The following is a 101,906-nucleotide window of genomic DNA, read 5'->3' as shown; positions in this document are numbered from 1 at the left end:
TTGTTGCTCAAATACCTGATACTCTCTGGGCCAAGGGAAAATATGATGTAGGGCGCTACAAGTCCCTCCAGTAAAAGTTAGAATAAAAGCAGGAGCCCAAATTCCACATTTACCACAATATCCACTATCACCAGATTAACTCACAGGTATATGAGTGCATATAAAGGAACTGCTTGATGCAGGTGCCATAAAGAAAACAGAAAGTAGAGCGCAAACGCCATTATTTGCTGTAAAGAAAAAAATCACAAAGGGAGAAAAGCCCGTATATCGGATGGTACATGATTTGAGAACTATCAGATTATTGAAGAGGACACTCTGGTTATCCCAAATCCCAGTACCCTGCTAAATGATATACCTACAGGAACAAGGGTGTATACAGTAATAGACCTGGCAAACGCATTCTTTAGTGTGAGTCTGGATGAAGAAAGCCAAAAACTTTTTGCTTTCCGGCTTGAAGGAGAAATGTATACCTGAACAAGAATTTTCCTCCCCAAGTGAATTCTCAAAAATTTTCTCCCCAAGTGACTATTCTAAACAAATAGCAACCAGTCCATGAAGGCACAGAGATCAAAGTGTACATTGATGACATCTTACTGTGTGCAGACACAAAAGAACGTTGTGAACAAGACTCTCTTTCCCTGTTGAAATATCTCAGTGAACAGAATTGTAAGGTGTCAAAGGAAAAGGTACAATGGTACAGACCTTTGAATGGACAAAAGAGATGGAGGATCTCTTCAATCAGTTGAAGGCTGATATCCAAGCTGCACCTGCCCTCAAACTGCCTAATCAAAACAAATCTTTCCAACTATATTGCTCTGTCAAGAGAGCCACGGGCAATGGAGTCCTTACTCAGAGATCACCATCAGGAACACACATAGTGGCCTATGAAAGTGTACAACTGGACCCAATTCTCCAAGGAACGCCAACCTGTGTAAGAGCTGTTGCTGCCGCAGCGTTACTAGTTAAAAAGGTTGTCATTGTAAGGATGAAGCAACCTCTGCCAGTCCACACAACACATGCAGCAAATTAAATCTTGGAAAGAGCAAGGACCTAACATTTGTCATCAGCAAGGCTGAGCAAATATGAAGCAATCCTACTTGAAATAGGGGAAACAGAAATTAAGAGATGTACTACAATCAATCCTGCCAGTTTTCTCCCAGAAAGAGAAGAAGACTTCAAAGAAGAGGGTGACCACAACTGCTTAGAACTCATGGAAGAAGAAATGCAGCAAATCTCCCCAGTAAAGGACATTCCACTTGAAAATCCTGATCTGATCCTGTTTGTAGACGGTTCACGCCTATACAAGGATGGAGTCCCAAGAACAGCATATGCGCTGGCAACATTGGAGGACGTTATTGAGACCCAACTGCTCCCTTCATCACTTTCAGCGCAGGTTGCTGAGTTGGTAGCACTCACCAGGGCTTGTGAGACCACAAGCGATCGATCAGCCAACATCTATACGGACAGCAGATATGCTCTAGGAGTAGTCCATGACCATGGTCCCCTATGGAAGAACAGAGGATTCACAACTGCTGCAGGAGAACCAATCCAAAATTGGAAATATGTTCAAGAACTCTTTGAAGCGGTCACCCTCCCAAGGGAAGTAGCCATCTTGAAGGTCAAGGCACATACCGGAGGACAAACTATGGAAGATAAAGGAAATCAGCTAGCTGACCATACAGCCAGGAAGACTACTGAAATTTCAATGGAAAGAAGTATGACCCCAATCACTGACTTTGCCAAGGAAGAAGAAGAAGCTCACACAAAAGACTTGAGAAGGAAAGAGAGCAAATAAAAGAAGGCAAAACAACTTATTAGGAAATTGGAAGAATCTACACCCGATGGTTGGTATGAGATCATGGAAAGGGATGGACCAAAGAGAAACCAAGATGGACTGTTGTGCATAGAAAATGCAATATGTGTCTCACCTCAAACAGAGAAGATGATCATGCAACTAGCCCATGGCCCAGGTCATGTAGGCCCTAAGGCAATGGAGAGAAACATTGAAAAGGTTGGATGGTTTATTCAATATTCCAGGAATGCATGTCACGATTTTGTTCAGGAATGCATAATTTGTGCTAAAAATAACCCAGGAAAACCAAGTAGAGTGACACAAAGACATTTGGCCAAGCCACTATTCTCCTTCCAAAGACTTCAAATTGACTACATCCAATTACCCAAATCGGGCCAATACCAATATGTTTTGGTGTGTGTGGACATGTTCTCATTGTGGGTAAAGGCCTGGCCAGTGGCCAAAGCAAATGCCAAGACAACAGCAAGGAAACTCCTTTCAGAAGTGATATGCCGTTTTGGAGTCCTTGAAACCATAGAGAGTGACCGTGGAACACATTTCACCAGACAGATCATGCAAATCATATGCAAGGACTTGGGAATTAAACAGACCATTCATGTTTTATATCATCCTGAGAGTTCAGGGAAAGTAGAAAGATATAATGGAGTGATTAGGAATAGGTTAGCTAAACTAATGCAGGAAAAGGGGGAAGGATCAATACAGAAGCAGTGGCCAGAACTGTTGCCTCTGGTTCTTTACAGCATCAGGACCACACCTACCTATAAGACAGAGAACCTGAGCCCCTATGAGATTTTATTTGGAGGCCCACCTAAGACAGGGTTGTATTTTCCACATCAGACTGCTGTAATGCATAATGACCTTGTTTCTTATGTAATTGCCTTACACAAGCAATTAACTGCTACGCACAAGCTTGTTTTTGATTCCATTCCAGATCCAGATCAAGTAACTGGTACGCATGATTTACAGCCAGGTGATTGAGTCCTAGTAAAAGAACATGTAAAGGTGCTCTTGGGACCAAAGTTTGAAGGACCCTACCAAATACTCCTGAAAACTGCCACAGCTGTAAAATTAGAAGGAAAACAGACTTGGATACATGTCAGCCATTACAAGAAAATACAGCCAATCTCAAAAGATGAGCAAACTGTTGTTATGCCTTTGCTTGATTATTGTGGTCAAGGCTATAGAGGGCAGATCATGTGACCCATGTATCAAGACTACTAGAATAGGATCCGAAACCACTAGAATGTTACTATGGCATTCTCATTATCAATGTGAAGGCACAGTAACTGACACTTGTGTATACAATTAAACAATTTATTCAGTGTGCACTACAGGGAAGTTACTTGCTGGCAGCTCAAAGATTATAAGTTTAAAAGTACAAAGGAAATATATACCGTATATACTCGAGTATAAGCCGAGTTTTTCAGCACATTTTTTGTGCTGAAAAACGGCCCCCTCGGCTTATACTCGAGTCAACGTCAAGGGGGGCGCGTACAGGGGTGGGCAGAGGGCTGCTGTCTCTTACCTGGCTCCCACGACGATCCATCCAGGAAGCGCTGCTCCTTCTGTCACTCCGGCCACTCCCTCACTCCTGCCGCTCGGCTCCGCCTTCTCACCGGTGATTGGTCGCCAGAACTGTAGCTCAGGAAAGGTACACAGGCGGCCAATCACGGGCGAGGAGGCGGAGCCGAGCGGACCCGCGAAAATCGAGTGAGGGAAAAGCCGGTAAGTGTGCAGTGCAGAGGTGCTGCTGCAACCACATATGCTGGCTGCAGCAGCACCATACTGCAACAGGGGTCAGCAAGTGTCATTGGGAGGAATAGTGCATCATTGGTGTCACTGATACTAATGATGGGGCATTATTCCTCCCACTGACACCATCGATGGGGCACTATTCCTCCCACTGACACCAATGATGGGGCACTATTCCTCCCACTGATACCAATGATGGGGCACTATTCCTCCCACTGATACTAATGATGGGGCGTTATTCCTCCCACTGACACCAACGATGGAGCACTATTCCTCCCAGTGATACCAATGATGAGGCACTATTCCTCCCACTGACACCAATGATGGGGCACTATTCCTCCTACTGACACCAATGATGGGGCACTATTCCTCCCACTGATACCAATGATGGGGCACTATTCCTCCCACTGACACCAATGATGGGGCACTATTCCTCCCACTGATACCAATGATGGGGCACTATTCCTCCCACTGACACCAATGATGGGGCACTATTCCTCCCACTGATACTAATGATGGGGCTTATACTCGAGTCAATAGTTTTTCCCAGTTTTTTGTGGTAAAATTAGGTACCTCGACTTATATTCAGGTCGGCTTATACTCGAGTATATACGGTATATTTAGTCTGGTGTGCATTTAATTCTGCTAAGATTTTTTCACTAATGAATAAAAGTCTTGTTGCTCATAGGAACCACAGTTGTAGGATTGCTTGCCTATTTGTTTTTTTTCCAGGTGTACTAAACGTGGAATACAAAAGATTACTACGATGACAGTTAAACTAAGGAAGATGACCCCAAGGAGAGAAATAGAGTGTTAACCTAGTAGATGTAATATGGCACCAAGATAAGTGTTGTGAATGGGTGAAGCTTATGAGCATCCACATAGATTAAGAAGTAGCTTTACCCCACTTAGCAGTGAAGTAGCACTGTGGACTTTCTGGTGTTATATTAGGTAGGGAACATAGTGGTGACCCCCAACCGGGGGGGTCAAGAGGAGGGAGTTGAGTAGAAATATAGGGGTCTGATAATTAATGTTCTAATATGTATGAGAGTTTTTATTGCGGTTCCTTTTTTTCTTCTCAGGAAATGTAATTTGAAGTATGTCTGTGACGTAATCACCTAGCCGGATAGAGAATGTTAACATACTCTTTCAAGGATAAGAAAAGCATCTTATGGTCAAACCAGTTTGAACCAGCAACTGTCATGATGGATGCTATTTTGGACTGATCATGTGATGTTAACCTGCACTTAACTCTGAGTTTGCTGTTAAGCATATGAAGATTTGATTGGATCAAAACCGTATGATCACGCCTGAATTTTCACACCCAGACTTTAAGTCTATATATGTAATAATCTAAAGCTTAAGAGACAGATATATATTTTGTATTACCTTAGTTCATCTCACATGAGGTGAACTTTTGTATGCTATATTATCTCCACTGCAGTGTAATAAATGCACCTTTCTGGATCTGCTATCTCATCTAGAAAGTCTCGCTTGGAGACGCCCTAACCTGAAGTTACAATATTCAAGCACTTGAAGCTACTGCTGGCCGGGCCCCCCTGTTAGAGTGACAGGGCCAGGCCCCCTACACAGGGGCGTATCTACTGTGAGGCAAACAAGGCATTTTCCTAGGGCGGCAATTTATAGGGGGGCGGCACCGCCCCCCGGAAGAAGGGACATTTTGAGAAGCGGTGGACAGCCATGCAGGGCCGCCATCAGAGGGGAACCTTCGGTACTCTTGCAGTGGCCCGGACAGCAGGAGGATGGATGTGGGGGAGGGCAGTTGCAGAGCGATGCTACTGTACCTCTCCCTCCAGCAGCTGACGACCAGGACCGGGGGACAGCCTGGAGCAGGGAGAGAACCCGGAGGAGGTGAGCTGTGCTGTGTTCTGTGGGATCTCCCTGCCTCACTCCCTGCACTGACAAATCATATGGGACTGCACACACCTCCCCCCCCCCCTCCTTCCTGCTGCACGGAGATCAGCAGCCCTTGAGGAAGTGTGTTTGCAGCCCCATACGATGTGAGAAACAATGAGAGAGAGGGAAGAGAGGGGGGAGGGGGGAGAGAGAGAAGAGAGAGAAGAAAGTGAGGGAAGAGAGAGGGAGAGAGAGAAGAAAGAGGGAGAGAGAAGAGAGAGAGGGAAGATAGAGGGGGAAGAGCGAGGGAAGAGGGAGAGAGAGAGAAGAGAGAGAGGGAAGATAGAGGGGGAAGAGCGAGGGAAGAGGGAGAGAGAGAGGAGAGGGAGAGGGAAGAGAGAGAGAGAGAAGAGAGAGAGAAGAAAGTGAGGGAAGAGAGGGGGGAAGAGAGAGGGAAGAGGGAGAGGGAAGATAGAGGGAGAGACAGGGAAGAGATAGAGAAAGAGAGGAGGGGGAAGAGAGAGAGAGAGGGGAGAGAGAGGGGGGAAGAGGGAAGGGGGGGGATGGAAGAGAGGGGAGAGAGGGTGAAGAGAGAGAGGGGGGGAGAGAGGGGGAAGAGAGAGGGGGGGAAGAGAGAGAGAGAGGGGGAGAGAGAGAGAGGGGGAGAGAGAGAGGGGGGGAAGAGAGAGGGGGGGCGGAAGAGAGAGAGGGGGGGGAAGAGGGGAAGAGAGAGAGAGGGAAGAGTGAGAGAGAAAAGAGAGAGGGAAGATAGAGAAGAGGGAGGGAGAAGAGGGAGGGGGAAGAGAGAGGGGAATAGAGAGAGAGAGGGGGGGAAGAAAGAGAGGGGGGGGAGAGAGAGAGAAAGAGAGGGGGGGAGAAAGGGAGAGAGAAGGAAGAGAGAGAAAGAGGGGGGAAGAGAGAGAGGGGGGAGAGAGAGAGGGGGGAGAGAGAGAGGGGGGAGAGAGAGGGCAGAGAGAGGGAGAAGAGAGAGCGAGAAGAGAGAGGGGGAATGAAGAGAGGGGGGGAGAGAGCGAGGAAGGAGAGGGGGAAGAGAGAGCGAGATGAAGGGAGAGAGAGGGGAGGAAAGAGAGGGGGGGAGTGAATAGAGAGGGATGAGAGAGAGGGGGAAGAGAGTGGGATGTGGAAGAGAGAGAGAGAGAGAGAAGGGACAGAGAAGGGACAGAGAGGGGGGAAGAGAGAGAGGGGGAAGAGAGAGGGGGGAGAGAGAGAGGGAGGAGGAGAGAGAGGGGGGAAGAGAGAGAGAAGGACAGAGAGGGGGAAGAGAGAGAGGGAAAAGAGAGGGGGGAGAGAGGTAGGGGGAGAGAGAGGGGGGCGAGAGAGGAGGGAAGAGAGAGAGAAGGAAGAGAGAGGAGGGAGAGAGGAGGGATAGAGGGAGGGGGGTGAGAGAGAGAGGGAAGAGAGGGAGAAAGAGAGGGAAGAGAGAAAGTGAATCATATACAGTTGTGTTCAAAATAATAGCAGTCAGACATCACTAACCGGATCAATCACTGTTTTTGGTAGAAATGATATTTCTACATGGCAAATTATTTCCTAGCAGGTGTAGTAGAGTCATAGAAATCCAACAGACCCAACAGTCATGACATGCATGCTGCTGATTCTGTGTAATTGAATCACTATTTGAAAGGGGTGTGTTCAAAATAATAGCCGTGTGGAGTTCTATTAGTGAGGTCATTCATTCTTTGAAAAACAGGCGGCAATTATTGCCCTTATTTAAGGAAGGAAGGCAGCAAATGTTGTACATGCTGGTTACAGTGCATTTCTCTCTGAAATTCTGAGGAAAATGGGTCGTTCCAGACATTGTTCAGAAGAACAGCGTACCTTGATTAAAAAGTTGATTGGAGAGGGGAAAACATATAAAGAAGTGCAGAAAATGATCGGCTGCTCAGCTAAAATGATTGCAAATGCTTTAAAATGGCAACCAAAACCTGAAAGACGTGGAAGAAAGCAAGGACTCAGCCAACAATCAGCTCCAGGAAGATGAAAGAAGGTGTGACGTTCCCTGTGAGGACTGTTACAATTAGAAGACGCCTATGTGAAGCCAAGCTATCTGCAAGAAGTCCCCACAAAGTCCCACTGTTGAAAAAAAGACGTGTGCTGAAGAGGTTACAATCTGCCAAAGAGCACATTGACTGGCCTAAAGAGAAATGGCGCGACATTTTGTGGACTGATGAAAGTAAGATTGTTCTTTTTGGGTCTAGTGGCCGGAGACAGTTTGTCAGACGACCCCCAAACACTGAATTCAAGCCACAGTACACTGTGAAGACAGCGAAGCATGGTGGTGCAAGCATCATGATATGGGGATGTTTCTCATACTACGGTGTTGGGCCTATTTATCGCATACCAGGGATCATGGATCAGTTTGAATACATCAGAATACTTGAAGAGGTCATGCTGCCTTATGCTGAAGAGGAAATGCCCTTAAAATGGGTGTTCCAACAAGACAACGACCCCAAACACACCAGTAAACATGCAACATCTTGGTTCCAGACCAACAAGATTGACGTTATGGAGTGGCCAGCCCAATCCCTGGATCTTCATCCAACAGAAAACTTGTGGGGTGACATCAAAAATGCAGTTTCTGAGGCAAAACCAAGAAATAGAGAAGAACTGTGGAATGTGGTCCAATCATCCTGGGCTGGAATACCTGATCACAGGGGCCAGAAGTTGGGTGACTCCATGCAACACAGATGTACAGCAGTTCTCAGAAACAGTGCTTATACAACTGAATATTAATTAAGTGATTCAAAGAAAAGCAAAATCTTCAAACATTTTTCGTTTATATAGTGAATGTTTGAGTTTGTAAAGAAGAATACAAACACTGCGATTTTTTTGAACCGTCTAATATTCACTTTTCTTCAATTTTTTTAGAGGAACAACACAAATTTGATATATTTTTCTTCATGTTGTGATTGGGAATAGAATGTGTCGTGTTCCCAATGCATTTGTGTGGATGGAAATAAAAGCTATTAGAAGGATTTTCAGCTTTATTCACTTTTTTCAACACACAACTATTATTTTGAACACAACTGTATATATATATATATATATACAGTATATATATATATATATATATATATATATACACGCACTTAGTGACTCTCTCGCTCTCTCATTGGGGGGGGGGGGGCGCAAATTTTTTTTAGCTCAAAGTCTAAATACACCACTGCCCCTACAGGAGGTCCGGGGGTACCCCCTTATCAGCGGCCCTGACTGTGGTGTCCACGTCTCTACGGTGACCGTGGTGTCCATGTCTCTATGGTAACTGTAGTATCCAGGTCTCAATAGTGACTGTGGTGTCCAGGTCTCTATGGTAACTGTAGTGTCCAGGTCTCTATGCTGACTATGGTGTCCAGGTCTGTATAGTGACTGTGGAGTCCAGGTCTCTATGGTGACTGTAGTGTCCAGGTCTCTATAGTATCTGTAGTGTCCAGGTCTCTATAGTATCTGTAGTGTCCAGGTCTCTATGGTAACTGTAGTGTCCAGATCTCTATGGTAACTGTAGTGTCCAGGTCTCTATGGTAACTGTAGTGTCCAGGTCTCTATGGTGACTGTAGTGTCCGGGTCTCTATGGTGACTGTAGTGTCCGGGTCTCTATGGTGACTGTAGTGTCCAGGTCTCTATGGTGACTGTAGTGTCCAGGTCTCTATGGTGACTGTAGTGTCCAGGTCTCTATGGTGACTGTAGTGTCCAGGTCTCTATGGTGACTGTAGTGTCCAGGTCTCTATGGTGACTGTGGTGTCCAGATATCTATGGTATCTATTGCTGCGTGGACCTTCAGTCAGAGCTGAGCTCTGGATTGGTGACAAATCTTTTGGTGGGAAACATCTGACCAATGAGTGTACATCTCCCGTGTATCTCCTCTCCTGTCAGTGGGGGGGGTCAGCAGTTACCTCAGATCTGTCCTCTGGGCTGCCCTCAGGATTCTTCCTGGCCTTCAATTTGGATCTTCTGGCCGACTCTCAGCCAGGAATGGATCATCTACATCATAAATACCTCGAAGGGCCAATTCCCCCGGAGGATGGATGGTTCAGACATTTTCATTATTTAATTTTTATTTTCGCCTCAGTTTTCACTGGTGACCTCTGCTCCTTATTTCCATCTGTCAGTCCTGGGCCTGTATTTTACCTCTCGTTCCTGAGGTTCCAGCATTATATTTGTGCACGGAGTGGTACTCTACCTGAGGTCAGCTGGGGAACTTTCCATCTACCTGTAGGCAGACCAGGATCTTCAGGAGCACCATCAGGACCATCCCCTGTGCCAAGAGAGGGTCGGGGCATTGCGGCACTGTGTGGTCAAGATGTCCACTGTGCACCGGCACTTCACTATCCAAGGGACTGCCAGGCAGATGTGCAAGATGGCGACACCGGACCAGAAGTGCCTGAGCATCACATCACCTCCTGGACCAGGTGGCCATTAGGACTTGTCAGGGACCAGAAGAGGAGGAAGTGTCATCAGAGGACCAAAGTGCCACTGTGAGTGAGGTAGGCAGCAGGTCTGAAACTTCTCTCCTAGCCTGAAGCCTCTCTAACAGGACCCTCATCGTCTCCACAGTCTGGGGGGTGAGTAAAGGCTCTGAGGGCGGGGAATGTAAACAGATGTCCCCTTACTCCTCTGAACACCTGTGCTGACTAACCTGTGTAGTAAACAGGGCCGGTGCTAGACTAATTTGCATCCTAGGCAAGACCAGCTACTTGCAACCCCCCCCCCCCCCCCCAAAAAAAAAAATTTTTTTTTTTAAAAAAAAGTAGAAAATATTAAGTCAACAAAACATGAAACTGCTAAATTTCTTTTAATGTGCAAAAATAAGTGCCATAAGATGCCACCAGCACCAATATTTGTAACGTACATGTTAGATTTGAGTAGCTGAGATGTGACCTGTAGAAATATGACAATGTAGGTTTAGCTTCAGTCCATATTATAATAATATAAGATGTGTTCAGAATTAAGTCAGAGACATTTGGTCACCAATTAGCATCTGAAAGGGACAGAGCATCCTCTGGACTAGAGGTGACACCTGGATGCTAATAAGATTTGTCACCTTCTGGGAAATCTGGAAGGAAAAGGCTCAGACAGTTCTGCTTCATGACACAGCAGGAGACCAGAGGTGGTTCTGATGTGTCTGGAGAGCTTTGAAGTGTATATACACAGATCAAAGGAATATATTTCATCTCTCATAAAAGCTAAAATATTAGTTGCAGAGAGATAAAATACTTCCTTCTGATTGGACACACTGTAGGCTACATCTGCATGTAAAACTGTATTTGTAACCTATGTAGAAATCCCAGAGAAATGCAGAAAATGGTTATATGGCGCCTGATTGCGACAGCTGAAAAGTGATTGGTACTGTCGGGATGATGCGCTGGTGTTGGAAATTCAATCCCTGACTTGGTGATTCAAACCGTTCCTGGTCCAATCAACTTTGGGCATTTCAGTACCCAAAACATCCTGTGGGCTGGTACAGGAACACCCCCCAGAGTCTATTGGCCAAGGGCTAATGTCCAGCCTACGTCCATATTCCCATAAATTGAGGACCTGAGATATGGACGGTGTGATTCGTATGGAGCCAGTTCTATTGACTGACGGATTGCAGACTCTCTCTGAGTTGCTCCAGTCGCAGGATAACTCTTGGTAAAAGTTTTATTTCTGTTTTATTACCTTTTATTTTATAGTCAATAGCCAATTGTGTGTCTTCTTGTATTTCTTGTCTTTTATGTAACTTTTTATACTTTGTACATATTTTATGCACTGCCCACTTTTGGGATATTAAATCATAAAATTCATAAGTGACTTCTGGGTACTTAAGCTCGGGCTCATACCTCCAGAGAGATTGTATTGTATTGCAGTGTCTTTATATGCTCGGTCAAGTTCATTACCAATCTGTATGCAATTGCACTGCGTGTTGGCAGATTGCATGCAGATTGTAAAGGTAACAGGTCTGCCAGCCGGAGATCTGTGTGTGTGTGGTGGCCCAGCAGACCAGTCAAAAACTGTTGGGTGGTGGCAAGCTACTGTTTGTGGTGTGTCTGGTGTGGGGGTGTGTGGACAGTGGAAGAGTGATTAACTCCGGGGTTCTAGCTTGTAGGATAACTAGAGGAATCCTAAAAGGGTGTGTCAATCGCTAGGCTGCTCCTCAACCCTTAGTTTGCACCAGATTCTATATAAGATTCCTGTCTGCCTGTGTGTGTGGTCAGCCAGCTGGATTGGAGTGGAGTGGAGTCTCCCTCTAGTGGTGGCCAGAGGTAGTGCGGGCTGTGAAAGTATATCACAGCCAGTCTTATATTCGTATATATTCATATTAAGTCCCTCTTATTCCCTCTAACCCCAAGTCACGGCCGCACGTGCGCACCTCGGTTAGCAAGTCGCTGTGGGCGTGTGCGTGTGGGTTGGATCCGTGACAATATTAAAGACAAAATCCGTGTCATGGGCGGGCTGTGTCTGTGGCTGGCAGTGGCAGGGTGACAGTTGCAGTGAGTGGAGGATGATGGATCCACACTCTGACAGATCCCAGGCTGGAAATCCCCAGGCAATGGGGGGAGGTAAAACACTGTAACAGCAGGCAGCCCAGCCAAGCCCAGCCCACAGACACAGAGAACACCTGAACTGAGCGATCCAACAGAGTGACAGATCCGGCACAACACACCACCACCAACACTGACACATCAGCAGGCACTAGAAGAGCGGGCTGTGGGATGGTGATGATGTCATCACTCACTGACAGATTGCACATGTGATGGATGGCCGGCTGGGTCACACTCACACAGACAAGAGACATTAGAGTTAGACATTACCTTCCTCCGCAGGCGCAGCTCCGCCTCCGCTGATGAATGGAGAGGAGAAGGGCTGGAACTCTTTAGTGATCAGCAGCCGCCAGCTGAGTTTGAGAGGAACACTGGATGGAATGGCAGCTCAGCTCAGCTGCTACACTGGCCCCAGACACTCCTCTGTCCTTTCTTTTTCCCCTCTGTTGCCCCTCCCCTCAGCTGGAGGATAATTCATGACGTGGCGGCGTCCCACACAAAGTGCCTCTAGGTGACACTGCGCCCTAGGCAGCCATCTTGTTTGCCTAGTGGAAGCACCAGCCCTGGTAATAAAGGTGTATATACTTACCTATTTCCAGGTCATTCCAGTCCAGTCATGTGATTTGCCCCCCTGCATATTAGCCAGCAGCAGCTGCAGGGTAGAGGAGGCAGCACTGACCTTGGATGGGCCATGGAAGCCTATGAGTGATGTCACTGGTCTCAGCTTTATCAGTCATTGTCAGAATGCTCTCTCCTCTCCCCTGCAGCCACCACTGGCTCACACAGGGAATAGCAAGACAGGACCGGAGTGGGCTGAAAATAGGTAAATATATACATCTTTATTACACAGGTTAGCTTTAGGCTGAATATCTGCTTTAAGCAGCATGAAGATTCAATGGGGAATCATTGGAAGGCTTTTGGCTTCAGCTACATAATCCCGTCTGTGGCCCAGCCAGGGGCGTGTGTACAGGAGTCGCAGGGGTTGCCATGCTCCAGGGGGCCTGTGCGGCTCCCTTGTACACCTGGATAGGAGGGCGTCAGGGGTGGCGGCAAATAGTGGAAGAGATCCCTCCATGCTGCTGCTGAATGCCTGCTTCTCCTCCTCTCCATCCCGCAGACATTCAGCAGCTGCAGGAGGGAAATGGAGGACATCAGTTCCTCTCATGCCACTCCCGCTGCCTCCCTTTCCCAGTCCTGCTGCCCTAAGCTCCCGGGTGCTCCCCTGTCCCCCCCCCCCCCCCGCAACGCTTCCGAGTTCCTCCCTCCCACCTCCTGCTGGCTGCTGCGGGGGATACTGTCAGGTTGGGAGAGCAGGGAAGGGGCCAGTAAAAGACACAGCAGTGTCTACATGGGTAAAAACCTTTACTATCAAAGAAGGTGACCTTTTTATTTCTCCTAGGTGGATCCACTATATTCTTCGCTATTTGTACTCTCAGATTTGGCGCTCTTTTATATACAAATTGGGGCTCATTGGGTAAAAAGCCTTTGTGGAAAAGACTACGGGAGCACCTACAAAATATATATAAGGGTTATCCTAAACATAGTGTATCTAAACACTTTGCCACCCATCACTACAAAGATGCATCCTTATATTTTGGGGTGTTGAAAAATATCACCCCCATTGGAGGAGTAGTAATAAAATCAAAACTTTGAGTCAGGCTGAGTCTCACTGGATTTATAATATGGATACTTTAGTACCTTTGGGACTGAATATAAAATTTGATATCAATTGTTTTATTAGTGATTATTAATTGGTTTGTTTCTTGGTCCTTCCCCTTTATTTTCTCTTTATGATAGTTCCTCTGAATATCTCCTCTTTAGTAGTATACACATAGTACACACCACAGTTTTTTTTATATAGTTTTATATATTTTTATATATATATTTATTATTAATATTTTTATTGTTATTTTATTGTAATGTATTAAATGATTTTAGGAATTGATTTAGTATTAATGCCATAATGTTTTTATAATTTGTGATTATTATCATAAGGGTGATGTATTTGAATAAGTATTGCCACCGGGTCAGTTTTGTTTGCATATTGCATTCCCTTCCCAGTTTGACACTGGTAATATGCTGCCTGATAGAGCTTTGTATATATATGTATAAAAATCTATGGGAAAATGGCCGCTGCGCTCCGACCTAATGATCTGTCTCAGGTGTGGACTTCCTAAATAAAGAGTCCGTGGTCACCAGCTCTATAGCCCTGAAGAAGTCACGTGGTAGCGTGACGCAACGCGTCAGGCTAGAGCTTGGTGACGTCATTACGTATGAACGTCAGTCGCCATCGTTGGACTCCTTGATTGTACACCTAACTGTGGGTTTACACAGTACATGCCTGATGGTCCTGTGACCCTGTTTTAAATTGTGAGTAGCCTTTTGGCATTGTGGATTTCGCAAATAAATACAAAAATACTACACTGTGGAAGTTCTCTTTTTGACTTCTTTTATAGGAGCCATTGAAGGTTCCATAAAGGTGTTTGACCATTTTTTTATCACGGTGGGAGCTGATCCTGTGTCCAGTCAGAGGAAGTGATCCATCCTGCCTGGGATCATCCGATCATACAATATACTTTTTGACTCCTTGAGGGTCAAAATTTTTAGGTGAGCGCAGGCGCCAGACGGTGACGGATAGATTGGCACTAGTTTCTGAGCACGCAAAATATAGCTGAAAAATTGAAATCTGGATTTACTATTTATTATTTTTATTTAAGATTTATTTTATCTTTGTTTATCTTTACAATTGGGACTTTGCAATTTATTGTCACGGTGTATGATTTGGTCACTATTGATTTCACTTTTAATTGTCTCCTAGTCACAAGTATGTATTTTAATTATTTGGATCATGTTACACTTTATATATATATTTGAATTGAAGCTGGTTGATTAACATTTTTTATTGATCACACACAGTGTCGTATAACTAATTTATATTTATTCACAGTTTTTATAAAATTTTTATTGCCTTTCAGTATTCATTTCAAGTATATCACAGTGTTCACAGCGCTACACCATTCTTTTATCAATTTGTTAAAAATAAAAAAACTTCTGACACCAGTGGCGGAACTACCAGGGTCGCAAAGGTCACACTTGCGACTGGGGTCTGGCATTCTGCCACTGTGGGGGGGCCCCAAGATGGCAGGAAGGTGGCCCATTGCAGGACAGTAATAAAGGGTCCCACAATGGGAATAAAGGGCTTCCGAATCAGTGGGAAGGGCCTCGGTCAGGGGCCAGGGGCATTGGTGTATTTAGGTTTTGTGCTGCCCTAGGCAACACAAAAATTGTCTGCCTCCACGACACCAACCAACACCAACCCCCCCGCCCCTCTCATGGAGAAAGCCTGAAACTGACCAACAACACCCCTGCCTTCCACTAACACTCCCCTCCCCCCACCTTCGGCCATAGAAAGACACTCATCTTCATCTCTGGACATCCCCAGGAATGAGAGCCAAGCTCTACATACACCATTAAGCAGCCCGCAGCTTCTCACGGGGTCCACTTGGTTCCCATGGAGCACGTGTCCCTTCTTTCATCCCTTCTTCTGGCAGGAGGTGCTGCCCCCCTGAACAATGCCACCCTAGGCAAGTGCCTTGTTTGCCTTGTGGTAAATACACCCCTGGCCAGGGGGGCCCTGCATGGTTTCTTGCACTGGAGCCCTGAAGTTCTAGTTACATCTTTGGGCTCAGCCATAGAGATCTGCATCCTCTAATGCTCCTCCACTGATTTCAGTACAGGGGTCTACTTTTCCTTTAGTGAATCACAGTGCACTTTCAATTATATACTTCAGTGCAGGGGTGCTCAACCTCTTGCAGGGCAAGAGCCACTTAAGTCATTTGGTAATAACAGGGTTTTACCGCCCCCAAACCACAAATGTAAACAAGCCTTTACTGTCCTGAACCGCTGCATCCCTGTGCCTAGAGACTGTTGCATATTGCTGATTGGCCATACATGGATCCAGATTTGAAGTTCCTGCTGAATCGGCCAAATTTCTATTCATCTTTGGCCATTCCCGTTCATGAGAAGACAGTCTATAAATTGATAGATTTAGGCTTGGTTCACATATATGCATTTTGCGTTTGATGCCTTCTCCAGTGCTTTTTGCAGTGTGTTTTGCATTTTTCTACACGCATTTTTTATGTGTTTTGCGCTTTCCTCAGCTCTTTTTTTTGTTAAAGTAGAATTTCTTTGTTGCTGGGTAAAATAAAAATGCAAAACGCAGCAAGAACGCGGCAAAAACGCACTACCATGCATTTCAGCTTCTCCATTGAACTCTTTTGTAGCAAAAATTCTGCTTTTTGCTTTTAAAAAAGTCCCTGACCCTTTCCAAAAAACGCAGCAGCTCAAAGCATAGATGTGATCATGTTCCATAGGAAACCATGTTAAATGGACTGTAGCGCGTTTCTGGAAAAAGCCCTAAAAAACGGATTGCTGTGAGTGGAGCCTTAGGTAGGATTTTTTTAAATGTCATTGTCAGTTAGGGAGATATACTAAAACTTGTGCACTCAGAATCTGGTGCCGCTGTGCATGGCAGCCAATCAAGCTTCTACCTTCAGCTTGTTCAGTGAAGCTTTGACATTAAAACCTGGAAGCTGATTGGTTTCTATGCAGAGCTGCACCAGATTTTGTACCCTCCAGTTTTAGTAAATAAGTCGTTATCAGTGTGTTGTGGGTAGGATAAAAAAAAAGTGCGCTACAGTTTCTGGTCATTACTACGGGTACAAATAACATTCACATATGTGGCATCACTGTGATTGTCAGGAGTAAGAATTTGTTGTGGGCTGTTATTTATTTATTTTATTTCAGGTACTTGTATACCTTTAATGGTAGATTTTGATGATGACAAGAAATATTTTTTCCATATTTTAGGCAACTTTTCCTTTAATAATAAAACAGTCAGGAGATATCCATTTGAGTGGTTGTAAAGGTTCAAGTTTTTTTTTATCTTCATGCATTCTATGCAGGCCTGGACTGGCCATAGGGCACACCTGGCATTTGCCCAGTGGGCCGGAGCCACCTGGATAGGAGGGGCAGCCGGGAAGCACATAGACTGGGCATTTCTCACCTGCCGCCACTAAATGCCCACTTCTTCTCCTCTCCCTTCTGCACGCATTCAGTGGCGGCAGGAGAGAAATGCACAGTCTGAATCCTCTATGTGCTTCCCGGCCACCCCTTCTATCCATCTCCTGCTGCAGTGGGCTCCTGTGTGCTCCCCCCGCCACAACCAGCCCCCCTCATCTCCAGCAGCATTGCCGCCGGGTTCCCCCCCACCCTGTGGCTACTGTAGGGGATCAGTCAGGATAGATTGTCCCCAGTGCTGACAGCCCCACCACCACCACAGACAGGAGAGAGAAAGCTGGCCCTGCTCCTATTTCTCCCGCCCTCTCTTCCTGTATCTGCCCCGCCCACACTCCCTTGTTCCAGCCTTGTGTCTTCCTCCTCCCCCCTCTCTCTCTCTCCTTCCTTCTTTCCCTCCTTTCTTTCTGTCCTTTCCTTCTGTCCTTCTTTCCCTTCTTCCTTCTGTCCCACCCTCCCTCCTCTTTCTTTTTTCTTCCTCCTTTCATTTCTTTCTCTTGCGACCAGGCCCTGGCATTCCATCACCAGACTCTGAGGAAAGGGACCCCTGGCTTGGGGCTGCTCAGTCATGCCCGGGCCTAATTTTTGTCCCAGTCCGGGCCTGATTCTTTGCATGAAGTTAAAAACGTGTGCAGCAGCCCCCCCTAATACTCACCTATGCCCCCTCTTGATCCAGCAATGTGCACTGAAGTCTCAGCTATCCCGGGACTCCCTCTCCTTATTGGCTGAGACAGTAGTGGGAACTATTGGCTCCTGCTGCTGTCAATCACAGCCAGTGAGCCAATGAGAAGAGACAGGGGGTGTGGCCAAGCCGTGGCTCCATGTGTGAATGGGCACACTGAGCAGTGGATTCCCCCATAGCTAACTGCTTTCTGTGGGGGCACCCAACAGGAGGTAGGGGTCAGAAGAGCCGGCAGAGGACCGGGGGAGGAGGATCTAGGCTGCTCTGTGCAAAACCACTGCATACAGCAGGTAAGTATAGACATGTTTTGTTTTTGTTTTTTTTATTTAACCCTTTAATATCACTCTACCAAAATAGAATAGACTAGAACAAAATAGAATAGAAAATAAAGGAATAGAATAGAAAATAATCAAATCCATTGGAATAGAATAGATTAGACTAGAAAATCAAAGAATAGAATAGAAAAGATTAGACTAGAAAATCAAAGAATAGAAAAGAATAGAGTAAGGCCCCATGTACACGGGATGTTTCTGAACGATGGAAACTGCTGGAAAACGTAGATTAAAAACATCTGTTTGCGTTTAGAAGCGTTTTTTAAAGATAAGCACAGGAGAACCTCCCAAATGCCCAGAATGCACTGAAAAGTGGTAAATTATTAACTATTTCAGACTGTTTCAGAGAAATACAGAGAGTAGAAGCAGAGACAGCAGTATGTGTTGAGATTAGCTTAGGTGTGAGTTTCTCATTAACATTTCTTTTGTTTCCAAGGGTGGGAAAGATGTCTGGTGGAGGGAGTCATTAAGACCACCTGGCAGGGGGTCTTCATGAGGAATTTGAGGTGTGAATGGTCATTAACATATCTTTTGTTTCCAAGGGTGGGAGAGGTCTGAGGTGTGAATGGTCATTAACATATCTTTGGTTTCCAAGGGTGGGAGAGGTCTGAGGTGTGAATGGTCATTAACATATCTTTTGTTTCCAAGGGTGGGAGAGGTCTGAGGTGTGAATTGGTCATTAACATATCTTTTGTTTCCAAGGGTGGGAGAGGTCTGAGGTGTGAATGGTCATTAACATATCTTTTGTTTCCAAGGGTGGGAGAGGTCTGAGGTGTGAATGGTCATTAACATATCTTTTGTTTCCAAGGGTGGGAGAGGTCTGAGGTGTGAATTGGTCATTACAGTGTGTGACAAGCTTGGTAGGAACATCCTGTGTTCAGTGTTTTGTCCAGTGAGTACCTTGAAAATGCTTTGCATGCATTTTTCATGATGAAAAAAGGCTCTGGACAGCATCTGGAAATGGATGAGTTAAAAAAAATTCAAACGCTTATAAAACGTCATTTGCCGAATTTAGACGCATTTAAAAGCGTTTTGCGTTTGAAACGCTGATAAAATCTAAGTCTGTTGCGTTCAAAAAAACAACTGTAAACTCAACTGCTTGTAAACGACTGTAAATGAAGATGTGTACATCGACACAAAGGAAAACACTAGGGAAAGTTCAGGGGGTGCTGAAAAAAAACACCGAACAGCTCCTAAACGTGAGTTTATCAGCTGCAGTGTACATGAGCCCTAAAAGAGAAAAAAGAATAGAAAATAAAGGAATAGAATAGATTAGAAAATCACAGAATAGAGTAAAACAGAACAAAATAGAATGGAAAATCAAAGAATAGAATAGAAAAGATTAGAATCCATTAGAATAGGATAGAAAAGATTAGACTAGAAAATGAAAGAATAGAATAGAAAAGATTAGAATCCATTAGAATAGAAAAGTTTAGAATAGAAAATCAAAAAATAGAATAGAAAAGAATAGAATAGAGCAAAACAAAACAAATTAGAATAAACAATAAAAACATAGAATAGAATCAATTAGAATAGAATAGAAATGATTACAACAGAATAGAATAGAAAATCAAAGAATAGAATAGAAGATCAAAGAATAGAAAAACAATAGAATAGAAGAAAATAGTAAGAATATAACTGTCTTCTGAAATTCGAATTTTGAATAGAATATGGATTGTAACATTAGGACTGTTTTCAAATTCATTCCAAATTCAATCGAATTCCAGTTTGAATAAACAAAACGAATTCCGAAAAATTAAACGAATATAACTAATTGAGCAAAACGAAATGAGTCAAATAACAAATTGAAATGAAACAAAACGAATGTTTTTGTTCTGTACGTTTACTCCTCCTGTACCTGCCTGCTTGCAGTCTTCTGTGGCACGAGCTGCACATGCAGCACCAACGCGGTCCCTGTGTGCCGGAGTGACTAACCGGCTGGCCAATCAGGATGCCCGAAGACTGGAACCTCGAAGTAGTCAGGGAGAAGATGCCGGTGTCAACAAGGGACACTTCATGGACTTCGGATTTTTAGACTCCATTCACATCTAGGCAATCTGAATCGCCACGATTCTCCCCACGATCCCAAAACGACAAATCTCGTTGTTCAAAGATTGTCGCCCAATCGTGACAGAATCGCACCGCGTTTTAGGTGCTATTTAAAATGAATGGCACCCGAACAAGCATGGTGTGATTTGTCAGTATTGCCATTTTGGGATCGTGGGAGATATTGCGGCAATTCTGCCTGCGATTCAGAATGTCTATATGTGACCTTAGGTCAGCTTTAATCAAATGACGTCTGACTTTTTGGAAAATGCAACTGCACTGGCTGTCACAGACTTGAAATATGAATGAGTTTGATGCGTCCGATATAAACACTCATTGGCTTCGTGATTTGTTAAAAATCTTTATCGGTTAATAACATCATTTAATATATTGACAACACATTTGGGGGAAATAACCCAGCCCCCCTGAATTTTTTAGGGATACATGTAAAAAAAAAAAAGACATTGACAAACATAATATATTGGCTTGTATCAGTATCATAAATGAATACCACGGTCCGCCTTTTAGTGATGCCTGTTATAGAGGTCTGTGTGTCCCTCCATGGATATGCCTCTCCAGACCATCACTGACCCACCACTAAAACGGCCATACTGAACCATGTTACAGGCAGCAGAACGTTCTCCACGGCTTCTCCAGACCCTTTCATGTCTGTCACATGTGCTCAGGGTGAACCTGCTCTCATCTGTGAAAAGCACAGGGTGCCAGTGGTGGACCTGCCAATTCTGGGGTTCAATGGCAAATGCCAATCCAGCTCTATGGTGCCGGGCAGTGAGCACAGGGCCCACTAGAGGACGTCGGGCCCTCAGGCTACCCTCATGAAGTCTGTTTCTGATTGTTTGGTCATTCACACCAGTGGCCTGCTGGAGGTCATTTTGTAGGGCTCTGGCAGGGCTCATCCTGTTCCTCCTTGTACAAAGGAGCAGATACCGGTCCTGCTGATGGGTTAAGGACCTTCTGCGGCCCTGTCCAGCTCTCCTAGAGTAACTGCCTGTCTCCTGGAATCTCCTCCATGCTCTTGAGACTGTGCTGGGAGACACAGCAAATCTTCTGGCAATGGCACATATTGATGTTCCATCCTGGAGGAGTTGGACTGCCTATGCAACCTCTGTAGGGTCCAGGTATGGCCTCGGGCTACCAGTAGTGACACTGACCCTAGCCAAATGTAAAACTAGTGAAAAACAATCAGAAAAGATGAGTAGGGAAAAAACGTCAGTGGCCTCCACCTGTAAAACCATTCCTGTTTTGGGGGTCGTCTCATTGTTGCCCATCTAGTGCACCTGTTGTTAATTTCATTAACACCAAAGCAGCTGAAACTGATTAACAACCCCCTCTGCTACTTACCTGACCAGATCAATATCCCAGGAGTGTCATTGACTTTATGCTAGACTCGGATAAAAAAGGGTTCCTTTAATATTTTTGAGCAGTGTATTTGCCTTTCCCAGTCCCCCCCGCCACTCATCGATATACAAAATATATATTTTTTTTAAAAAATAAAACCTTTCTATTTTAGACTCAGTGATATCAACGGGGTCTCTGTGCTTCTCTATGCAATGCAGGCAGATCATGGCTGGTGGGAGGGGCCTGGCAGGATGCTGTACATGGCTTCCTGAAAATATCACAGCACCCTGTCTCAGTTCTTCTCTCAAGAGCCCTCTGCCCTAATGCAAACAACGGGCTGGCTCGTGGGAGGAGTTATGCAAATATCAAAGTAGTAGGTGGATGTCAGTCTGGAGGAGGGGCTGTTCCTAAGAAGGTTACATTTGGATGCAGACCGCTCAGTGTGATGCTGCGCCTCCATGACTGAAAAGAGTATCTTCCTTCCTAGCGATCTTCTGTAAATTATCAATTGCCCTGCCCCCATGTAATGGAGATGAAGAGACATGGACAGATTTGTAGTCCATACCAGGAGAACAGCCTAGAGTGACAATGGTGGATAGAAAGGTACAGTTGTGACCAAAATTATTCAACCCCCACTGAAATTGAGTGTTTTGGCCAGTTTGACATTGCTTTTGATCATTCAGTCATCTTGCTTACATTTACATTAAAGAGGCACTTGTAGGTCAGACAAATATAACATAACAGTTATAATGAAATAACCACAAATGTCTTTTCTGTGCTCACAGCATTATCAGTTTTATTCAACCCCCAAGTGACATTCAATCTTAGTACTTAGTACAGCATCCTTTTACAGTTATAACAGCTTTTAAACGTGAAGCATAGCTTGACACAAGTGTCTTGCAGCGATCTACGGGTATCTTCGCCCATTCTTCATGGGCAAAGGCCTCCAGTTCAGTCACATTCTTAGGCTTGCGCACTGCAACTGCTTTCTTTAAGTCCCACCAGAGGTTCTCAATCGGATTTAAGTCTGGTGACTGCGATGGCCACTCCAAAATGTTCCAGCCTTTCCTCTGCAACCATGCTTAGTGGACTTGGAGGTATGCTTGGGATCATTGTCCTGTTGAAAGGTCCAACGTCTCCCAAGCCTCAGGTGTGTGACGGACTGCATCACGTTTCCATCCAATATCTCCTGGTACTGAAGAGAATTCATGGTACCTTGCACACGCTGAAGCTTCCCTGTACCTGCAGAAGCAAAACAGCCCCAAAGCATGATTGACCCTCCACCATGCTTCACAGTAGGCAAGGTGTTCTTTTCATCATAGGCCTTGTTCTTCCTCCTCCAAACATAGCGTTGATCCATGGGCCCAAACAGTTCTAATTTTGTTTCATCAGTCCACAGAACACTATCCCACAACTTTTGTGGTTTGTCCACATGGCTTTTGGCATACTGCAGTCGACTCTTCTTATTCTTTGGAGACAGCAAGGGGGTACGCCTGGGAGTTCTGGCACGGAGGCCTTCATTACGCAGTGTGCGTCTTATTGTCTGGGCTGAAACTTCTGTACCCACATCTGACAAATCTTTTCTCAGTTCCTCAGCAGTCACACGGGGACTTCTCTCCACTCTACGCTTCAGGTAGCGCACAGCAGTCGAAGTCAGCATCTTCTTTCTGCCACGACCAGGTAGCGTTTCAACAGTGCCCTTTGCCTTGAATTTGCGAATGATGCTTCCTAAGGTGTCTCTTGGTATGTTTAACATCTTTGCAATCTTCTTATAGCCATTGCCCTTCCTGTGAAGAGAAATCACCTCTTCTCTTGTCTTCCTGGACCATTCTCTTGCCTTCACCATGTTTGTAACCACACCAGTAAATGTCTAGAAGGAGCTGAGTATCACAGTCATTTTAAAGCTGCCTAATTGGTGCTTATTATGCTTGATTGCTGCTCGGTGACATCCACAGGTGTTTTCAATACCTGATGGAAAGCACCTGTATGAACCTCTGTTCTTCAGAGTGGTAGTCTTTAAGGGGTTGAATAATTGTGGCAATGAAGAAACCACATAAGAACCATTTACTACTGTATTACATAAACAATTGATGTCATTTTAGTTGCATTTGGGTAGTTACAACGTCCTTGTAGGATTTGATTCTGAATACAATTCCAAATGTACACTATAGTCCCTAAACCCCTTTACAGCATTGGGGGTTGAATAATTTTGGTCACAACTGTATATTATATTTACTTGTTCTCCTAGATTGTAAGCTCGAAAGAGCAGGGCCCTTGAACCCCTTGTGTATTGTATTGTTACTGTATTGTCTCATGTACTGTCCCCCACTATAATGTACAGTGCTGAGCAAACCTTTTAGCGCTATATAAATACTGTATTATAATAATACTTGTTTTAAACTTTTTTATTGCGCTTCTTCAGTTACTTCCTGGTTTCTGGCCTAGGCTAAAATGATGGCATACATCCCAGGAGTCTTCAGGAGGGGAGGAGGGGCTTTCACAGCTAAGCACTCCCTCCTGGCTGCATGCCTGAACCAAGGGCAGATGGATTCCAGAAAGTAAATGCTCCAAGTCCCGTCTGCCCTTACCCAAGATGGCCACAGGGTTCAAAGTGATTTTCTAATATGGATGGAGGAGTTTGCTTTGAATAATAATAATACGTGAAACACTGTTTTCAGCTTGTGATGCTCAGATACAGTGTAGTTGTGCTTTAAGTCCCAACTCCCTAATCCATAGGATTCCTCAGATGTGCAGATTGGGACTCACATTGTAAACATATTTATGGCAACTGCAGATCCTTCATAATGTTCATCAATTTATGGCCACTCTTCTCCAAGAAAATGCCGCCATCCTTCATAGAATACAAAGCAGCTTCAGGCATTCTTCATTATTTAATACTTTTCAGTTCTTTCCTGAGAAAAAAAACCCCAAAAGTTTAGTATCATATCAGTTTCAGTTGAAAACAACAGGCTCCCTTTATCTGTTTCTCGGCCAGAACCGTTTTTGGACTGAAGATTAGTTAAAGCCGCCAAACGTCCTGAAGAAGAAAATGGTGGGAGTTGCAATTTTTTATTTAGCAAACAGTTTATTAACCGCTTCCGCAGATATACTGCAACAGGGCGGCACGGGTGCGCAAAATCACGTATATACAATATATATGTGATTTTGCAGTTCTGGGTAGGCCCTACCCGCTGCCTCAGCTGTGAATCAACGGGTCCCGGCTAGTGATCTCCGGAGATCTCTGAGGATTACTGACGGGGGGGGGGGGGGGGGGGGGAAGAGACCTGTATGTAAATAATACAGATCTCTCCCATGTCAGCTCCTGCACACTGTATAGCAGAGCCATACAAAGCAGTGTGCTGTGCTTCCAGTGAAGCACACACACAGCCCCCACATTAAAAAACAGCACACAGTTAACCCTTTGATCGCCCCAGATGTTAAGCCCTTCCTGCCCAGTGCCATTAGTACAGTGTCAGTGCTTTTTATTAGCACTGATCACTGTATTGGTGTCACTGGGGATGTCAGTGACACCAAGTCAGTTCCCCCCAGTGTCAGAATTCACGCCGCAGTCCCACTATAAGTCGCTGATCGCCGCCATTACTAGTATAAAAAAATTCCAGTATATATACCGCCATTTGTAGATGTTATATGTTTCACGTAAACCAATTAATTTACACATATTGGGATTTTTTTTTTTTGCATAGACATGGAGCAGAATATATTTTGACCTAAATTTATGATGAAATTTGATTTTTGAAATTTTTTTTACTGGACATGTTTAATAGCAAAATGTCAAAAATATTGTTTTTTTTCCCCAAAATTGTCAGTATGTTTTGTTTATAGTGCAAAAAATAAAAAACGCACAGAAGATCAAATACCACTGATAGGAAGCTCCATTTGTGGGTAAAAAAAGGATGTAAATTTCATTTGGGTGCAGCATTGCATGACCGCGCAATTGTCAGTTAAAATAACGCAGCGCCGTACTGCAAAAATGGCCTGGTCAGGAAGGGAGGGAAATCCTCAGGAGGGCGAGGGGTTCAGCAAAAACTTTAAGCTAAAAATACATTAATTTCATTTTAGGACACACAAATGCAAAAGATTATCCACTTTTTTGGTAAAATCTATAAGATGAGGCTGTGCTGAGTAAATGGATACCCAACATGTCAAGGCTTCAAATTGTGTGCGCCTGTGAAAATGCGACACACTTCGGTACCCTAAAATTTTCTATTATTTCTATTAGACTCTTGGGGGGAGATTAACAAAAACTGGAGAGTACAAAATCTGGGGCAGCTCTGCAAAGAAACCAATCAGCTTTCAGGGTTTATTATACCAAAGGGAAAACAATGACAGAGGCACAAGATGCCCAAGTCAAGCGGGTCCAAGAGAGGTCAAACTGCGGCTTGTAATAAGAAAAATGTATAAATCTTTAATTGCAGTAAAATATACGAATCAATACACATGGTAAAACAAAAACAATGATGAAAGGAGAGAGCCTCACCATTACCAAAGAGAACAATAGAAGAGAATGCGATGGTTGTCCGGGGGTGGCGCCACGCATGCTATAGTCCCAGCACCAAAAAAGAGTTATTGAAAACCCAGATAAAATGGGTGTAAGATGTGGGAATAGAAGGAATAGTGCCAGTGAGAACTCTATAGAATAGAAATCTAGGTCATAAAGTAAATTTAAAACATAGCCCACTTATTTTCTAAACAATTATCTAGATATCACATGAAAAGTTGATGGATAGTAAGCATGATAATGATAACAAAGCATATGACCAAAAAATAGTATAGAAACAAAATGTAAGTTCTCTGGAACATCCTCAAGGCTGTAGATGATATAAACCTGGATGGAGATATAAAACCACGTGCAGCACTATGTATCCCATAGAGAACGGATTCAATTTATATTTTCAAGATGGGTTTCACACTAGTGTGTGCAATATAGAGATAGTGTTCCAAAAAGAAACCATGGCGGTATAGATGGTGGCTTGATTGCCAAATAAATTCCTTCATGCAGCTAAATTTGGAACACTCCAGCAGCCACACAACGCACATCTCAGTGAGAGATCGATATATTGTAGATCATGAAGTGTAAACACCGATCCCACAGTATCAGCTTAAATGTATACTGTATATATTCCTCCAGCAGTGTATGTTCACCAATGACCTATTCATAGACCAGCATTTATATAGAACTGAACAGATATAAGAAGTTAGCTTCAAACCTGCCACCAAACGAACATGGATCCAGGGTGAGTGGAATTCTGTAATCCTTGATAGTGGTTTTCAGGTGTAAGCAATCATTCCTTAAATAGATCAAATGATGCTACCCAAAATAGGTATTTTCACACGTGGTATACAGCATAAAGTCCTGCTGGTCAGGTTATATATGGCGCCGTCACTGATGTGGACAGTGATGAAATGATCAAGATTTCTGCAGAGTATACAGAGGAGCAGCTGAGCCTGCTTGTAAGGATATGTAGGCAGTTGGAGCAAAGTCAGGCAGATGAAGGATAAGCAGAGTATGCAGCAGAGCGGCTGTGCCTAACACAATAACTGATGGGGTCGGACAAGGTGCCGTGGGTGCATACAATTTAGCTTTACCATCTTGAACTTGCCGGTCCCAGGGACCACGTATGTGCTGGCGTCACCCGGAAGTGCCGTTAAGCTTTTCGCCCACCGAGTCACGCGGGCTTCTTCAGATGATCGTCAGCCATATTTTTGGAGTCTTTTATATCAAAAGATAGACTCATTCTAACCAATAGTAGAATCGTAACAGATAATTACTAATGATTGGCATAAAAATTAACCAATAACATTCAGATGGGAGTGTTTTACACCAAGGTGAATTATAAAACAATTTAGCAGAGGACAGAAAATGTCTATTTTATCCCATAGATCCACAACAAATTAGATGATCAAAGTTGGAAAGATATGTATCTCCAATATATTAAAAAGAGAGGAGTAATATGTAGGGATGTCTAGGATAAGACACACACAGTAACAGTGACAAATTCCATGAAAAACTTGAAAAGCAATATGAATAATTGTACTAAAGAGACTAAAAAAAGAAACAAAAAAAAAAAAAAGAAAAAAAAATTTAATTTGAATTTAGATGATATGTGTATCAACTACGGATCCAAAAAGACCTGCAGGCTACATTCATTATTGAGACCCAAAGGTGTCATAGTTCCTAGTTTGAAAATCCACTCCATTATTGACTACATCTGATTGTTTACCTACGACGCAGGAATCAGCCCCAACACGGATAGTCACTAGGTTTGGTACGCAATGGAATACAGTACGTGCAATACTCACAAAACACTGGCACATACTCACCCAAACACCTGAGCTATCCTCAATAGTAGGGCCTTGACCTTTGTTGGTGGGCAAGCGGGCTACAAACCTAAGGGATAACCTTGTACATTGAGTTTACACGGCCTATTTCTTGAACTTGGCTCATGTCTTTGCCCCCTCTTAAGGGAATGTAACCGTGTGGCCACTGCTCCTTTTGCAGATTTGTGGAGCGCACGGATACTTTCGGGGATGCGCATGGTAGCAAATCTTTTCATATCAAACACTTTGCTAACTGTGCAACGACACGGGTTATCTACATGCTGTCACGCCCTTGCAATAAAATTTATTTGGGGAAGACAAAACGACCATTTAGAGTGCGTATTGGGGAACATATTGGTAGTATTTTAAATAACACCGATCGCACCCCAGTAGCGGAGCACTTTGCACAAAAACATCAATCCTCTCCAAATGGCTTACATGCTAAGGTCATATATGTACTGAAAGTTCCCCCTAGGCGGGGTGACTTTGACACTATTCTACTCCGTAAAGAGAAGGAGTGGATTTTCAAACTAGGATCTAGGACACCTTTGGGTCTCAATAATGAATGTAGCCTGCAGGTCTTTTTGGATCCATAGTTGATACACATATCATCTAAATTCAAAATAAATGTTTGTTTTTTTTGTGGATTTCTGGAGTATTTTTTGAGCAATTTGTAAATTTGCAATTTTATTAGTCTCTTTAGTACAATTATTCATATTGCTTTTCAAGTTTTTCATGGAATTTGTCACTATTACTGTGTGTGTCTTATCCTAGACATCCCTACATATTACTCCTCTCTTTTTAATATATTGGAGATACATATCTTTCCAACTTTGATCATCTAATTTGTTGTGGATGTATGGGATTAAAATAGACGTTTTCTGTCCCCTGCTAAATTGTTTTATAATTCACCTTGGTGTAAAACACTCCCATCTGAATGGCATTGGTTAATTTTTATGCCAATCATTAGTAATTACAGTGGGGCAAAAAAGTATTTAGTCAGCCACCAATTGTGCAAGTTCTCCCACTTAAAAAGATGAGAGAGGCCTGTAATTGGCATCATAGGTAAACTTCAACTATGAGAGACAAAATGAGAAAAAAAAATCCAGACAATCACATTGGCTGATTTGGAAAGAATTTATTTGCAAATTATGGTGGAAAATAAGTATTTGGTCACCTACAAACAAGCAAGATTTCTGGCTCTCACAGACCTGTACCTTCTTCTTTAAGAGGCTCCTCTGTCCTGCACTCATTACCTGTATCAATGGCACCTGTTTGAACTTGTTATCAGTATAAAAGACACCTGTCCACAACCTCAAACAGTCACACTCCAAACTCCACTATGGTGAAGACCAAAGAGCTGTCGAAGGACACCAGAAACAAAATTGTAGACCTGCACCAGGCTGGGAAGACTGAATCTGCAATAGGCAAGCAGCTTGGTGTGAACAAATCAACTGTGGGAGCAATAATTAGAAAATGGAAGACATACAAGACCACTGATAATCTCTCTCGATCTGGGGCTCCATGCAAGATCTCACCCCGTGGGGTCAAAATGATCACAAGAACAATGAGCAAAAATCCCAGGACCACACGGGGGGGACCAAGTGAATGACCTGTAGAGAGCTGGTCCAACGTAACAAAGCCTACCATCAGTAACACACTACGCCGCCAGGGACTCAGATCCTGCAGTGCCAGACGTGTCCCCCTGCTTAAGCCAGTACATGTCCAGGCCCGTCTGAAGTTTGCTAGAGAGCATTTGGATGATCCAGAAGAGGATTGGGAGAATGTCATATGGTCAGCTGAAACCAAAATAGAGCTGTTTGGTAGAAACACAACTCGTCATGTTTGGAGGAGAGAGAATGCTGAGTTGCATCCAAAGAACACCATACCTACTGTGAAGCATGGGGGTGGCAACATCATGCTTTGGGGCTGTTTCTCCACAAAGGGACCAGGACGACTGATCCATGTACAAGACAGAATGAATGGGGCCATGTAGCGTGAGATTTTGAGTGCAAACCTCCTTCCATCAGCAAGGGCATTGAAGATGTAACGTGGCTGGGTCTTCCAACATGACAATGATCCCAAACATACCGCCCGGGCAACGAAGGAGTGGCGTCGTAAGAAGCATTTCAAGGTCCTGGAGTGGCCTAGCCAGTCTCCAGTCTCCAGATCTCAACCCCATAGAAAACCTTTGGAGGGAGTTGAAAGTCCGTGTTGCCCAGTGACAGCCCCAAAACATCACTGCTCTAGAGGAGATCTGCATGCAGGAATGGGCCAACAAACCAGCAACAGTGTGTGCCAACCTTGTGAAGACTTACAGGAAACGTTTGACCTCTGTCATTGCCAACAAAGGATATATAACATTGTATTGAGATGAACTTTTGATATTGACCAAATACTTATTTTCCACCATAATTTGCAAATAAATTCTTTCCAAATCAGCCAATGTGATTGTCTGGATTTTTTTTCTCATTTTGTCTCTCATAGTTGAGGTCTACCTATGATGCCAATTACAGGCCTCTCCCATCTTTTTAAGTGGGAGAACTTGCACAATTGGTGGCTGACTAAATACTTTTTTGCCCCACTGTATCTGTTACGATTCTACTATTGGTTAGAATGAGTCTATCTTCTGATATAAAAGACTCCAAAAATATGGCTGACGATCATCTGAAGAAGCCCACATGACTCGGTGGGCGAAAAGCTTAACGTCACTGACGCCAGCACATACGTAGTCCCTGGGACCGGCAAGTTCAAGATGGTAAAGCTAAATTGTATGCACCCACGGCACCTTGTCCGACCCCATCAGCTATTGTGTTAGGCACAGCCGCTCTGCTGCATACTCTGCTTATCCTTCATCTGCCTGACTTTGCTCCAATTGCCTACATATCCTTACAAGCAGGCTCAGCTGCTCCTCTCTATACTCTGCAGAAATCTTGATCAGTTCATCACTGTCCACATCAGTGACGGCGCCATATATAACCTGACCAGCAGGACTTTATGCTGTATACCACGTGTGAAAATACCTATTTTGGGTAACATCATTTGATCTATTTAAGGAATGATTGCTTACACCTGAAAACCACTATCAAGGATTACAGAATTCCACTCACCCTGGATCCATGTTCGTTTGGTGGCAGGTTTGAAGCAAACTTCTTATATCTGTTCAGTTCTATATAAATGCTGGTCTATGAATAGGTCATTGGTGAACATACACTGCTGGAGGAATATATACAGTATACATTTAAGCTGATACTGTGGGATTGGTGTTTACACTTCATGATCTACAATATATCGATCTCTCACTGAGATGTGCGTTGTGTGGCTGCTGGAGTGTTTTAAATTTGGCTGCATGAAGTAATTTATTTGGCAATCAAGCCACCATTTATACCGCCATGGTTTCTTTTTGGAACACTATCTCTATATTGCACATACTGGTGTGAAACCCATCTTGAAAATATAAATTGAATCCGTTCTCTATGGGATACATAGTGCTGCACCTGGTTTTATATCTCCATCCAGGTTTATATCTACAGCCTTGAGGATGTTCCAGAGAACTTACATTTTGTTTCTATACTATTTTTTGGTCATATGCTTTGTTATCATTATCATGCTTACTATCCATCAACTTTTCATGTGATATCTAGATAACTGTTTAGAAAATAAGTGGGCTATGTTTTAAATTTACTTTATGACCTAGATTTCTATTCTATAGAGTTCTCTCTGGCACTATTCCTCCTATTCCCACATCTTACACCCATTTTATCTGGGTTTTCAATAACCCTTTTTTGGTGCTGGGACTATAGCATGGGTGGCGTCACCCTGGACAACCATCGCATTCTCTTCTAATTTTCTCTTTGGTTCTTTGGTAGTGGTGAGGCTCTCTCCTTTCATCATTGTTTTTGTTTTACCATGTGTATTGATTCGTGTTTTTACTGCAATTAAAGATTTATACATTTTTCTTATTACAAGCCGCAGTTTGACCTCTCTTGGACCCGCTTGACTTAGGCATCTTGTGCCTCTGTCATTGTTTTCCCTTTCTTTCCCTCAGTTATGTTTGGGTCCTGAGGACACCACATGGTTATCTCCATGTTACTCGGCATATTCTCTATGTATATGGAGACCAGTATTTAGTTCATTACATAATTTCTGACCCCCTTTTTCCTAGGTATTCTCACTATAGTCCATAGTTTGCAGTGTCCCGGTTACCCCCCCTTTTTCTATATTTATTATACAAAAGCAAAGGGAGAACTCTGCGCTTATGTAAATAGACTAGAAGCTGCCAGCACTGAGAATCCAGATACGTACACTCAAAATACATGTGAAAAAAGGAAAAGTGCAGCACTGTAACTACATAAATAATAATCTCCTGTAATAAAAAACACACTATATTGCCAAAAGTATTGGGCCAGCCCTCAAATCATGTGATTCAGGTGTTCCAACCCCCTCCATGGCCACAGGTGTATGAAATCATCACCTAGGCATGCAGACTGCTTCTACAAACATTTGTGAAAGAATGGGTCGCTCTCAGGAGCTCAGTGACTCCAAGTGTGATAGGTGGCCACCTGTGCAAGAAGTCCATCCGTGACATTTCCTGGCTACTAAATATTCCACGCTCAACTGTTAGTGGGATTATAACAAAGTGGAAGCAACTGGGAACAACAGCCACTCAGCCACCAAGTGATATGCCACGTAAAATGACAGAGCAGGGTCAGTGCATGCTGAAGCGCACAGTGCGCAGAAGTCGCCAACTGTCTGCAGAGCCAATAGCTAAAGACCTCCAATCTTGGTGTGGCCTTCAGATTAGCACAACAGTGTGTAGAGAGCTTCATGGAATGGGTTTCCATGGCCAGGCAGCTGCATCCAAGCCTTACATCACCAAGTGCAATGCAAAGCATCGGATGCCGTGATATAAAGCATGCTGCCACTGGACTCTAGAGCAGTGGAGACGTGTTCTCTGGAGTGACCAATCATGTGTCTCTGTCTGGCAATCCAATGGACGTGTCTGGGTTTGGTGGTTGCTAGGAAAATGGTTCTTGACTGATTGCATTGTGCAAAGTGTAAAGTTTGGTGGAGGGAGAATTATGGTGTGGGGTTGTTTTTCAGGGGTTGGGCTTGGCCCCCTAGTTCTAGTGAAGGTTCCTCTTAAGTCGTCAGCATACCAAGACATTTTGGACAATTTCATGCTCCAACTTTGTGGGAAGAGTTTGGGGATGGCCCATTCCTGTTTCAACATGACTGCACACCAGTGCACAAAGCAAGGTTCGTAAAGATATGGAGGAGCCAATTTGGGGTGGAGGAACTTGACTGGCCTGCACAGAGTCCTGACCTCGAGCCCATAGAACACCTTTGGGATGAATTAGAGAGGAGACTCACAGCTCACAGCCAGGCCTCCTCCCCCGACATCAGTGCCTGACCTGACATATGTGCTTCTGGAAGAATGGTCAAACCTTCCCATAGACACCCTCCTAAACCTTGTGGACGGCCTTCCCAGAAGAGTTGAAGTTGTCATAGATGCAAAGGGCGGGGCCAACTCAATATTGAACCCTACGGACTAAGACTGGGAGGATATTAAAGTTCATGTGCATGTAATTGCGATGGCCCAATACTTTTGGCAATATAGTGTATAAATAACGTGCAATAAAGCAATCTCAAACATCCAATAGTAAAGTGCTAGTTGCTCTGAAGATGATTGTTCTTAAAGAAAAACAAACACCACAAAAAGGTGCTGAAAAAAATGATAACTTGAAGCTCCATCTGGTGATAGAAGAGAGCCCACACTCCAGAGAGATACAATGTACCTTCCCCCCCCCCCCAAGGGAGCATGTGATCAGCACAGGGCCAATCAGCACTGTCCAGACAGAGGGTCAGGAGTCATGCAGCCTCATAGGACAGTCATAGGAGAATGAAAACTGTTCCTACAAGCTTTAACCAGTGCTCTGCTGGACACTGATAGAAGTCACAAGACTATTATGTACTGCTAATGAGCAAAGGTATTTAGCAGTGTATATTTCCTAAAATAACTGCAATTCCATTTTTACATCCCATTAAAGTGCTGAATTTTAAAGCTTGTCCGGGAGTTTAAAAAAAAAAAAAAAAAAAAAAAGGGGGCAGGGAGCTGAAGTTACACTTTGCAGAGTTCAGTGAGGAGAGCTCAGAGCCTTGATTGGAGGAAAGGGGCACACCCTTCTTCATACAGCTCACAAGAACAGAGCTGAAGTTGTCAGTCTGCTGGAGGTCCCTCCCCTGTCACATTTTTTCTCTTGGTGTCAGGAAAACTTGTAAGAGACTCATGCAGATAGCAGAGGAATGAAGCGGCAGACAGATATGACACTTAGTGCTCTGGACTGAGACAAGTACACACTATAGAGAGATATGCTTTGTTCCTATTTCACGTCTGAGGTTTACAAACACTAATGCAGGCCATAGATGGGTTGAAAATCGGCCGATTTTTCGGCCGAAAATAAAATCGGCCGGTTTTCGGATCGTTAGTGGGCTATTTGTTCGGCCGTTTTTTGGGATTTTGGCCGTTTTTTTTTTTTTGGTAAAGTTGGAAAAAAATCGGCCGATCGGCCGATTTTCGCGGCAATAATGGGCTAATCGGCCGATTTTTTACAGATAAAAAATCTGCGCATGAGCAGTGACCTGCAAGAGGAAGACAAAAAGAAGAAAAAGAAGGAGAGGAAGAGGATGAAGAAGAGGATGAAGAAGAGGATGAAGAAGAAGAGGATGAGGAAGAAGAAGATGAGGATGAAGAAGAAGAGGATGAGGATGAAGAAGAGGATGAGGATGAAGAAGAAGAGGATGAAGAAGAGGATGAAGAAGAAGAGGATGAGGATGAAGAAGAAGAAGAAGAGGATGAAAAAGAAGAAGAAGAAGAAGTAGGATGAAAATAAGAGGAATTCCAGTCCAGCAAAAAGTGTCTCTGCAGAGAGCTCCGCTATTTCTTTGACATTTCTCTGACAGTTCCTTGACATTTACAGCGGTTGCAACATTGTATCTATTTGTTTCCGCATAAAAACATCTGTATCCTAAATGGAAACAAATAGATACAATGTTGCAACCGTTGTAAATGTCAAGGAACTGTCAGAGAACTGTCAGAAATAGCAGAGCTCTCTGCAGGGACACTTTTTGCCGGCTGTAGACGGGATGAAAATCGGCCGATTTTTTTTTTTTACCATTGGTGGTAACGTCGGCCACTTGAACGACCGATTGTTCGTTTTTTTAAAAGAAAAATCGGCCGATTTTCGACCCATCTATGGCCTGCATTAGTCTCAAACCTACATGTGATTGATATGTCATAGCTGACATAATGATCATATGGTCAGGAACCGCTTTGATTGGTTTCTAATTGCTAATGGGCACCAGACCTATCAGTGATGGCCTGCTCTATCAGGCAGCAGCTCAGCACTGGCAACTTGTTAAAGAGGAGAAGTAGATTAATGTACCTTCAGAATGGGCATCATGTAGGGGGATATTACTGTACAGTTTGCAGTCAGGAGGAGCTTGAAGACTATATGTCACCATAAAGGTCAAAGTGACAGACTTTCCTGATAGGCCAGCCCCCCGCCCACTGATACTTCTTTTCAGCATTCCCAAGTTGCTCCGTTGCCATGTTGGAGATCTAGGTCTAATTCCTCTGTAAATTCCATGTCTGACATTGCCAGAGTTTACACAGGGTTACTGACCTTTTCTCTCCCCCCCCCCCCCCCCAACAGTGTTGCTCAAGCCAGAGCACTGTATCTTGAAAGGAGGAGAAGAAGGTCAAATGCTCCCTTATACTTTAAAGCTCATGCTATTTTTGAGGGCTCCTGCATATGAATGCAGTGGGAACATTAATGTCCTAAGGACATGACATTTGCCCTCCCACCCTCCTTCCCATGCTACTCTGGGCCTGGGCTACTTACTCTGCTCTTCCAATTTCCATTCACGGATTTCAGGATTTAGGAGACTCTGGTGGTCAACTTGACACCTGAATGTTTTCCCAATGGCCTCCGTCTCTGGGATGTACAGAATGGAAGTAGTGCTGTACAGACCGTCTTCACCTCTGCATAATTCCAAGTCAGTTGTAGGTAACGCATCTTCCTCCTTCAACCATTTTATCTCTATAGTCTGGGGGTGGAAGGAGTGGACTCTGCAGGAAAGCTTCATCTGTTCACCAACATGTTCGGAGGTGATCTGTTCCACAACAGGCTGAGCTGAAAATATACAACAGCAGTGAGAATATTTAGGAGGGTTTTTAGTATGTGCAGTATGCTCTGCTGGTGTGAGGAATACTGCAGAATATAAATTGCAGAATGGCATTAAAGAAGAATTCCAGGAGTGGATATTTTTACATAGTTACCTTGGTCCATCCTCTGGAACTCCTCATCCCAGTTGTCCAGTTAGCTCCTATCCAGTCCACCTTTAAGCGATCCTTAAACTAATTTATTCAGGGAAGCCTACCCCACCTGCACCTAAAAACTGTACTTTGGCCACCTCTATCACAGCTATTACATTTCGTACCACCTCCCACTCCCCCTCCCTTTAGATTGTAAGCTCTATGTGCAGGGCCCTTATATTCCTTCTGTATTTAACAGTATTGTACTGTCTCCCTTTATATTGTAAAGTCCTGTTCAAACTGTTGGCATTAAAAAATGTAAAATATTAATAATGTATAAACCATATCTGTGGGATCCTTCTATAAGCTATAAATCAGTGTAGTAGACACCACATCTAAAGTGATCTCCATCAGCTCCCGAGTCCCATACCGAGTGGCTGTCCTGCTGCACAGTGAACACAGAAGGTCACCTGCTCAGCACTGGCATCATTCAGAGATCACTTTGCATTTGCTCAGTGAATGCAAAGGGTTCTCTGATTGGACGAGAGGAGAGGCATACAGTGACGTCACACTCTCCACTTTGTCCAATCACAGAATGCTTTGCAGTCATTGAGAACATGCAAGGTAATCTCTGAATGGTGCCCTTGCCAAGCAAACAACCTCCTGTATTCACAATGGAGCAGAGTAGCCACTCAGCATGGGACTTGGCAGCTAGCAGAGGTCACCAGAGTAGCGGTCTGTGCTTACTGGTTTGCTCTTTTAGATTTGAGTTTGTTGAGTTACCCAGAGGGCTGTGTCAGAAGTGTAATATTGGTTACCTTATTTAAAGTCTATTCCTTATTTTTCAACCTCTTAGAAGGATCTTGAGTACGGGATCCTGAAAGTAAGCTTAGGCCTTGAGGGCTATACCCTCTGAGCTGAAATGGGAGCTGCTGATCTATTGAAGATCTAACCCATGCTGAGGGACCAGAGAGTTACACTAGAGCTCTCTCTTCTGTTCTACAAATTCCACAATAATGTCAAAATATATACAAAACTAAAACATTAAGTTTGAAAGAAGTGGGGAACGCTCTGGGCTTTTGTGTTGTCTGCATCCCATTGAAATATGCTTTCACTTTCTGTCCTATAAACCCAACAGAAAGTGAAAGGAAATCTTTTCCAAGTGAGAGGAATTCCTTTCTTTGACAGTTATCACTGCAACATGTGTCCCCATGGAAAGAATTCCCCTCTAGTCTTGCCTTGGTGAAAATGAAAAATTTTGGATTTCCCATACATTTCTGGGAAATGTATGACAATGATGACTAGGATAAAAAAAAGAGGGTGAACCTTCCCATTGGAGACAGCAATACAAATCTTAAATTCTAAACCCTTTTAATTCCCTAAAAAGTGCTGGCCTAGAATACATTTCAAAGAATAAATTATCAAGGACAAGACAAGGTACATCAACTGGGGATTCCACTTGAAGTTGCAAAGCTCAACCTTTGGGAAGACACTGCCAAAGAAGTTCTTACATAAAGGTACAATTCTACTTAAATAATGGAGGCTCATTTACTAATCAGGTGCAAAGAAGCCACATGAAAGATTTCTATTTGTGATAACTGAAGGTCTACATAACTAGATTTTTCCTCTGACCCAAATCCTTACCTGTAATTAAACAGTTCATGGTAGGGATTCAAAAATGTCCCTATTGCCGAGTAGTTGACCTTTCAAGTGTAGCTCACCCTCTTGTCATCCTCTAAACTGCACTGATTGTCTGAGTATCAATGGAACAGGTGTCCCCATTTGAAGACTTCCCTCTGGTAAAAATGCACAATTTCAGATTTTCCATCACTTTCAGTCCTGAAACCAGGAGAAGTCTTGTGGACACAAAGGCAGCAATAAAAACCTGAGATTATCCAAAATAAACTCGAGACCTAAACTTAAAAAAAAAAAACTGGCCCAGGATACACACTTGTAAGAAAAGTCATCCAAGGACAGGTACTAGGTACTACGTAGTTCAACTGGGGATCCCACTTGACGTCACCTGAGATTCTAACCCTTTAAACGCTATATAAAACTGAAAGTGGTGGCCTAGGGTACACTTGAAAGAAAAGAAAACCAAGAACAAGACAAGGTCCAAAGTATGTCAAATGAGGACTCCACTTGAAGTTACAAGATGCAACATGGGTGAAAGCACTTGCAACGAAGTTCTTACACAAAGGTCCTATTCTTCTAAATCAGTGGAGGCTCCTTTACTGATGAGTTGCAAATAAACTAGAAGTCACATGGAATATTTCCATTTGTGATAGCAAAAGGTCTACACAACTAGAATTATACTCTGACCCAATTCCATACCTGTAATTAATGCCTCATAGTAGAGACTTAAAATGTCTCCTATTTCAGAGTAGGCGACAATGCAGGTGTACTTCACGCGGTGATCCTCTATAACCTTCGCCATGAACGTTAAGTTGCTGGATGACTTGAGCACATTACCCTCGTGTGGTTCATCTCTGGTTTCTTCATGTTTATATCTTGTGTCTTGTATCTTCTCATCTGTATATATAACTTTTTTCCCTTTCAGCCAAGTAATCATTAGAGGTCCCGGATCACATTTAGTGATGTCACAAATCAGAGTCACTTCTTCCCCGTGTTTTAGATATTGTGGGGTCATAATGTGAGCTGTGAAAAGATCTACAAAAAGAAAGCAAAGAAACTTAGAGTACACAATTCACAACAAAGAACTCCACATCAGTTGTGTCATACAGCCTTATGAATATTTAAGAATTTTAGCCTTTCAATGAGCAGGAGCTATAAAAAAAATTCTAAGCAAGGGAGAAGATCTACAACACCCAGCATTCTCTCAAAACTGGCCACCCCTTAAGCAGTGACGGTCCGAGACTGAATCCATGTATGGGCAGGCCAATTGTACCCAGGTTGATCCATCAATTGATAGCAGTAATCTTCCCTGCTGGCAAAACACAATAGTTATGTGGGAGGCATACCCCGAACACTGACTGACAGTCCACGCCAAAATGTGGTTTTGTTTTTTTCTGTGTTCCTGTTGGAAAGATTTCCTATCACTTCCTGTACTACCACGTAAATACAATCAGTTAATCAAGTCACAATTTTTAAAAATAATTTCCATACAATTATTTATCTTTCTAACTTACCTCCAGTGATATTCAGTTTCTTCTGTTCGATAAGTGAAGATTTCAGGGCAGCGTGTTTTACTTCTATGACGAGTTTGGCCCCTTTATCTTTTTTCTTGTCCGGGGTTATACTTATAAAACAAAGAAAACTATAGGAAAAGATTGAAATCTTTGATTTGAGAGGTTTCATTGCAGTTTTCTGCTCAAGCAGTCTGACTCCGTCTCCTCTTTCTGCATGATCTACACTATCATACTTCTCATACTTCTCACACTTCTCATCCTTAGGTGGCGGGTATTTCCAGGAACGAATTACTTGCCGATTATCACCTCTCTCCAGGTAAACCTTTATCTCAATGTTTCTTGGTTTGAAGTCTGACACCATCCAGGACAGATTGGAGCTCTTCCCATGAACCAAATCATCTATTCCAGTGATGTCCGAAATCTTTGGTGATACTGCAAAAGGAGAAGTCAAGGATTTAGAGCAACCTTCCTCAACCTTTCCAACGCAGAGGTACCTTTGAAATAGCCTTTTGGTCACAGGGAACCCCTGCTAAACATTACTATATCTACAACCCATGACACATTAGTATGATGGTCAGTGGAAAGAATGCTCCTAAGGCTTGCATGTTACCTCCTTAGATGTTACCTCTTTACAAATAGCTAAAAAGATCAATGGTGTCAGTGGGAACTTATCTGAGAGGCAGAAGCTGCTTATTGTTCAAAGAACCCATAGGAACATTTGGAGGAACCCTGGTTGAGAAACCCTGATTTAGAGTGATGATTCTAAAAAGCAAATGTTATGACCAGTGCTTGTCAATTTATGAGATGTTGAGGGCTTCATCTGCAGCCAATGATTCACTATAGGACCGCATGTAACGTTCAATATACAAAATTCTAGAAAGGGCTGTCAGAGACTGCAAATATACTAGAAGAAATAGTGGACAGAGATTGTGGACAGGTCACCAGGTTTGGTTGGAGACTAAAAAGAAGGCCGGAAGGGGTGTGGCCGGCTTCACATGCAGTAGGACATGTGCTTGGTGAGCTCCAATCTGCATCCTGTAATCTATCCTGATTGGCACCTCGTTCTCTTGCAGAAACAGCATTTCGGGTCCCCAGGGTGTGCTCAGACCCCCATGCTGTCATTTGGAGCCTAATTTATCCTGATTCGAGATGGCTAAAAGGGGGAAAGAACTTGCCTGAGTCGGCTGGGCAAGATGGGGGTACCCTGATCCGTGCATCCAAGGAGAAACAGAGAGAGGCTGCTCAAAAGTTCTTTGCCAGGCCGCTCACCAGGGAAACTTTCCAGAAACAACTTTTGGACTCCGCTACTGATCTGGACTTAGTCTGTGCAGGCTTTACTCAGATCCCTCTCACTCTGGCAGACCGAGAGATCCTATCCTGCAGTCCCACAGTGAGTATCCCACTATCCCAGCCTCATGAAACACAGGCCTCTGTTTCCATTGCAGATCATCCTGAGCCCCCCCGTAGAGAGATTCTCTCTGCAGTCACCACCTGCACCTCATTTGTAGCGGTCCTTACTGGGGATGTGATGGGGATGAGGATGGAACTGTCCCTGGTGCATCAAGATATGCAGAAATTGCGGGATCGCACCGCGGCCTTGGAGGGGAGAGTGAGCATCCTGAAGGAGGATTGGCAACCATTACATACAGATGTGCGATATGTGCAATCGATCGCTTCTACTAATGCCTCTAGATTGGAAGATCTGGAAAATTGGTTACGCTGCAACAATGTGCGCACAGTGGGTATCCCGGAGCACGCTGAGGGTGAAAATCCTTTAGCCTTTATTGAAGCCTGGCTGACCTCTACCTTTGGCAGTGCTGCACGCTGTGGAGCGTATGCACACAGTCCCTGCACGTGTTTTCCTGGTCGTGCTCCTCCTCAGCTCTTTTTGTTCAGACTCCTCAATTATTGGGACAGAGATACCATTCTCTCCAAGGTCAGAAGCAAAGGTAACTTATCAGTTGATAATGTCCAAGTATCCTTATTTCCAGACTTTTCCATGGAAGTTCAAAAGAAGTCTTCAGGCTTTGGGCCTTCAATATGCCATGCTATATCCAGCTAAACTTTGAGTGACTGCGGATGACACTTCTCACTTCTTTGATAGTCCTAATGCAGCCTTGCAGTGGTTGGATGTAGCAGAATATCGCTTGGCAAACTCCTCTGGAATTTGACCTTGGGGACCTGGTTGATCCTTAGTGCATTAAACTCAGCTTAACAGAACAGCGGGGTGTTACTCTCACATTTACTCTCCTTTTTTTGTTTTTGCCTTTTTTCCCGCTTAAGTTGGGGCTCCTCCCCTCTTATGCTCTCCCTACATTTACCTGCTGTGTGCTTGTCCACAAGACATTGAGTAGACCCCAACCTGTTTTTGGTCCTAAAGGGACCTTTTGGTCTCCTGCCAGTGTTTTCAGTCAATACTGTAATGGCTCTGTTGGCCTACATGTTGGTGATAATTTCAGTACTTTTGTTTTGTTTATGGTTCACCTGGGATGTCTATATTTAGTGGAGTACATGTTACTGGGTCTGTCTTTCCTGCTTCTTGCGGGCTGTCCTCTTGACCACCCTGACCCGTGTGATCTGGGTCTCTCCTGTCTATCCGCTCACTGCTCCCCTCGGGGGGCATTAAATCTGTCCACGACTGTGTTATTCCTTCCTATTTTCTCCATATATACTATGTCTGTCTCCCATAAAGAATTGATGTTTTTATCCTGGAATGTACGGGGCCTGGGGGACAGAAGTAAATGGGATGCTGTTTTCCATGTGCTTAGGAGTTTGAAACCGTCTGAGGTATGTCTGCAGGAAAACCATTTGAAATCTGACACTACTGGTACCCTCCGCTCCCATTTATTTCCCATACAATAGCATTCTTTCCACTACACTCTGTTAGAACAGGAGTGGATTGATGCGGAGGGCCGGTATGTTTTCCTGTTGTGTATTTTGAATGGGTTTTCGCTGTATAGTGTCTGTTGTATATATCCCTCCACCCTATTCGTCATTAAACGCCTAGCTCAATTTATGGCCAATTACCCTGATGTTCCCCTACTGGCCTTAGGTGATTATAACAATTGCTTGCTTCATATTTTGGATAGATTGCCCTTAGGTGGCAGGGGCAGACAATTATCCTCTCAGACTACCCCATTTGCTAATTTGTTGGTGGAATTGGGCCTTCGGGATGTGTGGCGGATGAAGTACCCAACAGCAAAATGTTATTCTTGTTTCTCTGCTACTCATGATGGGCTTTCACGCATAGATTTTGGCTATGGGAACTCGATTATCCTGCCATATGTGTCTGATGCTGCGTATGAACCCATGGCTCTGTCTGACCATGCCCCTTTCTGGGTCAAACTACAGGTGTGTTATGCCTGCTCTGTGGAAGGTTAACCCATTTTGGTTGACGCTGTTTCCAGAGTCTGAGTTGATTCCGGGGGAGTTGTCAGACTTTCTGCAGTGGAATAAGGGCTTATCCTCGCCGGGAATGGTTTGGGATGCGATCAAGGCCTTCCTAAGGGGCTTGCTCATCCGGGAGATTTCAGCGGTTAAGCGTAGATCCAGGGAGTGGGAGGAGAAGGTACAGTTAGATGTTCAACAGCGGGAGGTTCAGATGAACCAAGACCCAAGCCCCCCGTAACTGCACCTCCTGGAAAGAGGCACAGACCCTTTACGTATCACTTTTATTATGATCTGTACGCTTCCAAAATTGTAGCCAACCATTCTGAGCTTTGCAGTTTCTAGACACCTGCCCTTTTCCTGTTCTATCAGAGACTGATTAGAGAGAATTAGATATGCCAATTATGGTTGAGGAGCTTTCTGAAGCTTTAGCATGTACCCTCAGTAATAAATCCCTGGCTTTGCTCAATGCCCTCAATGCCGCTGTGGATGGAAATGGTTTGCCCCCCTCCATGAATGAAGCGTTATTATAGTACTATTGAAGCCTGGAAAAGATCAGTTAAAACCTGACTTCTACCATCCTATTTCCCTTCTGAATACAGACGCTAAATTGCTGGCCTGGGTTCTAGCTATTAGACTGGCACAGGTTATTGGTAATATTATGCATAAAGATCAGTTGGGGTTTATTCCTTCTAGAGCGACTTTTGCAGACTTTTTTTGAATTTGCAAATTCTGGTGGACAATCCTGGGGGGGGGGGGGCAATTTTATCTTTGGATGCAGCTAAAGCATTTGATAGCCTGTAATGGCCTTATCTATGGGAAGTACTGTCTAGATTCCGCTTATGCTCCAAGTTCATTAGCTGGGTGCGTCTTCTTTATGCGGCCCCTAGTGCCCGAATCTGGGTTAACATGGATTTGTCAGATTCATTCACTTTGCAGAGGGGGACGAGGCAGGGCTGCCCTATCTCGCCCCTTCTGTTTGCCTTGACGTTAGAACTCTTGGCGATTCTGGTGAGACAATCTCTGGGCATCATCGGTTTTAAAAGGGGTGATCTCTCAGAAAAGATATCCCTTTATGAGGATGGCACACTGTTATACAATATATACAAATGGTATGCAGCGCTAAATAATATATCAACCATCAATGTAAAGATGGATAAAACAGTAAATCCTCAGTCACAATATGAATAATTCCATATAAATGAAGATATGAATGTACAAATATGTTGAATAAATGGAATCCAATTAGGCTTCTGGGCGAATCTGGTAAATGATTGCGCTTACCACAAAGACATACAAACAGGGCGTTGTATGTATACAGATGGACATCCGGGCCTGATCAGCAAAAAGGACAGCATCCGGTCACCAAACTAAACTTTCAGGGATGGTGGAACCCCCCAAGATCGTCGCCGATTTTGCCAGCAGGTCCAACGCAGTCCTCTTTAAATGACGTTTCTCTAGACCGCTCCACCTTGATGGTGGGTGGATCCACCCAACAGACGCCATTTGATTATCAGGGAACCACTGATCACCAGGGAACCTCTTCGTTTGACCTGGGCTGTGTTTTCCCATTTTGTGAGTTCTTTACATTTGTTGCTGCTATTTACCCAATAAACAGACATACTTCACTATCATTGCCATTTTCTACTCTGGCTCGTTATTTACGAGCCCCATCAAGGTGGAGCGGTCTAGAGAAACGTCATTTGGAGAGGACTGCGTTGGACCTGCTGGCAAAATCGGCGACGATCTTGGGGGGTTCCACCATCCCTGAAAGTTTCGTTTGGTGACCGGATGCTGTCCTTTTTGCTGATCAGGCCCGGATGTCCATCTGTATACATACAACGCCCTGTTTGTATGTCTTTGTGGTAAGCGCAATCATTTACCAGATGCGCCCAGAAGCCTAATTGGATTTCATTTATTCAACATATTTGTACATTCATATCTTCATTTATATGGAATTATTCATATTGTGACTGAGGATTTACTGTTTTATCCATCTTTACATTGATGGTTGATATATTATTTAGCGCTGCATACCATTTGTATATTTTGTTTTTTGGTGTTGAGGTTTGCCTTCTGTGCTAGCTGCTGTTCAGATATTTTGCGCTCACTTACCCTGTTCCTGTTTGTTAGACACTGTTATACAATGTCCCTTATTGAACGCTTTGGTAGTTTTTCCGGTTTTAAAATGAATTGGCATATATCGGTGTTGATGCCTGTGGATCCTGTAAAACTCCCCCTCCCGGCCTGTGCACAGCACATCCAAGTAGTGTCCACATTCAAGTATTTGGGGGTGGTAGTCTCTCCTGAACCGAGACAGGTTTCTCTCAATCTCTTACCTCTACTCCATCAACAGAAATTGAAGCGTAACAGTTGGTGAAAACTCCCTCTGTCAGTGGTGGGTAGAGTCAATTTAATTAAAATGATCTGGGCCCTGCAACTTCTTTATATCTTTCATAAATCTCCCATATGGATTCCTAAGAAATGGTTTAATTGCATAGAGACCCAGTTTAGGAGTCTCATTTGGAAAAAACAGACGGCTAGGATAAAACTGTCCATGCTGCAATATGGCAGGGAATTGGGGGGTCTGGGGGTCCCTGAGCCTAGACTTTATTTCCTGGTGGCCCATTGAAGCAATTGGTTGATTGAAATTTATCTGATAATACTGATCCAATTACAAGTTTAATCTCCCTTCCTGATTCTACCATATCGGCTCTCTGTCATCTTGAGATGGCTCTACCAGTCCTTCCATGCACGGCTCCAACAGCAGACCTCTTGAGGCGCGTTTGGAGTGCGGTAAAAGCATCCCTTCATATTACTGGGTTTCTCTCCTGTACTCTCTTGTGGAATAATCTGCACTATACAGAACTGGCTAAACTAGAGGGTTTTCACGACTGGAGAAATCGAGGCATAAAATTCATATCTCAGCTGTATTCGGGGGTAATTCTGAAATCCTTTTCACAACTGCAAACGGAATTTGCATTTACACATAAGCAATTTTATCAATATCTTTAGCTACGCCATGCGGTACAGGCCCAGTCTTCGCTCTCTAATCTCACATTGACTGACTCACTTTTTTTTAAGGATGTAACTCAGGCAACCCACAAGAAGGGCATGATTTCTCATGTGTATTCACAGCTGTTGTCCATAGTACAGGATCATGCTAGTCTCCGGGGTAGGGTGCAGTGGTCCCGGGACATTGGAGAGTCACTGGAGATGTCTGGGATGCGGCCCTGGAATCTGTTCCAGTGATTTCTCTCTCTCCCTCTCATAAATTGTCTGAATTGTTTATTCTCCATCAGTCGTATAGGACCCCTGTGCAACTGTACTGGAGAGGCAGGCATGACTCGCTTGACTGCCCGAGATGTAGGGTCCACCAGGGCAATTTCATCCACATACTCTGGCGCTGCCCAAAGCTACATAGATATTAGAGTGAGGTTTTCCAGTTTATTTCTCTGATATTGCAATATACTGTTCCCCAGGATCCCTTGCTGTGTCTGCTGGGGGCAGTGGACCAAGAATTGTTCCAATCAGGAGTGTATATTATGATATCTAGACTTTTATATCTGGCTAGGAAATTGATAGCAAGGTACTGGTTAGCGTCTGCTCCGCCGACTACTAAGCAATGGATAGATTATGTTAATTTGTGACTTCCGCAGGAGAAACTCACATAACAACATTGCAATGCTTATCATAAGTTCCAGCAGGTGTGGCAGGGTTGGCTAGAAACACCTGGGCTTGCCCCTCCTTAATAGCGGATCGACTTTTGCAGGTGTGACATTTTATACCGGGTGTATGGCTCCACTTATCCACTTTGGAGAGAATCTTTTTTTACCTGATGGTATGTTATTGGCTTTATTCCTTTCCCCATCTCTGTTTACATCTGGACGGGGAGGAATAAACAGTAATAGGAAAAAGATATTGTCAAGGAGGTTTTGAATCCTTGTATTCTATGCTTTGATTATTATCTCTGTTATTTTATCTATTACGAGATCTGCTTATCCACATTGATTTATTTATGTATAATTCTGTTGATGTAGTAATATCATTGTAGATTCTGTAAGCACTGCTTCAATTTTTTTTTCAATGTCTTGACAATAAAAGTTGTTTGGATTAAAAAAAAAAAAAAAAAAGGCCGAGAAACTGTTACATGATGTTAGAAGGAATCACTGGTATTCCCGCTTTTGAAATCAATGTGGTTAGAAATGGTACTACTGGAGTGGAAGGGCCACACAACAAGCACCAAATTACCACAGGCTTAGAGGGACTTGTAGCCTCTTTTAGGAGTACAAGGGTATAAGTATCAGGTACATACAGTATGTAAGCATAATCACTCCTAACAGAATGTCAAAGACATTTATACAAATGCATGAAAAACCCATTACAGCATAAGAACATGGCAAATCTAGGTTTGAGCTTTGATATGGCTTTCCCCCTTAAAGTGGTTGTAAACCACGACATAAAAAAAAAATCCTGCAAGTCAATGTTATAACATGCTAGACTGCTAGTATGCATTGCATACTAACACATTATGAGATACTTACCCTAGAACAAAGCCTTCTGGCCATGCGCTGTCACTTCTGACAGGACTTCCATCTTCACATGGTCTTCTATCCAGGTACGCTGGCTCCAGTAGCTTGAATGGCCACTTGCGTGTGGGAGTCAGGGACCATGGCACAGCACTCTGAAGGAATGGTACGGGTATGTAGTTCCTTCAGAACGCATGCGTCAATGATGACACTGGTTGCCAAACAAGCTAATATCTCCTAAACGGTGCATGTTTAGAAGATATTCATTTTACCTACAGGTAAGCTTTTTTATTATTATTATAATACAGGATTTATATAGCGTCAACAGTTTGCTCAGCGCTTTACAAAAAAAAGAGAGACAATACAGCAACAATACAGTTCAATACAAGAGGGTTAGGAGGGCCCTGATCCATGGAGCTTACAATCTAAGAGGGAGAGGCTGGTGGTACAAAAAGGTAATAACTGTGGGGGATGGACTGGTAGGAAGAATAGAAGATTCCATTATTAGCTGAGGGCAGGATAGGCTTCCCTGAAGAGAGAGGTTTTCAGAGATTGCCTAAAAGTGGACAGAGTAGGTGATAGTTGGATAGATTGGGGTAGAGAGTTCCAGAGGATGGAAGGAGGCTCCGGAAAAGTCCTGGAGATAAGCATGGGAGGAGGAGACAAGGGAGCTAGAGAGCAGGAGGTTGTGCGAGGAGCGGAGAGTACAGTTTGGGTGATATTTGGAGATAAGATCGGTGATGTAATTTGGGGCAGAGTTATAAATGGCTTTATATGTTATTGTTAATGTTTTGAATTTTATTCATTGGGCAATGGGAAGTCAGTGGAGGGATTGGCAGAGAGGGGTGGGGGACACGGAATGGAGGCCAGTGGAGGGATTGGCAGAGAAGGAGGGATTATTTATTATAAGCTTACCTGTAGATATAAATCTCCAAGGGGACTTTACTAGAACTTTAAATATCAGGCCCTTATCAACAATAAGGGGTGCCCTGATAAGATCAGCTTATTAGGAAATGCGTTGGGAGGGATCTGTGATGTATGACGTCAGTGCGCTGGACGCCGCAGCCATCTTGATGGTTTGTCTACAAGCGCTGTTCTACTGATAACCATGTGAGTGCATTACTTTTAATAAAGGTTATATTTTGGAATGTACTTCACTACGGGATATTCTTTCCATTTATTTTATCCATATGAGGTACACTCTTCTTGCTATTCTGAGTGAAATTTCTGGGCCACATTGTATGGAGTTTGGCAATCGGTCTTTGGAGGTTTCTTGACTAACTGAGATATATAAAGCCGTATGGAACCAAGGTGTTCACTTATACATCAAGCAATTATGACCACTGTAGAATTTGAGGGTCTTATTATCTGGTAAGCTGCTTGGCTCTATCACTGTGGTGCCGTATTTGAACATCTCCACTCTTTGGCTGGTGTTGGGACTTATTCTTTATCATGGATGAAGATTTTCATACTATATGGACTTTCCTGAGTTACTGAGCGCTGTATATCTATATATAATATGTTTTATTTGTGATCAATCAAATTTATACTGGTTGCTTTTAGCGGTTTATCCAAGCGCAGTTAATACTCCTATACAACAATGAGGGTCTGGTGTACATTTTTAGAGGGAAGCCCATGACTTTTTTTTTTTTTTTTTGGATACCCAATTAACATCTATACCACTATCACATTATTACATGCACTAGTATGTGTATGTAAGAATGAGTGTTAAGGATTTTAGATTGTAAGCTCCTTGGGGGCAGGGACTGATGTGTGCTTGGAGTTGCACAGCAAAAATTGCAGCAGTGTGTCTGTTACTGCAAAACAAAGGTGTGAAGCTGGCCTGAAAAAAAAAAATCAGTTTACAAACCTTTTGGTCCCAGTCATGTTAAACATACTATTGCAACGCATGTTACGCGTGTTGGTGCAATACAGTGCCATTCTGAATTACATCAAACTCGCTAATGTTGGTTGTGATGCTGCGTGCAGACAAAATTACTGCATGCACGATCTCCGATTCACTGTGATGCGCTGGGTAACCCATTCAAATGAATAAGTCGCCCTAATGCAATGTGTGACACAATGCATGCATTTACTACACGACAGTGTAAATGGGCCCTAAAAATTAAAAATAAATTAACGACCAAAAACCATTATAGCTTAGCTTTAAGTAAGAATGGTACTTACATTTCATGAAATACAGCGATAATGCTATAATTATAATCACAACCGAAATTAGAGAAAGTGTTATTATTGAAGGAAGGTGAATGCCTGTAGGTGGCTCTGCAAAGACATAAAACAGACCATCAGTCAAGACTGTATAGAGAAATGTTGACATTTAGGAAAATAAAGAACCTTGTGACTACCCAAAGGGGTCCCTGCAGCCCTCCCCTTTTAGTTCTGCTACTGGATTTAGACACAAATTTTCAGAGGCAGAACACCAAGAAAGACTGTGTCAGACAGTCTTTTGCTTTTTGACAGCAGCGGCTTTTACAGGTTCTGTAATTACACCCGCCATTGGGGGGGGGGGGGGTAGCACAGCATCATGCCAGAACAGGGCATACCAAACACGCACTCTAAACTTCTATGAAGTCTTTTTGAAGCTCTCTGTCTGGTGTCTGAGCAGTGTTTATAAACATTGTGTCAGATAATGCACTTTTTGACAGCAGCAGCTTCTACGGCTGTGTTTACACGTCAACTACAGGCTGTCATTTTGACAGTCTGCAAATGCTGGCCAGTGCGAAGCGGGAGCAACAGGAGATAACCAGAAGGATAGGGTGCACTAAGCACACCCTGTACACTTTGGTGAAGTTTTTTGAGCGCACCCAGTGTCCATAACTGGTTAACCAGTTGCCCCCCCGACCACAGTACATTTACTGCGGCACAGACAGGCTGGATCACGTACATGTATGTCATGTTCATTTGTCACTATAGTGACTATAGATGAAATTATGTAAAAAAACAAAAATTGTAAAAAAAAAGTAAACAAAATGTTAAAAGAAAAAATGTTTAAAAAATTAAGTAAACAATTTAAAAAAAATATATATTTTTTGCATGTTACCAGTCAGTATCCTCTAGTCTAATGATGACAGTGTACTGCACTGGTGACAGTATGAAAGAAAATGTTTAAAAAAGTCCTCTCAATTTTTCTTAATTTTCCAAAAAATTGTGACCAACAAATTACAACTTCAAAAAACTCACAATGCCTCTTACTAAATACCTCAAACTGTTTACTTAAAAAAACAAAGGGGGGCCATTTGTGGGGGATTTGTAGTGTCCTGGCATTTTTGGGCCTCAAGAAATGAAATCACCTGTCAGTACATCAGGATTGATCAATTTCCAAATACTGTATATATACCATAGTTTGTAGATGCTATGTTCACACAAACCAATTAGCAAACCCTTTTTGGGATTTTTTTTTTCTTAACAAAGACATGTAGCAGAGTACATTTTGGCCTAAGTTTATAAAGAAATTTGATTTTATTGGATATGTTTTATAAGAGAAAGTATACATTTTATTTTCAAACTTTTCTGCCTTTTTTCGTTTATGTAGCAAAAAAAACCCCACTGGTGATCAAATACCACCAAAAGAAAGCTCTATTTGTGTGAGAAAAAAATTCTGGCATGGGCCGGACAAGAGCTGCACTGTTGTAGGTGGGCGTTTCTAAACGCCCCAGCATCTGCCGCTTGTGCATGCTCTTTGGTATCCCTGTACTGGGCCTCTGTGGGCGGTCCCAATTACATGTGATCGCTGATTGGCCAATCAGCAATCACATAAACAGTATTAAACAAGATGTCACTACCTGGACATCACGGTTTACTACTTGTGAGCTCTATGAACAAACAAAGAGATCACATGGTACAAGGCCATTCAGAGCAGCCTTGTACCATGTGACCATGTGATAAGCTGTGACCAATCACAGTTCTCACAGTATTTCTCAATGGCTGCAGGAATGCAGCCAGAGAGAAGGAGAAACAATTGCTTTTACATCCTTTATGGCTATAAAAGCAATCACAGTGTAAAAAGGAAACAAATCCCAATAACCCCCCACAAGTAGTACAGTGTCACTATGGTGACACTGCACTGCTAAGGTGATGGTATGTGAAAAAAATACATACATTAAAAAAAAATAAAAAAAATTGTAAAAAACATTTTTTGGGAAAAATTATATTTTTATTCTATTAACAGATTCGAGTTATTTTTTAGCAAAAAAAAAAAAAAGGTAGCAGAATACATTGTGTCCTAGATTTATGAAGAAAGATTATTTATTTGCAAAATTTTATAAGAAAAACATGTTTTTTTCAAAATTTCCGGTATTTTTTAATTTATATAGCAAAAAAGAAAAAACCCAGTAGTGAATAAATACGACCAAAAGAAAACTATCTGTCTCGAAAAAATGCTAAGCATTTCATTTGGGTACAGTGTTGCATGGCCGTACAATTGTCATTCAAATTGTGACAGCCTGGAACTCTGAAAAATGGCCTGGGCAGGAAGGGGGTGAAAGTGTCCGGACTTGAAGTGGCTAACAGAGCCTATTGGCTTCAACTGAATAATAATAAAAAAGTGGAAATAAATCGAACTCATACAAAGACCCTGGCATTTTTATTTGACCATTATATTAAATTAGGATCATTTACCCTCAACTTTAACAGTAAAACTCTGGGCATCTTCACGCTCCAAGGATCTGTGACTGACGATGCAGAAATATTTGTCTCCATCTTCATGTAGGCTCGATGGTTTCACAGTCATCAGGCTGGTTACATTAAATGTCCCATCATCGGCCGGTGTCGGCACGCTGGTACAAGTCTCTCTATCCAAGGCCATCCTCTCCGAGGAGCCATGGCGCTTCTCCCATCGAATTTTCACAGATTCTGGATAGAACTTCTGTACGTAACATGTAACAGTTTGCTCATTGCCAAGTGCAATCATGACATTGTAAGAAGACAAGATGACCATTGGCCTCGCTGGGAAAATCAAAAACCCGGAATTAGCCATACTCATTGCACACATGCATCATATGTAGTGTAATGTACACAAGTAAAATCATATTGATGCCCAGAACTGGACTCCATACCGTCCAAATTATTAGTTTATAAAATTAGTAATTTCCTTGAAGAATGGACCCCTTTTCCTCTCCCTCCTAGCTGTGGATCTTGGCTCCTATCTTGGTAAGGATGGCTCCTTTCCTCATCTATTGCACACAGTTGGAGGCACCCATGCACAATGTGACGTCAGACGCAACCAGAAGTACCACGGTGGCCATTTTGGAATTGGTTGCAATAGGCTGTTTATACCTCATATTCATGTAAGCGCGATTTTTTATCATTCAATTGATCTTTCAAATACTGCTGCACTATGGGAGTGTGTGTTTATTTTCCATGATCACTGAGAGTATATGAAGAATCGGGGAGGAGATAATGAACTTCTGAGCACGTCGATTATAGATTATGGAAAAGCAATTTACAAGACATGCAGGGTAAGGTGTATGCCTGAAGCGGAAGGGATCGAGCACGTTTGATTTGCTTTCGTACACTGGTGGTGGATGGAGCATGGTCACAAGTATATTTGGATGTCATTCACAGTAAAGAGAGTGAAATGCACATTTTCACCCTAAGAGGGTAGGAGTATTTAGGGGGATAAGTGGTGGACACTATTTGTACAATATTTCTCAGTGTGCACAGGTATATTTGCAGCATGTTTTATATAAGAATTACTACACTATATTAGTTTTTTTGTTTTGCTTTGGAGATTGGGATCAGCTGATCGGAAGAGCAAAGGAGAGAGTGATATCTTATGGTATACAAAGCATTCTGGCTGAGGAGATTCTGGTGAGAAGATAGGAGGATCGGTGAATGAAGTTGTGCACGGTTGCTTACAGTACAACCCATGCACAAAGCCTCCGGCTTTACTAAGCATTTGCACACTTATATTTCTACATCTGCCTGGGACAGTAGTCTGGCTCCACCAAATGACCCTAGATTATATGAATACTGCTGCCAGATTCAATGACCCGTCTCTCCACTGGCTTCAATTTTTCCAACGAATAAAATTCAAAATGCTAACAACAACATAAAAAGCCATTTACAACTCTGCCCCGAGCTACATCACCAATCTTTTCTCATTACATTACCCAAACTGTCCTCTCCGGTCCTCCCCAGACCTCCTGCTCTCTAGCTCCCTTGTCTACTCCTCCCATGCTTACCACCAGGATTTTTCCAGAGCCTCTCCCATTCTCTAGAACTCTCTACCCCAATCCATTTCAACTAGCTTCTACTATGTCCACCTTTTACACCATTCCTCTTCCTATGTACACTCATCTCTTAAAAAAGCCTATCCAACCTCTACCCAACGACTTAACTTCTACTTATTCCATCAGCTCACCCTTCTCAGTTATTACGAGTGTTGGGCATGATGTTTGAGTCATAAGCTCGTTGCGAACATCGGCCGTTCGTGAATTCGGCAAACACAGGAACATTGTGGGCATTCGGCGAGCTTTTCACCCACCCTGACAGTGCATTGTGATTGGCCAAAGCAATGCACCTGTCACAGTATTTAAGAACTGTCATCCCGACACAGCTGTCAGATAGCCAGCGTCGAGAGTGGAACATTTTTTTCTTCTTTTTCGGGTAGCGGCGGACATCGTGATTGACGTTGGATCTACTTCGGGGGACATTTTTTTTATTTTTGTTTTTAATAAACGACTTGTCAGATTGTCTACAGTCATTTTTTACACCTCACTTTTTTTGTGAATAGGTAGCAATATCATGTACGCCATCCTTATTCACATGGGGGGCGAGATCTGGGGGCCCCCTTGTTAAAGGGGGCTTCCAGATTTCAATAACCCCCCCATCTGTAGACTTCCACAACCACTGGCCATGGGGTAGAGGCCCTTGTCCCCACCAACATGGGGACAAGGTGCTCTGGGGGGGGGGGGAGCCACCCCTGCCCAAAAGCACCTCCCCCCCTTGTCGAGGGCATGTGGCCTGGTATAGTTCGGAGGTTCGCGGGAAGGGGGGTGCTCGCTTGTCCCCTCCCTTTCCTGAGCTGCTGGGCTGCATACTTGGATAAGGATCTGGTATATATTTTGGGGGGGAGGGCCCACGCAATTTTTAAACAAATGGGGGGTTGCCTTCAAAATCTATACCAGACTGAAAGGGCTTGATGTGGATGGGGGGGACCCCACGCTGTTTTTTAAAAAAAATGTTTATAGCCGGGCAATGCCGACAATGCATTCAGCTGTCAGCGGGAAAACCCATGAATGAATGTCTCACTACTAAAATATTTACTACCACTTAATAATATAACCGGATTTTAGTAACTGAGCGGTATCTTACCACATACTTGGATGCTTAGTGAATTGTCCCTTCTGTTCGACGTTCGCGGTGAAACTTTTGTAAGGTTCGAATGTTCGACCGCAAACCTAATGGGGGTATTCGGCCAATCACTAGGTATTACCCTTTTTATCACTTGCCCCTCCCTATTAAATTGTAAGCTTTGACTAAATCCTCTTGTATTAAATTATATTGCAACTATATTGTCTCCCATTATATTGTAAAGTGATATGTACACCATTGGCACTATATAATGTAAGTCCTGAATAATAATAATTATAGGCACTCCAGCTCCTGGAGCTGGAATTAAAGTGATACTAAAGGCTTATATATTTTTTAAAATAATAGACATGTTATACTTACCGCTCTGTCCCCCCTTTTCTCGATCCCCTGACAGCACTCCTGACTCCTCCCTCCAGTTGGGTGCCCCCAGAGCAAACAGCTTGCTATGGGGGCACCCAAGCCACAGGTCTGTGTGTCCACTCACACACGGAGCTGTGGTTTGGCTCCACCCTCTTTCGCTCCTCATTGGCTTACTGGCTGTGATTGACAGCAATAGGAGCCAATGGCTCCCACTGTTGTCTCAGCCAATGAGGAGGGAGTGTCCTTGGGAAGCTGAGGCTCCTGTGGACATCGCTGGTTGGCGATGGGGCTCAGGTAAGTATTGGAGGGTCTGGGATGGCTTCTGCACACTGAAGGTTTTTTTTTCCTTTCATGCATAGAATGCATAAAGGTAAAAAAACTTCAGCTTTTAGAACCAGTTTAAGTTTTAAATTCACATTTTTAGCCCCAAGCTACAGCATCAATCTCATCTCATTATATTACCCAAACCATCGCCTTCATTCCTCCCAAGACCACTGCTCTCTAGCTCCCTTATCTCCTCATCTCATGCTCACCTCCAGGACTTCTCTAGAGCCTCTCCCATCCTCCACAACTTCCTACCCCAATCTGTTTGGCTATCTCCTACTCTGACCACCTTTAGGCAATCCTTGAAAACTCATCTCTTCAGAGAAGCCTATCCCACCTCCACCTAAAAACTGAAGTTTTAATTTCCCATCTACTCATCCTTCTCAGTTATAACCTTTTGTATCACTTAAGTCGGCCATACTTAGGTCGAATTCCAAAAAAATTTTCTTTTGAAAAGCTTTTCTAAGCATTTTAGTTTGAATTTCGCACTATTAGTGAGCCACAGCAATGGCCGACTTTCGAGCAACCATCAAATTTGAGCGATTGGGCATGTTGGACATTTTTTGAAAGACAAATTAACTTCTAATCAATGATGGAAGAATCATGCGAGAAATACAACTGAAAAAGAAATGAGCACAAGCTGTGACCTTGAGAGAAAAATAAATTCTTGGCCACAAAGATTCTTTTCTGTAGCAACATGAGGCGAAATCAAGGGCTTGGTTGGTCAAATTTCGAAATCAATGGTGGCGCCATCAAATTACAAAATGCATGAAATTTCTGATTTTCTAAAGAAAATTTGATCGGAATTCGACCCATTTATGGCCTGCATTACCCTTCTATATTAGATTGCAAGCTCTCACTAGCAAGGCCCTCTTAACCCTCTTGAATTTTATTGTATTGTAACTGTACTGTCTCCCTTTATAAAGTAAAGTGTTAAGCAAACTGTTGGCACTCTATAAATCCTGTATAATAACAATAATTATTATTAATTATTATTCCAGGAGCTGGAATTAAAGTAATACTAAAAGTCATAAATATTTTTTTAAAATAACAAACATGTCTTACCTGCTGTAATGGTTTTGCACAGAGCAGCCTGGATGCTCCTCTTCTCGGGCCCCAGCTCCTGGCCCCTCCCTCCTGTTGGGTGCCCCCATAGCAAGCAGCTTGCTATGGAGGGACTCACTGCGTCTCGGCCCCGCCCCCTCTCTCATCTCGATGGCTAACTGGCTGTGACTGGCAGCCGTGGGAGCCAATGATTCCCGCTGCTATCTCAGTCATTGAGGAGAGGGATTCCCGGGATAGTCGAGACTCCAGTGCACATCGCTGGATCGAGAGGGGGCTTAGGTGAGTATTACAGGGGGGCTAGGGGGGATGATGCACAAGAAGGTTTTTTACCTTCATACATAAAATTCATGAAGGTAAAAAACTTTGAGCCTTTACAACCACTTTAGGTTTTTCGTTTTTATTTTTAGTAATAAATACAGTGGGGATCGAAAGTTTGGGCACCCCAGCTAAAAATTTGTATTAATGTGCATAAAGAAGCCAAGGAAAGATGGAAAAATCTCCAAAAGGCATAAAGAAATCCACGGGGGATTACATCAAGAGGCGTAAACTGAAGGTTTTGCCATGGCCTTCACAATCTCCTGACCTCAACATAATTGAAAATCTATGGATAGACCTTAAAAGAGCAGTGCGTGACAGACAGCCCAGAAATCTCAAAGAACTGGAAGACTTTTGTAAGGAAGAATGGGCAAAGATACCTCAAACAAGAATTGAAAGACTCTTGGCTGGCTACAAAAAGCGTTTACAAGCTGTGATACTTGCCAAAGGGGGCAGTACAAGATATTAACTCTGCAGGGTGCCCAAACTTTTGCAGACGCCATTTTTTGGTTTTCTGTTATTTTGAAAGTGTAAATGATGGAAATAAAATCTAACTTTTGTTGACATATTATAAGAATGTCTAATCTGTAATTTGATGCCTTTTGGAGATTTTTCCATCTTTCCTTGGCTTCTTTATGCACATTAATAATAATTTTTAGCTGGGGTGCCCAAACTTTCGATCCCCACTGTATATATTATTTTTAAGGTATTAATCTCATCAAAATATTATTCAGTATTCTCACTTACCTGACACCTCCACTTGGCGAGTTGCTATGAGCTTGTTCCCTGCAACAAACACATTACAGATGTACTCCCCTTCATCGCTTTTCTGGACATTGTACAGGGTGAGACTGGCGTTGCCCCTTTTAAATCCTTTCCCTTCAACACTAGACTCCGGTCTATATTTTGTATGGCGGCCATTTGTAAGCAGATATACTCTTTGTTCACTTTGTTCACTTCCATTCAATAACCTCATATCCCAGCGCACAGAATCCGTAGACTGATCCAGATCCAGATCCCTTTGTCGTTGATCTTTGTCAATTAGCACACAAGGAATTGTCACATTCTGTCCCAGTAGTGCATAAACAGGTGACGGACTATCGATGATCTTTAATGCTGAAAGGTAAAACAGACAAATGTTAACATACTAAAGCAAGCTATTGACAAGAAGGTGCCATTCAGAATTTATAAAGCAATGAAAAAAGCCAAATGGCCTTCCTTTTCTGTGATGCCCTTAAAATATAAATGTATCTCCTAAAGCTGGGGTCTCCAAACTAGCTGATGTTATGCCCTCTGGGGTATTACTACCATTTTTGCAGTTATCCCTGAAATTCCATCTCCCTCGGGGGGATACTCTTTCGGTACTTCAAACTGAGACATGCGGCCAGAGCTCATTTCCAGCGATGTCCTATCCTCCAGAAGGACCTCATTGAGGAGCTGCTGACTCAGGGCGATTTAAAAAAAAAATTGTCTGTCCTATATGGAATATTGCTTGGTATTAATTCCCCTAAGATCAAGAAGTTATGGGACACATGGAAGGAGGATATCCGTTCCTTGGACGAGGAGGACTGGGTGGAGGCTTTGGAACAGAGTCCCAAGCTGGTTATTTCCTCCAGGGATAAATGTATACAGGTCAAGCTTTTACATAGGGTTTATTACACCCCATTGAGGCTTTCTCAGATATACTCGGAGTGGGATCCTATTTGCCTTCATTGCCGGCTACATCCGGGAACCTTTTTACACATGATCTGGACATGCCCTAGAATTGTTCCCTTTTGGTCTAATGTTTTTGATTTGATCAATGTATGGTTGCAGCTGTCCCTGCCCTTTTCGCCTGCCTTGGCATTGCTGGGGCTTCATGATGATGTACAATGGTCCCACCACTTGAAATTGTTGATATCTTCTCCTGTATTATGCCAAAAAAAGAGATTCTATTAAATTGGAACTCAGGGGACCTTCCTGTGACATCGTCCTGGGAATCAGCCATAGATACGCCCTTCCAATGTCCAAGCTCACCTATGTTAATAGAAACTGTCCCTGGAAATACGATAAGGTATGGCTCCCCTGGACATCTCGCTAAGGGTCTACAATGGGAACATTTGGCCAACTGCCCTTTGGTGTGATCTTTAAGTGTGGGTTGATGGTAGCATCTCCTTCTTTTCTCCCTCTCCCTCCCCACTTCTTCCTCCCCTCTTCCTTTTCACTATGCGGTACTATTAGGCTATTGCTTTGTAACTACTGCATGGTTTGGGTTTTTTCTCTTCCCTCTTGTTTTATATCGGATGTTGTGCAACTTACTGCTATTGTACTTTCGTATTATACTATGTCTACTGTGAGGAATTAGCCCAGTAGCAGGTTGTTCTTGACTCCCTGGATGAGTTAGAGCACAGTGAAAGAGGCACAGCACGACAGCAGGATCTTGGTGAAGAAAGTGGTGCTTTATTTACAAGGCTGGGGATCACAACGTGCATACCGTGTTTCCCCGAACATAAGACACTGTCTTATATTTTTTTTGGCTCAAAAAAACACACTAGGTCTTATTTTCGGAGTATATATTCATTGACTTAAACCCAAAAACCCACAGTTATAGTGAAAAGATCAAAACCCAAAAAGATTACCCAAAAAATAAAAAATATCAAATATATATAAAAGAACAAAAATAAATAAAGTCCCAATATGCAAAGTGTCCAAGTAATGTGTCCAAACAAAGATCAATTTCTTGATAGGAAGACGCTTCCTACTCCACTGAAGAAGATGCAAATCAATCACAGGTGCTCTTCAAATACCTCAAAAAACAAAATCTCAACATAGTATATTACCTTTTAAATCCCAGAACTAAAGTGCCACACGTGTATCATGCAAAAAAAAAAAAAAAAAAAAAAAAAACACTCCAGTGTCACAGCACTCATGTGAGAGGGAAAAAAAAAAAAAAAATTTAAATTTTAAATATCACTGCAAACTATATATAAAGTGCATAATTACCCTAAAACAAACAAATTCCAGTTTGTAATCAACCACATATGTACAGAGTGTCCTTAGATTGGTATCCTCTTGTTCCTCAGGACCTCACAAACAGACCAGGAATCAGTATGTAAATTATAATCATATATAAAATTTATTGTAGCCACTTACAAATAAAAACGATAAAATCAGCAAGACAGCATCCAACTCCTCATGCCCAGTATGCGATCCCCTTTCCGTGTGTAGAGGGTCTCCCGATCACCAGGTAATTCCCCCTTGCTACTCCTATCCAGCACTATCACTTTGTAGCTCTGGGGGGCACCTGAAGTGCACCGTTACTCTCCAGACCTCCAACACACAGGGATTCCAGAATCCAAAATGGCTGCCGCAGCACTTCCGGGAATGTCACGTGCCCTGGACGCGTTTCGTCTCTTCTGGACTTTGTATTTTTTGGGTAATCTATTTGGGTTTTGATCTTTTCACTATAACTGTGGGTTTTTGGGTTTAAGTCAATGAATATATATTTTATTAGTACTTCAGGGGAAGGATATTGATATGACTTTAAGGGATTGTTGAGGATTTTATATATATATATGTGTGCTGATTTATACTTATTCTTATTTTCGGAGTAGGTCTTATTTTTTAAATGTCCAGGTGTGGACAGGGGGTGCAGAGGTGAGCTGCAGGCAGTTGTGGATGAGGGTTACTATGGAGAGAGCCGGCTGATGACAGTTGTGAGCTGCAGTAAGGTGTTGCAGAGGTGAATTGACAGGTGAGTTTCAGACAGGGTGCAGATATGAGCCACAGACAGGGTGCAGGGGTGAGTTGCAGAGGTGAGCTGTGGCCGGGGGATTCAGAGCTGAGCTGTGGCCGGGGGTGCAGAGCTGAGCTGTGGCCGGGGGGTGCAGAGCTGAGCTGTGGCCGGGGGGTGCAGAGCTGAGCTGTGGCCGGGGGGTGCAGAGCTGAGCTGTGGCCGGGGGTGCAGAGCTGAGCTGTGGTCGGGGGGGTGCAGAGCTGAGCTGTGGCCGGGGGGTGCAGAGCTGAGCTGTGAGCGGGGGTGCAAAGGTGGGTTGCAACTCAGCTCACCTCTGCACCCCCTCAGCCGCAGCTCACCTATGCACCCTGTCTGCAACTCACCTGACTCAACTTACCTCTGCAACACCTGACTGCAGCTCACCTTTGCACATCCCCCCTCCTCCACTGCCCTCATATGGTTAGCTAGCTTTGCAAAACACAGCTGTCAGCAGCTGGCCCCTCTCTATAGTAACTCCTGTTTCGGGTCCTATCTTCCCACAGAGTGCACCAAGCAAACTTACTCACCGCTCCACCTCTTCCCCACGGGCCGGTGATCACCCCTGGGGCATCGGCTTCCATGCATTAGGCTGCAGGAGGAGATGCCCTGCCCCTAAACACACTGCATACTGCACCTGCAGATATCTGTTCCTTCCCTGTCCCACAGTGAGTACAGAGGAAGGGAGGTTCTATGGGAGCGGATGGTGCTGTCACTTCAGCTGCACTTCTGTGTTTATAAGAGACAGTAGATATGGGTGTGCGCAGGGCCAGTGCCGGAGAAGGCAGAATGGCGTTTCGTCATGTTCCAGCTGAAAAAAAAGCCCTGCTCACAACTAGGTCTTATTTTTGGGGTAGGTCTTATACTTTAGCAATTCCCAAAAATATTATTATAGTTCCACTTCCAAAATTAATACAATATCAATCCCCTTATAGCATAATCTCCACGTTCACCCCTGAAGATGCAAATGATAATGATGATAAATATGCCAAAAATAAATATATCAATAAATAAATAAATCCCACAAAGCAAAAATAAAAAGGTGAAAAATAAAGTCCAAAATTCAAATTCAAATATAATAAACCACACAAATGTCCCTCCTGTGAAATATAAGTGATTCAAATTAATTGAGCCTCCCAATTGCTTCCACAACAAGTGTTACCTCAAAAGGAAAAGAAATAATACATAGTGCATTATCCTTTATAAAATAATCTTATCAACAGTATGTGAATTCACTCTAGTGTGTATCACACAAGTGACCCTTATTCAGTGAAAAATAAGTGAAACAAAACGTGTATGTGAATCACTCTTCAGTGCCAAAAGTCAAACAAAACAGTGTGCACTTCTAATTCAAGTAAGGAGTGAATACCCTTACCAATAATCAATAACTATCTTGCCTTATTGCCATCCAGATACACAGCAATGAAAACATAGCCCTCCTGGAGAGATCCACATGGATTACTGTTCTGTCCCCACATGAAGGCGAATGAAGGTATAACTGATAATGGCTGTGTAACTTCCTACCTACGTATCCAAGCAGTGGAGCAGACCGGACCGGCAGATGCTCAGGTTAGGCGGATCCAAACGTATACACGGGAATGAAATCAGCGTGGGTTTATTTCGTCCAAATACAACGACAAACAGTGATACAATACTGTAATGTAGTAGAGGTATTCATGCTGTACTGTTATATCTTTCCTGAGGATAACTGCTGGTCAAAAACTGATGCCTTCACAAGCCCTGGGTATTGAATGTCCTGTCACACAGCTATATAGCACATAAAATGGCTGCAGGAAGTGACCAGAACCAAGGCTTGCCTAAAACCACACCCAGCAGAGAAAAAACGTTACTAGCAATAACAGTGGCATACAGCATGCAAATTATGGCCAGCAGATGGCAGCAACAGATCAAGACATAGAAACAAACGTGGTGAAATAAGAATTGGTGATACAATGCACAGTTAAATAACAAATATGAGGAGAACAGCACACTCCCCGTCTGAAATTCCATAAGGGATTTCACTATGACGAATGTCCATAAAATATAAAACAACCTGTAACAAAGAACATGTTAGAATGCAATAAACATAACAATATAGTAGACTCCGAGTTGGAATAGAGAAGAACCACAAAGTTCAAGTTCAGTAGAGTTCACCCAGCAGGAATGTTCTCGATGGGTAGTATCAAAATGAGTTCGTTAATTGGCCTTGCGAACATTTTAAGCTCACCCTTTCTGAAGATCTTCAACTCCACTTTACGGACCGTGCCATCCTTGCTAGGAAGAACCTTTGTAATTAGTCCCATAGGCCAGTCAATCCGTACGGTATGTTGCTCCTTCATCAACACGAGGTCACCTTCTTTTAGGTTTGGTTTGTGGTGTTGCCACTTTCTTCTTCCTTGAAGAATATTGAGATACTCCTTTCGCCACCTGTTCCAGAAGTAATCAGCTAGGTATTGTACACGTTTCCAGTGTTTTTGGTAGATATTCGCATGAGTAAATTCTCCACTAGGCATTAGTGTAATCTCAGTTTTTTGGGTAAGTAGGATAGCTGGAGTCAGTACGGCTGGTGTTTCAGGATCCATAGATACTGGCACGAGGGGTCTAGAATTGATGATGGCTGAAACTTCAGCGAGAAGGGTGACTAGAGTCTCATGTGTAAGTCTTGAAGAGTTTACATCCATCAACATAGAATTCAAGATGTTGTGTGAGATCCCGATCATTCTCTCCCAGGAGCCCCCCATATGGGAGCTATGAGGAGGATTGAAAATCCAGGTGCAACCCTTTTCCGCCAAGTGATCTTGAATGGATTTGGTGTCTATGTTCAGTTCTCTACAGGCTCCAATGAAGTTGCTTCCACGGTCAGACCTCAACTGTTTCACTGGTCCTCTGATTGCAAAGAACCGTCTTAAGGCATTAATAAGGCTGGATGTGTCCATGGATTCTATGACCTCTAAGTGAACGGCTCGCACACTCATGCAAGTAAATAGTACAGCCCAACGCTTACTGTTTGCGTGACCGCCACGGGTCCTGCGTGCGGACACCATCCATGGCCCGAAGATGTCTAGGCCAACGTAGGTGAAAGGCGGCTCTGTACATAGTCTGTCCGCAGGCAAATCTGCCATTTGTTGGTGTAGTTGTTTTCCTCTAGCTTTGCGACAGTGAACACAGTCATGCAATACTTGGGCCACACGTCTTTTCATACCTACAGTCATGGCCGAAATTGTTGGCACCCTTGATATTTCTCCAGGAAATCATGTATTTCTCACGAAACGTATTGCATTAACACATGTTTTGCTATACACATGTTTATTCCCTTTGTGTGTATTGGGACAAAACAAAAAAAGGGAGGAAAGAAAGCAAATTCGACATAATGTCACACAAACCTCCAAAAATGGGCTGGACAAAAGTATTGGCACCCTTTCACAACTGCGGATAAATAAGAATGTTACAAGCATGTGATGCTCCTGTAAACTCACCTGGGGCAAGTAACAGGTGTGGGCAATATAGAAATCACACCTGAAAGCAGATAAAAAGGAGAGACGTTCACTTAACCTTTGCATTGTGTGTCTGTCTGTGCCACACTAAGCATGGACAACAGAAAGAGGAGACGAGAACTGTCTGAGGACCTGAGAACCAAAATTGTGGCAAAATATCAACAATCTCAAGGTTACAAGTCCATCTCCAGAGAACTAGATTTGCCTTTGTCCACAGTGCGCAACATTATCAAGAAGTTTGCAACCCATGGCACTGTAGCTAATCTCCCTGGTCGTGGACGGATGAGGAAAATTGATGAAAGATTGCAACGCAGAATAGTCCGGATGGTGGATAAGCAGCCCCAAACATGTTCCAAAGACATTCAAGCTGTCCTGCAGGCTCAGGGAGCATCAGTGTCAGCGCGAACTATCCGTCGACATTTAAATGAAATGAAACGCTATGGCAGGAGACCCAGGAGGACCCCACTGCTGACACAGAGACATAAAAAAGCAAGACTACAGTTTGCCAAAATGTACTTGAGTAAGCCAAAAGCCTTCTGGGAAAACGTCTTGTGGACAGATGAGACCAAGATAGAGCTTTTCGGTAAAGCACATCATTCTACTGTTTACCGAAAACGGAATGAGGCCTACAAAGAACAAAACACAGTACCTACGGTAAAATATGGTGGAGGTTCAATGATGTTTTGGGGTTGTTTTGCTGCCTCTGGCACTGGGTGCCTTGACTGTGTGCAAGGCATCATGAAATCTGAGGATTACCAAAGGATTTTGGGTCGCACTGTAGGGCCCAGTGTCAGAAAGCTGGGTTTGCGTCCAAGATCCTGGGTCTTCCAGCAGGACAATGACCCCAAACATACGTCAAAAAGCACTCAGAAATGGATGGCAAAGAAGCGCTGGAGAGTTCTGAAGTGGCCAGCAATGAGCCCAGATCTAAATCCCATTGAACACCTGTGGAGAGATCTTAAAATTGCTGTTGGGAAAAGGTGTCCTTCCAATAAGAGAGACTTGGAGCTGTTTGCAAAGGAAGAGTGGTCCAAAATTCCGGGTGAGAGGTGTCAGAAGCTTATTGATGGTTATAGGAAGCGACTGATTTCAGTTATGTTTTCCAAAGGGTGTGCAACCAAATATTAAGTTAAGGGTGCCAATACTTTTGTCCAGCCCATTTTTGGGGTTTTGTGTGACATTATGTCATATTTGCTTTTCTGCCTCTGTTTTATATTTGTTCCAATACATACAAAGGGAATAAACATGTGTATAGCAAAACATGTGTTAATGCAATACCTTTTTTGTGTGAAATACTTGATTTTCAGGAAAAATATCAAGGGTGCCAACAATTTCGGCCATGACTGTATAATCCAAAGGCCAGCAGACCGTAACTTGCCCTCAGTGATTTGCCTGCCCTGAAGTTCAGTCTTTTTGTGGTAGTGTCGGATCAGCAAGACGGTGATATGGTGTTTGCTGGGAATGATGAGAGGATTTTGTTCTGCAACTCTTAGGTGGGCTTGATTCAAACGACCACCAACTCTGAGCAAGCCAAAACTGTCAATAACTGGATTTAAGTTGGCAAGAGGGCTTTTTATTGGAATCTGCTGTTTGTTGTACAAGCACTTCCATTCTACATTGAATTCCCCTTGTTGGACGTGACGTATTATGAGGGACTCACTATGAGAGATGTTCTCCGCAGAGAAGGGTTTATGGCAGACGTGCCAACCGTGACAATCCTTATCTTCGTGAGTATTGTGATAACATTTCGCAATGTGCACTAACCTTGCGATAGTCCTGACGAGTCTCATCCAACTGGAGAAACGTTCAAAGCGCTGGCTACCGAGGCTGGAGGTTTGCTTTGTTCCAGTGACCAATACACTGACTTCAGCGCGGATTTCTGGATCATTATCCGGTTCCTGGATGCTGAAAACTTCCTGTACACATTCGTCCGCCTGTCTTAGCAGAAACTCCGGACCTGTAAGCCAAGTAGAGTTAGTAAAGGAACCTACAGACATAGGTCTAGTGGCATGATCTGCTGGATTAAGTTCGGATGGTACATAGTACCATTGTTCAGGTTTGGAGGACCTCCTGATTCTCTCTATGCGGTTACTGACGTAAACATAAAATCGTCTCATCTGATTGTGGATGTAACCTAAAACGACCTTACTGTCTGTGTAATACTGAACTTCATCTATGTTGACACCTAGTTCTTCTTGTATGAAGTCTGCAATCTCCACTGCTAACACAGTCCCACAGAGTTCAAGTCTGGGAATAGTATGATCAGGCTTGGGGGCTAACTTAGCCTTACCAAAGACGAATCCAACGTGATTTTGCTTGTTGGGTTCTGTGACCTTCAGATAGGCGACCGCTGCTATGGCCTCTGTGGAGGCGTCCGAGAACGCGTGGAGTTCCTTCTTTACGCTAGAAGTAAGTGAGGTTTTAATATAGCATCTTGGGATGTGGATCTCATCCAAAGCACACAAAGATTGCTTCCAGGCTTCCCATTTTTACTCTTTATCGGAGGGAAGTGGGGTATCCCAATCCTTGATGGTTTCAGAAAGCTGTCTTAGTAGGGATTTACCTTGTATGGCGATGGGCGCTACAAATCCCAGCGGATCAAAATAGGCTGTTTACCACTGATAGGACACCACGTTTTGTAAATGGCTTGTCTGCACAACTTATTTGAAAACCGAAGTAGTCAGCCGAGAGATCCCATCTGAGGCCCAAGCTCCTCTGCACAGGTGGACTGTCCAGTCCCAGGTTAATGTCTTTGAATCCAGGTGCATGATCACCTCGCTCGAAGGCTCTCATTACGGTTAGGCTGTTTGAAGCAATTTTGTCTAGTCTAAGTTTAGCTTGGTACAACATATTTTGAGTCCTTTTGAGCAGATCGATAGCCGCTTCTTCAGTTGGTAGCGATTTGAGCCCGTCATCTACGTAGAAGTCTTTTTCCACAAAGTCTTTGGCATCTGTACCATACTCAGATTCCCCCTCTATTGCAGTTCTCCGAAGCCCGTAAGTCGCTACGGCTGGTGAAGGGCTGTTTCCAAACACATGTACCCTCATACGATACTCCATCATCTCTGCGTTGGTGTCATTGTCCTTGTACCACAGAAACCTGAGGAAATTCCGGTGGTACTCTCGGACTACAAAACAATGGAACATCTGTTCAATGTCAGCAGTGATGGCGACAAGCTCTTTCCTGAATCTCATCAGCACTCCGACTAGGTTATTAGTCAGATTAGGACCTGTGAGAAGAATATCGTTAAGAGATACACCTTGATGTTTGGCGCTTGAATCAAAGACAACCCTAATTTGATTAGGTTTTCGTGGATGATATACTCCGAATGAAGGCAAGTACCAGCACTCGTCGTCCTTCCTTAAGGATGGAGCTGGTTCTGCATGGTTGTTACGGAATATTTTATCCATAAAGGCAACAATGTGTTCTCTCATTTCAGGCTTGCTGTTCATGGTATGCTGAAGAGAGTTAAATCTAGACAGAGCTTGTTCCCGGTTGTTCGGGAGTCTTACCCTGTTAGCTCGAAAGGGTAATGGAGAAACCCAGTGATTGGTTTCGTCTTTAAAGAACTCACTGTCCATTATCTCGACAAATTCTCTGTCCTCTACTGACAAGGCTACTTTATCGTCGTCCTTGGTTGTATGAAAGACTGATCTCCCCAAGTTGTCTGCAAAGAGGGGAGTAATGACGTCAGGTAGTTGTACGAGGCCTGGAGACTTCTCTTTCACCTCATAGTGATGAGGACACGGCTTAATGCAAGTTGTGCGTCCATCTGCACGCACGTACGTTTTGAAGGAGTCGATTTTTGGTTGAATTAAGCATATGTTTCCTATGATTACCCATCCCAAGTCCAGTCTCTGGGCATATGGCGCATAGTCAGGACCATTACACTGTTGACGCACCTTGTGTACCCTTAGATTGCCGAGCAGGAGTAGAATCTCGGCGTTGATGTCCATAGGTGGGATAACGTTGGCTAGGTGCCTTAGGTGAGGTTGGTGAAATGCAGCTTCTGGGGTAGGAATCTCATCCCTATGGTTGGGTATTTGATCACATTCGATCAGCGTCGGTAAGGGTATTTCCGTATCCCCACTGACAGGAGAAGCGATGAATCCTTGTGCCCTTCTGCCGCTAGTCTCTATGCGGCCCGAGCAGGTGTTTAAGGTATAGGGTTCAGATGGTCCCTTTATTCCAAAGGCTTCAAAGAATTTAGGACCTGCTAGGGACCGGTTGCTTTGGTCATCAATGATGGCATACATTTTTACTGCCTTTTCTGGTAGTCCCTCTGGGTAGACCTTGATCAGGCATATTCGGGCATAACATTTCTCGCACTGGCCCTCCCCACATACATCCAAGCATGAGCAGGAAACAGCAGTCGCTGCGTTAGCGTAATTTTGCGGCTCCCTGCCATGACTTGGAGCAGGACTGGTGGTGACGGCAGTGGGTGAATCTCTGGAGAGTGGGATTGGGTGCATAGCTGAGGCATGTCTTTCACTATGACACTCCTCACATTCGATGACAGATTTACAGTCCTTAGCCATGTGCTCCAATGAAGCGCAGCATCTGAAACATACCCCGAGCTCGGTGAGGATTTTCTTGCGCTCCTGTATGGTTTTGGATCTAAACCCTCTACATTTGTTCAGAGAGTGTGGTTTTTTATGAATGGGACATTCACGATTGAAGGTCTTATCTCCTGATGAGGTGGTGTACTGTTTACCCGTGGGTACTGCAGGAGATGGTAGGTTAGTCTTTCTAACACTCACACTGCTCTTGAAGTCTCTGTGTTTATGCATGATGCTTTCATACCTTGATGATGATGTTGCTGAAGCTGTAGTGTTGAACTCCAGGAAGTTGAGGCTGGGGTCATTCCTCATCTGGGACTGTTCATCGATAAACCTAAAGAAGTGAATAAATGGGGGAAAGGTGACGTCATGCTCTCTTTTGTACCTTGAGACTGATGCCTCCCACTTTTCTTGCAGACTGTATGGTAGCTTCACGACAATTGGGTTCACTCCATGAGCTGTATCCAGGTAGCACAGCCCGGACAGACGAGGGTCACCCTTGGCAAGCTCCAGTTCCATGAGCAGATCACTTAAATCCTGAAGCTTCTGGACATCCTTGAGATTGATCCTTGGAACGTTCTGCAGTCTCTTGAATAGGGCCTTCTCTATTGCTTCTGCACTGCCGAAGGTACGTTCGAGTCTCTGCCAGGCGGCAGCGAGACCTGCTTCTGCTTGTCCCACGTAGACAGTTCTGAGGCTCTTGACACGATTTGTGGAGCCTGGGCCCAGCCATTTGATCAAGAGGTCAAACTCCTGCTCTGCGGTTAGGTTGAGGTTAGCGATGGCGGCCTTGAAGGTTGCCTTCCAAGCTCTGTAGCTCTCTGCACGGTCATCAAATTTTGAGAGACTGGTGTTGATTAGCTCTCTGCTCACCATAAACCTGGAAAACTCAGACATATCTGATTTCTCACTGCTTGTTGCCATGATGACTTGTGATGCCCCTGGGGCGTATGGGCTGCCTGGCGTAAAGGGGTGAGATGCTTCCGGGTAGAATGATGTAGCTGCAGGGTTAAGCTTTCGTTTAGCCTCTGTGGATTGTGATGACTGCTGCTTGAGCTGTGGAGGTAGGCCAGAAAACGCCTGATAGCGATCTTTCTGTAACAACCGTCCTTGAGAGGGCACATCCGGGTAACGGTTATTAGGTTGCTCGGGTGCTGTGGGTGGCACTGGTACCGCAGGTAGAGCTGACTTAGAGGTTTCAGTGTTGTTGGCTTGGACGGTACTGCAAACTGGGGGAGGCGCAGATACCTGATTCAGTACATAGTCACTGGTGCGATCAACTGGATCATCTATCTCCTGTGGTAGCGAGCAGACTGGATCAAGACCTTGGCTCAATGCTTGCTCAAGTAGTCTTACTTTAGCTAATGCAATTTCCTCCTGCATCTCTGATTCGAAAATCTTTATTCGAGCCTCTGCTTCTGCTTCTGCCCTCTTGGCCTCTGCTTCTGCCTCTGCCCTCTTGGCCTCTGCCTCTGCCCTCTTGGCCTCTGCCTCTGCTCTTGCAAGAGCTTCTTTTTCTGTGAAGGAGCGTCTCGCTTTGGATTGCTCTGCGTTTATGCGGGCCTCTAGTAATCTGTCGCTCAAGGCTGAGCTTCTTGAGCACGATGATTTGTATGACCGAGAGGAATGTTTAGATGAATTTGATCTGTGTGATCTAGTTTCTTGCAAATGCGAGATACGGAGTTCCGCTTTACCTTTAACATCCAGCACCATGACGTCTCTTTGTCTGGCTATTGATTCTGCCTTGCTCAGTTCTGATAGGGCTTCATCGATATTAGAGTCTTTTAGAAAGGTTATATACCTTGTGGACAGTCTCTTGTATCTTTCTTGAGCTGTGTCCAGCCGCCCGATGGCAACTTGTAAGCTTGTGGCATCACCTGAGGAGGATTTAAGTCCAGACATGAGGGAGGAAACTCGTTCCCATTGCTCCTCCAGGTTATCACATAGCTCATCTTTTGTGGTGTGATAGTTTTCAATGACCTTTACCGTCGGTTTGAGAGAGCGTCTTGGTCGCACGACTTGTTCTGCTGGAAGTGTGGATTCTGTTCCCTGCCCTTCATAATGATCAGCATCAGGTTGCATTTGCTTTAGTTCATCACTGGGGAACTGTGCAAAGTCCTTTTCGGCCATTTTGACTTAAGGTGCGCTGTCTCTTTAAGAAAATGAACTTTTGAATTGGGCGCTGAAAATCGCAGCACGGCTCCGATAGGTCACTTTGATAAAATTTCTAAGATGTTTAGAGTGAATTGCGGGGTTTTGGCGCGGCCACAACAATGTAAGAAGCGTGCATAAACAGTACTTCTATTATGCGAGCAAAGGTTAATATAGGATGTAAAGAGTGGCTTGGCGAGTTGTGGAGGATTTCCAGGCGAGAGTATAGATACTGCGTATGTGCAGTGCTTCCGCATAGGCTTGTGGAACATGCACTGTAGCAGGGCAGATTTGCTGCAAGTGGGCCTGTTGTTAGGGAGATTCCTGAGTGTGGTACTGGACTCTGAGGGAATCTGTAGCGGGGTGCAGACTTTAAGGCAGTTTTTGACTGTTCTGTCCCCACATGAAGGCGAATGAAGGTATAACTGATAATGGCTGTGTAACTTCCTACCTTCGTATCCAAGCAGTGGAGCAGACCGGACCGGCAGATGCTCAGGTTAGACGGATCCAAACGTATACACGGGAATGAAATCAGCGTGGGTTTATTTGGTCCAAATACAGCGACAAACAGTGATACAATACTGTAATGTAGTAGAGGTATTCATGCTGTCCTGTTATATCTTTCCTGAGGCTAACTGCTGGTCAAAAACTGATGCCTTCACAAGCCCAGGGTATTGCATGTCCTGTCACACAGCTATATAGCACATAAAATGGCTGCAGGAAGTGACCAGAACCAAGGCTTGCCTAAAACCACGCCCAGCAGAGAAAAAACGTTACTAGCAATAACAATGGCATGCAGCATGCAAATTATGGCCAGCAGATGGCAGCAACAGATCAAGACATAGAAACAAACGTGGTGAAATAAGAATTGGTGATACAATGCACAGTTAAATAACAAATATGAGGAGAACAGCACAATTACCACACTCCCACGATGACACCTGGGTCCATCAGCAATAGTATTCCATGTACCTCCTCACACCATGCTCCATCAAGATGCCCATATATGAGGAATAAATAGTGTAATACCACCAAAAACACCATAAAATAGCTTTAATTTAATTTAAATGTTCACATTAACATAGCCTTTAAAACCGCCTTAAATAGGTTTTTCAAACCTTTCTGCCATCCAGGAAACGTCCAGGCTATTACAGATGCTCCTTTCCACTTTCCAAAATGGAAATAGAGATTGTATGGAGATTTTATAGAGTTTAGAAAAGCTATGCTATTATGCGGGTATTTATATATTTGATGTAGGATGTATTTGAGACTGTTTATATCTAGGAGTATTGCGGTGCATATATAGGAAATTCCCCGCTTTTATGTTATTCCTGGGATCTAGTACCGGACAGTGTGGGCATTATTCCCCTCTTTAATATGGCGGCCCATGCCTCGGCGCCATATAGAGGAGGAGTACAAATAGGACTTCCTTGTCTGACGATCGTATCCCTTATGACTAAGTCCGATGACGAAACGCGTCAAGGGAAGTGACGTCAGACGCACACGGGAACCGGAAGTGATGCAGCGGCCATTTTGGAAAGTGGAAAGGAGCATCTGTAATAGCCTGGACGTTTCCTGGATTGCAGAAAGGTTTGAAACAGACTCACTACACAGCACAAAAGGAAAACCAGTCTGTGTAGAGCATGAATCTGGGAAAAATATACCTCCCATCCTGGACACATCATCTAGTTCTTACAGGCTTCCCCTCACACTACCATGTCAAACAATCGCATTGCATTTCAGCTGTAATGTTCTTTCATTCTCCTTTTACAGTAAACATTCTTTCTTGTAAAAAAAAAAATAAATAAAAGCTTATCATAAACTACATACCAGTTCACTCTAATTTGAGTATGAGTTTGTTTTCTGGTCATACTCTACTCTGGTCAGCAGAGTACAGTGGTGTCAGCAGGGGTTGGGCTTTCCGAGCGGGGTTCAGAGAGACAGGGAGTCCTGAAAAAACTCAGCAACTCCTAAGGGGGTAATGCTACATGTACATCTTTGTAACCAGACATACAATGTAACAATTCTATTGAATACTAGACAAAATTAGCAAATACATGTAACCATTGGTCACACTGGTGCCTCCTGGTAGCCCAGTTAGCAAGTTATACTCACCATGTCCCCCTCCCCATTGTAGGAGCCCACAATGAAAAAGCTCTGGTGTTGGATCTTACGCAAGCTCTGGTGTTGGATCTTACGCAAGCTCTGGATCTTACACAAGTAGATGCCATCAGCCCTCCATGTACAGTGTTTGGGCCCATGATTGGCTGCTCAGATCCAAGCATGTCATATTGAGGATGTTAAACATACCCCCATACTCATATCTGTTTTTCTACTATATGTAGAGACTCTACAAATCCAGAAATAAACATTTTAGTATAAAATATATAGACACAGCGCCAATAAATTATTTATAAAGCTGCAAACCTAACCAAAGAAAAGGCAAGTGACAAAAAATATATAAAGGAATGCGCTAAATACCAAATCACATGAAAATGCAGATAAATACATAAATAAAATAAAAAATATATTTATAAATGTCCGTAATTCATATATAAATCCAAACACAAAAATAAGTGATTAAAAAATCTCTTAAACAAGAATAAACACCGTGTAGAAAAATCCACCACCAAATGAAATGGGTAAACTCGCCAGAGCTATTTGCTGATCAAATTATAAATCAGCAAAAATAGCAATTGCTCTGGGAGTGATGATCTGTTGGAGTATCCAGGAGCAATAGACTGCAATCAGCCAAATCAGCACACATGGAACAGCTTTAACTGCAAGTGGTCATCATGCCTTCATAACTTTGGAAATGCTCGGGGAATCAAAGAAGAGTATCATGGTGCAGTATATTAAAACAAGGATAATTTTTATTGTAGCCTAGAATATGCACTCACAAGAAAGGTGTCCAACCGACACCAGCAATAACAGCAATATCAGTCTCAAAAAGCTAAAGCAGGGACGAGCCTCGCTCACTGTGATCACAGCCAACAGTCTCGAGGAGCGTCCTGATGTCCCATCCACTAAGCCCCACCCTACGCATTTCGTCATCCAATGTCTTCAATGGGCGGCATGAATGACAGACGTCGAATACCAACATATATACACACTAAATCTGCATTGCAGCAACACTGCAACCAATCGATAAGCAGCATTCTGGTGACACAATATCGCTCGATCTCTGCAGAAATATCCATTATTGAGACAAATAACATATTAAATAGCCGATAAAAAATAAACATTTTAGGCTGAAGTTTAATCTGCATATTGTAATATGGGGATTCTGAGATTACCAGTCAGCTGCTTGTAAAAGTCTTTATTGTTCTTTCAAAACCAGGCAAACAAAACTAAACACAAACAGTCCATGATTCTGGTATATTGAAATACAATGGTTAACCGCTAGTATACCAGTCCTACACCAGGGTGTAAGGTTCCCATCCACTTTGGGCTACAGGAGCTCAACAGACCATGTCTCATTACTCACAAGGCTGCGTACCGCTCTGCTCCACCTCACAAACAGGTGCTGCCTCCTTCCTGTTAATTTTCAAGCCTTTCCTGCAGTTGGGATAACCCTTTCAAGATCAAAGTCCCTGTACTTAGGTTTGAGGTTTTTTACCACCCAAAGTCTCTCTGAGCCTCTGAATTCTGTGTCCCAAATGAGCACCACCAATCCTGAGAGAACTGTAAATCTGTTTTCCCTGCTGCAATCAACACCTCACCCGTCATAGAAGAGAACCCCTGAGTACTCAATAGAATGTCTTTTATCATCCCACTTTGGGACCACAACTCAAATATATTTTGTCTTCCCTGGTTCTGCCTTCCCCTCCCCTATCTACATGTTAATTACATTTTTAGTAAATTTTGCCCATAGCAAAAAGGAAGAAAAAGGAAAATAGCACAGGGCAGACATGACTAGGTTAAGAGGGGGGTAGGAAAGACAGGAAAGGGTTAAAGAAAAAAGGTGGAGTTAGAATATGGACAAGTTACCTAATTGGTGATGGGTGTGCAGGGTGGGGTCTTCAAAACCTTTGGGTGTGGATGGGAGGGTCATCCAATTCAGTGCAGGAGGAGACAGCAGTGCAACAAGCTTCCCTCCCGCCCTCCCTTGGGGTGTGTGTGGGTGTTTTTTCGATTCCCGGTTTTTGTTCTGGTTTCGGAGGGCGGTTGTTGATCTTTGGAGGCGGCACATACTTCTGAGCTAAAGCTAATGTTTGGGACCCATCGGTGGTATGGTGTGCCCGGGTGCATTCCAGTTAACCGAGGTTTAACTGAAAGGTGAAGGTTCTGCACTGCGGATGGTATGTTTTTGTCTCCGAGCCGGTGCATTGTGGCTGGAGGCCTAGTTATAATATAGGTTCCGCAGGGGAATTTCAGTTTTTGTTTGGTGCCTTCAAAGACCAACAACTTCTCCTGTATGTTTCTGTTTTAAGGAATGTTTTGTGTATTGAAGTTGAATTGTTAATAAAAGGCTGGGATGGCCATTTTACTCCAATCGTTGTTGTTTTCCTTTAATAGTATGTTAAGGGGGTATGTGAGAGAGTGAGACGGTGGTGTAGGGGGTCTTAACTAGCATGTCTCTTATACACTAGTCATGCATACCTGATTTTAGTTCCTGTGATCACATTGCTAGATCTCTGTATTTCAATAATTTAATTAACTCATCCCCATTATAACACATCATGCTGGGCATTTGGTAAAGTCACTTTGTTTATTTTTACCTATAGGTAAGGCTTACCTATAGGTAAAGTCAATGTCTCCTAAACAGGCCCGCACTGCGACAGTAAAATAGGCCCGGGCATTTTGGACTGAGCAGCCTAAACCCTTTCCTCAGAGCCCAGTGGCGGAACACCAGGGAGCGATTGTAGTTCCGCCACTAGTGTCAGTAGGTTTTTATTTTTATTTTTTACAATTTAATATTTTAATTTTAAGAAAGAAGGATGAAAGAAAGAAAGGAAGAAGGAATGAGGGAAAGAGAGCAAAAAAGGAGGAAAAGAAAGAAGGAGGGAAGGAAAGAAGGCGGGAAAGAAGGAAAGCGGGAAGGAGGGAAAGAAGGAAAGAAAGAAAGAAAGAAGGAATGAGGGAAAGAGCAAAAAAAGAAGGAGGGAAAGAAAGAGGGAGAGGAGGGAAAGCAGGAAGGAGGGGAAAAAAAAGGAAGGACGGACATAAGCAAGAAGGGAAAGAAGGAAAGAAAGAGGAAAAGAAGGAAGGAGGGTAAGAAGGGAAATAAGGAAGGAAGGAGGGAAAGAAGGAAGGAGGGAAAGAAGGAAAGAGGAATAGGAAGGAGGGATAGAAAGAAGGAAGGAAGGAATGAGGGAAAGAAGCAGTGAAAGAAGCAAGGAGCGAAAGAAAGAAGGAGGAAAAAAGAGAGAAAGAAGAAAGGAGGGAAAGAAGGAAGGCGCGATAGAAAGAGGGAAGGAAAGAGAGAGGGAAGGAAAGAGGGAAAGAAGGAAGGAGGGAAGGAAAGGGGGAAAGAAGGAACGGGGGAAAGAAAGAAAGAAAGAAAGTAGGAATGAGGGAAAAAAAGAAAGAGAGAAAGAAAGAAAGAAGACACAAAGCTGGTGGGAAGTGTTGGTGGGGCAGACACAGGAGGAGAGGGCAGGAGGAGGAGTGGCAGAACCAGCTTTCTCTCTCCTCTCCTGTCTGCAGGGACTGTCAGCACTGGAGAATTTACTGACAGATGCTCTGCAGCAGCTGCAGGGAAGGGGAACCCGGTGGCAGCACTGCAGGAGGTGAGGGGGGGTGGCCTCGGGGGGTGCATACAGGAGCCCAGGACTCTATCAGATGGATTGGAGGGGCAGCCAGGGCACACAGAGGAACCGAGAAATGCACGGATCAGTTCCTCTATGTGCCACCCTGCCGCCCCTCCAATCCAGACAGTCCTGGTCCCCTGGGCAAATGCCCAGTTTGCCCTATGGCCAGTCCAGGCCTGCTCCTAAATGTGCACCATTCAGGAGATGTTTACTTTTTACAGCAGCTGGTGACCTCACTGGCGCATGCGCTCTCAAGGAACGGCATATCCATTTTCACGCACAACCATCACTAGGGTTTACAGAGAATGGTCTGAAAAACAGAAAATACCCAGTGAGCGGCTGTTGCGTGGAGGAATATGCCTTGTTGAGGTCAGAAGAGAATGGGCAGACTGGTTAGAAATTATAGAAAGGCAAATGACCACTTGTTACAACCAAAGTATACAGAATACCATCTCTGAACGCACAACACATCCAACCTTGAAGCAAATGGGCTACAGCAGCAGAAGTCCACCCCGTGTGCCACTCCTGTCAGCTAAGAACAGGAGAGGTTGTAATATGCACAGGCTCACCAAAATTGGACAAGAGAATATTGGAAAAACGTTCCCTGGATTGATGAGTCTCAATTTTCCTAGAGATGGTTTTGCGTGAAAATCCCAGTAGATCAGCAGTTTTTGGAATACTCAGACAAGCCAGTCTGGCACCAACAACCATGCCACGTTCAAAGTCACTTAAATCCCCTTTCTTTCCCATTCTGATGCTCGGTTTGAACTTCAAGTCGTTTTCACCACATCTAGATGCCTAAATGCATTGAGTTGCTACCATGTGATTGGCTGATTAGCAATTTGTGTTACCAAGCAATTGAACAGGTGGACCTAATAAAGTGGCCGGTGAGTGTATATAGACCAAGTTGTCCGTATACATGAGGCCTAACACAAGGATAAAGGACAGTAAAGTAACAATAACATACCATTAGAAGTATAACACGGAATACTACACTAGAATATGGCGGCCCTGCATAGCTCCCAGTATTCACGCTGTGACCATTAACCCTTTGCTCTTCCTGATATGCAGGATAGACTCACCCATTTGCGTATGGCCTAGGAAGGGAAAGCTGATTAGAATCAGAACTTTCATTGCGGTCCGTACTTGGAACTTTTCCCCAGGACACATCTTGTTGAGTTATTTCTACTGAGACCCATATGAATCGACTGAACCCCACCCTGCAGGAGTGCTCGGCTTCATCGACTAAACCGATTTCACTTTCACTTTGTCAGGATGGAATGACGTCTGCTGCTATCTAATGCCGCATACAAGTACTGCAGTCTCAACGAGGACTATTTAAGGCTCCGTTCACACCAATGTGTTTTTTTTTAGTGCTTTTTGCAGAAACGCACTACAGTTAATTTAACATGGTTTCCTATGGGACATGTTCACAGCTATGCTTTTTTGAACTTCTGCGTTTTTGAAAAGGGGAGGGGACTTTTTTAAAAGCAAAAAGCAGCGTTTTTGCTACCAATGAGTTCAATGGAGAAGCTGCTGAAATACATGGTAGTGCGTTTTTGCCACGTTTTGCATTTTTATTCTGCCCAGAAATAAAAAAAATTCCACTTTGAAAAAAAAAAAGCTGAACAAAGTACGGCAAAAAAGTGTGTAGAAAAGCGCAAAACAAACTGCAAAAAGCATCAAACGCAAAATGCATATATGTGAACTAAGCCTAAAAGTGTATTTCCACGTTTGCATGTTCCCATTCACATAAAAATAAAAAAATTGCTGCTTACCTTTCAAAGTGCTTTTTACTTCCATAAGCCTTATGCTGCCACTGATGAATGGCATATGTCAGCGGTGTTGAGTTTTACACAGACACACCCGGCTGCTACAGGAAACGGGAATAACTTATACATTTTACTTCTGCGCTGCAACCAAGATAGTTACAAAAAATTGCCACTGCCCCGTCTATAACTGGCCTTCACAGCAATGAACACATGGACGGGCGACGCATGTCAAACAACAAAAGAGAACAGTTCCCAGCTGCCAGCCAGCCTGCAAACAAACCGAATTAACCTGTCTAACAGTATGCGATAACAGTGGATATAGTGAATGCAAGGTCCAGGGAGAGCGGATATAGTGAATGCGGGGTCCAGGGAGAGCGGATATAGTGAATGCGAGGTCCATGGAGAGCTGATATAGTGAATGCAGGGTCCAGGGAGAGCGGATATAGCGAATGCAGGGTCCAGGGAGAGCGGATATAGTGAATGCAGGGTCCATGGAGAGCGGATATAGTGAATGCAGGGTCCGTGGAGAGCGGATATAGTGAATTCAGGGTCCGTGGAGAGCGGATATAGTGAATTCAGGGTCTGGGGAGAGCGGATATAGTGAATGCAGGGTGCGAGGAGACCGGTTATAGTGAATGCAGGGTCCGGGGAGAGCGGATATAATGAATGCATGGTCCAGGGAGAGCGGATATAGGGAATGCAGGGTCCAGAGATAGCAGATATAGTGAATGCAGGGTCTGTGGAGAGCGGATATAGTGAATGCAGGGTCCGTGGAGAGCGGATATAGTGAATTCAGGGTCCAGGGAGAGCGGATATAGTGAATGCAGGGTCCGGGGAGAGCGGATATAGTGAATGCATGGTCCAGGGAGAGCGGATATAGTGAATGCAGGGTCCAGAGATAGCAGATATAATGAATGCAGGGTCCGGGGAGAGCATATATAGTGAATGCAGGGTGTAGGGATACCGGTTATAGTGAATGCAGGGTCCGGGGAGAGCGGATATAATGAATGCAGGGTCCGGGGAGACCGGATATAATGAATGCAGGGTCCGGGGAGACCGGATATAATGAATGCAGGGTCTGGGGAGACCGGATATAATGAATGCAGGGTCCGGGGAGACCGGATATAATGAATGCAGGGTCCGAGGAGACCGGATATAATGAATGCAAGGTCCGGGGAGACCGGATATAATGAATGCAGGGTCCGGGGAGACCGGATATAATGAATGCAGGGTCCGGGGAGACCGGATATAATGAATGCAGGGTCCGGGGAGATCGGATATAATGAATACAGGATCCAGGGAGAGCAGATATAGTGAATGCAGGGTTCGTGGAGAGCAGATATAGTGAATGCAGGGTCCAAGAAGAGCAGATATAGTGAATGCAGGGTTCGTGGAGAGCGGATATAGTGAATGCAGGGTCCGGGGAGAGCGGATATAGTGAATGCAGGGTCCGGGGAGAGCTGATATATTGAATGCAGGGTCCGGTGAGAGCAGATATAGTGACTGCAGGGTCCGGGGAGAGCGTATATAGTGAATGCAGGGTGCGGGGAGAGCGTATATAGGGAATGCAGGGTGCGGGGAGACCGGTTATAGTGAATGCAGGGTCCAGGGAGAGCGGATATGGTGAATGCAGGGTCTGGGGAGAGCGGATATGGTGAATGCAGGGTCTGGGGAGAGCAAATATAGTGAATGCAGTGTCCGGGGAGAGCGGATATAGTGAATTCAGGGTCCGGGGAGAGCAGATATAGTGAATGCAGGGTCCGGGGAGAGCGTATATAGTGAATGCAGGGTCCGGGGAGACCGGATATAGTGAATGCAGGGTGCGGGGAGAACGGTTATAGTGAATGCAGGGTCCGGGGAGACCGGATATAGTGAATGCAGGGTGCGGGGTCCCTCATTCTTCCCCCCTCCCTCTCTGAGAGACCCAGCGACATTTGGCCAGTATGTGTGTGAGTTAGGAATGTCACAGGAGGGTCATAGGAGCTATAAAGCCCCCCAAGGGAGCCGGGGCCTCCCTGTCCATAGAACCTGCAAATTGTAACACCACGTAAGAGATAAGGCAAGCTTTCCCAGGAGTTGAAAGAGATTCCAACCTAACAAACCTAACTCAGCGTATGTGACAGAATCAGATAAAAACTTTTCAAATCCATTTTTCTCCTATGTCTCATATCTTGGAATATGAGAGACTTACATAAAAACCAGACATATCATCAGATTGGCTAAGAAAAGACGAACAATTTGATGGGTCACTTGCCTTGTCTCGAATAGGAAAGCAGAAAAATAGATCTCATGAACCGTTCAGTATAGAATTTCATATTTCATCTCTAATCAATCCTCAGACATGTCTGCATAATAATCTACCCGAGGGTGGAATGTCACTTGTGCATAGGAAAAGTTATGAGCCCAAATATGAACTACACAAGATTTAGCCTCTAGTTTAGGTCGACACCCAGACCTCCACGCCCTACACGGGGTATTGGTCCTTGACGTCAGAGACACCCCCTGCTGGGGAACTACAAAATGGGCTGTCAGGCCTAAGAGAAGAGAGTTGAAGACGTCTCCCATTTTAACATCAATACCACCTGGGGAGACCCGTGCCCTTTCGCTCTGAAACTTGGATCTGCTAACCCAGGACTTTGGCAAGTACCTTAACCCTTTCACCTCTCTCTGATATCTCTTTGCTGTGCTGTTGGTCTCTGTATGTTTATATATATATATATATCTTAGTCACCTCTTTTCTGTAAATATTTTTATTGCACCCGTTTGACCTTTTAGTAACAAATCTTTCCTTCTGAAAGTGTTTAACTGTTTCTATAGCGCTTTATTGCAATTTACAAATTTCTGCCTCTAAAGAGAACGCTACTGTGTTTGTTTAACTCTCTGAATAATCGGCCTGTGGTGACCGTATTATGCAGACGATTATCTCAACCACTATAGTGCTTTAGCTGATATTGCCGAGTTTCCTCTTTCTCTGTACAAAAAGGAGGTGGTGGCAGTGTGAAGGGTTAATTGTGTAAATAACCTGACCCAGTAACAATCGCTCAGACTGCGGGTACATCGATTGTGGTCCAATTAGCTGGAAAATCGTTGTGCAGGTTGCAGCTGGGTGTGGCATTGTTATGCACGTGACATCGTGGTTTTAGATCGGCTAGTCCTTCGGTCAAAAGTTTGGTGAGAAGGGCTGGGGTCTGACACCGCGATCGTGACAGCAGGGTCCGGGGAGATCAGATATAGGGAATGCAGGGTCCGGGGAGACCGGATATAGTGAATGCAGGGTCCGGGGAGACCGGATATAGTGAATGCAGGGTCCGGGGAGACCAGATATAGTGAATGCAGGGTCCAGGGGAGACCAGATATAGTGAATGCAGGGTCCGGGGAGACCAGATATAGTGAATGCAGGGTCCGGGGAGACCAGATATAGTGAATGCAGGGTCCGGGGAGACCAGATATAGTGAATGCAGGGTCCAGGGAGACCAGATATAGTGAATGCAGAGTCTGGAGTTTAGAAACATTTTAACCACTTTCCCTCCTGAGGATTTATGCCCCTTCCTGACCAGGCCTCTTTTTGATATACAGCGCTGCACTATTTCAACTGGTAAGTGCATGGTCATGCAATGCTATACCCTAACAAAATTGATGTCCTTTTTTTCACACAAATAGAGCTTTCTTTCAGTGGTATTTGATCTGCTGTGCACTTTTTATTTTTCACGCTATATACAAAAACAGACCAAAAATTAAAAAAAAAATAATAATATTTTCTCATTTCTGTCATAAAAAATATCTAAAAAAACTCAAATGATGTCATAAATTTAGCCCAAAATATATTTTGCTATATGTTTTTGGTAAAAAAAAAAATCAAGTATTGGATTTTGGGGTCCTGCACTTGTCTAGACTGCCACAAAGTCTCTCACATATGGTACCCCCATACTCGGGAGAAGTAGCAGAATGTATTTTGGGGAGTAATTCCACATATACCCGTGGAATGTGGAGCAATAAATCATTTAAGTGGCAATTTTGTGTAAAAAAAAAAATGTTTTTGTCATTTTCCAAAAAACTTGTGGTAAAAAAATAAATTCTTCTATTGACTCAACATGCCTCTCAGTAAATAGTTTGGGGTGTCTACTTTCCAAAAAGGGGTCGTTTTGGGGGGTGGGGGCGTTTTATGCCCAGCATTAGAAGTTTATGCCACTTTTCTGACACTTTTTGTTCACATGAAAAAAAATCTGTATTTTTTATTAATAAATTACTTTGAACCCCCAAACATTATATATTTTTTTAAAGCAGTCGCCCTAGTGAATAAAAGGGTGGGTGCTGCAATGTTTTATGTCACCAATATTTAAAAAAAACCCAAAAAAAACACACTTTTTTTTACTTTTAATGCACAAAAGCACAGTATATTGGCCAATTAGTTGGTAAAATATAAAAGATGATAGTATTCTGAGTAAAAAAATATCAAACATGACATGCTTTAAAACTGCACATGCCTGGTGCAATGAAGACAAACTGCATACATTTTAATATCCATAGTCAATGTTTTAAAAGCCTTTACAAGCTACCATTTTAGATTTACAGAGGAGGTCTAGTGCTAGAATTACTGCCCTTGATCTGACGTTTGTGGCGATACCTCACATGCATGGTGCAACCACTATTTACATACTGGCAAAGGGTCAACGCTCGCGCACGCAGGTTTTTAATTATTTTTACACTGTCCCTTTTTTTTTTTTTATCACTTATGATGCTATCACAGGGAATGCAAATATCTCATAACTTCAATGGGCATTGTCATATATTCTTTTTAGAGAAATCTGGGGTATATCAGACTCCAGATATCTTCTCTGCCCTTACATTATCTAATCTCACCAAGACCGGTGTGATCAGATGCTTTCCCAATTTACAAATGGCGCTGTGTATATCCTGCAAAACTGAAGTGATGAAATGCTGGTAGCTTCCGATTTCTTGGACTATAGAGATGATTGGCACCATTCCGGTCTCCAATCAGCTCTGTGGTCAGCTGGCAGAAACACCGGCTGCATTCTTGGGTTCCCCCGATGGCATGGGACTGCCCAAGAAGGCCGTAGAAGGCAGCGGGGTAGGGGAGGGCATCATCTCCTGCTTCTTGTAAAAGCAATCCTGCAGCAAATTAGCCACTAGGATTTCTTTTACATAAAAGCTGATCACCGGCTGAAAAAAATGATACCAGGATGATGCCTGCAGCTGTAGGTATCATACTGGTATAACCATTCAAAGTCCAGTGATGTAACAGTACGTCGCTGGTCCTTGTTGGGTATATATGCTATGTTCTTTTTTTTTTTTTTATGCAGCCCGTGGGCTGAATGAAAAAAAAGAGAAGAAATCTCTGCCAGAAAAAGTGTGTGGATTTGAGGATTGGGCCACAGCACCTTCTGGATGCAAAAGGGCCGTGATGATCTCTTCCTGGAATTTTAGGAAGGATCCACTTCATCCAGTTGTTTTGTAAATTACAAAAGTGTTATATATAGCCAATTGAAATAAATAAATAGACACTTTTTTGTACCAGTGTCGAGCTTTCTGGGAAACTAGGTACGGATTCATCATTTGGTTGTTGAAGTCCACCCCTGCCATGTTACGGTTATAGTCATGGACACAGAGGTGCTTCTCAACAACAACAGATAGCATGTTAATTTGGACTGTCGCGTCTGCATGAATGGAAGACAGGAAAAAAAACATCCTGTTTGTCCTTCTACTTCACTGCGACCAATTCATTATTCCTCAAGCAAGCTTTCTCCCCTTTTCTAAGTCGGTATTTACAAGCCGTTGGGGGGAAGCCTCGGCGATTAGGTCTCACGGTGCCACCTGAGCCAATTCCAAGATTATACAAATGTCTAAATAGTGGCACACTTGTATACAAATTGTCCATGTATAAGTGGTACCCCTTATGGAACAGAGACAACACCAAATCCCAAACTATCTTGCCACTGCTCCCCATGTAGTCTGGGCAGTCGGGGGCCTCTACTTCGCTGTTTCTTCCTTCATAAACCCTAAATTTGTACATATAGCCTGTGGCCCTCTTGCAGAGCTTATACAATTTGACCCCATATCTGGCACGCTTGCTGGGGATGTACTGTTTGAATGCAAGGCGGCCAGTAAAGTGAATGAGGGATTCATCCATGCAGATGTTTTGCTGGGGAGTATACACATCTGCAAATTTTTCAGTGAGGAGGTTTATGAGGGGCCGAATTTTGTAGAAATGCACTGAAATGCATGAAGCGCATTATCGTCTCATATCTATGCCTGGCCATGGCAGCAGAGAATGATGAATCGGGTATGTGGACGAATACGACCACAACTCATTCTTTTTTGTAATGCCCATGTTGAGGGTTAGGCCCAAAAAGTTTTACATTCGGAAACTGTAATGGGTTTCCATGCGAGTGGTCTGACAAGGTTTGAATTTGGGTTTGTGGTGATATATTGTTGAGCATATAAATTGCTTTGGCCCACAATCAAATTGTACAAATCTTCTGTGGAAAACAGCTCCATAAAATCAAGGGGAGTAGTTAAATTTGCTGTTTCCACCTGAATTTCGGGTTGGGCAGTGAATGGGGGAAGTACGGGTGCTGCAGAATTTGTGGGCTGCCCATCAGGATTTGCAAGTACGTCCGGAAGGACACTAGGGGCTCTACGGGCCTGTGTGCAAATTCTTGGTGGCTATGGGACAATACTTGTGCTTGCCACCGCACCAGCTTGTACTGCACTTATGGGACTCGCCACGTCACCAAGTGATACTGCAGTGCTGGTATCAAAAAGACCAGAATGTACTAGGCTGCTGATGCTCACCAATTCACCAAAGGGTAGAGCGGCACTAGTACTGGCACTCTGCTGCATATGAGACAAGTCATGCGATCCTAGCACTTCAGTTTCATGGGGTCGGGTACGCCTGATCTTAGCAGGGACCTCTTTTCCATCATCCGAGCTACCTGTCAGGGTGCCGCTGCTGTCTACAGGTTCATATTCTGAGGCAGATTGCGTCAGAGAGTCTTCCCCTTCACTCTCATCTGACATGCTCAGAATCCTGTAGGCCTCTTCACTAGTGTACCTTTCGGTGGACGTTTTGGACTCTAAATTTATAGCTACCTAGGGAAAAAGAGCGCCTGGCTATCAGGGACTGCATTGAACTACAAAAAAATTTACTGGCAAATGCTAACAGAGATCAGGCCTGATTCTGCGAACACTGCAGTTTTGTGTGCAATATATTGTGTACAAAGCCATTGTTTCTAATTTTTAGGGATTCTTAATGACTGGCATAGTACCACTGGATTGGCATAAGGCCAATGTGGTGCCAATTTTTAAAAAGGGGTCAAAATCTTTACCAAGCAATTATAGACCTGTTCGTGTTACTTCTATAGTTGGGAAGATACTGGAGAGTTTAATAGAAGACCACATAGAGGAGTTCTTGCTGGAAAAAAATATTTTAAGCAACAGACAACATGGATTCATGAAAGACAGAAGTTGTCAAACAAACCTGATCTCTTTTTATGAGGAGGTGAGCAAAGCCTTGGACAGAGGAGTGGCGGTGGACGTGTTATACTTGGACAGAGGGGTGGCTGTGGATGTGGTATACTTGGACAGAGGGGTGGCGGTGGACGTGGTATACTTGGACAAAGGGGTGGCGGTGGACGTGGTATACTTGGACAGAGGGGTGGCGGTGGATGTGGTATACTTGGACAGAGGGGTGGCGGTGGACGTGGTATACTTGGACAGAGGGGTGGCGGTGGACGTGGTATACTTGGACAGAGGGGTGGCGGTAGACTTGGTATACTTGGACAGAGGCGTGATGGTGGACGTGGTATACTTGGACAGAGGGTTGGCGGTGGACGTGGTATACTTGGACAGAGGGGTGGCGGTGGACGTGGTATACTTGGACAGAGGGGTGACGGTGGAAGTGGTATACTTGGACAGAGGGGTGGCGGTGGACGTGGTATACTTGGACAGAGGGGTGGCGGTAGACTTGGTATACTTGGACAGAGGCGTGATGGTGGACGTGGTATACTTGGACAGAGGGTTGGCGGTGGACGTGGTATACTTGGACAGAGGGGTGACGGTGGAAGTGGTATACTTGGACAGAGGGGTGGTGGTGGACGTGGTATACTTGGACAGAGGGTTGGCGGTGGACGTGGTATACTTGGACAGAGGGGTGGCGGTGGACGTGGTATACTTGGACAGAGGGGTGGCGGGGGACGTGGTATACTTGGACAGAAGGATGGCGATTGATATGGTTTACTTGGACAGAGGGATGGCGGTTTACATGGTATACTTGGACAGAGGGGTGGCGGTGGACGTGGTATACTTGAATTTTGCAAAAGTGTTTGACACAGTTCCCCACACTCAGCTAATGTGTATGTAATCTGTATGTAAATGGATAGAAAACTGGATAAAAGATCGTATTCCGAGAGTAGTGGTTAATGATTCATACTCTGAATGGTCTAGGCCTAGGGTTGTCAGTGTTGTGCCCCAGGGTTCAGTGTTGGGACCCTTACTTTTTTTTTTAAATCTTTTTATTAAACTGTTTAACATGTTAAGGACATACACACAAAAAAAAACATAACAAGGTTCACATGTGTCCTACCCTTGCAGGGGTGGAGAAGGTCAATCATACATCCAGAGAATTTGAAAACAAAAGGCTGCATCCAAAGATTTTCCGAAACTCTCACGTGGCTATCACCACCAACTTAGAAATAAATGTGTGGATATAAAGTTTCCCATCTTAGTGTACATTAGAGCATGTACTACGTCCCAAAGACCAGGAGGAATGCAATAAACATCATAAAATACAATATTACTCAGGGCAGTCATGTCAGAGGCAGTGGAGGGTTCGGCCAGCCATTTGGACCATACTCTATCATATTTCTTAGGGCATCCCCTATGCATGTAAGTATCCTTATAAAGTGATAAATTAACATTAATTATCTGCTTCCATAGCATAATAGATGGAGGAGCAGGTTTCTTCCAATTCAGAGCTACGGGCCTTTCTAGCATAGAACAGTAGACTAGTACGCTCAGCTACAGTGGGCAGGAGATTACCAACCAGACGTAACAAACACACCGACATGGTAAGTTGTAGGAGGGCCCGAGGTCAACTTATTGTCCAATGATATTACCTCCTTCCAAAAATCAGACAGCGCAGAACAATGACAAAAGTCTTCACAGATGACACCAAGCTGTGCTGTGGAATAACGTCCTTACAGAATGTCTCCAACTTACAAGCCGACCTCAATGCTCTGTGTAATTGGGCAACTATTTTATTATTTATTTCAAATACTTATATAGCGCCATCAATTTGCGCAGCGCTTTTACATATATATTGTACATTCATGTCAAGGGGTGTACAATCTAAGGTCCCTAACTTACATTCATACATACACATACTAGGGCCAATTAAGACAGGAGCCAATTAACCTACCAGCATGTCTTTGGAGTGTGGGAGGAAACCAGAGTACCTGGAGGAAACCCACGCAAGCACAGGGAGAACATGCAAACTCCAGGCAGGTGGTGCCGTGGTTGGGGTTCAAACCAACGACCCCTAGTACTGATATGCGGAAGTACTAACCATTTAGCCACTGTGCTGCCCTGTGGCAACTATGTGGCAAATGAAGTTTAATGTTGATAAATGTAAGGTTCTGCACTTGGAGCCTAGAATATGCATGCATCATACATACTAGGGGGGGGTACAACTGGGGAAATCAATGGTGGAGCAACTCAGCCACCAAGTGGTAGGCCAGGTAAAATAATAGAGCGGGGTCAGCGCATGCTGAAGCGTACAGTGCGCAGAAGTCGCCAACTGTCTGCAGAGTTCAAACTTGGTGTGGCCTTCAGATTAGCGCAACAGTGCGTAGAGAGCTTCATGGAATGGGTTTCCATGGCCGAGCAGCTGCATCCAAGGCTTCCATCACCAAGTGCAATGCAAAGCGTCGGATGCCATGGTGTAAAGCACGCCACCACTGGACTCTAGAGCAGTGAAGACGTGTTCTCTGGGGTGACCAATCACACTTCTCTGTCTGGCAATCCGATGGACATGTCTGGGTTTGGAGGTTGCCAGGAGAACAGTACTTGCCTGACTGCATTGTGCCAAGTGTAAAGTTTGGTGGAGGGGGGATTATGGTGTGTGGTTTTTCAGGGGTTGAGCTTGGCCCCCTAGTTCCAGTGAAGGGAACTCTTAAGGTGTCAGCATACCAAGACATTTTGGACAATTTCAAGCTCCCAACTTTGTGGGAAGAGTTTGGGGATGGCCCCTTCCTGTTCCAACATGACTGTGCACCAGTGTACAAAGCAAGGTCCATAAAGACATGGAGGAGCCAGTTTGGGGTGGAGGAACTTGACTGGCCTGCACAGAGTCCTGACCTCAACCCCATAGAACACCTTTGGGATGTATTAGAGCGGAGACTGCGAGCCAGGCCTCCTCCCCCGACATCAGTGCCTGACCTGACAAATGCTCTTCTGGAAGAATGGTCCAACCTTCCCATAGACACCCTCCTAAACCTTGTGGACGGCCTTCCCAGAAGAGTTGAAGCTGTTATAGCTGCAAAGGGCGGGGCCAACTCAATATTGAACCCTACGGACTAAGACTGGGAGGGGCCATTAAAGTTCATGTGCGTGGAAAGGCCGGCGACCAATACTTTTGGCAATATAGTGTATTTTCAGGGTGTTCCAGTCAGGTCACGTGATCGGCTCTTCTCTCTCGGCTAGCAATGGCTTCGGGAAAGGAGGGAGCGTTGATAATGGATGGCCCACAGTAAGCCTATGGATGACGTCTCTGCTCAGGCATTCCAGCCATTGTGGAAGCGTTCCCTCCTCTGCCCTGTAGCTGCCGCCGGCTGACACAGGGGAGATAACGAGACCGGACAAGAGCGCCCTGAGAATTAGTACGTTTATGCATCTTTCTTGAGCATGGTAGTTAGTATAGGAGTTAGATGGGGGTAGAAGCAGTTTTATGATTGGATCGTTTTAGCCCAGAATACTACTTTAAGACATATTTTCCTTTGTGAATATCCTGTTTTGTTTTGGGTTTTTTTTATCTTTCTGACAATTTCCTGGATTCGTTCACAAATTCCTCTATTTTGCAGCAATATTTCTGGAGATGTAAAAATTGCATCCTTGTCCTGCGTCCTGACCAGGGGCGGACTGACCATTTGGAAACTCGGGCACTGCCCGAGGGCCCGGGGTCAGTAGGGGGCCCCATGAGATGCCCCTGGTACCTTTTTCATAGGCTTTTTGAGTTTGTGCAAGGACACAGGGGCCCCATGATCCCCTATTGCCCGGGGGTCCCATGAGTTGCCAGTCTGCCCCTGGTCCTGACTCTTTAGATGATGGCTTTGGAGGTGTTGGTTCCCAGCTGTGGGCCTCCTAAATGTCTTCATCAATAATTTATTAAGAACTAAATGCAGACCTGGGAACTTAGCACAGGGATGATGGGAACCCCTCAAAATAGACACAGCAGGAGTACAGACGCAGGAACTCAGCACACAGGGATGGTGGGAACCCCTCTTAATGGGCACAACAGGTGTAAAAAACAGGGAATTCAGCACAGGGATGGTGGTACCCCCTCATAATGGGCACAGAAGGTCTAAAGACCCGGGAACTCAACACAGTGATAGTGGGAACCCCTCATTATGGACACAGCAGGTCTAAAGATCTGGAAACTCAACACAGGGATGGTGGGAACCCTTCATAATAGGCACAGCAGGAGTACAGACTGAGGAACTCAGCACAGGGATGGTGGGAACCCCTCATTATGGACACAGCAAGTCTAAAGACCCAGGAACTCAACACAGGGATGGTGGGAACCCTTCATAATAGGCACAGCAGGTGTAGAGACCCAGGAGCTTAGCACAGGGATGGTGGGAACCCCTCATAATGGGCACAGTAGGTGTACAGGCTTGGGAACTCAGCACAGGGATGGTAGGAACCCTTCATAATAGACACAGCAGATGTACAGACCTAGGAACGCAGCACAGGGATGGTGGGAACCCCTCATAATAGACACAGCAGGAGTACAGACTCAGGAACTCAGTACAGGGATGCTGGGAACCCCTCATTATGGACACAGCAAGTCTAAAGACCCGGGAACTCAACACAGGGATGGTGGGAACCCTTCATAATAGGCACAGCAGGTGTAGAGACCCGGGAGCTTAGCACAGGGGTGGTGGAAACCCCTCATAATGGGCACAGTAGGTGTACAGACTTGGTAACTCAGCACAGGGATAGTGGAAACACCTTATAATAGACATAGCAGGTATACAGCCCTGGGAACTCAGCAGAGCGATGGTGGGAACACTTCATAATAGACACAGCAGAAGTACAGACTCAGGACCTCAGCACAGGGATGGTGGAAACCCCTTATAATAGACATAGCAGGTATACAGCCCTGGGAACTCAGCAGAGCGATGGTGGGAACCCTTCTTAATGGGCACAGCAGGTGTAAAGACCTGGGAACTCAGCACAGGGATGGTGGGAACCCCTCACAATAGGCACAGCAGGTGTAAGGACCCAGGAACTCAGCACAGGGATAAAGGGAAACCCTCAACAATGGCACAGCAGTCCAAGGAGCAGGGATATGGGAAGCCTACATAGTGAGCAAAGGGTGGTGTGCAGACTCAGGAACTCAGCACAGGGATCACACCAAACAGGTCGCTGAGAGATAGAAAACTAACCCTACAACACCTACCAAACATTGAAACACAGATTTAGGGTGCACAGACAATCTAGAAAACTACAATCGCTCAGAGTGGTGCAACATAAACAAATAAAACTAGTTATTATTATTATTATTTTTAGAAGGAAGACAGATTATTATTTTTAGGGTTAATAAAAGTGAATGAATACTCTCTTTAGATTTAGCATTAGAACAGGAAATACTATCATGTGTGCCGCGCCCCTGACTATCCTGTGTGCTGCATGCAGTGTGTATAGAAGGAAGAAGTATTGATTGTCATATGTCAGACTTGCCTGCTTGTACACAGCAAAAGAGAAGGGTGGTGAGGACCCCAAATTCCAGGCAGAAAAGTTGTCTCGGTTCCTTGGCGGGTCCCATGGAGGATTCACAGCTGCTGCCCCTAGGTTTACAGAGGCGACAGTGGAAAAGAGTTGTTACATAGTTGCTTTTACTTTCTGTTTGAAAATTGAATGAAATGTCCCAGGAATGGTCAGTAGCAGGAAATAACTCATTACACATTTACCTGCCAAAGGGTTTGTATTGCCGTCTATCCAGTCCTTAGAAATATCCAGCTCTAGCACACAGCACGGTCCTGTCCAGCAGGCAGGAGATCTGAATTCTCTCTGCTACAGTCCACTAAGGGCTTGTTCATACTATGAGGTGTATTTTTTTTTAATTTGCAAAGCAATTCACCCAATGAAATCTCATGTACATTCATTCTGGGGAAATTTAACAATGTTATTAGGCCATTTCCTGTGTGGGATGAATTTTTTTCATTGATCAGAAATGGAAAACGCTACATTTGGCCACTGGATAGGTCTATGTATGATAGGAAATTCTTATAATATGTATATACCGTACATACCTTAGATTGTACGCTCCTTGAGAGTTAGGGACTGATGTGAATGTACAATATATATGTAAAGCGCGGAGTACATTGATGGCGCTATATAAGTACCTGAAATAAATAAATATACACTCACTGGCTTCTTTATTATTCCACCTGTTCAATTGCTTGGTAACACAAATTGCTAATCAGCCAATCACATGGCAGCAACTCAATGCATTTAGACATCTAGACGTAGTGAAGACGACTTGCTGAAATTCAAACTGAGCATCAGAATGGGGAAGAAAGGGGATTTAAGGGACTTTGAACGTGGCATGGTTGTTGGTGCCAGACAGGCTGGTCTGAGTATTTCAAAAACTGCTGATCTACTGGGATTTTAATGCACAACCATCTCTAGGGCTTACAGAGAATGGTCCGAAAAAGAGAAAATATCCAGTTGTGTGGAGTAAAATGCCTTGTTGAGGTCAGAGAAGAATGGGCAGACTGGTTCAAGATGATAGAAAGGCAACAGTAAGTCAAATAACCACTTGTTACAACCGAGGTATGCAGAATGCCATCTCTGAATGCACAGCACATCCAACCTTGAAGCAGATGGGCTACAGCAGCAGAAGACCACACCGGGTGCAGCTCCTGTAGCTAAGAACAGGAATCGTAGGCTTCAATTCGCACAGGATCACCAAAATTGGACAATAGAAGATTGGAAAAATGTTGCCTGGTCTGATGAGTCTGGATTTCAAATTTCCTTAACACCAAAGCAGCTGAAACTGATTAACAACCCCCTCTGCTACTTAACTGACCAGATCAATATCCCAGGAGTTTCATTGACTTGATGCTAGATTAAAAAGTCTTCCTTTAACTTTTCTAAGCAGTGTATATATACAGTAATGGCCAAAAATATTGGCACCCCTGCTTTTCTGTCAGATAATGCTCCACTTAGCCCAGAAAATTGTTGCAATTACAAATGTTTCAGTATCCTCAAGTTTTTTTTTTTTGTTTGTTTATATTGGTATGACACAAAAAAAGTGGAGAATAAAATGCCAAATCTGACACATTCCACGCAAAACCCCAAAAATCGACTGGACAAAATGATTGGCACCCTCAATGTAATATTTGGTAGAACACCCCTTGGAAATATTAACTGAAATCAATGGCTTCCTGTAACCAACAATGAGTTTCTTCCACCTCTCTAGTGGAATTTTGGAGCGCTCTTTTTCCACCAACTGCTCCGGGTCTCTCAGATTGGAAGGATTCCTTTTCCCAACTGCTGTTCTGAGATCTCTCCACAGGAGCTCTATGGGATGGAGATCTGGACTCATTGCTGGCCAGTTCAGTCCTCTCCAGCGCTTTGTCTGAAACCATTTCTGGGGGCTTTTTGATGTGTGATTTGGGTCATTGTCCTGCTGTAAGACCCATGACATCTGACGGAGATCCAACTTTCTGACACCGGGCCCTACATTGCACCCCAGAATTCTTTGGTAGTCTTCAGATTTAATAATGCCATGCACACAGTCAAGACATCCAGTACCTGAAGCAGCGAAGCAACCCCCAAACATCAGTGACTCTCCACCATGTGTGACTGTAGGGACTGTATTCTTTTCTTTAAAGGCCTCATGTCTTTTTCTGATAACAGTAGAATGATGGACTTTACCAAAAAGCTGGAATTTTGTTTCATCTGTCCACAGCACATTCTAGCAACAGGATTTTGGGCTTCCTCAGGTAAGTTTTCGCAAACTCCAATCTGGCTTTTTTATGTTTCTGTGTCAGCAGTGGGGTCCTCCTGGGTCTCCTACCATAGCATCCCTTTTCATTCAGATGGCAACGTTTAGTGCGAGCTGACACAATTGTACCTGGTGCCTGAAGGTCAGCTTGAATTTGTCTGGAAGTTGATCAAGGTTCTTTAGCCACCATTTGAACAATCCTTAGTTACAAACTTTTATCACTTTTTCTCTTTCAACCATGTCAAGGGAGACAGTCCATCAGTCCGGCAAGTCCACATCTGGATTCCGCTCCCTGCTGTAACCCTATAACCTGCTGTCGAGCAACATCTGTGCCAAGCTGTCCACCTTCAACTTGTCTTGCTTCTTCACCTGCCTGTGGACTTCCACTGACGCACATACCACTGGACTGATCACAGGCACTCATTCCTCACCTTGCTCCTGTGGCTATTGTCCCACTACCAGTGGCCCTCGAGCCAGAGCTGTACGGGAGGCCTGCCTCTTCACGTCAGGCTCTTTATCTAAGGTATGTGACAGGCACTGTCCTAAAGTCCTGGTCTGGAGAAGGATCTTTTACCTCCTTCACTGAGGATCTACCTATGGATGTTGGGTGGCAGACAGCTCTTGGGCCATTATGAGTAAGACCTGAATTGGGAGTGTAGTGTGTGCCTGCTCCTGTAAGGATGTTCAGCTAAAAAAAAGTGTCCCATTGAATGCTATTATTGTTTTGGACTATCCTGTGGGTCTAAACCCCTCTCCTGTTCAAAGTTCTTCAGCAATAAATAGTAAAAAGACAGTAAAAAGAGCCTGTATTGTCAGTATACATGGACCTGAGCTCATGACTGACAGTCTCTCCTAGCAAGAAAGACCTGGGCAAGACAAGGAGTGGGTGGGAGGGGTGGCTGCCCTGGGTGCAATGATTTACTGTAGAGTTGGATGCGCCTTCCTTCTGTTACAAGGCCAACAGGAGTAGTGACATCATCAGTAATTTTGACATCAAGTGAGTGACTGCTGGGCGTAGGGATCCTATGCCCAGCAGTTACTTGCTTGTGACTTCTGGACGTAGAATCCTAAGCTTACACATCATGAATGGGGGGGGGGGGGGGGGGGTGAAGTTTGGCATCTTTGCACTGGCAAAGTGGCCCTGCCACAGCATTGGACCTGGGTATAATCTCAGTGGCTCCTCTGGGGGTAAGCACTACACCTAAACTGGCCAAGTGGGTGCTTAATATGGCCACATGGTTACTGTAGATTTAGTTAATGACACTGTCCAAATATGGCCTTATTAGGCCGGTGATGGCACCAGCATCCCAGCCATTTTGTTACATGCAGTTGCAGAGCAAGAAATCTTGGTGACACCATTCACCTAATATAGCCACATGGATATACTTGGTCAATGGCATTGTCCATTTTTGGACAATTTCCCATTTGGTCAATGATGTCACCAACATCCCAGCCCCTTTGTTATGTGTGGCTGTGGGGCAGGGAATTCCATGGCAGCAGCTTATTGGGCTGGCAGCTTGCTTGTCATGTAAAGGTTTCCTGGGGATTCAAAATGAACTGAAGTCTGCCGATCCTAAGCTCATCCCTACTCACAATATGACAAAAGGTATTATTTTTTCTTTACAAGATGCAATTGTAGGTATTTAAGATAACAATGCTTGGGTGTAGAAAATATATCCTAAAGCTGTTGGAAGTATTTCTAAAACTCGTTATCTTATAATTGTATAAATCAGCTTTATTTTTTTAAACTTTCCTATAGCTTATAGATCTCTTCTAATTCCTACATCCACCGTTCAATTCTGGCCTATTACCAGCAGATAAAAAAATAGATATCAGAGTCAAAAACTAATTAAAAATTAATTTTGTTTCAAGTTGTAATAAATCAGTTTTGATTGACTCAGTCATTGTCATTGTTTGAGTGATGCTGTATAGAAAAACAAGCAATAATGTAAAGGAAGAAAAAACAATGATGTAATCAGAATGTGTGAGGCCAGAGGATGGTGTGGTTGATACTTTCTATGAGAATCAAGCTTTTCTGTAGCACCACCTACAGCTTAAAGGCATCTCCAAAACATGTACGTTAAAATTGGTGTCTTTTCCACGTTGCCTGCAAAGTCCAATTTAAAGGACCTTTTTTCGCATTAATATACTGTATGTTCCCCTATGGCAGTGACCAGCTCCCATTGCCCTATTTTATGACAATGCCTTGCCCATTAGCCTTGCAAATGGCCCAGTTCACTTCCTCCCTCATAGACTTCAATGGGGTTCAATTTTAAGTTCAGAATTTTCGGGCTTCACATTGCATTCAACAGTCTCCAACTAAAATGGACCCAGACACATTCGCTCATTCCTACCATGGGCCCACCCCGAGAGGACATCATTGTGCTAGACTGGGCTAATAGTACTCCGGCATAGCATGTTGGTCACATGCCATTCCTTAAGCACTGCTCAGTCCAGCAGTAAGAGCTGCCCACCACCGCCACTGGAGGAAGAATCCATGACATCATTGGACTAGCCCGGGTGTCAGCAACCCGCGGCTCCAGAGCCGCATGCGGCTCTTTTTCACCTTGGCTGCAGCTCCGGAGCACACTGCCCACCAGGTGACAGGCAATAGGGCAGCAATGTGCAAACTACGGCCCGACGGACCTTTTAATCCGGCCCACGGAGCTAGGCTCCCGCTAGGCTCCTCTCGCAGTCCGCCCTGAAGACCGGTGTAGCATGAAAATCTGTCTCCTATGAGGATCTGTCCCCCTCGACGTATCTGCGCATGTGCCGGAGATCGCCGATCGGCTGCTAATGCCTAAAACTGGCACATGCGCAGATACGTCGAGGGGGACAGATCCTCACAGGAGGCAGATTTTCATGCTACACCGGAACGGCGCGGGAACACGGCGAGAGGAACGCGCGGAGCAAAGGTAAGTGAATTGACACAGGGGGGACTTGGGGACTTAATATGGGGGATGAATTACTATATGGGGGATGTTTTACTATATGGGGGATGAATTACTATATGGGGGATGAATTACTATAGGGGGGATGAATTACTATATGGGGGATGAATTACTATATGGGGGATGAATTACTATATGGGGGATGAATTACTATGGGGGATGAATTACTATATGGGGGATGAATTACTATATGGGGGATGAATTACTATATGGGGGATGTACTACTATGGGGGATTAATTACTATATGGGGGATGAATTACTATGGGGGATGAATTACTATGGGGGATGAATTACTATATGGGGGATGAATTACTATATGGGGGATGAATTACTATGGGGGATGAATTACTATGGGGGATGAATTACTATATGGGGGATGAATTACTATATGGGGGATGAATTACTATGGGGGATGAATTACTATATGGGGGATGAGTTACTATGGGGGATGAATTACTATATGGGGGATGAGTTACTATGGGGGATGAATTACTATATGGGGGATGAGTTACTATGGGGGATGAATTACTATATGGGGGATGAATTACTATGGGGGATGAATTACTATATGGGGGATGAATTACTATATGGGGAATGAATTACTATATGGGGGATGAATTACTATGGGGGATGAATTACTATGGGGGATGAATTACTATATGGGGGATGAATTACTATGGGGGATGAATTACTATATGGGGGATGAATTACTATGGGGGATGAATTACTATATGGGGGATGAATTACTATGAGGGATGAATTACTATATGGGGGATGAATTACTATGGGGGATGAATTACTATATGGGGGATGTATTTTCAGTTTTAAAAATGTGGCTCTCAAAATAAATTTCAATCGTGGTTTTGCTGAGATTTGGCTCAGTTGAAAAAAAAGGTTGCCCACCACTGACCTAAGGCTATGATTGTGATTATGACGATACACTGTGGCCCTGATTAACCCTTTGCTTACTGGGCCCTTAAACCCCCTTCATGACCAGAGCGCTTTTTGCAATATATGCAGTGTCGGATTTGTTTTAAATGTTGCAATGGTTTTGCGGCTCCCAGTCTTTTTTTCCCTCTCGGAAACGGGTCCAAGTGGCTCTTTATGTCTTAAAGGTTGCAAACCCCTGGACTAGCCGGAAGACTAAAGGATTTGAAGGTGCTGTGAAAAAAAAACTGAGCTTTTTTTGGTTACGAAATGGCACAAATTGTGTCCAATTGAATTGATTGATTATTGAGTCATTTGTAGGGTTGAACACAGTACATAACAGTGACAATGTGCCCCATTCATTGGTTGTAAAGGAATTGGCTAAGGTACTGATTTGCTTTTGTATTCTGATGCCCCATTTTCATGTCAGCTTCAGGTACTTCATCTTGTACGTTGTTGAGTTGTTTTCCTGTGAAGATATATACAATTAATAATTTATTGTGCTGTCATGGTATCATATTCAAGTGAGCTCAGAATGTCTCCAGCAGCCTTACACATCCATTATTCAGCCTTTAAAAAGTAAATCTACTTTTGTTGAAAAAAAATTAAACATTCCCCTCTGGGTGATCTATGTGCGTTGCACAGATTTTAACAAACTTTGTAGAAGAGTCCTACCCTTTTCTATTCTGAAGAAAAAGCTGTTTGCTCCACAATGTCCTTGTAAGACAGATTCCTTAATGATATGGTCTGGTTCAGAAGCGTAACTAGAACCTTCAGGGCCCTGGTGCAAGAAGACATTAAGTGCCCCCCTGACCACTGGGGTCCTTTCCATTGGTCCCAGGGCTCTTTCCTCTGGTCCCAGGGCCATTTCCACTTACCCTTTACTTTAGTTGTGGGGCCATTTACTTTTCTGAGACTGGTGCGATTTGAGAGCCATAGACTGCATTGTTAGATCACAAATGTTGCAAGCAAGTCACAAACAACTTACAAGCAAATGGCTAGCAAGGAAATCACAAGCAAGTAGCACGACTTTGGAGTTGCAGCAGTGTGAACCAAGTCCATGTTTTGCAGTGGCCTCTTGCTGCCATCTTGGCTTGTTCAGCTTTTAGACTTACAAGCTTCAAGCAGAAAATTGATCAAGTGTGAATGGGGCCTTAGTAATCTAATGCGGAAAGTTCCAGTGTCTCCATCCCTTTGGAAGTAATGAAACCTTAGGAAGTATTTCACCAAAACAGGAATACCTGGTACAGGGGGCTGCCTAAAATTTGACTTGCAATTATTTTATGTCTACTTTTCCACCTGCCTGATTTTCAGGCGGACCCAAGCAGAACTTCTATTCTCCTCTATGTCTGTTTACACCCGTCAACATCCAATCTGATCTGCCAAAAAGGGATGGCAGTTGGATGGAAATGGACAGGCGGTCCGTTTCCATCCAACCGCCCATAGAGGACAGCGGACTGTGTCTGTGTCTGCTCTGCAGCAGCGGAGTGGACATGGACCTGCCATCTGCTTGCTCAACGGGGATCAATGGAGAGATCCCCCGCTGAGCAAGTGGATCCTGCATGTGTGAAAGAGGCCTAATGCACAAGTTAATGTCTACAGGCTTAGAAAATTCAGTTTGTGAATGGGTAGAAAACTGGCTAAAAGACCGTATTCAGAGTAGTGGTTAATGATTCATACTCTGAATAGTCCAAGGCTATTAGTAGGGTACCCTAAGGTTCAATGTTATTAATGGGGTACCCCAATGTTCAGTTCTTTCATCATCTTGTGTTGCGCTCCTTATTAAATTGTAGTGACAAAGTGAATATTATATTTCATAATGTTACATAAACATAAATAATCATAAATTCATATATAGAATAATAACTTATAAAAAAGTATAATATAAATCCATATTCGTGATTAAATAATAAATAATGATTAATTGTGAATCATAATTTAGTGAAAAAATATAAAAATTACCGTGAATAAATACTCATAAAATAAATAAATTAATTTTTAGTGCAAAAGCATAGTCCCATTAATCATAAAATATATATAAAGTGACTCTGTGTCCTAAAAATCTTGAATCCGTGACTGATTGTGAATCCGTGATAAAAATATTTGTGAATCCTCCAATTAGTGCAGATGTAAGCTCACCTCCTGATATGCCTGCAATTAGGCTATATACACTTTTGGTCCACCTCCTTTGGGACCTGCTTGTTAGAATTTTCTCCTCTTTAAATTACGGAGCAGGAATATCCTTTAGAGCTGATTATCCTCTCTGGGGTTAATCACTCCTCACAGTGATACAGACCCCTATACTCTCCTCTCCATGCGTTTCTCCACATGCAGAAAACAAATGCCAGACATAGTGTTTTATCTTTTTAAAACACTGCTTTATTCCTTCCAAGTAGTACACTCACATATAGTGAAGACGGTATGCGGCAATCCAAAATGTAGCGTGTCCTCCGCCGACCATTGAGTCATGCACCTGCCGTCCGTGTAGTATTCCGGCTCTCTCCGAGTGACGTTGCAGCCCCACCCCTACGCGTTACGCCACTGGTCACGTAAGTCCAGTTGGATGGAAATGGACAGGCGGTCCGTTTCCATCCAACCGCCCATAGAGGACAGCGGACTGTGTCTGTGTCTGCTCTGCAGCAGCGGAGTGGACATGGACCTGCCATCTGCTTGCTCAACGGGGATCAATGGAGAGATCCCCCGCTGAGCAAGTGGGTCCTGCATGTGTGAAAGAGGCCTAATGCACAAGTTAATGTCTACAGGCTTAGAAAATTCAGTTTGTGAATGGGTAGAAAACTGGCTAAAAGACCGTATTCAGAGTAGTGGTTAATGATTCATACTCTGAATAGTCCAAGGCTATTAGTAGGGTACCCTAAGGTTCAATGTTATTAATGGGTTACCCCAATGTTCAGTGTTATTAGTGGGGTACCCCAAGGTTCAGTCTTGGGACCCTTACTTTTTAATATATTTATAAACGATATAGGGTCTGGGATTAAAAATCCAATTTGAGTCTTTGCAGATGACACCAAACTGTGCCGTGGAATAACATCATTACAGGATGTCTCCAACTTACAAGCCGACCTCAATGCACTGTTTAATTGGGCAACTATGTGGCATATGAGGTTTAATGTTGATAAATGTAAGGTTCTGCACTTGAGGGCTAAGAAAATGCATGCATTATACATACTAGGGGGGGTACAACTGGGGGGGCCAATGGTGGAGAAGGATCTGGGGGTTCTGGTAGATCATAAGCTTAACCCCTTAATGCGCACCTCCCGGCCATTTAAAGGATAAGTTCACCCTTGTAACGTTACATGTTCCACCTGTTTTTGGGGTGGAACATGTAACATGTTCCCATAGCTGCAGCTGCCACCCGCTGCCCCCCCCCCTTCGTCTGACAGTACGGGGAGAAGTTTCTCCAGCAAATGCAAACCACTGAAGGGAATGGGGCTATGCTGCAACTATGCGTATTGCATGGGGTTGCAATGTGATGCTACAGGGTTAACACGGGTGGTGAGGAAGCGATGTATTGCCTCCAAACCACCACTAAAAATTTTTGGCTGGACTTACACTTTAATTAAACCCATTGCATCCTTTTCAAAGTGACCTAAGGCCAAGGTATTAAATCTACAACTGCCCTGAGTATGAAGGTACAACCTGAAAACGACAACCAGAAATAAATTAATAGTATCCTATTACATCATCTAAAGCAGAGGTCTCGAAACTCTCTAAACAAAGGGCCAGTGTACTGTCCTTCAAACCTTAGGGGGGTTGCGCCATAGCCATCAGGAGCAGAAAATGTTCCAACATCAGTGGGAGTAAACAATACCCAAATATTGGTGCCATTGATAGGAACTGTGCCCCATCGTTGGTGCCATTGAGAGGAATTATGCCCCATTGTTGGTGCCATTGAGAGAAATGGTGCTCTATGTTTAGTGTCATTGGGAGGAATTGTGCCCCATAGTTGGCATCAGTGAATCAAATAGTGCCCCAAGGGCCAGATGAAAGCAAGCAAAGGGCCTCATATGCCTCCCAGACTGCAGTTTGGAGACTGCTGATCTAAAGGATCATCTACTGTGGCCCTGAGTTAAATAGTGTTACACATAATTGGAATATCAATTTTGCTCAGAGGTTGTCTTTAGGAAATAGATGTATGAGCGCTGCCAGCATTGCTGCAGAGGTTGAAGGGGTGGGGGGTCAGACCATACACCGCACACTGCATCAAATTGGTCTACATGGCTGTTGTCCCAGAAGGAAGCCCCTTCTAAATATGATGCATAAGAAAGCCCGGAAACAGTTTGCTGAAGACAAGAAGACTAAGGACATGGAACCATGTCCTGTGGTCTGATGACACCAAGATAAACTGATTTGGTTCAGATGGTGTCTAGCGTGTGTAGCAGCAACCAGGTGAAGAGTACGACAAGTGTGTCTTGCCTACAGTCAAGCATGGTGGTGGGAGTGTCATGGTCTGGGGCTGCATGATAGCTGCCGGCACTGGGGAGCTACAGTTCATTGAGGGAACCATGAATGCCAACATGTACTGTGACATACTGTAGCAGAGCGTGATCCCCTCCCTTCGGAGACTGGGCCGCAGGGCAGTATTCCAACATGATAACAACCCCAAACACACCTCCAAGACGACCACTGCCTTGCTAAAGAAGCTGAGGGTAAAGGTGATGGACTGGCCAAGCATGTCTCCAGACCTAAACCCTACTGAGCC

At 43.9% G+C, this 101,906-nt stretch overlaps 1 protein-coding gene across 1 annotated transcript; it reads right to left on the bottom strand.

Annotated features, from left to right (window-relative positions):
- Positions 1-20,445: 20,445 nt before the first annotated feature.
- On the bottom strand, positions 20,446-77,515 carry LOC149440757 (uncharacterized). Its single transcript, XM_089658166.1, has 8 exons — positions 77,368-77,515; positions 57,324-57,692; positions 51,816-52,142; positions 49,365-49,460; positions 39,262-39,693; positions 38,447-38,782; positions 35,700-35,990; positions 20,446-24,368 (listed from the first exon to the last, which is right to left on the bottom strand). Exons 1-8 carry the CDS (start codon positions 77,453-77,455, stop codon positions 24,358-24,360), a joined length of 1,950 nt encoding a protein of 649 aa, XP_089514292.1. The 5' UTR covers positions 77,456-77,515; the 3' UTR covers positions 20,446-24,357.
- Between the last annotated feature and the right edge of the window lie 24,391 nt (positions 77,516-101,906).

This window comes from Staurois parvus, unplaced genomic scaffold (assembly GCF_062004578.1).
Source record: "Staurois parvus isolate SC_StPar_1 unplaced genomic scaffold, SC_StPar_1.0 ptg001054l, whole genome shotgun sequence".
NCBI classification, from domain to species: Eukaryota; Metazoa; Chordata; class Amphibia; order Anura; family Ranidae; genus Staurois; species Staurois parvus.
The sequence above is the reverse complement of the archived record's forward strand: the minus strand, read 5'-3'. Positions and strand labels throughout refer to the sequence as shown.

Coding starts and splice junctions, on each gene's coding strand:
- LOC149440757 (XM_089658166.1), bottom strand. CDS start 77,455: ATGTGTCCTGGGGAAAAGTTCCAAGTACGGACCGCAATGAAAGTTCTG. Junction 57,693..77,367: donor CCTAGGCCATACGCAAATGG/GTGAGTCTATCC, acceptor TTTACCTTTCAG/CATTAAAGATCATCGATAGT. Junction 39,694..49,364: donor ATCGCTGTATTTCATGAAAT/GTAAGTACCATT, acceptor CTCCTTTTGCAG/TATCACCAAAGATTTCGGAC.